The 144,179-nt window shown below is 40.4% G+C and overlaps 6 protein-coding genes and 1 long non-coding RNA gene across 13 annotated transcripts; 1 reads left to right on the top strand and 6 right to left on the bottom strand.

The window, feature by feature from the left end:
• Window positions 1–30,055: 30,055 nt before the first annotated feature.
• kctd12b (potassium channel tetramerisation domain containing 12b) lies at window positions 30,056–45,189 on the bottom strand. Its single transcript, XM_079353085.1, has 2 exons — window positions 42,976–45,189; window positions 30,056–31,401 (listed from the first exon to the last, which is right to left on the bottom strand). The coding sequence occupies exons 1-2, from the start codon at window positions 43,817–43,819 to the stop codon at window positions 30,818–30,820; spliced, it is 1,428 nt and encodes a 475-aa protein (XP_079209211.1). The 5' UTR covers window positions 43,820–45,189; the 3' UTR covers window positions 30,056–30,817.
• Window positions 45,190–47,876: 2,687 nt separating this feature from the next.
• znf711 (zinc finger protein 711) lies at window positions 47,877–54,762 on the bottom strand. Of its 2 annotated transcripts, none has more exons than XM_079353082.1 (7): window positions 54,331–54,762; window positions 53,048–53,345; window positions 51,771–52,634; window positions 51,522–51,668; window positions 51,252–51,431; window positions 50,798–50,986; window positions 47,877–50,706 (listed from the first exon to the last, which is right to left on the bottom strand). In XM_079353082.1, exons 2-7 carry the CDS (start codon window positions 53,124–53,126, stop codon window positions 49,526–49,528), a joined length of 2,640 nt encoding a protein of 879 aa, XP_079209208.1. In that variant the 5' UTR covers window positions 53,127–53,345; window positions 54,331–54,762; the 3' UTR covers window positions 47,877–49,525. The 2 variants fall into 2 exon arrangements, with proteins under 2 accessions (XP_079209208.1, XP_079209209.1); XM_079353083.1 differs by having other exon boundaries at window positions 50,852–50,986; window positions 54,331–54,757.
• A 182-nt stretch (window positions 54,763–54,944) lies between these two features.
• LOC306829881 (SLAIN motif-containing protein-like) lies at window positions 54,945–65,965 on the bottom strand. Its single transcript, XM_079353084.1, has 9 exons — window positions 65,620–65,965; window positions 64,521–65,188; window positions 61,372–61,508; window positions 59,672–59,791; window positions 58,060–58,200; window positions 57,490–57,819; window positions 57,205–57,348; window positions 56,112–56,382; window positions 54,945–55,967 (listed from the first exon to the last, which is right to left on the bottom strand). Exons 2-9 carry the CDS (start codon window positions 65,177–65,179, stop codon window positions 55,913–55,915), a joined length of 1,857 nt encoding a protein of 618 aa, XP_079209210.1. The 5' UTR covers window positions 65,180–65,188; window positions 65,620–65,965; the 3' UTR covers window positions 54,945–55,912.
• A 2,166-nt stretch (window positions 65,966–68,131) lies between these two features.
• On the bottom strand, window positions 68,132–73,561 carry LOC306829476 (solute carrier family 25 member 53-like). Of its 2 annotated transcripts, XM_079352523.1 has the most exons (4): window positions 73,379–73,561; window positions 72,420–73,153; window positions 69,304–69,421; window positions 68,132–68,562 (listed from the first exon to the last, which is right to left on the bottom strand). In XM_079352523.1, the coding sequence occupies exons 2-3, from the start codon at window positions 73,144–73,146 to the stop codon at window positions 69,378–69,380; spliced, it is 771 nt and encodes a 256-aa protein (XP_079208649.1). In that variant the 5' UTR covers window positions 73,147–73,153; window positions 73,379–73,561; the 3' UTR covers window positions 68,132–68,562; window positions 69,304–69,377. The 2 variants fall into 2 exon arrangements, with proteins under 2 accessions (XP_079208649.1, XP_079208648.1); XM_079352522.1 differs by lacking the exons at window positions 68,132–68,562; window positions 69,304–69,421 and having other exon boundaries at window positions 71,570–73,153.
• A 568-nt stretch (window positions 73,562–74,129) lies between these two features.
• prps1b (phosphoribosyl pyrophosphate synthetase 1B) lies at window positions 74,130–77,827 on the bottom strand. 2 transcript variants are annotated; one of them, XM_079352085.1, is made up of 7 exons: window positions 77,532–77,827; window positions 76,931–77,120; window positions 76,373–76,471; window positions 76,015–76,139; window positions 75,705–75,878; window positions 75,430–75,589; window positions 74,130–75,264 (listed from the first exon to the last, which is right to left on the bottom strand). In XM_079352085.1, exons 1-7 carry the CDS (start codon window positions 77,651–77,653, stop codon window positions 75,172–75,174), a joined length of 963 nt encoding a protein of 320 aa, XP_079208211.1. In that variant the 5' UTR covers window positions 77,654–77,827; the 3' UTR covers window positions 74,130–75,171. The 2 variants fall into 2 exon arrangements, with proteins under 2 accessions (XP_079208211.1, XP_079208212.1); XM_079352086.1 differs by having other exon boundaries at window positions 76,937–77,120; window positions 77,532–77,825.
• A 2,263-nt stretch (window positions 77,828–80,090) lies between these two features.
• frmpd3 (FERM and PDZ domain containing 3) lies at window positions 80,091–124,261 on the bottom strand. Of its 4 annotated transcripts, none has more exons than XM_079352080.1 (16): window positions 124,152–124,261; window positions 95,251–95,363; window positions 95,008–95,162; window positions 94,542–94,644; window positions 94,193–94,238; window positions 93,363–93,467; window positions 91,879–91,986; window positions 88,932–89,063; window positions 88,484–88,603; window positions 88,011–88,147; window positions 87,366–87,492; window positions 86,903–86,992; window positions 86,527–86,706; window positions 86,146–86,314; window positions 84,629–85,513; window positions 80,091–84,084 (listed from the first exon to the last, which is right to left on the bottom strand). In XM_079352080.1, exons 2-16 carry the CDS (start codon window positions 95,289–95,291, stop codon window positions 81,278–81,280), a joined length of 5,205 nt encoding a protein of 1,734 aa, XP_079208206.1. In that variant the 5' UTR covers window positions 95,292–95,363; window positions 124,152–124,261; the 3' UTR covers window positions 80,091–81,277. The 4 variants fall into 4 exon arrangements, with proteins under 4 accessions (XP_079208206.1, XP_079208207.1, XP_079208209.1 ...); XM_079352081.1 differs by having other exon boundaries at window positions 86,146–86,281; XM_079352083.1 differs by lacking the exons at window positions 95,251–95,363; window positions 124,152–124,261 and having other exon boundaries at window positions 94,583–94,644; window positions 95,008–95,020.
• On the top strand, window positions 97,348–102,416 carry LOC306829817. The gene is made up of 3 exons (XR_013779910.1): window positions 97,348–97,504; window positions 99,857–99,968; window positions 101,485–102,416. It is a non-coding gene; the product is annotated as an uncharacterized lncRNA (long non-coding RNA).
• Window positions 124,262–144,179: the final 19,918 nt, after the last annotated feature.

The following is a 144,179-nucleotide window of genomic DNA, read 5'->3' as shown; positions in this document are numbered from 1 at the left end:
CTGTTCATGAGTCATCAGCATGGAGCGAGTGGGAGTGTTGGCCTCCGCTGGGACCTTGATCTCAGCTCTGTCTATCGCTCCTCAAATCTCCCTCGTTCCTTTTCTGCCTCTCACTGTCCGTTTGATGATGTGCTGGGTAAAGGCAAAAGGCCGGTCAGCTCCAGGCTCTGTTCAGTCAAGGAACCAGGGAGATCCCGCCTCTTCTTCTTGTCTAAAGTGGAAAAAAGCAGAAGACTTTGATCTAATAGGCAGCCCGCAGCTCGACCACGACTGGAAACCTAAACCAGTTGTGGATATGTATTTTTGTTTTCCAATCAGCCAACAACTTACCAGTCTGTTTTCAAGATATATTTTAACAGATTAGAAACAGCTACAATACATCGCTTAATTATTTAGATATTAATTAAAAATATTTGGCACATAATCCGCTATAATCTAAACTCTTACATTCTTACAGAGAACAATGTCAATAATATAACATGATGACTGAGCTCTACAGGAGCTTATATTTGAATTGCTATTTGTTCTAGTTCTTGTTTAATGCTAAGCTAATCTAGAAGCCTGATGGTTTTAACTACAAAATGCATATATAGTGTAAATCTTATCTCTGTGGACAAAAAGGCTAGTAACTGTGTTTTGACCAAAACTGGAAATATTTCTCCACTAATCAAACTTAAACTAAAGTGTCTCCTCATACTAAGCTCAATGTAAGAGCTGCTGTCTGATGCTTTACGGTGATTGATCATCAACATTGTCCCCAAGCTTGTAGGACTTAACAGAACAAGCCCAAATGATCAGTGAACTATTTTGGGAGTGTAAAGAGAAAGGGGGAACAGAGGAGCAGAACAGATTCAAGAAAGGAACAAACACCCAGGTCGGCTCAAGTATTAATTATGTTGGTTTGCAGCTTGGAGGTGGGAAGCTGCTGCAGAGAATGTCTGAGGTAACAACGCTGGGAACAGAGAGTCCTCAAGTGCACTCATTACATTTTTGTTGCTCCAACTCCTCTTCTGAGGGTCTGAAAAAACAAACCCAGAAGAAACTGGCTGATTGGATGAGCCGTGTAATGTGGACACCCATTGTTGATGTGCAATTCCTCTAAATCCACAAGAGGCTGTTCACACACTGTCAAAGTTGATGTCTCTATCAGCACAGTAGGGAGAGGCCAGATGGCGCTTGGTGCCGGAACAAGTCAACTTTGACACTTCATAGAGGCACACTCACACTGCTCATGGTTCGGGTGACAAAGAGAGAGAGAAAAAAGGAGAGGCTTTTGTGGTTAAAAGTTAGTGAAAGTAATCAATGAGCTGACTTTGTGGTTCTGCATTTAGATTTGACAATTCATATGACAGACCACACTCAGGGAGCACTTTGCCCTCCTCAATTACAAGCCATAACTTTGGTTTTACACGGTGTCTAAGCTGTCATCACACTAAAATTACAAGACTGTATAAAACCAACATAGCCAGTTCAAGTACACTAACTCTTCTCAAGTAGAAGTACACACACAGTACTATATAGCAGAAGCACTGATTCATGTTCTTTTATGAGTTGAGAGTGAAAAAAAACTGATTGTAAAATGCATGCAGTGCAATGGTGACCTCCAGAAGGACGTTTCTGCTGGCTTTTTCTGTGCAAAGCAAACAAGACCTCTTGTCATAAGTGGAAGACTATTCTATTAATCATTCTAACTTTACATGAAATAAAAACACACACTAAATCAATGAACATGAACTACAATTTGTAAATCAATTTGATGTCTTGTCACTCCAAACCTGCTAATGCACCGTTTTGTGTGTTTCCCGTCATCCATGTAGCTAGAAGTTCATGATCATTGCATTCCCCTCTACGTCACCATGGAGCACTCTCTTGTGTGTATTGTGTCTTCAAAGTTCTTGTAAGCATATTTGGCCCTGTTACTTCAGAAGGATCCTAGTATGCTTACTGGATGTCAACATTGGAATTCAGCTTAAAACGAGTTGAAACGGGGATAGACATTATGATAATAGAAGCAACTTTCATAAAACGTTTGAATGTTATTAACGCACAGGTTCAGAGAGGGGGCGCTGATGACCTAGCGGTTATGTTGTACTGTATTGTATAGTCTTTATCGCAGCAGCCTTGTGTTTGAAACCGACCTCGGCCTTTGCTGCATGTCATCCCCCACTATTTCCTCCCAATATTTCCTGTCTCTCTTCAGCTGTCCTATAATAAAGGCATAATGGCCCAAAAATATAACTTAAAAAAATGTATAAAACGGATGAGATTTATTGTAAAGGGAGCAATTTCTAACATTCCTTACAGAAGAAGAACGAAGACTGCTCATTTACAGGCTCTCAAACTCAGCAGCTTTGACATTGAGGCATAAAGACCCCTGGCTGCTGATGTAATTCACTGATAACTGAGAGAATAGACAATCGAAAGAATTCAGTGGCTAAAGGTAGTGAACAGTGCACTAAGATGTGGGCAGTGTTTGTAAATTAGCCAAACTTATTAAGTGATCAATTAAGCCGCAATATAAGTGGTGCAACATAAAAATTGTTTTAACTATGAGTGTGAATGTGTGATAAATCTTGTGACACAAGCAGATTAACCTGGTAAATCTAGTTTGAACATATATGTAATCAATGTCTTCCAATAGTCAATAAAAACATTCACTCTTGAACCAGTTTTGAACGTCTAGTCAAAATACGAGAAATATGTGCATTGAGATACACCAAGGAGTTTTCTTGTCTTGTCTGGTCTTTGTGTTGGGGAGATGAACAATAGGTAAAAACATAAAGCTAAAGAGAAGTGTCTGTTTTGAAAATTGCAGGGAATAATAGGAACTTCCTTTTTGTGCTGCAGTGATACTTCAAACTTGACTTTCATACGAACAAAACACTTCAACATCTTCCATTCCATCTCTGGAAATCAAACATTCTTCAATTGAAACAAACCATATTTCTTCACTCCCTCCTTTCCTTACACAAAGTTTCCTTTCATCAATTCTCTGTCTTTGTTTCGTCCTCTGGTGTTCGTCAGTGTCAGCCTTCCCAGAGATCTGCCAGCAAGACAGCAGGACCTTTTCACAAACTTATCAATTCAGGCAGCGAAGGAAAGGTCACTCAGCAATTTGGGAAGCCCAGATACTCAACCCACCCAAACGCTGCCAACCCTGAATACATCTGTAAACCTCTGCTCCATGAGCATGCAACCCAAACATTCAGACGTTGTTTTTTTCTGTGGAGTCTTTGTATTTCTGTTGTAAAGAGAGAGAGAGAGAGAGAGAGAGAGAGAGAGTGTTAATGTTTCTTGGACTGGGGCCTCCATGTGTCGACGCATAAGATCCCACGCTGCCATGACTCCATGCTCTTCTGAAGCTCTGTGCCTGCTTTGATCTCAGCCGTCCATTCGTTGGGGAGCAGATTTTCCTGTACTGCTCACATCGAGGTAGATTGTGTGGCTTAACCAGGTGGAAAATGCTTTCAGGAGGAGAATAGAGCTATTTTTCTTGCTATCTGGACTGGACTGGAGGGTTTTTTTCTGTGGTCAGAGGCAATCTCTTTTCACTACGGATCTCTGCGCTTTGAAAATGCACATTTCTGTCCCGCATTGGTTCTGTTTCATTTGTCAGTGTTTTGTTGTCATAGAGGATGACACTGATGCAGCTCTTCAGGTGCTGTAAGCCATGAACGAAAGAGTCCTAACAGTTCAAGCGTTAATCCAATTGTGCTTAGTCCCAAGTGCAGAAAAGGGGATTAGGTTCTCTGTGAGCATGTGCGAGTTTGTGTCTGAGATGTTTATGGATTACAGGGAGGTCAGGCGCTGCAGTTGAGACTCTTGTGTACAGAGGAGACGTCATCGGCTTGGACACTGTTGTACTTGGCTCTCAATAAACCTCACAGTCTGCTCTCAAAAGAGTGTGGAAACCAGATTTCAACACAAAAACAAAATGAGACATGATCCGCTGACATTAAAAAGCTGATTCCTTGTGCTGTGTTGAAACACAGCAGCTGTGACTATTATCAGTGTCTGCATAAGCTGCATTTAAGCAGCCAGAGAGACTAATCCAGATAAGAGCAAAATACAACTTTACCAAGGGTAGCAGATTCTCAAAGTCAGCAATGAGAAGTTTTTTTCCTTCCACTCCTCCTCTTATCTTTTCGCTTCTGTCTCCAAAGGAGAGAGAAAAGCTTGCATTTACAGCGTGTTTTTTTGTCTCTTGTCCTGGTTTTAACTTGGAAGCCCAGAGGATCCAGACAAGGGTGGATGGATATTATTCAGGATTCATATTTTGTGATGCTGGGAGATAAAAAGCACGAATGAGTCAGAGAACAAGTATTAAAGAAGAAACCAAAAGTTATTTGGTGATAAAGATATTGTGATTTTAACGACATCTCAGGAACAGATGGTCAAGTTGGTCACATTGTTTTCTTAGCTGTTGTTTCCAGTTGAAATGACTTTTGAAATTGAACTTATAGGTCAAAAGGAGTCCCTGACGAGTTAAGACTTTAAATCAACTCTGACCTGTAAACATTTCTAAGACATAGAAGATGACACATGAAAAACTGACGATTGATGACACCTGATGCTAGCCCAGATTGATTCCCGTTGAGCCATATGAGAATTAATGACTTCAGCCTCCCATGTTGGTCTGTAGGAGGAGGTTTTCATGGCATTGTATTCTTTTTATAGTATCAAATAGCACATTAAAAAGAAACCTCTCAGATCAGAGACAACTTGAACTTAAATTAGCATGAAGCTCTAGCGTAAGTTCAGAGTCCAAGCGCCAAAGACTTTCTGTCAAGTCACATTTTCACATTATCATTGTAATAAATAATTTTCTAAAGATCACTTGTCTCTCCTGATTGACGTGTTAATATCCAGCCATCCCAACAAAACCTGTGTTTTAGAAAAAAATATCTTATGAGCATTTTGATTTTCTACTTTGACCCATATCAGTTCTCTCAACATGGAGGATGTGGACTTTACCACCTAAACCTCAGCCCATCAGTATGCAGAGCTTAAAATACAGTATATGGGCCATACTTATGAAGCCAGGTGTTTTCCTGTCCTAATTCATAAAGTCTATGGTCTGAAAATAAACATAAGAAAACATTTGATCAAAATGTAGAGGAATAATTATGCAGAAATGCATCCATACATTTTATTCACTTTTTTCCTTGATAACGAGAGATTTAGGTTTTTTTTTTCAGAATAAAAAAAAAGCAGTTTAGCAGTTTTCTATTATAATGGATTAAGCTATCCTATTATCTCGAGGTATCAAAGTCTTTTTTCCCCTGATAATGAGATAATTTTCTGTTGATCTATCTATCTATGTTATGCTATAGCAGGAAAATTAAGTAGAAGTGCTTAAGGCTTCTGTAAAATTAGGCTTCGACTAATAACCACATCAATGTTCAGTATATATTCATAACCAAAATCATGATGGAAACTCGGATGGATGGAATTAAAACATCTTTAGACACAACTCTTTCAGTGTAATTTGTGCATAAAATTGACTGAGATGTGTGTTGTTTTATTTCCTGGACTGGTGTTGCACAAGAGGCTGTGTGTTTGAACACTAATAGACTATTTGCTTTTATATCATCTGACAGACTGAGACTGACAGCTTCTTCTGTGACTGCATAGACACTGTAAATTAGCCTGTTGACTACACTGAAGCACTCAGGAGAGGGGTTTGTGCAACTAGGCCATAGTAATCTTCAGGCTGACACAAGACACTCGCATCCTGAAGAGCGTAGCTAAGGGAGGAGAGGCGAGGTGGCCGACACTTTACATGTGTACATATCCCACTATTCCCTTGAGATGTACCCTAACCCTGAACACAACCCTCAGTTCAAATCACAGTTCCACTCTGGATTTTTGCACCTCGTCATCTATGCTGTCTGTTGGAGGTCTGGTTGGCTCGCCAGGAGAGATCTCCTCCAGATGTGTTGTCATGAAGCTTAGTTGTGTATGCTGAGGCTCCCTAACTGGCCCGAGAAAGCAAGCTGTGTGCAGTAATTGAAGCTGGCTCCCTCTGGGTGCTCTGCACAGATCGCTAATAAAGTCAACCTCCTCCCCAGCACCCCCAGCAGTGAGTGTTTGACCCCTGCCTGCCCTCACTGCAGGTCCCATAATGAAAGTCACTCAATCTAACACCAACACACAACACTTGCTAAGCTAGCTGGAACATGCATAATTATACTGTTAAGACAACTAAAGGCCTCAATAAAACATGCACATCATTTAGAATGCAATTCCAGTGTAGAAACATTCATGAGTGTGCTCAGTCACTGCTGTACTATGTGCATGCATCACTGCACAAAGATGGGAATGCAAACATGCGGTCAGCCATACGTTTCCCCTTAAAGCGCTTCTGTAACTTCACTCCAGCTCCAGGGTTTTTTTTCCCCCCACAGTTTTGCTATAGAGAGAACATAGCTCTGTCTACTTGGCAAAAAGCTCATTGGTAAATGAACACGATTTGAATAAAACATAGAGAGAAACTCCCTGATTCTCACGATGCTGAGCTAAGTTTAAGTCTTAAAAGCAGGGAAGGATTAGAAAAGCCTGTTTTATCTATTCAAGACATGGACACTTTGACCTCTGCTCTTAAGTGCTTTTAAAGGTAGTACCAATGCACAAATCAATGCATCATATTTTAAACATGTAAATATTTCTTATACTAGTGTTTCCTATTGTATTTATAATGAGGGAGAGTTGACATTCTGGTAAAGTGAAAAAACAGCGATCTTGCTCTGACATTTTCAGCCTCTGAAAGGCCACAGGAAAGTCCTTATTGAACAATATAAAATAACATAAACAGCTTATTCAAAATTTATAATAGGCCAAAAACATCAATAACAATTAACCTCCACAGCCAACATAAAGTTACTACATCATGCTGTCACAGATATGTTCTGTGCTGCTGCACCAGAGACCTCACTTGTTAGCTAAAAGCAAAAGTCAGTATGCTAACATGCTCTCAATGCTTGTTCATAGATGTTCAACAGATGTATTTTTTTTAATCTTCAGGAACATACCCTTTCAGCAATTAGCAGCACAGTGATACTTCGCTCTTACTAAACAGTTGTATTTGAGACTGGATACCTGGACTCCAGTCTCAAAGGTTCGAAGGTTAAGACTTAAGATCCCTTAATTGAGGACTTGCAACGCGACTTGCTTGCCACTTGACTGACACAAGATTTTGACTTGCATAGAGACTTGCAAATGAATATAAATTAAAACATTTGATTTGGCCTTTAGGAGCACAACTCAACTGTCATAAAACATGTTTAACAAAACAGTTGCACACAAGTTTCATAAATAGAGCGAGAGTTGAGAAAACTTTTAAATCAAATAAAAAAATAAATCTATGGTATGCACAATATCAGCACTAGAAGAAAACAGAACATATTTAATTTATATTGTTTTCAGGATAACCAGTTGCCTACAATCAGAGTTCGAGAGTGTAAACCATACATTTTCCCACTATGCCTGAGGATCAATTCACACGATTCCTCCTCTTGACAGAGCACTGACATCCAGCAACAGGGTTTTCATTATTAATAACCAGGTAAACAATCCAGAAAATCTTACCAAATCTTAAACATTTTAGGCCTTATATATTAGGCTGATGAGTCCATTTTTAAATTTAGCTGCTACACTTATTTACAATTATTACTGACATTGTAGCTATAAATGAATAAATGATTTATTGTTTTTGTTGTTATTGCTCTGATGACTCCAACTCTGTCCTTCCTCCTGCATCTCCATCTGTCCCACTTTACAAGCCAAACAAAGACTCAGCAGAGGGCTGTTCAACATGAGTCTGGTTCTCCTCGAGCTGTCTGCCTCTTAAAAAGGACATTTGATTTGCCTCTGTTACTTTGCTAAATGTTGCTTAGTGCTAAAGATAGATTGGTTTGCAACACAAACAAATATTGATTGATGATACCTTTGGTTTTGAGAGATAAAGTTCCCAGGACAACAAATTCTGAAGGAGAAGCAAGAGTAGGCTATTGCTCTATTTTTTATTTGATAGGCCACTAAATTCTTTTGAAAACAGAATCATGACATTGGCTCTCAGTATTCACAAACAGTGTGTACCCACAAATCTGTTCTTAAACCATTCTTATTTGCCGCACAAATCTGAGATTCATCAATATGTTTTTACTTAAATTTGTTCTTTTCTCTACTTACAAAAATAGAACGTCCTCAGACCATGCGTACGCACAAATGATTGACCAGCTTTCCCAGAAAATTCTAACATACACTCTTAAATGAAAGCCATATAAAATAAATTCAGCAACAAAAAAAAAAAATATATATATATATAGATATATATATATATATATATATACAACAAATATACAGTATATTTATATACATCCTTATTATACTTCTTTATCTTCAATCTTAAATCTTATCGTCAACCACTCCCACCAATAGAGCCATGAAATATTGCATTTGTTACCAAAACTGTCTGATTAACTGAAGCCTTTTTGAGTGCATGCAGGAGACAGACATGATATTGGTTTATGTCCAAGAAAGTGCACAGATCTAGCCTTGCAAAAAACTGGCTGGTACGCACATATCATTAATCCGACTGTGATTTTGCCTATGCACTTATTATGCACAGAGTAAGAACATTTCTATGCATATATTCGTGAATGAGGCCCAGAGTCTTACTCTATTTGATTTTGATCTTCCAAACCAAGAAACTTGTGTAAATACAAGTTATTGCTTTCTGTTTCTTTCGTTTGTTTCAATCAGACCTGTAGGGACCACCATGTCCTGGCCTCCATCAGTCTTCCCGTCATTGCAAGAGATGACAGTAATTATATGCTCAGCATTGCTTCTTTCAAAAATAGATTAATGATTCATGAGCCAACACAATGTCCATGAATGCACAAAAACGCACACGCTCACTGTGCAGCCACAAAAACAAACATGCACACACCTCTGTAGCAATCAACCTTGATGGAACACAATTAATATCCAATTTCCGTAGCTTTTGTTTTTTGTCAGTTGATTTAAAAATAAATCAAGGCCTCCCGGGGGAATTGACACATGAAAAACAATAATTGTTTTTGGGGGTCAGGATTAAAAGACGATTCACATTATATCAATACAGAATAATTGCATGGTAAAAAAAAACAGTGCTGGGAAAGCTATTTGCAAAGCCCCTAACCCCTACCCTAACCCAATACGCTAGCTACCAGTTACTCCATAACTAGCGCTAGCTAGTAATCCACATTGTAAATAACGAGTGTGACTTAGCACACGGAAATACCCACAGATGGTTTTTAGACTGTCTATAGATGATTAAGATGTAAGAGGTATTTAGTATGCTGGAGGCCTCAGGAGATGGCAGACTCAGAGGATTACATTATTAAGCATCCTGTCTGGTTCTTAATGACACACCAATGGGTAGCCATCTAATTCATTCCCCCAGTCTCCAATCAATAGGTGAAGCATCAGGGGGCGGAGATATATCTGGGCTTCAGTGTTTCACCTTTAAATCAGACTTACTATGCAGGGAGGGAAGACAACCTCTTCATCCTTTATCATGCTGGTAAGACGAGCCCAAGGAATGCCTCAAGGCAAATTGTGTGCTCTGTAGACTCTTGTCTGGCTGCTGTTCCAACAATAAACTGTCTGTGAACAGTAGCCTGCAGTGAAGTAATATTTTGTTTGTTGTTGGAGCACTGTAGTAAGACATATTCATAGGCTGGTTTGAGGGTGAATAACGACATGATAGGAAAGTTTAAACATCCCCCTGTGGCTTTAGTAGTCTGGCTGATAAACCAGATTGTTTGTCCTCGAAGGATCTTCTGACTTGTAACAGTTGTTGAGGTGGTTGAGGTTATAACTTCATTTTCCTCACAAAAGGGAAGGAAACCTTCAATTCCCATTCCAGTTTAGCCTTTTAACAGTATGTCTCTGTGTATATTTGTCTATCTCTATTATCCAGACTGAAATCTCTGAAAAGCTATGGATGTACTCGCATGCAATTATGACCATGGTGTCATGTTACAAAAGATACAGTCTTTAGTGTGGTCGTGACCTTTCTTTTAGCACTACAGTGAGCCTGAGGTTAGTTTAATTTCCAACAACGGTTGGATCCTCGCATTTCATGCAAATGTTTTATTCACAGTATGAATTCACCTTGGCGACTGTGAAATTCCAAAAAGCATCGTCATCATTAAAATAATCATTAAATCCAGGTTTAGTGCCAAATATAGTACTGCTACTGTTCGGGGGGACTACATTAAGACAAAATGAAAGAGTAAAGAATAAAAAACACTCAACAATGTGATGACCCGTGCAACAGGATTAATGGAAGAACTGTACAGATGTTAGCAATGTAATGCTTTGGAGTGTACATACTTTGTATGTTAACAACAGCCTGCCCAGGGACTGCAGGTGAAAATTAGCACAAGTGCCACAACCTGGTACAATGCATCTCTCCTTTTTGAGGTTAACGTATATTGTACCCTGCCCCTGTTCAAATAAATAAATAAATGAAAAAAAAATGTATGGTAAAGTGCAGGATGATGGTTAGGGCAAATATCTTCTTGTACAAAAATTATGCCAGATATCTCAAATTGCAAATCAACATGTGCAAAATTAGAAAAACAATCGCCCCCCATCAGCCTTAGCTGTATTGTGTGATGAGTGAAATGAAAGGAAAATTCCAACTTTTGACCATCATGTCTAATTATGTATATACGCAGACATTTTAATAATACATCTTTTATAGCAAAGACGTCACATTGCAGAAAATATGAACAGAAATATTACACCACAGACTTGGCTTGCAGGACACTCTTTGGCTTGCAGGTGTTAAACTCTGGGTGTAATTTTGCAGTGGATATTTTGCAGGAATACTTCGTTCCACTGTCCATTCAACAAGACAATATCTGAACGAGACTTTTTGCCTGACTTAAAAGCCAATTCCTTATCTCTTCTTCTATATAAGGGTCTACCTTTCACAACCCCTTTCCTTATTGTCGTCCTCCTCAATCAGATTCATTTTGACAGAGAGATGGATGGCCTCAGATCAGGATGGAGGCGGCTGCTTCAGACAGCCTGAGTGAGCCATCACTCTTTTAATGAGTTGTTGAGACAGAAACTAGGTATGTGGGGAGTGAGGAGGAGGGTGGTGGGATCAGCCTATCAGAGGTAAGACTGGAGGTCAGTGATAGAGATGTGACAGAACAGGGTGAATTAAAAACACTGTAGTATTAATGGGAGACTACGAATAGATGGAGGGCTTGGAAAGACATCCTGGTCATGTTATGTGAGTGTCTTTCTGTGTGTGCTCAAAACAAAGTGGGAGACAAGGACCCCTTACAGGTGGGCAGTTAAGGGGGTAAGCTGTCGGTGTCATTTTGCGAATATGTCAGAGTCTTCAGGACCTGCTGTGAGAGGAAGGGTAATGAGAGCAGTTCAAGTGTGGAGATGTTTGTTTTGGGTGCAACAGGAAGTATCTAATTAATGCCATCGCAGAGGCCCTGGTGAGGCCTGACCTTCTGTTCAAAGCCCTGGAGCTGCCTCCAACGCCTCAACCTGCCAGGGCTGCCATCAGTGAGACTTGAATTATTGATAAGACTGAAAGGAGAGGTAGAAGAGAACTGGGTGGACGACTGATCAGGGTTTCTCCACTGAAAGTGTGTGTGTGCGTGTGTGTGTGTGCGTTTGTGTGTGTGTGTGTGTGTGTGTGTGTGTGTGTGTGTGGGGGGGGGGGGGGGGGGGGTTATATGTGTGTGAGCGAACAAATGAGCCCACAGGAAGTTGAACGATCTATAAAGGGGTGGATGGATGAGACTTAACCCAAGGGCAGACTGGAAGAGAAAGATCATGCATTCTTGAAAGAGTGGGGCTAAAGGGTTGATGATGGAGAAGGAGGATTGAGGTGGAACCTGAGAGGATAAATCATGCATCTTAAATGGAAGCAGGAAATGACATGAATAGATAAACAGAGAGAAAGAGAAGGTATATGCATGTATGAAAGCGAACAGAGGAAGTTTTCACCCGACTTTATCCAGCACTCTCGATAAATTTCGAAGGTTAAGGCTGAGCAGACGTGAGAACATGGGTGAAAATATTAAGGAAAATCCACCAAACTGAGTGGGCAGTGATGGCATCTATATCCCACGGCAACTGCATCAACAGTTTTATCTTTGTTAAGTCATGAAGGTGATTTATTCTCTTTCAGCAAGTAGGTTTTTTTCTTAATTCAATAACACATAACATTGATATAAAGGCGAAAACGAATCGATGTCAGACAAGTGTAATGTTTACAACGATGTAAACTTTACACTGCTACTTTCACAGCATGCCAAGATTTCAGGTGCAGACTGTCTTGAAGTGTTGAATATATTTTCAGGAGTGAGCATGAGAGAAGGGCTAAAGAAAAAAAACCTGATTAATTTGTTTGCATACTAACAACGCCCCTGCGTAAAATGCAGCACAGCAAGCTTCATCATACCAGCAAGTGCAAAGTGGAACCATTGAGGGTGTGCAATGACTCCTAAATCAGCCTGATGCTTTCCCCATTTTCTCCGCTCTTATTTCACCACAGCTGGGGCTTGCTCACAGGAAACAGATGGAGGAAATAAAGCGGGGAGCAGGGTGGACTCTGAGATCCCACTGGGCTGTCTGAAAGCAGGCTCACTCTATTCCAGTCATGACACACATAAAGACTGCTGAGGATTGAGTAGGGTGTGAGTGGCCGGCAGGCAAGATGACCACGGGGATTCAATGTGGGGGAAACATGCCGTGTTTAAGGCTTTAGGTTTAAGAATGATACATGAATGGGCTCCAGAAGTAACAGAAATCCTGGGTCTTAAATAGCTGTGATATCACACAGAACACGGGCTGGAGTTGTGGCTCAGAGAGGGTTTTAATTTGCAAACTTGATAATAAAATCAATACATAGCGCATGATAAATCCCAATGTGTTTTAACTCTACTCCTGTGGAGTTAAATATTGTTCAGGTATTGGTCAATACATAAGATCAACAGCAAGTTACTTTAGCTTAGCATGAGCCCTAATGAATCTTTGTAACCTTAAAGGGAGAACATGGGAGAGCGGGGTAATGTGGGACAGTGGACAATGTGAGACACCCCCTGTATCTAGGCAACAGAAGACAGTTGTGGTCACGTGATTATATTTTCAAGTCCCTCCCAATCCACACTTGCCAGTTAGAAGTTGTTGTTTTTTTTTGTTTTTTTTTTACAAAAATGTGTAAAAGTACAAATTCTTGCTGAGAACATTATTAATTATTGCGCCATAGCAAATAGCTTCAGGTAGAAAAACTTATATCATACAAGTTGATGAACTTCCAACATGTACAGCCATGTGCTTGATGCCAGTCAAAGATTAGCCTGAATTGCTAGGGAGCTTGTTCTTTCTAAAAAGGTGGCTACGGGGTAAAGTGAGACATTGTCTGTCTGCAGAGTATGAGGCTCATGTTATCCAGGTGGGTCTAGCCTGTGTCTGTTGAGTCCAAGGCTAACCTAACAGGTTCTGATGGTCCTATGTTCTGGGCCGAATACTGTACAAGCTGGTTCTGACTATGCGTCCATGTTCTGACCCAGAGGCTGTGTAGGCTATTAGCTGGTGTTGATCGCCCTTCATGCTGATCCCTCCAGACACCAGTTGTTCTGATACCCACACTGTGAAGGTTTATTAATACATTTTGAGTCATTATGTTGTAGGCCCTATTTCATTTATTTTTAGAGTAGCTTACTTTTGAACGCTTTCATTGTTTAAAAATGCTTATTTGACACCAAGACTGCACAGGCTGGTTCTGATTGCCCTGTGCTGACCCCCAGACACAAACTGTTATGACCCCCACACTGGGATTGTTAATTAAAACATTTAAAATTGGTTATGTTGCATTTGATTTTAGCCTACTTTTGATCATTTTCAAACATTTAAAAAAATGCTTATTTGACCAATTACCATGATGCTGTTGCTAGTCCAACATTAGTTTGGGAATGTGTGGTTGTCAATCTATTTTTTATTGCTACAACATGTGTCCTTATGGTAATTTTAAAGTGGTTCACTTTACACCATTCATTTCTCTTGTCTGTCTCAGTTTACCCCGATGGTGGGGTAAAGTGAGATGCATGACCACTTTTTTAAGAACAGTCATATTTCCATGACCCTTTGTCCTTAAGACATTCTGATCATTTCCATAGGTAGGAAACATTGCGAATTAACGGAAAATGTGTTCATTTTACTGATATATCATTTTAGCTCAGCTCGAGGGGAGCAAATGTAAAAAGTGTATCACATTACCCCGCTCTCCCCCTACTTTTTGATCCAGTAGATATCGCTGTTGAGCTCCAGCATGAAACCAAAACAACTCGAGCTTCATTGTTATGCTAGCAGGCTAACAGTAGCACCCTTTAGTTAGCTTGTAGTTTCACATTAATTGTCTCCATTTCTTCCCATTAATTGTCTTCTTTTGTATACCTGCACTGTCGTTCATTTCCTGCTCTGTGTGCCATTGCCCCCCGGGGACAAATAAAGTTTTTTTAATTGAATTGAATTGACAGCCAGAAATCAAATGATTTTATTTCCAAAATTCCATTAATTAATTAAACCTTAGCCTAGAGCCCTTTTCCAAGTATAAAATTCATCATCCGGTCTCACGAAGTGGGTGCATCAGTGATCTGACATTAATAAACATCACTGTCTTTGCCTGAGTTACCTTGAAATCGCACAGATTGCATGAAATCTCTCCAGACTGGAAACCTGAAACAGTCTTGCATAAATTTGAAATACTAATTAGCCTTTGGTGATTAGCTCCTGCGCTTGCTTTTATTCCCTTCTCTTTTAATCCCAACCTACCTCTACACCCACGCTCTTTCTCAGCTCAGTCATTAACAGAGAACCTCCCGTGGGAACTGAAGCTACCTGTGCCGAACAAAAACAAATACTTGCTTGTTTCATGCATCAGCCGCCGAAGCCCCTGGGATCCACAGAGAATGAAGTCAGGAGATGGTTGCTGGTGCTAATGCATTTTTAATCACTTGTGTACACTTTTGATTCTGCTGGCCAGACAGGACACAAATGCAGTCAGTCCATGTGTCATCCATCTATTATGAAGCCTTATTGAAAGTACTTTTTGAAGTGTTTATGCAGAACAAGAAGGGAAGAAACACATATTGCTTCCAAAGAGCTATATATAATATTACAAATGCATTCTTTAATTTCCTAGAGTAAGACACCAGAAAAAAAGAGAAAAGACAGATGTCAGCTGTCCATCTACATTAAGTTGGCGCAAAAGAAAAACTCTGCCACATCGATGAGATCAGGAGCAATCACATCACTTTAGTGTTACACACCACTAACTCTCTGCTGCCACTGTGCCACCAAGATGCTGTCTTTCTTTAAATTCAATAAACAAAGTCGCGTGTTTACATGTAAGCTTTTACTCACATCCTGAGCAATGTGTTTGAAGAGGTAAACGCAATTTCTTTATATATTCACATCCCTGAACATGTCAACACTCACAAACAGGAGTCCCTGACATCCTGTTTTCAGCTCACTTTCTCTCTCTCCCTGCGGGGCTATACGAGCACTAATGTTATCTTATTTATGACTCAAGGTTCAACCTGCTGCTTGCATTACAAGAAAGTAAGAGACAGAGCGAAGAGGAGCTTGGCAGAGAATCGCAAAAAGGAAATAATGTGATGGCTGGGATAACAAAGATGTCAGAGAAGGTTTGAGCTTTCACAGAAGCAGCAGCTTGCCAGCAAGCCAGATGTGACAGTCTGCATTTTGTTGTCCCCGACAGTGCAAGATTGATGGCTGCGTTGATCCAGCACAGGATCTGACAGGTTCCCAGTTCCTGTGTGAGCGCTCAGCTCGTCATCCCCACTGGCGTGCAAAAGCCTCCAAATACGCTGTTATTATCGTGCAAGATAAAACTGCACAGTACTTGAAACAAAAGTCCTGCAAAGCCACCTGTCATGGGATGAATTTGATGTGACTTGATTCCAAATTGTTCCATGAACTCTCATCTCTTTGAGGGCAGAAGCAGCAAGATTTTCTGAGATAAATTCTTTTCCCTCCATCTCTGGGAAATTTATTGCAGCGTGTTCACATCACACAGTGTTTTGCTAGATCCCCACCTGCAGCAAAGTAAATGTTATCATTGCATAAAATGGGCTGGCATGCATGCTCGCATATGGGAGATCTTCCAAGTGGAAATCCTCAGTCAAACAGTGGAAAGGCTGTGTGAAGCTCTGTAAATAGTGTGTACGAGCTGCAGTCTCTGGTTGAATTTGTGAGCTGCTTTGCCTTCTTTTGTCTCCTGATCGACATTCAGTAAAAATTCCACCAGCTGGTGAGGAAAAACATACTAAGACCACTGTGTGATTTCATGACAAACTGAAGTTGAGTGCTGGACTTTGTGTTATTGCCATCTATGAAGATAATCTGACAACTTCTTCCATCTCTGAATTGTAATATCATTAAATGTGTGTGTGGGTTGATATTGCTGTACCATTAATCAGCTTAATCTGATCTTGATTTTTTGTTCTTCCAGGAAATGGAGGCACATTCACCTTGTGTACTTGCACTTACTCATAGCAACATATTTTCCACTGAGCGAGAAGCAGAGGGACTCGTTTTGTGTCTTAACAGGAAAGTTTGAGATGTTTTGACTCTCACTGAAAGAAGCTCAATATAATAAAGCAGCTCTAACATGAACATTTCTGTTTCTCGTAAATCCAGCGGGCTTCCTGAGTGTCTCTTATCAGCAGCCTCATAAAGAAGCAAATTGGGCTGCAGATGAATGCACAGCTGATCCCTCACCCAGGGGGCATGAACCAAAGAAAATGTTGAGCCGTGGATTTGGTCTTGATAGTGTTTATCCAACAATCTGTTTGGATTACCAAAAAGCACGAAGGATATAGTTCAGATTGGTTTCCCTGCTGAGTCAAACAGTGCACAGAATAAAATAAGCATGTCTATATTGTCAGCCCATGTCTACTGTAGAGAGGAGGTCGGGGAATACTGATGAAATCCACCCACACCAGAAGCAGTGAGCAGACACTTTCATCATGTCTGAGGACATGCAGGTCATCGAATGGGAAGAAAATGTATTGAAGATGAAGAAGTGGGATGATGAGAGATTACCTGAATTTGATGGATAAGATCTAAATAACTTTTAATTTAACAACACAGCAATGATGAAGATTTGATATAATGTGATATGACATCTTGCAGAAAATTATGTATGAAAGCAGAGGCCAGTATACTTTTCTTAAGAGGGAGATTTGCTAACAGAAGAATATATAGTGTATTTGATGATTACTTGAAATAAAAAATAAATACTATTTTGGGTCTGGGCAGGCCATCCTCACCAACAGTCCCAAGGAACCTAAGAGAGCTCAAGGAACCTAAGAGAGCTCAAAATATATGATATATGCACAAACAGCATCCTATGGACATTAATGAAGAGATGTCAAAGTGAGGGGACTGCACATGAGCAGTTTGCGGTTTAAAGCCTTGCTCAAGGATGCCAAGCAGTACTTAGGAAGTGAACTACAGTCTCCAGCTACCAGACCAATTTTCAAACCTTTTCCCACACCGTGACTTGAAATGGTTCCCAACCCAAGTCCCTACAACCTGATCTACTGCCCCTTATAACTATAATTCAGTACGTTTAAAAATTAAACTTTTAAAATGTTAAAGTTATCTATAATTCATCATAAAGATCAGAGGCTCATTAGAAGGCCGACCAATATGTATTCCTCTCCATTTTCTAAGATAACTGTTTTGAAACACCGTGACCAAAACTGGTTAATGTTACAGTGCAATAAAGTTTTGTTGTTTTTGAATATAAAGTGTCAAAATACAAAACAAGTAAATCCAGCTGATCAATATAAATTTCAGATTTTTTGTTTCAACTTTACAATGAACCCTGACTTAATAACTTACAATCCTTGATTTACAGTTTTAGGTTACTTACAGTTTCCTCCCATACTGTCAACCTGATGAACAATGTCGCTGCCCTCCCCCTTCTCCCATATAACACAGATGCTCATCAGCCCCACAGTCAGAAAACGTCACAATAATGTGAACGCTGAACCGTGATCATTTTTCATACTCTCCAATAACGTTCACTGGACTTTCAATTTATATTCTTACATGCACTCCATTGCACCTATTGTACATGTTGTGTTGTTTATTATTCTTTATATGTGACATGTTTTAAATTCTATTTCATATATTGGTAATTGCTTATATGTATAAATGTACTCAGCAATAAAAAATGATTCTGATGAACGACCCAGTTTCGATAATATTGTGACATCGTAAGAAGAGACATCCCATAGTTCTCTGTGTCCATCTCCGTTTTCCCCTGAATCTTTCAGCCAGTCAGATACAGAAACAGCTCTTTTCCTGTTATGAGTTTTCCTGTCTCCACTCGTTCCTGTTCAGCACTGTTCAGCTGCTGTTCCCTTGTCTAAAACCCCTCGAATGTGAGACGCTGTGTGTCGCCCAAAGACAGAAACAGGTGGGATTGCTATTGATTTTTTCTCCATGAGCTGGTGCACGTGCATAAAAGATTTAGGCCAAATTTGAAAAGGGAAGAACGACCAGATGTGTTCATTTCAGCTCATTGGAGCAGAAGCTCTCGTCCTGGAGTTAATCAGTTTCTCTGAGGCTGCTTTTCTAACCCCTCCAACCCTATCTAATCACTCAGAGGCCACTTTTGTCTCCATGAATGGCTGTTTCCTTTTGCAGTGGCCACATGCCTCCATGACTTCCCCTGCTTTTCTTGAAGTGTCTTTTGAACCCTGCATGTTGATGATTATAGAGCAGTGACAGTATTTAAGTTACCTCAATGTAGAGCAATATGGTAACATTAATTTTCACTTGTATTCTCCATGCTTTGTCATCATTGTTTCGCTTAGGAAGGGAAGTTATTCTTTCATTTTTACTGCCATGCTCCAGGTTGTCTGTTATATAAATTGAGAATATCTGACAGTTATTAAAATTTTAATGCATCCTAATTAATAAGCAACTGCAGATATATATTCATGAAATTGGAGGCTTATCATATTTCAAGATAATATTTTACTTTTTAAAATATTTTCAAGATTGAACTTTTTTATCAAATGGTGTGGTAGCATCCAAACAAGCTACATTTCTCACCTCTAAGTTGAAGAGCAGTTATTTTCTTGTAATATATGTAGATAAAGCTACTCATTGTTGTAAGGATACTTTTACTGTGTTGTGAAGCTTAGCTTGTTACATTTCTTGGCCTAGCTTTGATTTGAAGCTTAATTTAATGTAACCAGAACCACCTTTTGTAAGTAGCTTGCCCAACAGTGGCTACAGGATGTTGCTTCATATTACTTCTCCTGACAGGAGGCCGATGTGTAGATCTGTCAGTTTTCTGCTATGGGACTGAAAAAACATGTGAAACCTGTATTCTAGCTGTTAATTAATTCATTTCTGGACAACAGTTGAATGTTTATTTTCAGAGACTAACATCAGGGTCTCTTAACAACATCTCCACCATACTACTCCTATAACCAGGAAGTATAGCCTCCTGATTAGTAGGAGCAACAAGAGGATGTATGTGTGTGTATGTGTGTCCATGTGTGTTTACAGTTAACGTTAATTGATATAGCATTGCTGGCCATGCAGCGTGGTTCTGTGATGAATCACTGTAATTTGCACATCCTGCAAAGGAGGCAATGCTACAGACTATTAAAGACAGCAGCCCTGCATTGATTACAATAGCAGGTAATTGCTCGGTGAAGATAAAATCAGTGCTAATCCTGTGGTGTTGTCAGGTTTTGAAACTACAACAAAAAACTTTTGATCTTCCCGGCGGGGATGTGCAAGCCTGGCCATGCCAAAAGAGATAAGCTGAAGTGGACCAAATCAATTCCTGCAGTGGGTTAATTGCTTTTCTGTGCATGTGTAGCACTTTTTAAGAGTGTGGGGGGATTGTTTTTTTATATTGATTCACTGCACAAGGAAGATTTTAATTTCCCCAAACCTCTTTGGTGGTGTCAAAAGTCTGAGGTTAGAAAATCCAATTATGTAGTCCCGTCCCAAAACTGAACGAGAACCACAGGAGGACTGCAATATTAAAATCACTGACATGATTCAATGGTCCTTTCAGCATTGTGAATGACTTGAGATAAGGATCAATAGATCAAGGTTGCTGCTCAGAGATAATAAACAGGTTAAGGAAGGCTGTTGTACTGTGTCCTTTGTAGGAGACTTTGTCCTGGGAAATCTGTGATGTGAAAAGCACGAGACACAACGTGACTCACTGCGCACACATTCACTGTTGCAGCACTGTTGCATGTACTTAAACAGAATGTAATTTTTAGGACCAGTATTTTTGGATTCAAAATGTGTTGACACTGTGAGGACAAAAAGTCAGTGATTAACAATGAAACTACTGTATGGATTACAAAATGTCTCTGTTTCACAGGTTATGCTGTTCTCCCACAATACAATTCAAAACAGATACTTAAAGGCAAGGTAGGTAATTTTGTCCAGATACACTTTACTCCAGATACAAGATTCTGGTTGAAATTATCTCATGTGCTCAGAAAAAGACACAAATCTGTAATCTGTAGCTGTTATAAACACGTAAAAACTTGATCAATGTCGACACTCGAACACGTTTTATAAACCAATCAAGCCTCTCTACCCCATGCATGCACAAGCCCACACTCAAAGCATAAGCTAAAATCCACTTCTGGACCAATGGTACGAGTTCATGTAAGTGAGGGGCGGAGCCCAGAGGGGAGGCAGTGGGTGAATACGGAGAACGGAAAGGAAGCTACTTTCAAAATCATGCTTGCAAACACAGCATTCAATGTGGGCCCCTCTTTGTTTGTTCATCGCCTCTTGAAGACTGTACTGCTTGTACCTAAACTGCAAGTTAACTGAGAGTATCACATTTGTTTGAATTGAAAGCAGATTTAGCAAGCTAACCGCTGGTGTTTGGCACTTGCCTGTTCAACAAAAAGCAGACCAACTCTGCTTCCCCGATGAAAGCTCACCTGAGCGAAACATCCAGAGTCAACGAAAACAAAACATCAAAATACAGACAGAGGACAGAGTCTCTGCAGACACAGGCACCACCACACATGCAACGAGGCCCTTAAGTGATAGTTGAGCAGCGTTATAGTAAAGTCTATATTTTAGATTTTCAGGAAAAAGCTACTAACTATTTTTAAGCATTTTTTGACAGGGGAGTGATGGCTCAGCCAACAGCTCAGTATCTTCTTTGATGCATCTGCTCAAGAAATACTAAATGTGCAATATTTCTCCTGCAGCACCGGCTGAAAAAAACAGTCAAAGTTGTTTTTGGTTTAAATTCCCCAGTGTCACAGTTTGATCAAGTCTGTTGGGGCAGCTTTTGCGAAGTAACATAACAGATGTACTTAAAGTAAGAATATACTGTCAAATGGAGCAAAGGATAATATACATATAAAAAGAAATCATAAAACAGTGGAAAAACAATGGGTGTTAAATGCTCAACTTGTGTCATTTAACACACGTTCCTTTATGTTAAATTAACATCATAGTGTACAGCAACTTGGAATCATGGCTGTATTGTAAAGTCCCAGTGCAAAACCAAAAGAGTAAAGGCTTGCTTTGCAGAGGGTCTTAGAAAAAATAAGGTTTTGCAACAACAACAAAGATTGCTTTCGCCATAATGTGGTATGGAGCCTTAAATGTGGCTTGCTGTGTTAATTATCTCAAGTAAACTCAGGATTTATGCGCTTAAATGCTTAAATGCATGTTAAAAAGCTAATACCTAAATCCCAAATGCGTTTCTATTTAGAGGCTTAAACCAAACAAAAGCTCTAAATGCAGGTCTGAGACTATGTCTGTCAGTTAACAGGCACAAATTAACATTTTTCTCTTTCAGCCCTTCATTAATCCATTAATTTTGCTTTTCATTAATTGGTTGCTTTCAGCCAGAGCTGTTCAGTGTGACAGACTGTGATTAAATATCAGTAACTCCAACTTGTTCAGTTAGTGGTTTTAAATTGAATTACGTCCATACATTGTAATAGCTGCGGCTGCAGGGGAGAGCGCTCTCTCTCTGCTCACCTTGATGTGTCAGAGACAGAGACACAGCCACGGGCCATAATAGAGACTTCACAAAACTCTGGGCTAAGAATAAGGCACCGTGTGATGATCACTTCAAAGCCGTCAGAGGACCCATAAATAATGGATGACACAAGAGCAGTCCGCTCTGAAGCGCATTGTTCAGCTCTCCCAATTAATTTAGAGGTAATAATTCCTTAGGCAGCATAATAAGATGAGAGGCCACCACAAGAGAGGCTGCTGCTGTTACTGCTGGAATTAGAAAATATGTTCACAAGTTAAATTGTAATCACACGCCACTCACTATAACATGCTCTGCAACACTGTCAATCTCTCCAGTGAACACATGCAGCTTTGTTTACCAGAGGAAAAGCGAAACACCTTACTGAAAGGGTTATTCATAAACAGCAATGTGAGATGAGGAACCTTAAAAACACAAAGAAAGAATCTTCAGCACCAAAGTAAAGGTCCGTCAGAGGAAAAAGACAGATCCTCTGTTTCTCAAAATAAAACTCAATATCATCTCTTTAGTGCCTTAAACTTCCAGACAAAAGTTTGAAAAACAGGCTTTCTGCAGGCTGATCTGATGTTTCCAGAACATCGCATGACTATTTTTTAGCACCCTGGAAATCCCCAAAGGAGTCTCAGAGTTACTTCTTCTACTATTACTACGATTTACTATACTTCTAACCTATTTTCTTTGCTTTTACTATACCCTCATGACATCTGCATGTGCACAATATTCATGGCATGTCCCTTTGAATCTGTAAGTTTCCCGCTTGTTTTTAAACTATCAGCATTAACATGCTGGCGGAACAATATCACCACACTTAAATTTCCCCATTACAAGTTTGAAGTCATAATGATTGACAAGAAATGTCTCTTAATCGTGTAGTAAACTAGGCTATCTGATGCTTTAGCCCAGCGCTTTAGACCTGCACTGTTGCTCGCACTAATAGCCTCATTTGTGAACTTCTCAGTTATCTAATGATTCCATAAATGTTTTGTTTTTCACTTTGTTACTCTCAGCCAACAGCAATACTTTTTTGAGATGTTTTCTGTTGACCAAATATAAAACTGTATAGCAACCCTTGTGGCCTATATTTCATAGCTAACAGCAGTCTATACTACTGTTGTAACACATTGAGAAGGCAAAGGACACTAATAGAATTTAATTCAGTTCAGTAAATTTTGTTTTCTGGACGCCTAGTAAGTAATATAACAATAGTTACTGTTCTTGTACCTCTGGTTTTGTTGCTAAACTCTCCACTAAGTTCACAAGGAAGTCACAAACTTTGTCTGATGTTTTGGTTCAGATTTGGGTTTGTTACTGTGGGTGACCCCGTTCAAGAAGTCCTTTCACTCTTTACGGATGTATGCAAAAATCCTCAAAGTTTTTTAGTAAAGTTTTTTATTGACTTGCAGTTCAAGATTTTCTTCAGAATATTTTGACTGGTGAACTATCTAGTATTGTTATGTACAGCATGTGAGTTTGTAAGAGTCACTGTTTGTATAGGGCCCATTTAGATGCAAAAGGGAAAAAAAAGAAGAAAAACAGTGTTACTGATTTATTAGAGACCAGCAGGGACTTCAAACGGGTCTCTATTGTTGCTGCATTGTTTGTTTGTTACTCAGGAGCTTGCTGGGCCTCTTGAGGCACTCGAAGACAGAAACACACACACACACACACACACACACACACACACACACACACACACACACACAGAGTACACACAAGGACTGATGATGATGTACGGCCTCAGTGAGTTGAGGAGCCTCCTCAGCACTACATGATGCTAGGAGAGCTCTGTGACTCAGGCTGACACAGCAGGAGTGAAGGAGCTAGGAAACAACTCTCTGTGCACTTTATCTCGTCTTCTCTGCAGCTTTCGGAGCCTTTTTTTTCCTTTAAAGAATCTCTGCCCCTTCAATTCATCATGGTGTTGTTGGTTGATATTGTGATGTACTGCCTGAGTCCCTGTTTACTAAACATTTAACATTCTGAATTGTTAATGTATTTAATCTTTGTGCAATGCCAATAACCTCTTTCATTTTCCACAGTGTGACACACAAAGCACATTTGGTCCTGCATACCTAATGGTAAAATAATCATTTAATTCATAATAATAAAAAAGGGATTCAAAGTGTGCAAGTAGTACAATAACAAAATAATTTTAAAGATTACAGAGTTGCAATTGGCACATTTTCTTTGGACAATATAATCAGTATTCACTGTGATGGCTACCATCGCTTTGGGCCTGGTTTTTAATCCTTCACTGCTACAAATTGCTCTGAAATATTTTGGAGGAAATGTCTGAGGCCACATAAAGAATTCATGAATCTGCCGTTTGGTTTGTCATGCTGCTTGCTTTAAAGAAACATATCTGAATACATCAATGTACCTTATTATCATTGGTCTTTCCTCTGTCCTTTATGATCATGAAACACTTTCTGGAAGAAGAATTTGTAGTTCATGAAAATAAAATGGGAATGTGGATTATGTGGGATGTGTTACACTTTGAAAGTTGGATCCTATTTATAAAGATCATTTGGGAGAAAAAAAATAAATCTGCAGTAAGTGTGATGCAAATAAAAAATGCTGATGGGAATTAACTTTGCAATGAACTCATTAAAATTAATTTTTTTAAATCTTGCTTTTCCTCAGCTGGAAAACAATATTTTTAAATTTCCAATACAAGTAAAAGCGCTGAAGCAAAATCTACCCATAATGCACTCATGAAACCGACTTGTTTGTTTGTGTTGCTGCTGAACAACAGAGAAGATCACAGCTAACCAGGGACTTGCAGGTGAGGTTTAACACCCTTATAAATGTCTTTAGAGGGGAAGTCATAACCAATGGGATTAGGGACTAATTGGTTTTTAAAAGGCAGCTTTCTCTGGTTGCGAGAGTCTATTCCCCAGCTGGTTTGTTGTGTTTTAGAGGTGTTTAAGCACAAATGATAATAACTCTAAAGCTGTAGTGTCAATTTACACACTCTAAAGACTGTCTAGTTCCTTTTAAAGGAAAATACACTTGCAGGAAGGGACCATTTGATTTTTTGGTTTATTTTCTACAACTGCCTTAAATACTCAGCATGGAAATCCCTGCTGTGTAAAAATACATTTCTGTTTCCACCTGTCTGGTATATTTCACATTTAGTTGTGCTACATATTCACCTTAAAAAGGAGGCATGGCAGTTGCCTCATTTCCATGTACAAAGCACAGTGTTTCTGCTGCTCATAATGTCCCCTTTGTGTCAACTGAATCTTCATCCCGTAGTTATTAAAAATAAGGACCAGTCAAAGGAGGACAACACACACCAGACTGCTCTGACTCTGTCCATTAAACTTGTGTCAAGTCGCATTTTCTGAGTTTCTCGTCGCATCGATGTCAGCAGATGGCCCGCAGGGTAGCGTGTCAGCAGGGCACTCATTACTATGCATAAAGACAAAACTGTCTGCATAAGCCATACAATAATATGGAATGAGTGTAATGGTTGGCAAACAGGAAAAGTGAGTATCCCAGGAAGTCTGGGGAAATCGCATGCTGGATTTGAAATTCATTTCAATGACGTGGCCTTATTAGAAGTTCTCATAAATATACAGTATGTCTCTCCTGCAGGAGCCTGAGCATTTTTGGCATTTGTTTCTAAATTTGGTACATTGTAATTTTCATGCAGAGCAGGAGAGGTTGTCCCGATCATGCAGCAGTATATGCAAAACAATGGCAAGGCAGTGTGCCTCGCATTCAGACCGACGGTATCATATTTTCCACCGAGAAAAATAGCAGGCCAAGCGCTTGGCTCGCAGATCGGACTGTCAGGCCATCTGCTTCCCCATCGCACAAATTCTCTCTTTTACGTGATGCATGGTAATCAAGTCATCTAGTGTTTTCATTTGCTTCATGAGTCTGCTCTCATCTCCACATGCCATTACACAGCAGCACTTCCCATGATGCAGCCATATCCTCTTACATACCATTAATCACAATCAGGGGCGGGTGAGATTCACTGAGACGACTCAAATGAGCGCCAAAACCGCTTCATGCACACTTATCACATGAGGGAATATTCAGGTGAAGGATTTAAAAGGGAGTAAAGTGACACTACTAAAATGCTGGATGTGTGTCTGATTTTGTGTGTGTGTGTGTGTGTGTGTGTGTGTGTGTGTGTGTGTGTGTGTGTGTGTGTGTGTAAAAGCTTCCTCTCCGCAGCTACAGCCTGGTTTAAAATCAGAGGCAGACAGAGAGAGAGAGAGAATGGAAACGGAGTGTGCTGTATGCAGAGAGAAAGAGGTTCAGAATTAGGAGATTAAAGTAGTTGCAGGATTAGGCCCCAGGTTTTAATGATGGAAATGGAAAAAGCTGTGAACAGAGTCTGACACATTCTCTCCGTCCCTCCTCTCCTGTGCCTCGTTCCACAGCATGTGTCTCCTGCTGATTGTGTGGAAGGCCTGCAGGAAGAGCCAGCTCTTCTCTCCATTAAACAGCACACATTTGTTTAAAGAACATTTATGTGCAAGCACATGTTCCCAAAAGCAAGACAGACGTTCCACTTAACAGATAATGTGTGGACTGGATTGTAAACGTCGCTTATGTAGATATATTTTCAGCTTGTGTCCATGACACATCTCAGACATTTTACATTTGCATTCTGAGGCATAACTCAAACGCTGTAAATAACAGGATTAAAGTAATGTTTTGGTTTGAGCGCTTGCATGATTTAGATCAATAAGACGACCTGAGTTTCCATAAGCAGGTTAATGCAGGATGTATGGTCACAACAGGAAACAGCCAATTAATGATACAATACAGCAATAGAAAATGTTTGCACAATCTTAGCCTTGTCATCATTTTGAATAAAGAAATGATTATGCATTATATTTATGGACAATCCAATCAGACTCTGAACACTGATATGAATTCAGCTCTGTAAATCAACAAAGTATTTGAAAGTAAGCAAAATAGTATGTGGTAACATTTGGAATAACTGGATTAATACATTTAAAGCAAAGATAAATGTGCACCTATTGTACTGTTTTACTCTTTTGGTATTTTTACTATATATAAGATATTCTCAGATAAGTATAAACCTTCCAATTGGATGGACAACACAAGTGTAAGTTCCCGAATCAGGTTCCCGAAATAGGTCCTCAGTTCTCTTAGCTCCCTTAAAGCTACATTTAGTTAGCATGAATACATAATGCATGCACACAAAGATTATCTTTAAGTGTGAAACTCAGTCTGACTGCTGAAACACAGACATACAGTATCCTAAGACACTCACTACAACTCTTTCTTTTTTTTTTTTTACAAGGATCACTTTCAGCTGAGCTTTAATTGTCAGGAGGGCTGACTGTGCTGGAGATAACTCATGCCCCGAAGAAATGAGATGCTAATGTATTACTGGCCATTCGAAATAAATCTGCGATGTGCTCTTTCATGCAAATTCACAGCGCTGAATGCGTCAGCAAAAACGGAAACAGGATAGATTTAAGAAAAGCAGATAGGAGATGGTGTCCGGGATGTTTTTGGCAGGTCTTTTCTAACACCCTGTGCTGAAGCATAGTTTTGGCCAAAAAGGCATGACCTGATAACAAAAGAAGTCCTCCTCCATAAGTATATATTTTATCAATTCATTTAAACAAGTAGTTTTTCATTGTTAACAAACAGATTAAACTTAATATTAAGTCCTCTTTATGACTTACAATAGCAAATAGGATCATTATACTTGGATTTTTATTTTTTAATGTTCATTGTAAAGATGTGAGAATAGATAGAATCAAAAATCTGAGAGAAAGAATAGGAGACATGTAGGCAGGATTCAAACCTAGGGTGTCAGCTTGGAGGACCATAGAATCCGAACATGAGGCGCACGCTCTAACCACTACAGTACCAACACCCCAACCGGGATGATATTTTCTTTAGTCAGGAAACACTACTTACACATGTACAGAACAAGAGAAGAGATAAGATGTACTGCCTTGTCCACAAGGGTCGCCAAAATCCCTGAAACCAAAAGTTTTTACAGCAAAAATTATTCAGTGAAAAATCTTGGCCTATGGTTCAGGACTTTAATCACAAAATCACAGGGAAAAGGATACCTCTTTTCTCTTTTTTTATCTTTGATGCCTAGGGTTCAAATACAGAGACAACTTAAAGACAAGATTTTAAAGAAGGACCCCATGGTTAGCTCTACCTCAGTCTACTGATAATCACTGCAGCTACAATTTGTAGGATCCGTACTTAAGTATTCTGTCAAGGAATATTTTTCCGTCCTTCCTGGTCCCACCAGACTGCTTTACCTCCTCTTTTCAAAGGGTAAGTATTCCCTTTGTCAGGGGGCCCAGCCTATCATCTTCCAAGATCAAATCCTCCGACTGCATCCATAATAAGTCAAAAAGCCAGCTTCAAATAGATATACACAAAAAAGACAAAGGGTAAAAGAGAAGTGAGGATTGACCACATTCCTTTGGAGAGGCCCAAATGCAAATTAGGACTGTGATTTTGAACAGGGATGTCTGTTTTGTCTAACAGGGCTCCAACACAGCAGACTGTGCAGTTTCTGCCACAGTAAACAAGAATTTTAAATAGCGAGAACTTGTTGTTTCAGTCCTCGGCAGGCGTTCTGACTCAGACGCTCCTCGATGACACTCCTCCCAGCCCGGGAGCCTGGCCAGTGCTCTGTCACTGTCGAAGCCAATGCTGAAAGATGAGAAATACGAGAAAAAGGAGCTGACGAGGCAATACCCTCTAATGAGCTGCGAAGAAAAATCTTTTCTATGGATTTCTCAGCAATCAGCAGCCAGTTGGAGACAGCCTGAGTGTTGACGTCGGCGTGAAATGTTTCAGGAAGGATTGACTGTGTGGCATAAATCGGCGTCATCATGAAGCCTGTTAGAGAAATGGCCTGCTGTTAAGGGAGTCTTCAGGACTGTGACAAACCCTAATCTGTTGTTAATCCTCTCATCTGAGCAGGAGGATATCTATTGCTCCTTGGTTGCCAGTTTGCCTGAAAAACTATTCCATTTATCTGATGCAGAATCAGATAGAACTTCCCTCACAGCCAACACTTAAGGATTAATGTCTTAACCTCAGTACTGGCCCGGGGCAATGCAGAGCTGAACTGTATAAGGCTGAAGAAACTAAAAAAAATGCTGCTGACAGAAAGCTCTGTGATAGTAAACACCATTAAGTCTTTTAACCAGAAACTCTTGGATGACCACAGGCACATTATGATCAAAGGCAGAGCATCAGGCTGGACTTTGGTGTTGTTAAGGTTGAATTAGACGGATAGAAAAAATATAATGATTACAACCGGCGCACATAGGCAACAAAATACATACAGAAAAATTCTAAATGAATGTGGCCGTTTGAGTCATATTTTTGGTTCTTGTCCCTTGTCAAAACTACAAGGTTGATGTTCTGACATAAGAAAATCACAAGTAAAGACTCTTGGTATCAAGTAACTTTTGGAGTTGATGAAAATTTAAAACTGACACAGAAAAAAGTGTCAAGTGTCACAGGTTGAAATGTTGACTTAATAGAAATTAACAAACTATTGGTTTCATCCATTTAATAGCATTAGCCTAAAAAGAAGGAGCAGTGGCAAGACACAAGCTAGCCTGGCTCTTTAGCAAGTGAAACCATAGACTGTAAAAATAAGTTAAACAAACTACATATATTATAATGAAAGCTTGAAGGACCAATATGTAAGATATCTCCTGAAGTTAATCTTAAAATGATCTCACTATGTCTTCAGACGTTAAGGAAACTGTGTTGAAGTGCTGGCAGTCTTAAGGTGCCACCACAAAGGTGTTAAGGACAGTGCATGTCGTCCTGTTTCTTCCTGTGATCTTTGCATCTCAGTCTCTGGATGGAAAAGTAATAATCAAACCAATTGCTCTTTAGCAGACCTTTGATGTTAAGTATTACTTCATGACCCACATGTGTACACATACATATTCCTGGCAATTTCTTATAAAAGCTGGGTGAAGATACCGTGCAGAGCAGATGAACAAATGGAGTTGTTCCTTGGTTCATGTACTCATTATGGCTATTATTATTCCACATTCTAGCCGTCTGTAATTACCCACTTTACTTCCTGGTACAACACGTTCTTGACTTGAAGATAATGTAATCACAAAAAGAAGCAAACTGCTGAACAGCTTTTGAATTCAACGCAGCAAGGAGAGGAAAGGCTTTGAAGTTTTTTGGTTAATATTGATGAGGAGAGATATTTTTTTTTAGAAGATTAGCACCAGAGATTTCACTTCTTTCTTTTATTTTGCATCAGCAAGGTCAAATGCCTACAATGTGATAATTAGCTTACATTTTGCAGATGGCTGATCAGTGGAGAGAATACAAAGAGCAGAGCAGATTTCTTATTTAAAACATTACATATATTTTCCTTTGATAATTAAAAATAAAGCGGCTGAAAATATTTTTCATATCTCCAAATAGCTGTGTGGAACAAAGATGTGTCACTAATAATCTCTACAGGGGTGTTTTCCTATGATGGGAAAATGATAGATCTCTGTTTTGGTTGGGTAACTGTGAAATTCCTAGAGGAGCTCTGCCTAAACACCATACTTAATCAAGGAAAAAAAAATCAGTTTACATGCAAAAGCTATGATATCACAAGTTGAAGTAAACTTGCTAAAAATCTTCATAAAGTTTGTATCAGCGCATGAATTTATGTTAAGCAATCTATGCATTGTACTTCTTGAGCAAGTCACTTTGCCAATGCCTCTTGCGATCCGGAAACACAGAGGGCAAGCGGATCTTTTTGAAGTCGTCGATGCATTTCTTCAAATCCTCCTCCAGCAGCTTCCTCTCCTCCTCCTCCTCCTCCACTCCCAGCGGTGGCCCCCCATTCTCCCTGATGCCTGGACGCGGCAGTGTCTTCAGGTTGAGAGTGCCTGGACGTTGCGGGCTCTCTGCATGAGGCAGCGTTAAGTGAAGAGGAGGACTGAAGGCTGAGGAAGGCGTGGATGATGGCAGTGGTGGAGGCAGGACTAGAGGTGACAGAGGAGGGAGGTCAGGGCAGTCTACATCAGGAGGAGGTGGAGGAGGAAGAGGAGGTGTTAGAGGAGGAGGAGAGTCCATGTACAGCGGGTTTCGTGGGTCCATTGTAATGCTGTTGTTGGTTTCTGGGAGGCTGCGGGTTCGGCCGCTGCTGCCAGGCTCCACTGACTCTGTTCCAGCATGAGTGGCAGGAGGTTCAGTAACTGTCACTCCAGTCAAGGCTGGGAGGCCAGAGGTCGCTGCCTTGGATACCCCTGCTAAACCACCTACAGCAGAAGAAGATAAGGTGTTACATTTTCACAGTTTGAAACACGTTATATTTATGAACAATTAAAACGGTTGAGAAACAGATCAAACTGAAAGGGAACATGTGTTTTCTTTTATTTTTGCACAGGTAAACTGTAATCCATATGTCACTCTTTTTAGCTGATAGGGTCAACGGTTTCTGTTGCTGCGCTCACAATGCTCTCAGTTGAAAAAAAGCCAAACTTTTGGAACAAAACCACACTCGTCGCTTCTCACGCACTGACCAATCAAATCAAAAGAGGGCGGGACGTGTGGTGTGAACTTTGTCAATGACAATGATGGAGGATACATTAATTTCATTCACCTTCTTGGTGGTACAATTTCCAAGTCGAGAGCTGTTTCTTATGTCTGAACAGGATTACTTTACTTCCTTACTACTATTGTCATCAGCAACAATAAGGGCCAGTGATATGGGCTCTGAAACTGACACCATACGTGCTAAAAAACTTTTAGTGGACACAGGCCCAAGAATGATTAGGTCCTTATTTATTTGGTCACTATGCCACTTTGTCCCTCTGGTGTAGTTTTACTTCCTTTTTGTGTTTCTTTTCTCGACTTTGTGATTGTGCTTTTTATATTTTCACCTGTGTCTGATTAGTCACACCTGACCCCGATTAACCCCGCTGCTTATAATGGCTGTATCAGCAACGGCATAGCTTCATCCTTTCATATATATATAAATATGATGTCACATTAATTATACCTTCTAAAATCCTAGTTTGACATTTTATCCATCATAGACAGCCCTAAAATGCACAGCAGCTCTCAGACAACCCAATGGCAGAGTCAGATACTGTAATATTTTTAATAATATAATATAATGAACAAATAGATGTAGATTCAAAGGTATCCTGTGCACATTGTTCCTTTTATAAATTGGAGACTAGAATTAGTGAAAATAAAGTGAACACCAGAAAAAAACTGAAGTAAACAGAACTGTTCTTGGGAATATATATGATTATTTCTTGCCTTCTTGTTAAACGTTTGAGGGAAAGTCTCGACCACATGTTCAGGTTTAAATAATAAGATGGAAAAATGTGCTTGTCTGTTTAGTTTAGCAGAGAGAAAAAATGAGAGAATACTCTGCCCAAAGGTATCAAAATGATCTGGACTGCAGTTCTGAAGCTCACTCATTGATAATCCTGTATGTTGTTGTTAAAATGTGCACAATAACAATTTCAAACCTCTGTGCTATGCTGAACTAATCATTTCAACACAAGCGTGACTCCATCTAAAGGTAACAGAATGTCACTTCTTTAGCTCAATAAATAACTATGTTACATCCTAAGGACATGGTGAAAGTAGCTGTTTATATTTCCAGTATTTCCGCTAAGATAACAAGCTGCTAGTGATACTTTTTACCCCATAGATATGAGAGGGATGCTCTCATTTAAGTCACAGCATAAAAGCACAACATTTCCGATGCCAATTAAATGGAGCTCAGCGTAAGTTCAGGCAGGAATACTGGTTATATTCTCCAACACATTCATTTAGTTTTCTGCATTTAACTTAGCCACTCCCTCTCTACCACTTCCATTATCTCCCTGCTCTGATGATCAGTTGATTATGGGGTTTTACCTCGTTATGTAATAATCCAACCCAACGCTGCCACAACATCTCTCAGCCAATCGTCCTGCAACTGTCAAATTGTAAAATCTGCTCTTTCTCTCCAGCAGTCAGCTTGTCTTTTCAGTGCTATCGCTATGACCAGTCACCTCCATGCCAGCTCAGCAGAGTTCAGATACAGACTCAGAAACTCTCCTCATCACAGCCTTCATTCTTCTACCACCCCCACCAGTGTCCAGTGTATTTTAAACTGTTAAATAAACAATTGTGAACTAGTACAAAAGTATTTTCTGATTGAACTGAATTGAGGGATTGATAAGTCAGGATAACAAATTCATACATAAAAAATAAGGCTTTGGCTAACGATGGAACACAGAAAATTGATTCAATTTTTTTCTTTTTTTTGTTTGCCTTATCAAAGTGTGTCACAAGTGTGTGTCTGGCACAGAAAGACACACATCAGCTTTGAGCTTTACAATACTGCTTCAATAGCACAAAAGTACACACAGTCTGGAACAAAAGCGTGTCGGTGCATTTTGAAAACAGAAATTAGCAAAGAAAAGGAGCTCAGCAGCAGAGAAAGGGAAATGGGAGATAAGGAGAGTGAAGGACAGTCATTTAATTTCAGAACACTCTCGCACCGCTACTTGCATGTAGGTTACATTATCCTTGAAGGAATACTGTGACTGAACGGATGGTGTAAAGCCTCCTGACTGAAGCTTGACAAGCCATTTTTCATGGCATGTTGATTTTCATCTCATCTCTGTGCGAGTACAGAGGGGGTTGCTACGGTGCGACTTCTCAGAATCATAGCTGGAGTGGCACATGTGCACATTCTGTACCCATCAACCATTTTGAATTGCTCCTTCTCTCTTTCACAAACAGCTTTTTTTTTTTACTCAGTGAACAAGTAATCAGCCTCTCTCTTGCCTTTCATTTGACACAGTCTACTTAATGATACACAGACTCAGAAAGTCTTTGCAAAAACACAAAAATGGCCACTTATGTGTTGGGTGTATAGGAAGTGCATTTGCCATGTGCTTGTTATGAATTGTCTAGCGCTTTTTCTCATGTGATCCATTTTGGGAGAATTTCAACATGCTCTATTCGTCATGCCCGATCTGTAAACAATATTTGGCATTTCAAAAGGCCTCTTGAGGAAATCTTTAGAAGCTGTATGCCTGCAAATGCCCAACAGAAGAGATCAAAGCTTAATGTCTTGTTGCAGCCTTTCAATATGGAAGCTAAACTTTGAGAAAAAACATCTGCAGAAAATATTCTGCAGAAAGACAAATTGCAAAACATTTACATTTTATCAAATCACTGGAAACGGCCTTAGCCTAATTAGTCCTGCCAGATTTAATCACACCTTCCTTTTTTGTTGTTGCAGCATCTACATAATGGTGCGCACTGTTAAAGCAGGAGAATTATCTTGTCATTTTCTCTTATATGCTGAGACATGCAGGTACATCACACTACACCCACAGAGCACTCTACACAACCCAAACACAGACAAACGTGGACAGACATATGAAGACACTCGTGGCCCTACTCTCTTTGCTTCAACAGGACTCATCGTCACCGTAACACTCCTTATGTAACAGGCAAAGCTGCTTGTGTCAAACGGAGGCGGCATACAATATTTCTCCTGCCGCCTTGGCTTTCTGAATATGTGAAGAGGAGTGTGTGTGTGTGTGTGTGTGTGTGTGTGTGTGTGTGTGTGTGAGTGTGTTCATATTATGGGCATGCATTTTATGCATATAAAAGAAGGACAGATAAAGACAGAGAGAAAGCAAGAAGCTGCAGAGGAAGGAGGGGCTTGCAAAAAGACGCTGTCCTCTATTTGGATTTGTGTGTTTGGTGCGTTAAATGTACCTCATAATGAATACGTGTATTTGAGGGCCGCCTGGACGTGGGAGTATGTGGGCTTAGCAGTGGAAGAATAATCCACTGGGGGATGGGCTCCATGCTTTCCTCCACTGCTAAGCCTTATGGAGGAGAACAGCGAAAGAGAGCACTCAACCCTTTTCCCCAGGCCACTTCTTCAGGGATATACAGTACATGCAAAAGCCATAGCACTTTCTCACACATCCTCTCTTTACTGCCACTCTTTCAGTCTTTCCCATCTGTTCAGTGTGACACATGTCTATGTTGCCATCATTACTGCTATTAGCTCTAACTCTAATGTGTCACAGTATCCTAAGTTTAGTTGTGCTTCTGTCACAAAATGTAACCTCCACGTGTAATGTTAATCACCTTACCATAATCCTTACATTTTAGCATAGAACATCATGTATTCCCGCACACCATTAAATGAAACAACAACACTAATTTATTTTTCAAAGTATCATCACATTGTCATGTGTTTCAGACTTTTTAGTTCTGTTGTTTTATTTTTCTTTAGTGTTTCCTGTTTTACTTGTGCGTTAGTATTTCCTAGTTTGGTGTTTCCTTTATTTTGTCATCTCTTATCATGGTGTTTCCCCTTGTGTGTTTCTTCATTCAGTCTTCAGTGTTTCCTTCCTGATTCATGTTATAGTTCTGTTCTTCCTGCCTCTCTGTGATTCCCTGGATATTTCTTGTTCCCTGTTTCTCGTTTTTGGATTTTGTTTTTGAAATATTTCTTTTTTTAATCTTTTTATTTGAAATAAATCTTTTTTGTTCAGTATGTGCACTTAGGGCTAGTTACCTCTTTTCGACTCGTAACACACTAAGATCAAGTCCACCTTTACGTTATTTTAATTTTACAATACCTGTTTGGAGGGCACTAAAGGTGTTATCTTTTAACTTTAGATGTGATTGAATATGGGTTGAATAGAGTGATATTTTGAGAGTCATATTAATTGTTTACAACTGAGAAAGCTAACGCTATCCATTTATCATGTAAATGGTGTAGGATTACCTTGACTATGATAGAGTCAATCATCCTTTCTCTACTTCTTAAAATTCAAAGTGGTCACTGTCAAGTGTTGTGACCTGAGAATGGTCAGGTTGGCAAACAAGGGGGCCCTATCATTTCCATGGCAACGCCAGAATGATCTGCGGGAGCATGCATAGTAATATCTCTTAGGCTGAGAGGATGCTCTTAGACGAGTGTGAAGTTGTGCATATGGCTCTATCCAGCTGCTCTAAAGGGAGCTCACGCTACATAGCTTTGGCAATTACAGCATGTTTTATATCTAATCACCTCATATTCAGCACAGATATCGAACATCTGCTTTGTGAAACGATCAGTATGGTGCCTAATGACAGAGTGAGCCTCACCACCTACGGTCGTCGGGTTCATTGTCTTTTCTCTGATTGCTGTCGGATCAAATACATTTTGGGGCATGATCAGACATGGTAATGTTATATTCTCGTGACATGCTGGGGCATAAGCACACTCACCCATATCAAATTCACTCGAGTGTACTCAAAAGTCTCAGAGCAATTACAAATCTGCCAATCTAAATAATGCAGAGGAAATGCGTGACGTAAACAGCTGGAGACCAGGGAAGTGATGGAAAAGCATAACACAGGGGTTTTGATGGAAATGAGAGGGATGTTTGAAAGAAAACTGTGAGAAAGAATTCAATGACTTTTTAATTTATCTGCTGAAAAAATAAAAGTGTAGTTTTATTTTTGGAGAAATGTACTTCCAGTCCCAAGTGTTCCTCTGATTCACCTGCCCCACCTGCCTTCTCTTTATCTATCTGTGCCTTAAACACCCTGAGCTGCTGCCTGGCTACCAAATCACGTAACCAGTCTGCTAAGCACCCTAAAGCCCATCCTGGCACCCCTCAGCCCCTGCAGAGCCTGTAACCCCCCTCCCCAGCCACCTGCTCCTCCTCTCTTCCTGGTCTCAGCCAGTTTTCAGGACTGCCCAGGTGTCCGTCACTAAGGACATACCTGACTGTCCAGATTACCGATCATTAGACTGGCAGATTAGAGACCAAATCTCCAGATGGCCACAGTGAATCCTTTCCTAACAACACCAGTGACAGACAAATTTACAACTCCCTGCTTAAAGTAAAACACATTAAATCAGTACAGGCATTGTTACTGCTCAGTGCACTGTCCCTTCAAGTTGTATTGACAAAGTAACATACTGTGTTTATGCAGCAAACTAATTTAGAATTACTAACCAATAAAAGTGGTGGAATTTTTTTTATAATCCCAATTAGATGCCAAACTTTTCACGAGAGAACGTCTTTGTCTTTATTTTAATCCCATATCAGTTATTATTGGCATGGAGGTAAAACTTCTCAGATTGAATTAATTTGCCAATCGATTAGTATCTGCTATACCTGCTTTATAAAACAATAGGCCCTGGGCTCAGATATACTTTATGAAGCACCATGCTTCAACATTCAATTTATTCATCCAAAAAATGTAATGTTCCCATCCCTGTCAACAAATGCACAATAACAAAACAAAAAGCAAAATATACAGAACAAATACCCCCCCCCCCCCCCAACTTTGATAAATCAAATACAAACTTCCTTAATAATAGATGTAAAAGTGACATACAGAAAGCATTCTTCAAAAACAAAAAAACAAACAGAGACTAAAATCTAATTCTCCTTACTGATACCAAACAATAATTTGGTATCGCTTTGTGACAGATAGATAGATAGATAGATAGATAGATAGATAGATAGATAGATAGATAGATAGATAGATAGATAGATAGATAGATAGATAGATAGATAGATAGATAGATAGATAGATAGATAGATAGATAGATAGATAGATAGATAGATAGATAGATAGATAGATAGATAGACAGATAGATAGATAGATAGATAGACAGATAGATACTTTATTGATCCCGAGGGAAATTCAAGAAGACATTTTAGCTGAACTAGGATAGAAAGTTTTATTATCTATGTATGGCATCACTTATATTGTTTTAGTTGTAACATTAGGTTGCTGTATTTGTGACAAATCAAGAGTTCAACTGATTTCTGGTTGTGTTGATAACTTCCCCTCTGACTTTGCCCAATACGCTGTTTCCCTTTTTTTCAAACTGCTCCTTCTCATCTTCTTCAACTCTTCTTCACTTGTTTACCCACTCACTGGTGCTCATGTGTCAGGGACTACTTCTTGAGAGATGCTTTTTGTTACATTCTTTTTTTAATCCTTCACATGCCTCATGACTCAATCTATGCTGTAATTTCATGCTCCCTCATTTCCATCCCTCATGTGCCCCTCTCTTAGTTATTCTCTCTGTGTCATGGAACCTAAAGGAGAAAAAAAGAGACTGTAAAGAGAATTAAAAAAACAGCCAATCATGAGGAGAGAGAAGAGAAGATACTGTACAGGACTTCACTAGTGGCCTAATCGACTCTATTTCAGTTCATAGACCGTGTCCTGTGTTGACTTCCTGCTGTCTTCCCCCTTGGGTACCATCACCCTCTGAGCTTGCATGACCAAGTTCCCCCTGGTGTCCAATATGCTTTGTTAAAGCAGCTTTCATGTGTGGGCAGAGGATAAAGACATGGCCAGTGCAGTATGTGTAGCCATGCTGAAACAGAGAGAGAGAGAGAGAGAGAGAGAGAGAGAGAGAGAGAGAGAGAGAGGTGCAGCAGTGGTACACCTCTAACTCAATGCCTGGCTCACTATAAATAACACAACACACAATGAGATAAAGATGCCCCGAGCCAGCGCTACTGTACTCTGTGCATACTGGCTTAGATGGCAGTGTGGGCGAATGGTATAATAGTCGAGGACAAACACAGCAGCTAGCATATGTATACATGTGCAAATAAACAAAAGCACATATGCCACATGCTGACAAAAAGCAGTATTAGTCCTCAGGCTGTTTTTTTCATGTTCTTCACTATATGCTCCTATTGCTAATTAGCAGCAATCTATAAAAGCATGGTGTTTTACTTGTTGCCATTAAGAAAGAGAATGAGGGGGGCAAATGGCTTGCTTTCCAGCTAATGCATTTCTCACTGGGCAAAAAGAAAAGGGAAAAGCAGGCGACCAATTAAACGTCAAACCTGATAGCATGAATCATTAGCCTTGCACAGGAGAGTTGTTGCACATCTTCTCCTAGCAACCACTCCCACCTTCGTGCATGTGTCTGTGTTTGTGTCTGTGCAAATTCAGAGATACCAACTGCTTCATCAGCATATCTGTGAGACAGGGAGCGAACCTAATCCATTGGCCCCCACACGGCCCCCCAATGCAAAGCCTGAAACACTGAATTCAACCTGTCCTCTCAACAGAGCAAAGCACAGATATACTGGGAACACATATCCAAAAGGAGACAAGGCACGAAGCGGGGGGAAACGCAAACAAGCGCTGAGCCACAGATGGTTGCGGCTGAGAGCTCAGAGTGAACAGAAACAGCAGCATGCGGATGACATCTGATAGTCTTACACTCAGAGTAAGGCTTTGAGAAAAATGACTCATTTTTGGGCTTTTTGTTGTCTACCCATAAAACAGGATGCAGTCGAGGAACCCAGACTTTTTTAGTCAATTTAGAGGCAGATCTCAGGATTAACAAAAAAGATTAGACAGAAAATACACATTTCTCTGTTGAAGGTTGTCTATTTAACCTTTATTTTGCTGAAATCATTCATAAATCAATGAAATCCTTTATATTTGTCCGATGTAACTACATCTTACAGACATCACATTATAGCACAGCTCAGTGAAGACTGTTTGTAAGGACAATCATACACCATAACAGGACACTTCATCAGGAGTTACTCTGCAGATCTAAGATGGGAACAGCAAATCCTTCCCACTTAAATACTCTCACGCTCTTATTTCGCTTCTACCAGGTTATCTGTCTCTCTGCCTCCTTGCCCCATTTTTCCAATCCCTCTCTCCCGTTGGCATGCAACCCTTCCTGTCTTCCTCCTATGTTCTCTTCCTTTCCTTTTCAACAATCAGGAGAAGTGATGACCCAGCTGGCATGGAGACAATGGGATCATTCTCAGAGAGGAGAGCGGACCTAGCCAAGGCATGTTACCATGTTGAGCTGCTTGCAGTAACAATAGCTCCACAGGAACAGCACACGGGTCAAATCACTGCCTCAAGGAGGAGGGGACAGGCTTGTACTCTCAGCGTGTTTTTCTCTTTTGCTTTCTGCTGTCATGGCTGGAGTTTAATAATGAATTGCAGAAGCCAACTGGAAAATGCACAACATTTGCTGGTAGGAATATGAGAATATAGATGAAATGTTGTATTTATTTTCATGGAATTCATTGTGTCATTAGCCCCCCCCCCCCCCCCATCTAGACATTACTGAAACCTTCTGGACTTCTTTCTTGGTGTGCTCGAGCTCTCCAGCCAAAAAATTTCACAACAGAGCGTTTACAATAAAAAGCTGAAAAGAAACAACACCAGCAGTGTTTCATCACAGGCCGGCTTGTGGACCTCGCTGCTGTTCAATGTCAGAGTGTCAACACTTCTCACACATCGTCTGTTGAATGTCGAGTCTCGAGGCGACTCATGGAGGTAAAGAGTGAGAGCAGTTTTGGACACTGATGCCTGAAATTTCACACATGCATGGCGTGTCTCTCCATGCCTGTGCTAATGACTGACCTTGGCGCTCCCGTGGCACTGTAGCGTGCCCGAGGAAAGCGACAGAAGGAAGTTTTCTGTGTGTGTCTTGTATCTTTTGGACACTGCAGGCTCAATGTTGTCCCTGCCTCTGAGCGATTCATGCATTCCCTTCAATTGTTTGTTTTCCAGGAAGTAAACCACATACATTTTTTCAACAGTTTTAGTTACGCTCATCAGCTTTTATCTAGGCTAGGCTGCGATCAGATTTGGAAGACTTATACTAAGGTAATTAGCATGTGATTAACTCTGCTAACTTATACGAGTTAAGGTTTATAGAACATGTGACCACCTCAAGTCTATGCAGGGTTTCCCAGTCCTGGATTTAAGTCCCAACTTGTTTCATAATTTCCTCTGATGTATGTTGCATTTTATTATTATTGCCAACAAATAAGGATTTCGCAAGCTGCTTTATGTGTGCATGTCCTCATTTCTGTCTCTAGTCTCCTGTCAACTGCTTGATATTAAATCTATGTGATGTAAAATTGAAAAAGCAGCTGTGTATTTGTTGTTGTATTGTCTGTGGAAATTAAAAATTACAACTCTCTAAAAGCCATTCAATACTGAGAAAAAAATATTTCATGAATGGAAAATACAACCCAGATAGAAAGGAAACATCTTTTATTTGACAAATCAATTTGCTTTTCGCTGAACACTTTTAATTTTAGTGTGGTCTACGCCCGCAGCGACACACTGCAGCAGGCCGAACATATCGACTCAGATGTCAACAGCACTTCATCACACTGAAACACAACATTGCGGTTTCTAGACATTTCAGAATACAGTTATTATTACTGTCAGACACTCTGCCAAAACTACAACCTGACACCTCCTAGCTCTGGAGAAATCCTGCACTATGCTGCCTAACTCAGAAAAAAAACACTTTATATTCAACCTCCTATTCACAATCTGGAAATCTGAAGCTTCTACAGTTTGGATATCATCAGCTGGATATTTTGCAGAATCTGAGTTCCCTCTGTTGATGTTGTAGTCTGAGGTATTTGACCTGTCCTGAGGCGATATCTGGAAACCACCTTCTTTCTAAGCTCATACTTTATAACTAAAGTTATCTTTCTCACTATAATTATCCGCCCATACAATGCCCTTGCTACAGCAGTGAGAAAATATTGGGCAATTCCTTCCCTTTTTTTATGAGTACACAGTGAGAGCTATCATAAAATATGCAACAGCTTCAACAAATACTGAACTGAGTATTAAGCATTACATTATTGTTTACAGAACGCTCCAAACGTGATCCGCTTAAATCACCTTTTTTTAAAATTATGTTTTTGTTTTATTTTTGAAGACAGCATGTTACCATGATGTATGCTTACCCCGAGTTCTGCTGTAATTGTAATTGAGACAAAAAAAACAAAAACAAAAAAAACACGTCAAAGAAGCACAATGACTGATGTTACCACCCTCTATCTCCTCTACCCTTCTCACGTGGGTGATTAGATACTGACATTTTCATTGCACAAGAAATACACACACGCTTTATCTGGCAATCTTTTTTTTCACTATCTATGATTTTGCTTCACACTTTAGCTTCCATAGTTTTAATTTTCATTTTTTTTTTATCAAAGCAGGTTGTTTTTCTCTCTAAAGGAAACTCCACATACCTTCAATCTAAGTTTTCCTTTACTTCCCGCTCATGTGGTCGTATTATATAAACGCTCATCAACACATTATAACAGCGGAATAGTCAAAACTATATGGCACTTTCCCAACCACATGGCACAAACTGGACACTTTAAATAAAAACTGCAGAAATATGATTTTTGTTTCCTTTTAAGCTAGGGGATACTCAACGCCCTTCAAGGCTGATAAATTGTCCAATTATTTGGTTATTTAGTTCACAAGCGCAGCAGAAAGTCCCATTTGAAGGAAAAGTTTACTGTGCACTGTACGTCATTGTCACTCTTTGGAGCCCTTTCCCTTTCGCCCTGCAATAGTCACACCAACACTCCAGGGAACTTTGATTTGAGCAAAACTTGCTTTGCTTTTGTGCTTCACCAAGGCAGATGCAAAACATGGAGTACAAAGGGGAAACAGTACATAGAAGGTGCAAGTCTCTGCAGTAGTGACTGTGGGATTGCAGTGGTTGAGGACTGGGGCTCTGACTAAGCAGGGGCAACATCCGGACCTGATGATAAGCAAAGGAATCAGGGGTCAAAGGTGGGGGGCTGCAGATCTGACCTGCAGAAGGTATGAAGAGTTGGCTGGGGGGGAAAAAAACTGGAGTCTGCAGAGAAAGATGGAGGGGCAAAACATCTATGTGACATCTACTGTTGAAGGAGCCTTCAGAGAGAGAGAGGGGGGGGCAGGATGGCTGGAGGCTGAAGAGGGGGGGCACTTGGAGACAGGAGAGGGAACCGGGGAGGAACAAAGCCGATAGTCTCACTCACGGTAGAACACATATTCAGTGTAGCTGGTCCAGATCTTGTCGTCTGTCTGCTCATGGGCAAAGGCGCAGGTCCCTGTAGAGTTACAAGCCACCATGTTGAAGCCTGCATCAGCCAGCTTGTCAAACGCCTGCTCCAGAAAGGTGAACTTTAGATAATAGCGGGATGTGTAGCGCTCAGGCGGGCGGTCAGGGTCCCGGCTCTCATTCAGGGTCTCCCCGAAAACCTCTTTGGCCAAAGAGGTCTTCCCACACACCATGATCCGTGCCACCCGGCGGAATTTGGCGTCAGTGTGACTGTCTCGTCCCAGGGTGTATGAACCCCTGTATCCGATAGTGATGAACCCGGAGCGTTTGCCGTCCATGGAGCCGGGTACCAGGCTGGCACAGGCAGCAGCAGCGGCACCCAGGGAGCTGAGGTTCCGGGCCGAGTCGATTCCAGGTGAGGAGTCCTCCGGGTCACTCTGACATCCATCTTCCCCAAGGGAGTTCTGCTTGCTGATTTTGGGTGCCAGCAGCTTGACGAGCTCTGGTAGGTTGAAGAACTCGGCCTCCCTCTGCAGACGGCCTCGCTCAGGGAAGTGGTCCGGAAGAACCAGCTGCTGGTCCCTCATATAGTCCAGGATGTAACGGAACAGGAAGCCATCGCGGTCCACAAAGAATCGACCCTTTGTGTCCCTGGCCAGTCCTTTAGTTGACTTTCGACTGAACATCTCCCACAGCAGGGAGTCTGGCACACTTGTGAGGGTGGAGTAGCGAGTTATGTACACCTGGCCGCCAACATTGAGCTCTATAATCTCTGGGAAAGGGACCTCCTCCGCAGATATGCCACTATCTGGTAAAGCCATGGCTCACAGGAGAACTTGAACGCAGCTCTCTTGGTTATAATAAAATCAAAGAGAGCAGGACTTTAAAAAAACCCGTCTGCCTGTACCTGTCACAGTGTGATCGTGAGGCCTGTTGCCTGTCACAGATTCCAGGTCTGTTGATGCGGTGGATCTCCTGTGGAAACAGAGCGACTCAACTGCAGCGCAGAATAGGTAGAGCGGGTGTTAAAAAGCTGTCCGCTACTCTTCCATCAAATCTAGCAGAAGCAAACCAGTCACACAAACATCTCCTGTACTTCTAACTACAGCTTTCCTCCATTATTACTAAAGCATGGCGCAGAGCATTTCAGGCAGCAAAGGAACCGTTTCTTCCGCGTCCTTTACGCGCAAAAAGATGTGAAATCATGAGGTTGCAACACTGCTTTTGACTCCAGTTCTCTGAGCAGGAAATGAACGATTTGCACAACAACTGTCCATAACGACTTCTCTAACTCTAATGTCGGTCGGTTGTCCTGGCGCAAACAGGATCAGGTGGACCAACTTCAATTAAGCGATCCATAGTTGGTGACATCTGTGGGTGTCCCGTAGGCGAAGAGCCATGCGATGAACAAGACGTTAAAGATGTAGTCAGACGCGAGGAAGGTGAATAAAAAAACCTCCGTCCTTTCCATCACTTGCGGGTAGAAACGATCGCGAGGTGGTCAGCGGTTGTGTCCCTCCGCTCCTCTCTCGCGTCAGCCTGTAACTCTGCTGCAACGAAACGGATGATGGAGCGTTGTTTAGCTGGTTAGCCACGCCCATTCGCGGTGACGCGCATCCGTGATCCAGGTCAGACTCTCGTGCACTGTAAATGGACAGGTCCAATACTGTACCTGCTTAAAACAGAGAGCATGGAAAGTTATGTGCGTACTTATACTCAAGGTTGATGTCACAAGCTGATCTAAATGAATACAATGGATTAAATAAAACGAGATATCTGTAATCTATGTATTTATAGGAATTTTACCAATCACAAAACACGTATACGATCAATTAAGGACATCCGACTCTTAACACACTTTCATGTTTTGTTGTTGTTTTTTTTTGTCAGCGTGCTCCTCTGATTGATTAGTTCTCTGACAGAGAACTGAGAACCAAACAACAGCACCGCCCTATTCTTGTTTTTGCTGGAGTCCAACATAGAATCCGAGCCACTGAGTTATAAATGATTGCATTTAATTTTCATGCATTTATTTTTGGGAACACTCTGAGAGATCAGTGCAGCGAGTGTCTCTAAGAAGGATGGGAGAACAGTGACATCTAGTGAATACTCAGGAAGGACTATTCTGTTTCTGAACATTTAAAGCTACTCATTCTGACCATATGCAGAATTAGTTATTTTATTAGTTTAGTTTTTCAGGGGCCATGTACAGAAATAACATTAATCTCACAGAGAAAGGATGCTTCCAAACAGATTATAGCTGTATTATAGTTTCCATCTGCATTCTCCAGACAGGTCAAGTACAAGTTTGTATAGATTTAAAGCTCTCTCCTTTTGCAATCTATGTTTATTATAGTTACTTCACTTTAATGTTTTACTATCACTGTTTATAGTTTGATGCTAAATACTGTTTCATATCAACACGGCTTGGTCAAAAATGAGGATAAATTGTGATGTTAATGTTTAACATTCATGCTGAGAAAGTCTTCAATGATTTTGGAGACATGTTATGTCGCGTTTATACACAGTACAACTTCTAAGATCTTTAAACAAAAAAAAAATTCTTGACTGAAATACTTCACATGAATCCTTAGGTTGTCAAACTTGTCAACATGGTACTGAAGCATGTTTGAGTCAGACTGACCTGTATTGGAAGGCTACCCTCTCTCTCTGTTTGTCTCTGTTATGAGGTGCAGTCCATCTCTGTCATTTCTCTGGATTATCAGCAGGTCAATTTTTCCCCATCTCCAAATGTCCTGCTTCTGATTTCCCAGAGGGCCATGGCTGGTTTGCCGCACCGCCTTGTCATCTACAATCTAGATTGGACCACTATTGTTATGCGTCCACCACCACAGGAGCTGTGGGTAACATGGGAATGTTGAATGCCACTGAGAAGAATTGTTGACTGTCCCTGCTTCGTTTATCCATCCATAATGTGCAAACTGCTAAAAGACACCGGGAATTCTCATCTAGCCCAGAGCAATATAACCAATAGTATATGCCATGATGCAAAACTCCAATGGAATATTTGGGATTAATGCCAACTATAAACCTCTACCAGTAACCAAAAAGCACTCTCCCGTTTGTTTATTATTCATCACCTTTTTACTGACTGAAATGTAAAATCCCCGCACATCAGCATGAAACCCTGATTTTTTTAACTGCCAACTTCATCATTCTAATCACATCCAGACCACAGACCATTGATCCCCAGAATAATGGACAAAATGACTACATCACATAAATTAGATTGACCTTCTGCAACGGCCGGATTATCTGCGTATATCTGTCAGTTCTCATCAACGTGATGGCCTTCAGGGCTGTTAGGTGTATCCGTGTGGGTGTTTGACGCTCTAATGATTCAAAGCAGGCAAAAAGGAGGCTCAGGAGAGAGACAGTGGTTAAATATACTCAGAGATAAACATAAAATGCATTGCTGCTGCTCAATGTATTCAGAGCAAACTGAGATATTCCCCTGGATTCTCGTATCACACTTTGGAAGAATGGGTAACTTATGGAGGTTTGACAGTTTGTTTTCCTGCTTTCTCAGCATTTTTTTGCAGACAGCTGCACTGTTTATTGATTTATGGCATGCTCTGTGGGATGATCAAAAAATGAAGACTGTAGCATCCTTTTTTTTTGTTGTTGTTGAGGCGCCTATGTGAACCCATATGCATAGCCTCATTTCCCTCAGTTTGGAGCTTCATACATCTTTCAAGACAGGTGACATGAAGGGGAAACAAGACGACTGCAACACATCTTGTCGAGTGAATCAAATCCCCTCGAGTGTTTCTACGTGGAGGAAAAAAACATTCAGTTGCTTATTTAATAATGTTAGAGTCGGAGACAGTCTGACAGATGTACAGCGCATTAATGAAATTAAAGAGGACTTTCCAACATGAGGGCTGGCTGCCCCTCCCACACTCTTTTTACTAATGCAAACCTTTATATTGAATTACTTGTTTCCACTTCCATTCAGAGTCGGTCAATAACTTACCTCTATTGTTTAATCCACAGCATTTAATGACCCAGTTTAATTATCAGAACCTAGCACCTTCATATCTTCTCCATGATATAAGACAAATAAAGTCCAAAATGTATCGCTATTTCTGATATGAAGCGTTAGTTTGTAGTCAGTTTCTTTCTGTTGAGGTTCAAACTTATTTACTCAATCTAGGAAAATGATAACTCTTTCTGGTATCTTAAGTGTCTGAAAAGAGAAACCCGTTATTTGACCCCTGATAAAGATCTGAACCGGATCAAAATCTTTAAGAGGATTGAAATAATGTGATTGATTTGGAGTCAGTTGAAATGTATTCTTTATATATATTCTGCTGTTTTGCATACGTTTACGTGCAAACCATTTTGCAAACATGCATATCAAAGATGGCTGAGTTCCATTTAGCTGAAGTTTCAGACTGGAATACAACAGACTGGGCTTCCTGTAACAAATCCCTCTTTGGTGTGCATGCATGTTAGAGGTTGAAGTACGGAGTCGGTTCAAATTTGAATTCAATTTCACAAACAGAACATTTCTCGTCTTCAACTTTCAACACCCTCAGAATAAAGGACAAGTATCTTTTAAGTTTCCCACCATATATGGTTTACAACTTCACTGTGGACGCAGTAGTAAAGACTTTCATTGTCCCATCTTTTAGTTAACCTCCTACATGTCCTCCCTGTACACCCTCTGCAAGTCCTCTCCTCTTTTAAATGAAAGGGGAATCAACTGAGAATGGATTTCAACTAAATTAACACTACAACCTAAAACATTTATCTGCAAATTAGCTGAGTTAATTAGTTATATTATGAATGACTAGGTCTTTCCAAAGCTATATAAAAGTAGACTTCTTTTTCTAGGACAGAGGACAAAAAGCGTAAAAAGATAATTGTTTATTTTGGTTCTTCCCCGCCAGTAGTTTATCCACAATCAGACTGAAAGAAAATATAGACTAAGGTACACGAAATGCAGGGATTTTTTAATATATACCACAATTAATTTCATGGAGACAGCTTTATGTGCATACTTTAAAGACTACTGCCAATATGATGACCACTGACTTGATGGGAATAATGGGTCGGGTTATTTGGGACTGCAAGGACGAGGGTCTGGGAAACTTGTTAGTGAGCACAAACATAACACAAAACCCAATCACTTATCCATAGAACAAAACAACTAATGGTTTCACCCACCACTTTCAATCACAATTCAGTTCTGATGCAGTGATGGATCACGCTCAATTGCTAGCGATAACACTCAAAACAATGCTCACCTTTACCAACTCACAAAGCTCTGTAATTGTTTATCATCTAGGTTTTTAATATTTATATATATATGTATATATAGTTGTGTGGGTGTGTCACACATGTAATTAAAATATTAAAACAAAGGTTAATAAAGTGCTTTCTACTGACTCAAACACACAATCTCTGGGAGAATGGCATTGATACAGCATGTTTGAGAGTTAAAAATCACTTATTTTTTGATTAGCGGTGCTCATCAGTGCTTAAGGGACAAAGACCAACAGATGTAAGGCATGATTGCAATCAAATGGTAATCTGTGTCACAGACATCACTCACACACACACACACACACACACACACACACACACACACACACAACTTACACTGGCAGTCAGGTATCACAACTTCAAGGGTTATCAAATGTGAAGTCAACCATCTGTATAGTTTATAGTATGATACACCTGTTCATTATCAAACCAGATGTCTTTGTCGCACATGTTGTGCACACTAAAGGGACATTTTTCTAACATACCGACTGCACCTTCTTGTTAGACAATGCTGAATAAACTTTGAAAACATGTTTGAGAGGATGAAGCCTATGTTATACATGATTAACGTAATGGTATTCCAAGTGTTTATGCTTGGGAGGAAAATCCAAAATGATGGAAGTCCAAATGTTTGATTTATTGATACATTTCCTTAAGGTGCTGAATATCTGTCATCATCACTCAAAACCATTAATCAACACGTAACTGTTGCTGCCCCTTTAAGATCAGATGGCATTGAAAACAAATATCAGGGTAAAAGCTAGTTAATAATGAAAAGGGGTACTTGTTGGTACTTTTGGAGACAAACTCCTCGTTCCTTATAATCTGAAGAAGTGGCATGAAGCGAATGGAGCAACACTTTCTATTTTACAGGACACAGTCATCTTGCAGCATTTCAGCTGAGTGGGTATAAAAATATAGACATTTGAGACCCTGAATATATGTTCATATGTGATTTTCTGAAACAAATCCAAACACAATTTACAGATGTCCTGCTCAATGTACGCAGTCCTTTTTTAAGATATCAACCCCATCTTAAATGTGTTGTTTCATTTCACCCATGGAGGAAGGAGGTTTACGCCCATTACAACACAGAACACAGAATGGCATTTATAAAGGTGTCATTTCCATCAACAGCCAAAATACACCATTTCTTTGTCAATACAATAAAATCACCTGTGGGTGTGTGAGAGAGATTAAGCTGGGAGAAAGGAGTGTTTTTGTGTGCGATGACATTACATCAACATGTCTTTGTGGTGCCTGGCTATGTGCTGGCTCTTCTCAGAAGGCCTCCTAAAGCCCTTGGTGCAGTAGTCACAGCGGTGGGGGTAGTCCTTGGTGTGAATGGAGATGACGTGGCGTTTGAAGCCAGAAGCGTCTGTACTGTTATACTCACAATACTGGCACTGATAGACCTTTCTACCACTGTGTGTCTTCATGTGCTTCTTCAGCTCAGCAGGCTGTCGGAAGCCTCGCCGGCAACGCTTGCATTTAAAAGGGAGGTCCTTTGTGTGCAAGGAAAGGATGTGGCGACTCAAGGTAAAGGTGTCTGGGGCGTTGAAGTTACAATGCCGGCACTGGTGCACCTTGTTCCCCTTGTGCGTTTCTGCGTGTTTCTTTAACTCTGAGGGCCTGTGAAAGCCTTTCTCGCACACGTCACACTGATGAGGGAAGTCCTTGGTATGTACAGAGATGATGTGCCGTTTCAGGTCACTGGAGTTGGTGCTCTTGTGCTCACAGTGTGGGCACTGGTGGGTCTTATGGCCTTGCACCATCTCTATGTGACGCTGGAGTTCCCGTGCATCCGCATACGCTTGAGGACAGTGGCTGCACTTGAAAGGCAGATCTGCACCGTGCTTGCTCTTAATGTGAGTCTTTAGGTTGGACTGATCTGCACAGCGGAACTCGCAGTGCGGGCAGTGGTACGGCTTCTCGCCTGTGTGGGTCCGCATGTGTTTCTTCAGCTCCGATGGGTGGCGAAAACCTTTGGCACACTCAACACACACATGAGCAAAGTTCTTACTGTGCACAGCCAGCAGGTGACGGTTGAGCAGACCCTGTTCTGCCGTCTCGTAATCGCAGTACTTGCAGTGATGCAGTTTGGGCTCTCTGTCTTTGACGATGAGCTTGTCAGAGCCCAGCGGGCTGGACTCATGGTAACGCCGTGTGTACTCTGTGTATTCTGGAGAGCGCTCACTGTTGTGACTGAGCAGCTTGTGACTCTCCAAGTGGTTGTGGAAACTGACCTTCTTGTTGGTGGTGAAGTCACAGTCTGTACACTGGTACTTCTTCTTGAGCAGGTGGTCCGGGTGGTTCTTCATGTGGCATTTGAGGAAGCCCCGGGAGCGAAACTTCTTCCCACATATGTGACAGGGGTAGACGGTCAGAGGCATTCCATCTGGTCCAATGATCACAGCTGAAAGAAATGGTTGACGTAAAATAACTTCGAATAAAAAAAAGTTGACAAAATCAATGTAATGCACTTATTATGAAATTAAACAAATCACCTGATTCAACACAAACAAAAGGCCAGACATCACAAGATTGAATGCTGTTCATACCAGTCTGACACTGCCGTGCATCTCCTTTCTTCTTTTTCTTAGGTCTTGGTTTGATTGTACGGTTAGCACTGAGCCCTTCTCGTATTTGCAAAAACGGTGTTGAAGCTCCATTCTTCACCTGATCAATCGTGTTACCTGTACAGACGGATTTATGTATCAACGGGACAGAAACCGTAAAACTTTTCTTTGTGACACGTGATATGAAGGATTTGTTTTACACAGTTTTCTGTATTGAACAATCACATTTGGTTTTTTTAACTGCCAAGACATGCAAAATACATTTAAAACTATAATGGGTGCACTTCAGCCTCCTCTGACTTATCTCTCCAGTTTGACACTGTCTTACAGTCAAAAACCATATCTGACAAAAACAACATCATTTCTTCACAGGTGAACATACTAATTTCATCATCGTCATCCTCATCACTGTCATCCTCATCATCCTCTTCTTCTTTCAGATGGTTCTTGACGGCCATGTAAACCATCTTGTCACGGCCAACTCCGAGTCTGCCTGATGATGCAGCTTCAAGGTCAGGATGGCCATTCTGGTAATCATCCTCTGTTATCACCTCGGTTCCACCTGGAAAAGAAAACCAATGTTTGGTTTTTAGAAATGTAATTTACAAGAAAATAAAGTTGAAGTTCTTGTAGATGTGAATTAGTAACTTGCCTAGATCATCATCTGCTTCAGCTTTGAAGATGTATACTTTGATAACCTCGGAGCCGTCGTCTTCTTTAGATTCTTTGTCTTCCATCACCTCAGTGCTGATCTCAAGGGGAGTGTCTCCAATGTCCAGCTTCTCTCCCACCTCATCCACTACAGCAACAAACAGTTCTGGTTATCAAAACATTTGGAGTAATAAAACATGCACTTACACAAATGTAGTTTGCTAGGAATTCACATGTCAAACTGTCTTACAGGAGATCATGAGGTAATCCTCCGAACTGCTTCTTGCATCATCGTCCTCATCTGTCTGCAAGGGAACCTCCTCTGTTGGCAGCTGTGCGTGGATTATTGTCTCAGCGTTAGCTTCCGTCACCATCAAACCTTCTGACACAAGCTGATGGTCCAGTGTATTGTCTTGGTGCTCAGACAGAAGCTCTGCCACAAACACCTGGTCTGGCATGTCATCATGGTGGTGGTTTGAGTCCTGGATGAGGTCTGAGGTGAGGACATGATGGTGATGATGGGGATCCAGCGCTTCCTCTATCGCGACCTCATTGCCCAGGATGTTTTCAGGCATGATCACGCTGTGTTGTGAGGACACCATGTCTTCAGTGGTCATTTCATGGGCCTCCACTCCTTGAGATTGAAGACTTTCTACGTCCACTTCTAGACCCTCCACAACCTCAGCCTCTAAACTCTCCACTTCCACCTCCTCCTCGAGCCCCTCAACAACGTGAGCTTCGAGGTCCTCCACGTCTACCTCGGTTTCAAGGCCTTCAACCACCTCTGCTTCGAGACCCTCCACTTCCACCTCGGTCTCTAGGTCCTCAACAACCTCAGCCTCCAGCTCTACAACATGCGTCTGTAGCCCCTCGACCACTTCTGCCTCCAAACCCTCGACGTCTGCATGTAAGCTTTCCACCACTTCAGTCTCCAGTCCTTCCACCACTTCAGTCTCCAGTCCATGAACCACCTGAGTTTCTAGGCCTTCCACCTCGAGTTCATGTTCCAGGAGGATGCCTTCATCCGTCATCACATCAGACAGAAGCATACCCTCAGGCACAGACACCACAATGTGCTCCCCATCAATATGGGCAAGACCCCCCATGCCAGCAACTGTGAACACAAGACAGAGACGGGTACATGACTAAAGTTTCAAGCCGTTGAATGATAATTATTTAAATAATTTAAGTAATTCTAGCTTTTGGGGCTACACAAAAGAGGTCGTGGCATCTTTGAGAGTGTATCACCTTCTTGTTTTATGAATGCCAATTGAATGTCATTTGTACTGTCAAATTGAAAGCCAAGCCCAAATAAACTTAACTATATTAACTGGACAGTGAATGAAGTCGTCTAGTTATCATTGTGAATATTAATTGCACAAGTGAAAATTTTCAAATGACATTTTAGATTGCTGAGCTTGATATTTTTTCACTTGAGGGGAATTTTGCCTCTGAGTCTATGTTGCATACTGTCATTAAACTACTTTTGAAAGTATGATTGTTACCAGATATTACTTGACCACCTACCAAAGTCTTGCATGATCATAGCATGGGGCATCTTCAGCTCCTGAGTGTGAAGCTCCAACACCCCTCCTCCTTGATCCATGTCTTCACTCAGAAAAAATGACTGAAAATTGCATGCTTTGTTAGCTGTTTACTTTCACTTTGTGTCAGTTTGCAACCATCAGAATGAAAGTGAATGCAAAAATGGACATTGCCCCAGTGGCATGTGTTGATACATACCTTCACATTTGATGACAAACACTTAGAATAAAACCCATTAGATATGTGATGTGCTTCCACTCATCAAGATCATTAATCCTTCCTGAAAAAAAACCCCAAAACAAACAAAGAAACGATGAAAACTTACAGAACAGAAGACATTACTTTAAAGATTTTAAAAACACAGGCATAGGCGTGCAGTCTTTAAGGGAGCGCTGCAGTTGTTGTTTTTCTGACTACTGGCGCCATCCATTGTCCAAGAAGAGTACTACAGCCTGCCTCAACCTTCCGAGATGGATCTTTACACCTGAAACTGGTGGAGCCTGATGGCTGAAGCCCAGCTAAAACAAAGGCTTTACCCGCCCAGTTTGCATTAGGACGGCCAGCACATCGAGAGCAATATTAATAGCTCTTTAAACAATTCGCCCTTTACTTGTTTATGTAGAAGTAAATATACTGTCATCACATGACGTCTCAGACCGAGCCATATATACATATCTGCAGTGGTCTGTTATGCGTCCCTTGTTTCCACAGCTAAACCATTTTAAGACCATTTGGGCACTGTGTCGCCAATCTTATAAATTTAAATTAGGTCTCGTATTACGGGCTGTTTATATTAAACTACACATGCTCAGAATTTTATGGCGCCCAATGAAAGTACCGCAGACATTATGCAATGCATTTTCAGGCGGCTGCCGCCCTCCACCCACCGGAGCTAACTAGCAGGAGAGCTAGGGCTCTGATTGCGAGCGCCATTTTGTTTAGCATAGAAGCTAACTGAAAAGGAAGCGAAACTGACTTAATGTCCTCGTCTAAAAAAACTATTTCACACGACGAAACAACAAAAATAAAGATGCAATCACACACAATAAGCCCACGTTTATATAGACATATGTTAGCGTGTTTCTTGAGAATGTGCGACAACGGCCGTCCACTCGGCTAGCTGTCCTGCTAAGCTAACAGATGCAGCTCGTGCCGCATTATCTTCCATGTTGTTTTTCGAAAAGGATGAAAGAGGCCCGCTACGGCCGACTGGGCCTTTGTGTCTAATTCCACCTACACTACTGACTAATTCAAAATAATTTTACCTGAATACGTCGTCTTCTGACTCTATCGGTGTATCTCCCTCTTCTCAGTTTTGTCTGTTATTGTTTTGGTTTATTTTTGACGGTAAGCTAAGTGCGGCCTGCAGTTTTGGATCCCCGGGCACCCTTTGCTAGGCCTCGGCCAATCAGCTTGCTTCCTGACAAGCAGAGGGAGGGCGGGGGGGCAGACAATGCGTGGCCTCGTTTACCGCTGATCCCTTACTATTTGCGTCATGCATATGAGAGCAGAGTTACATTACACTGACTTTCTCTTTATAGGACCATATTTGCCGGCGACTCTGAGACACACCATTGATCTTTTATCAGATTAAGATTTATTCTTTTTTTTCTTCTTGTTGCAGACTGCGCTTGCAGACTTTGTATGCGCAGATGAGGCCTGTAGGCCATTTTGTCACATTGGGGTGGGTAGCGTCAAGCACACATTTGAGAAGCGTTTTGCTCATGCACGCAGGAAATATCCGGATGTTGATGACGGCATTGCTGCTGTCACCGCCTTTACTGCAGATGCACCAGTGTGACTAATTAGCCTCTGATGAACAAAAAACACACCACGAATATAAATGCATTGGCTAAAAATAAACTGCAATACTGCAATACAGTTTCAGAGTAGACTTTAATATTAATTTTCTCAACAGCATTTCATTTTCAGAGGCACTCTGCATCAGGGTGCATAGCTGTCTAAGGCAGTGGCCTTCGTGCATAAACATTTTCTTTTTTACAGTGGTATGCAAAAGCAAACACTTGAAACCACCACTAGATATGCAGTAGAAATGCCTGGAAAATACAGTACCATTACAACAGCGTTCATGAATCAAGATTACTTCTGGAATTAGAAAGAGTGCTGCAGCTGAAAACGCACCTTGGCACAAACCATTGTTTTGTTTTTTTTGTATTATTTATAAGGGCAGTGTGGTTTACAGGAGTTGCATTGGTGTGTATTCAAATAGCAAAGCACAAATACATCACAGACCTTAAGAAAATGTCACTATGGATCAATCCAACATTCATAAATTCACACATCATTTGGGACACGGGGATTTGTCGTATTGTAGTTATTGTAAAGATGGATAGGCTGAAATGTTAACGTAACAAAACTAAGCATGCAGCACTTAGCACCTTCATCTAGTTGTAATTCACAATGGGAAAAAAGGAACAAACCAAGAATATCTTCATTTAAATTGTCTTCATATCATTTACATCAAACAGAACAGTACTACAACCCTTGATATTCCAGGGTTTTCTCACAATCACCATAGAAAAATAAGCAAAATTGACAAACAAATCTTCTGGAAGCTCTCAATTGGTCCAACACGAGTGGAGTGTGCACATGTGCTGTCTTGTCCGCCTACACATCCTGTCGTCTCTGTGTGGGTTGACAATATTTCATGCGAAGGGAAGAGATGAGTTTCAAGTACGAATCCAGTGCAGCCCAGTGTTCCAGTTTGAAATAGGGGACCAAAAGGTTGTACGACACATTTGTGAGTCTTTCTGTACTAAAAGAGGTAAGGTGGGGAGAGGTCAGGTGTGGGTTGAAGCAGTGAACTTCCTTCATCACAGGCCAGACTCAGTAACAGCCGTCTTTCCAGGATTCATCTGAGAGTTTGGTCATTCCCAAAGACCTATTGATGAAACAGGAAGATATAGTTTCCTCTCACAGGGGATTCCAAAAAATCCAAATGTGCTGAATTGAATGATTTCAGACAAGTAGAAAATATTAAAATGAACATTTCCCTACTATTTAACATGACCATTTAGGGGCTCACCTCCTTGTAGGCTGTGAAAGTTTACTCCTGGTGGATGCTGATGATGCAGCCTGTCCTCGGCCCACCGCAGGTCTCCCAGTGGAGGCCCTTCCAGGTATATAGGCTGACCCAGGGGACTGGACCCTGCGACCCCTTTCTGCAGGCGGTGCTTGAACAACTGGCAAACCTCTGGAGGCCTGACGACCGGCTGCCATGGGAGTGACAGCTTTAACTGGAGCCCGCAGGGAGAGAGGGGACTGACCATTGCTTCGCAGCCGACTACCAGCCATCCCTGAAGTGGAAGAAATGCCAAGCGGTAAAACAGAAGACAACTGTGAACATCAGATAACTCCAGTTGTGGCTTGTAGGAGTTAAGGGGGGAACCTGTGAGGTGGCAGTAGTGGATTACTGCAAAGGAATGGAGTCGTCATGTAGCAGGTTAGTAAAAGGAGAGTTACCGATGCAACATCTGGGATAAATCAGGGAAGATATATGGTTAGGAAAGAAGCAGGGCAACATGTGGGGTTGGTCAGAATTAGACCGTCAGAGTTAGATCAATACCCCTGTTACAATGGTGATATTTTTTCGAATTTTATGGAAGACAGTAGCAGTATAAAAACTTACCTACTCCCTGTAAAAAGAAAATATGGATTTTTGAATCTTTGCACAATGACATTTACATAATACCTGTTATGGTTGTTTGCTTGTTTATTGTGGGTGAAATTTGCTTATGAATAAAGAGCACACAATATAGAGTGGTCTGTATTTTTCTAAAGGCGTACAGTGAAGTTTTGCAGTATACATTGTTTTACTTGTTAAGCATGCATCCTTAATAACTCACTAACATGCAGAATACATTTCCCTGACACCCGAAACTACGTTTTCTGGTTCGTTGCTGTCCTCTGCAAACCTGTGGAATTCTGAGTGAGTGTCATGTCACTCGATGTAAGCTTAATCTGTGCTTAAACATCTTCCCAATTACCTGCTGTAGACATGGAGAGGTTAGGAGGTGGGAGGATAACTGTGAGAATTCAATGGGCTGATTGCAGGGGGAAAAAAAGCATGTGTCATATCAGAGGAATGGTGCAGACCAGGTGAAGTGGGTAGGGGTTACCTGTGGAGGGGGAGTGTGGAAGGCGGGACATGCGGTTGCCAGAGCTCTGGAGGTTAGCCTCCATGCTGCGGCTGTTTCTGACTGCTTCCAGGGAACGTAGGCTGGTGCGGGGGGCCAAATTAGGCATGCTGTGCCTCAACTCCTCTGGAACCACACATACAGACGGATTTAGCCACATGATGATGTGTGTTTTTAACAGCCTAGACTCAAACAAGAGTCTCTGCCGTGGTCACTCTGATCTTGATTGAAGGTATGAAAGCTGAGTCATGGATTGTCATAGCCTACCCTCACTCTTAGCAAATTTCAGCAGCTCTGCACTCGGGCCCTGGAGAGATCTTCTGGGTGTTCTTGTGCGTGGTGCAGCGAGTCTGCTGTTGTATTCCTGACCGTGATTGGAGGTGGAGGGAGACAGGCACCTGGGTGAGCCTAAGGGCGAAGGGGTAAAGCGATGTCGTCGCTGGGGCATGGAGCAGAACTCGTCCTCTTCGTCCTCCAGGCTGTAACTGTCAAACTCCTGATCGCTGTACGTGCCACCTCGCCGCAAGGACTGCAGGGAGGCTGTCGAGCTGCGGCGTGACACAGACGCTGAGCTGGAAGCATAATCCTGCCTCAGACCTGATGACAAAAACATTAAGTTAAAAAAAACCATGCAAATGCAGGCACATCCAAATATACACTAGGTACAAAAAAATTTAAAGTTGCATCGTGTTAAAATACTTGTTTTTACACTAATAGTTGTTGTTAGTTCAGGCGTTTTACTTATCAGCTTTCATTACTAGTCATATATTTTTTAGAATTTAGGCACATACTCGTTTAAAATGTCCAGATAATCAGTTGTACTACATCTTTACTCACTTTCTTCCTGCAGACGAGCCATAATCTGGACATCAGTGAGGTCCTGCAGCTTGTAGCCCATCGAGATGGAGTCATCTGACGTGCTGAGCTCGCTGTCTATAGAGGACTGCGAGCTCAGCGCTGACTGCATGCTAGTGACACCTGTAAACACAGAGTGAAATCCCCGTTATAACATGCACATGTCCCTACATTACACACAGTTCCTGCGAGTCCATTTGTGATGCAGAGAATTATCTTCAAATCTAAAAAACAAACGAACAAAAAAACCCCAGAGCTAAAAGAATGGTCAAGTTGACCAAAACAAGCCAGAGTGGATTGTGAGGCCAAAGTAAAGCACTGTCTTGACCAATAGGCTCTTTTCACACCATATAATTAGCTTGACAAACATTAGGACATCACCTCTGTGTTGATGACCTGTCTCACGGGAAAAACTCCCAACAAAGCATGTTTGCTATCCCATATCAGGATACATTCAGGTTAACGTTGAACATTTACTTGCTGAGTCTGTGTTTTATATCCGTTATAAGAATGAGTACATCAATAGTTGAGAAGTTCTAATGTGGGAAATGTTTGTGTTAAAATCATATTTGCTATATTTAGAAATCACTGCCCAGCAGCACATGTCTAGAAAAAGAGCTGTCTGTTGACAGTGCAGCAGAGCTGTATGCAAAGTCACCCTTCAAGGCATGTCTGTCTGATACAAGCCCAAACTCTTCGACTGATACAAACGAGAAATGACTCAATCAACCAGGGGCATTTGGTTATGTAAAAAGTCCAGCATTAGATAGAGTCATCACCCACAAGCAATGCATTTACAAGTACATGCAAAGAACTGTTACATATAGGGTTTTCACTACAACATTAGCATTGCCGGTCTGTACACAGGGAAGTGGACCAATGTGAGGTACACCAAAAAAAAAAAAAAGGAAAGTAACCAAAAACCAACACAAGGTTAGATCACCAGCATTGTACGTTTTTTTTTAAATTTTAGTTTCTTCAACATAGCTAAGCATTGTGAAACGTCTTGAAAACACATGGTTTCTGATGCCCTACATTCAGAATGTCACATGCTGTACTTTATTGATGACCAAAAGTCCAAATATGGTAAGTGTGAAAGGGTGTTTTATATCTGCAAGGCACATATTGTTTCCACTCATGTGAAAACTAAAAAAGCAGATCAAGTCAAGAGAAGCTAACAAGCTGGAGATTACATCTGTGACTTGTCTTGATGAATCTATAAATGGATGGAAGAAAAACTTGAGGGACGCAGTTTGTGGTGTCAAAAAATCAGCCACCTATGTCGTGCATGCCGCCTCCAAATACACACTGTCTCCCTTTTCGAATAAAGTATTCTTTTTGGATAAAGAGTTTGTTGCTTTTAAGGGGTGAACATTAAAGCACAGCATATGCATCAGATGTTTCTCATGGTTAAACATGCAGGACTGCCATTTGGGACTTCACAAAATGACCATTCAGATCCCCAAGAGGTCACATTGTTGATGCACTGGTGCACACACATTAGTTGACCCACATCGTTATTATAACTGACGTCAGCCCCACTGTCGTGTTGAGCAGAAAAAGAGGAGCGCAGTGTGTTAATGTCATGCCATACCTGAGCTGCCACAGGTTAGTAGGGTTTTGTTAGTTGATTTGTGGTACCCAGGAGAGATCAGGCCTGATGCTGAGCCTCCCTCTGCTGACGGGCTACTGTACATGTTCCTCCATCGAGACGCTGCAGGGAACAGGAGAGGAGAGAAAGGATGTTCTCAGAGAAGAATGTACACACCTCAAAAGAGATGACAAATGGCAAAGAGACATGAAGAGGAGAGGATCAAACTAAATTACATCAATGGCCCCTTTTTGGGCACACAAAGGCAACAACAGATGCAGAGCGGCGAGTTGTGGTCAAACTGCCTTTTCGGGCGGCTCCTTTGTTTTATGAAGGTGTGGCAGCACAAAGTGCAAAAGGGCAGGGTGAATGGAGATACCCGGACGTGGCGATTCATAAATAACTGGTCTCACTGCTGTACAACAATGAGCCGAATAAAAGGAGAATTAACATGTCCGGGTTGTTGTTGGAATATTAAAACAGGACGTCACTTAAATGTGAACTATTCCACAATGTATAGCTAGAAACAGATGGTGAAGGCCTAAACAGTTGCACTTTATATGACCATAACATCCAACTTTATTTTGACTGCATTTCACATAAAGAAATGTCAACATATCTGAAAGCCATGGAACTTGATCATATTTAGAAAAACAAAGCCCAAGGCTGTGTTCCTCCGGCTTTATGAGCGCTGGTAGTTTTGTGTGTTTGGCATACAGAGGAGAGTTAGAACAAACCAAAGTGATGTGTGGAGATGTGTGTGTGTGTGATTATATTGCAGCAGCAGGAAGTCATTTGCACGTGATTTACATCAAGGTAAACACAGTGGACAGAAACTTTTGTCAGTGCAGAGCTGCTTTCTACAACCCATTCTTTAAGAGTAAGTCAAATGACACCCGTCTACTTGTTGATGTTATTTTCAAGCAAGAGTTATACAGTCAACAATTCAATGGTCTGCATATTGCTTGCAGTCTCAGTGTGAAAAACGTTGGTGTTAAGATTCTGCAGTTTGCAGGAAGTCAGAGTTTTGGGGGCGGGATGAATAATATTTGATCTGTCGGATCAGACACAAACGTCTGTCCACACATGGGAGGCATATACGCACCTTGTACACATCACTCTGCCTTTGTCACACAGAACTGTGCACATACAAAGAGGAGGGGAGCAGTAAATAAGAGCACAGCGGCACGATTCACAGCAGGCATTAAGACTCTGTCCCTGTGGCACCGACACGTGGTTCAAAGATCTTCAGATACAAGAAAATGTTCTATTTCTAAAAGGGGGGCTGTTGATTTTTAGCATTTGAGTTTGTGTGAAAGATTGTTAATCTTTCAAATGGAAAGAATAGAAATGTTTATCAAATATTTGGCCTGGGATATTTTAAAGCGTCTCATGTAAAAATGAATGTATTTGCAAATTTAGTGCAGTGGTTCTTAACTGATGGGAGGGAACCAAAAGGTGAGTCGTGGGGCCATTTTCAGTGGGTTGCAAATGTGTGTTTGGAAGAAGTCAAAAGTGTCTAAAGTCTATGAAATGCTTTTTAAACACAATTTTTCTTGAAATAAATCTGATTGGTTGATACATATCAAAAATTTAGCTGACAATTTTTCATAAATAAGTTGGTGTGGGCGTCCCGAGGCCATACTAGTTGAGAACCACTGACTTAGCGCTATATAAATAAAGTAGACTTGACCAGTGCATACATTGGTCCAAGCGGCTGATAAGGGTCCGACAAGCCATTTCCGTCTCTGGACTGCGCTGGTCGAGAGCCTGCCGGCACCACTTCAATGGAGACTCTGGGCCTTGATCTGCCACTTGCTTTTTTGGTGACACATACAACCTGTAGGTGGGGAAAGAAAAACAAACGTTAATCTGGGAAACGAGGGGAACTAGTCAAACGGATTGGAAGAGCGATAAAGGTTTCGGGGAAACTGAGGTTGGGTGACTGCAGCTCAGGGCTCAAGCCTAATCTACTTTTTGTTAAACGCTCAAGTCAAAGGCGTCGCTGGCTGCAGAGCAAAAGATTGAAATAAATACAAGCTAAAGATTAGTGTGGACTACTGGCCTCAAAAGGTATGTGTCCAATAGTTTTGAGTGAATTCTGAATTCTTTTGAGTTCTGAATGTTTCTCCATGTTGTAAATAATAGGCATGACTGAGCATGGGTGGCACTAGCGCCCAGCAACTAAATGGTTAGCAGCTTAGCGCCACACAAACAAGCAGGCTGTTTAAACACTTTAAAGAATGATATCAGATCAAACAGTGTGATCAATGCACCGTTTAACATCCACGTCACAGGATGAGCCTGCTGCACTATGACTGCCGGGTTAAATACTCTTCTACAGCTGCTTCATGATCTACTTTATATATGCAATAATCATTTTGTATGGAAATGATTGCTATCCTAGTCAGTATCAGAATTTAAAAATTGCCGCATATTAACTTGCCCAGCTGTAAACCCTGCCATCAAATCTACCTGGTGGGTTTTTGTTCAGCCACACAATTGACTTTGTGTTTCCAAATCCAACTCGGAGATGTGTTGAATATTGAGTTGCTGCTGAGCTTTGAACGGGTGACCACATGGGCCGATCCTTTTCAGTTGCAATCACAAAAGACCCTGACTGACCGGTTCTGTACCAAATCAAACGCAAATCATCCTCCCATTGGGCAAACACAAAAGGACCCACTTCCCACTGAAAAGGGCAACAATACAGGGAGCAAAATTCAGGTCGCACATCCGTCCATGGAGCAAAGCTTTCCCGTGTGTGTGTGTGTGTGTGTGTGAATGAGAGAGAGAGAGAGAGAGAGAGAGAGAGAGAGACTAATTCTTTCATACACAAACCCTGCGTTTGATGTGGAATAATGACGTGCGTTCTGCTTGAGGCTGATCCGTTCACACGTGAGTTTCGGTCACAAGTTTTTCACCGGGCTGTTGCCACTCACGCAAGACACAGGCCTGCATCGGCAGCTCCAGTAAAACCAAACCTAACCAGTAACCATACCAAACCAATCAGAAATCTACAGTCTGTGGCAAAGGAATCTGCTGGTTTCAAAAGCAGTCTCCCTGCAATATTTACACTCAAGTCATGAGGGGGAAAAAAAACGGTGTAACCTCCTGGTTTGGTTTGTAAATATTTGTTCATTGATTTAAAAGATCTGCTCATTTGATATTTCTCACCTGATATCATTGACTTTATTCCCACAATAAAAACTGTTCTAAATTGGTTATTAACTCTCATGTGTGGGACAGATTCAACATCAATATTCATATGGACTTGTACAGTAAATCATTTAAATCCTCCCCATGTTGTGGTAACTAAGGGAATATGTTTCTTCCTTTCAGTTTGAAACCGAGCACCGTCTTACTTCTCAGTCACGAGGAGCTCGACCCAAAAATGACAGATGTCATTCTTTAGTTCTTCCAGTGACTGTGCAGCGTGAGGAGCGTAAATTAGGGTTGAGTCAGTGATTAGAGTGTAATTGGCTTTTTGCTAAGCCACATATCAATAGGTAAACAAAGGGCCAATTTCAGAACGAGGTGGACATTTGTTCTACAGATCTGACTCAATGTTAAAGCTTTAGATATTACCTGCGTCGTCTAGTGACGTCATATTATGATCTTTCTGCTCCTTTTAGTTCTGGGCTTTCTGTCTGTGTGCCATGCAGCTCACACAACAGCGGGGGGGCCCTCCGATCACATGCTGTGAAATCCCACCCAAAGCAGTTTAGCCATGCGGCAGCATCCAGTCCAGAGCAGATCAGATTATGTTGCCGCTGGGATTACTACATGTTTTGGCTATGATAACCTCACAAAGCACATATGGTATGGCTAATGACGGGGAACTGAAACTAAGTCATGAATGGTCTGTCTGTTAAGCTCAGTTACAAAAGTAGGCGTCAGGAACACAACGTGGCTGCTCTGAAAAGTTAAGACATAAACAAAGTAGCTGGACTGACCTCAAAAACAAAACATAGGGTTCGAGTCACAGAACCTCTTTCACATTTGCACTGAATTTATTCTGCCAATTTAATGAGGACAAAAAGTTCAAATTGTTTCTGAACAACCTAACCTAATGCAAAAGTAGCTTTGTTGGTCCTCAGCTCTTTTTGTAGCAAGGCTGAGACAATGCAAACGTATGCCGGCTCAGGCAACATTAATAACAATCATTATTAATATACTAATTCTCTGAAATATCACAGAGCCTGTGCCTGGAGCATTTTTATTCCTCCACTTGTTAAAATAAGAGCTAATTATAGAAACTAGTAATGTTTTTTCCCCCCCTCACAACCTGACAAACAGGTGGTGATCATTCATGCCTGATGCTTCTGCAGGCTGCCTTTTCTTTTTCCGCCTTCGTGACGCGCCTCTGTCTTCTGCTCTACATCTAACGACACGAGTCCTCGTTACGATAAAAGAGTTAGTGATTCGAATTGTTGTTGCAGCTGAACAAGCGCTTAAACAACAGGGATTTTGTAGGCAAGAAAGTAATGCAGTTTCTATCTTGGTCAAAATAAGTCGAACTTTAAATCCAAATAATCGAAAGCTACAGTAAAGCACACAGTCACTGCCCGGAGGAGGAAGTAGCACACTTTAAATCAGAGGTTAAAACATAATCTAATGTGACTCATCCTCTATCCATACACAAGGGAATGGAAAAATGCAAACTTGTGTTGCATCCCTGTAGTTTTTGTTGAGATACATTTTCCCCTGAAGCTAACTCATATGATGCAGAGAGCTCGCTATCTCTCTCGTATCTGAAAATGTGTTACTGCAACAAACTAGTTAGTCTAGTAATGACAGAAAGCACATGTTGGACTGACTAGACAGAAGCAGTACAGATGATGAACCATACCAACTGTCCTCGTCGTCAGCTTCTGCACACTCATCCTCCAAATCTAGGACATCCACCTCATCCAGTGCCGTTTGGTCGACCCCTGAGTCGCTCTCTGCAAGTGTTTCTGACTCATAACTTCCCTGAGAGGGGCTCTCTGGCGTCTGGCTTTGCCCCTGGGACACCCCCCCTCCGTTGCTGCATGTCAAGGTGAGAAATCCCCCACAGGGACCCTGCTTGTCTTCTTCTGCTTCCTCCCCTTCCTCCAGCCTGTTGGCCATGGGCAGGGGGGACATGTCTTCTCCACTGCTGCTGTCCTGTGGCGTCATCAGCTCAAAGTCTGTGCTGCCACTGTGCTCCAATCTGAGGTTGGTGTTGGTGGTCACCACGTCACACGTCTGCGCCTCATTGATATTGACAGCAGCTGGGAGGTTGCCGTTCCCGCTGGAACCTCTGTGGATGACGGTTTTGCTCCCCCTGGTGCGTAGGGTCTCATTCTGGACCTCCAACCTCCGAACTAGCTCCTGCAACTTTCGGACCTCCTCCAACTCCACCCCTGCCAGGTCCTGACCAACCTCCACTTCCTCCTCGCACCCAGGATTGGAGCTCTCCAGGAGGCCTATGGGAGGACTGCCACGGTCGGGTTGTGGGACAACACTGGCACTGTCCGGGACCACCATGCTACTACTCTATCAGAAAGGAGGAAAGCAAACAATAACATGAACACGAGCTCAAGCTTAAAAAAGGCACTGCAAGCAAACTCTGGTTATTTTAACACTTTATGGGCTCTATCTTCAGCACTACCTACATTAAATGCATGACTACAGTAAAGTGAGTCGACTTCCATAAAAAAGCTTTTGTTTGTGGTCTGGTGAGGCAGTTTACACCATTGATGTGCTGTTCTGCAAACAAACAGGCACTTGTGTTTACATGGCGCCGATCAATCTGCTTTCTCCTCGAAACGTCACAAGAACGAAGCTACCAAGGATGCTGCACACACGCACATTTGCCTCAAAGACTGTGAGCCCGAAGCAGCTTTTATTTCCGTATTTCCAACTCATACGTGTACATTAGGACATAGTTAGCCTAGTTAGCATGCCATCGGTGAAACCAACCGTACCGGCGAGAGAGCCGTGTTGTCCCAGTTGTCCCAGCCGAGATGATGACTGGGGTCGCCCGCCTCCAAAGAGCTTAAACTCCACCGGGGATCGCTAACCACATGAATGAAGCAGCTAATTACAAACTCCCTTGAACTGCCTGGTCCGAAGCTTGATCGTGATTGTCGAAGCAGTCCGGTTAAGTCTCATTTAGCTAGTCCATATTCCCCTTGTTGCCGGAGCAGCATCGTCGTCAGCGTTCATTACTGCTAACTAGCTTGTTGATGGACTTTAGTTAGGCCAATGAGCAGAGCTGCAGCAACACTTGCCCCTCCCCCCTGCGAGTTATCTCCCGTGGACTGTTTTTTTCTCTGTCTTTTAGCGCCTCCCTTAGGCGAGACAAGGTAATGCAACAACATCTCTTTGTATTCTATGCTGTGGCCATTGGGTGCCGCTGTTTGCATAATTTGAGGCAATTAAAGTGTAAACCCCAACACGATACATCTTTTGTCCTGAACGACGAATAACCAGTGATCCTTTTAAGATAACCCAAGTAGCCTACTAGAAATTCATCATTTACTCCACTGTACTGCTGGACAAATTGAAATCTCCTCTATATATTTGAATAACTTTCTGTGTGAGCTATTCAATTCTCCAAAAGACAGAGAAATAAAAAACAGATTTCTACTTGTAATAGGCCTATAATGATAATAATTTAAAAAAGATTGATAAAACTATTATTTTTAAAGATTTGGTTTGGGGTTGAAATTATTCTATCTGTAAAGGGACTTAGAAATAGCTGTTCAACAGCTTCTTGTCACACATGTATTTGACTTCAATTTGTCAGTTCATCCAAAACTAAGTAAGACCTATAGTGAAACTACTAACACATGAAACTACTAACAAATAATTTGAAAAAAACTTAACAATGTAATTTATCAATGCAATAAAATATACATGGTTTTAACACTCCCAATTTGCATAAATCCAAGAGCACTGTGACTTAAATTGGCTTTTTTTATAGTGTTGTTTACTACCATGTATCTGTCTTATTCTGTGCAGAAGGTGCAGTGTGATGTTTTTATATCCCTGTTTTTGTTGGATGAGGTAAAAAAAAACCTGTATAACTAGTTTGCGAGAAACAAGTTGACACAGAGCACAACATGCAATAAAAACACAGGTAGAAAGTAACAAGGCATATCCTGGTCAAATAAAATGCTGTACCATAAATCACTCAAAAGTGTTTTGTTTTGTTTTCTGTATACTGTAATTTTAAGGTTGCTTGCTGTACACAAATCACAAGTCTATGACTTCCTCCTGCCATTACTCATGTCCTAAAATATTTTTAATTTTCTTGCAACTAAGTCGGTTGTCAGAGCAGAGAACAGCATACACCTGATAGATCATTTTCAAGGAACAAATTGCATACCATTTATTTCTGCAGATTCACATAAAGTGTGGACCTTCATAATCTTAGTATCTACTCCACCCAAAGACCACATGAAGTATCTACTCTCAAGCTCCTACATGTGGCTGTAAGCAGGTTTCAACAGGCTGTTATGGGATAAATTACAGATTTCTTTTCTCAGAGTTTATTGAGCAATCCACATGCTTAGTGGGAGGGAAGAAAAGGTTCTCAGCCAATAGTCCATGCTGCATCTTTAAAGGGTCTCCTAAGCAGCCTCATACTCAAAAGGCACACAGATGTAGCAAACAGTAGCTTGGAATGTAACATATATGCATCAGAAAAATTAATATGTTTAATGAAATCTCATATATGGAAAGTGAAAACTACACCACCTGTAGCACATCCACTCCCTTTTGTTCAGCAGGCTTAGACCTGTTGTAAGGTGGGAGGTTTCACAATGTGGGTCATTCACTAAACTTCTTTAACTGCCATTAATATGTATGTTATGAGCAGCCAAGGCACACAAACCATGTGTTCTCAAAGAGAAATCGCAGCCCTGTTGCTTAAAACAAGAAAATATGTGGACATTCAAACAATCTTCTACATAATAAATTCTAGAAATTCAATTATACAACTGTACATTATAATTATTTTGGAAGGTGAAACACGTCGTTTGTTTGAATATGTAAATAAATGAAAAGGAGAAGTATTTCAATGCTCATGTGTGCTGAATCTTTTCATTTGCTTATTCACACTTATTCACTAAATGGGCTTAATTTCCTTAATTTTTGTGTTAACCAAGTAACTATGAGATAAAACACATTAGTGTTCATCTTTTTGCTGGTATCAGGTAAATAGGTTCATATTTTAAGTATTCAATGGAAAACAGTTAATGAATTTGACATAACTTAAATTCATGTACTTAGTTTTCAAACCAAATAACCAACAATGTTACAGCTTATCTGAGTTTTAATAATTGAGCCTTGCAGCTGAGCTCATAATTGTTTCACTATCAGGTTAAAATATCCTGGATTATGTCCAGTTTAAATAAAAAATCTTCTTCCTTATAAAATCTTTCATGGTATAGTGTATATAATATATCAATGATGACTTTGCAACTCAAAAAAAACTTTTTTCATACATTTTATTAAAAGTTAATATCCTTTTATGGGTTTATTTTCAGAACATGTTGCGTATGGCACAAATTACATAGTTATGGTTTTGCTAATAATGCAGTTGTTTACCTTCAATTTATAAAATGATTTTCTTTTATTTTGATCCATGACCCTTCCAAATCAATGTTTTAAACTGCTCAGCCCACTGCATAGCAAAAGAAAAAAAAATATCACCAATTGGAAGAGTTTTTAATTATAGACATTTTTTTCCCCCAAACACTGTACACTGTTTTTAAATAAAAAAGGGCGGCACTGAAAACAGAGGAAGAAGTGTAGATGATGGTCAGCATTCTTGTAACAGCCCAGGAACTAAGAGCAGTTTTGGCCATTGGCATTGGCATTGGCATTGGCATTGGCATTGGCATTCTTCTCCAGTTCAATCTCTGTAGAATCAAAAGACAGGAAGACAGAAAGAGATAGATAGAAATGATGTAATACATTTTTATTGAGGCAGGAGACCAAAAAGCAGTTCTGAATTCTGGACAAAAAGCAAACAGCCCCGTATTAAATCACTTTTATCCCAAGTTAATTTATTATAAATGGCTACTCTAATGCCATACCACAGAAAAAATCTAAACTCTGCAACAGGCTCAGAGTTTTGTTAGTGTTTAAAGTCACTGTACTGAAAATAATACAGCAATATCGATCTGCTGTAAATGTATCCTAACATAAGCTTCTGGCCAAAACCAGGCCAAGTAAAGCTGTGGACATAACTAGTGCTGGAGAGACATACTTCTGTAGAATGCCAAGGGTGTTAAATCACCAACATAAAGACTTGTTAGTCTGGATAAAGAGCAAGAATGAGTCAAGAGAGATCTGATCTGAAGATTTCTTGATCTGTAAGGCCATTGTTCCTGTTGCTTCATGTTAGAGCACATCAAGAGAAAAGTTATCTCAATAAAGTTTAGCTCAAAGTAGAACAAGGACAAGCACTGCGGTATCTGGGCGTGTACCTATGAGTAATCACTAACACAATGTTTGCTTTTTCCTTTAATTATGACAGTAATGTAGGTTTTTTTAATGATGTAGAACAAACATCTGAGAAAAGACAATCCTTGACTGATACAAAAATATATATATATTTTGTGTTATAAGCACATTCCTTTTCCCTCTGAAACACTTACCCTGCTGAGTAGGGAGTGTATTTTTTTCAGTTGTGCTACATTTTCTCAATTTTTTCTTTTCATAATTCTCCACCTCAGTTTTGAGTTCGATGTTTTTGTCTGCCATTTTCGAAGATTTCTAATGGAGAAAGAAAGAGAGTACGTTTAAGCATAACCTTTCTTAACACAATCAAAATACAGGATTCAAAAATCACACACAAGGGATTTAAAAGATTGCATGTGAAAGAAATAACATGTGACCAAACAGGACTGGGCTGCACCAATAAACTTCAGCTCATGATTAATTCACACATACAGTATCACCCTCTGCAAAGCAATGAAATATTTCTAAATAGGACAATTAGACAGTAGTTTACGGAGTGAACTGTTAACTTGCATGAACTGAAATGGCATATAACCGAAGTATTGCACAATACATGGGAATAATAACACTATACTTAATATATTTGCTTTAGGTAGGCTTACGTTTCTATCTGAACGATTAAGACAGTCCAAAGTATTTACCTGGTGAACGGATGCGCTGTGGCGATGTTTTACAGGTATACTGCTGTAGAGTGCGTCTGTGTAATCTGTGTTAAATCCAGAGGTTTAAATAGAGACAACACGCCCTTTAACACGCCAACATGGACTCGGATGCTCTGTCTCTCATTGGCTCCTTAAACTCCGAGAAAGCATTTCAATTGGACACGCGTATAACTGACTTCCCTGAATTTCACAAGCAGCTCAGTAATTATAGCCGCACGACCAGAGTCGTCTCTCCTAATTCATAATTACAGTAGTTCCTCCCATGACATCCGTGGACAGTGCAACCACTGACAATGTGTGTTCTCAACCGGGAATCACAGCCCTGTTGTTTGAAGCAAGAAAAACGTGGGAACATCCCAACCGTCTTTCATATAACACACATTCAACAAATAAAACTATACTGTAAATTAGTATCATTTGAAAATCACCATTGACTATAACCTGAGTTTTTGTGAATGCGAAGCACGTTGTTTGTTTGAATGCGCAAATAAATGAAAAGGAGAAGTAATTCCGCGCTCGTGTGCGAAATCTTCTCATTTGCTGCCAGGATGAAGTTTCTAGTCGTCAACTGCAACAACATTTAGGGCTGTGATGCGCTCAGGGAATCTACTTTATCGTCCTCACTAGTTCAAAGTTTAAAGAACAGTGCCCCCTAGTGGCTTTATTATGGCATGACATGTTTATAAGTTGTTTCTTTTTATTAGTTATGAGCAAATTACTTGTCAAGAAAACACAGAAATGAAGGAAAGTGCACGTTTAGTCACAGTAATCAGCTTTATTATTGTATGCAGTATTCCATTGGCATCCCAGGTTTGATGAGAAGTAGACACGCGAATAGATAAATTATTGTATCACAATGATAAATAAAAAAAATATATATTTTAATATCATGCATGTATATGCACATCTATGCTGACATACAAGTACCTCACATTAATTTACGAGCAGATCTTTGCCCAGGACCTTTTTGCTGTATGGCAAGCGTGCTGACCAGAGTCCCACATTATTTGTTCAACTAATTTATCTCTATTTATCACATACAGACATATAAATAACATCTTGTTAGTATACTTTGAACATGCACTGAACAGCTCATTTAGCCACTTGGAGGACTTCCAGGGATTTAATATTGCACTTGAAAGTGGGGAAATTCACATTATGTCCATTCAACTGGTAGCAGAGGCTGATAAAGGGCTCCAGCCCATTTTAATTACAGATCTCCCTTTAGCCATAAAACGGATTTGTTTAATCAAACATGACTGGGAGAGTAAATAACCGTCAAAACTAGATCAAAACCACTCATTCAAATTACAATAAGTACATCCAAACATCACAGAGCGGCATTAGACATAATGAGCAATATAAAAAAAAAGCTAAATGCTGCTGCATAGGGGAGAATCGTGTTCATTATTTATTTCAATTATGACCAGTTTGAACTAAAATGGCTAATACTTCAACCAGTGCAAAAAGAAGGGAGATGTGCTCAAGTCTACAGCAGCTAGTCTGAGATAATGTGGACACAGTTGTTAAAAACCTCAAAACTCTGTTTTCTATCTTTTGACTGACCTTGCTTTAAGAAGGGAGGAGAAATACCTCCAAAAAAAACTTTACCAGAAGATTAAAAAAAAAAAAATAGAAGTGAACAATCGTGAGTTGTGTTTAGAGACAGAAGTGTTGTCATACTCTCTGCCACGTTAATGAAGGTTACCGTCCCAAAAAAAATGTTCTCTCTTTTTATCTTAATACTTGTGTTCGCAGTAGATAATATAGATAAGCCACAGTAGATAATATTCAACCTTTTTACTGGGTGAGCAGTGATTGCATGTATAGTATGTGCTGATGAAGTGTGTGGAATAACATCAGAGGACTTATCCTTTTAGAATACAAAAAAAAAGGCACCTGTGATTTACCAGTATCTTATGAGCATCATTCCAAGTCCTGATAGAAGTGCTTTTAACATATTCCTGCAATCTGACTTCTAAAACTGGCAGTGTTAGTTGGTTTGAACCAGGCAGAGGTGCTTTTTCACCAGAGACGTCTGTCATGATATAGCACAAAAATATAACTATTGTGCAGACTGGCTCACTGACAGGATGCTTTAACGGAACAGAGCCTTTGGTGAAGTTTGAGGAGAAACTGAGATTTTTCCTACCAGGATATGTCAGATGGGAAAAAGGCACATTGGGTATGGCACCTGCAAAAAGGATCACCTTGTGCATTGATAAATGTGGTATAGGGAGCAATGTTTACCAGCACATTGAGAGTAAGAAATTGTAAGTTAAGCAAGAGAAACAAGTGAATGATTCTTTAAAAATGAAAATCCACTTGTGAATCAATTTTTAAACATTTAAAATAGCCACATCATCTCTTGAAGTTAATTATCAAAAACAAAATAAAAAAATAACAAAACCACATATTTTTAACAGTATCTGGTCAGCCTGAAAGTCTCTGTTGTCGTTCATAAATAGCATTAGCTATTCCCCATGTGACGCATGATCTCAGAATAACAAGAGAACCTCCTCGATACAGCAGTGCTACACTCTGCTGCCGAGATGTCCACAACATCCTCCAACATGCTAAGACCCCTTTACCTTCCCCTGGGACCACCTGTGCCTGCATGTTTGCCACCAGGACAAACAGTGGGTAGAGGGCGAGGCTGATCGCCATGGAGGGCATGGCCCCTGAGATGAAGGAGGAGATCATTGGAGGGACACCCTGTCCCTTCAAGACAGCGTCTATAGGACCCTTCAGGCCGAAGTAGAGGGAACTGCCCAGAGCGTTGCGGGCAGTGATAGGCAGGAAGGCTCTGTAGAGCCCCATAGTGAGTTTCTCTGACTTCAGCCTCATAAGGACACTCTTCATGGTGGGCACATGACGGTCATTTAGGCCATTTTGCAACACATTCTGGACACGCTCAAAAGGGGTAAAAACCATTGCTTCCACAATACCTGCTCCAAAACCAGCCAGAGCAGACAGGGCAGAGGCAGAGATGGCATTTTGGGATGACAGGGAGAGCTGATGGAGGAGGTTTTCCTGGAGGCCAAAGAGCAGTGTACCATTAAGTGTTTTCATCAGCAAAGGAGGGACCACTCCCCTGTAGAGCTTTACTGGACCCTCTTTGTAGAGCTGTGCCACTGCAAGGTGAACTGGGGTGTTGTGGAGTTGTTGACGGAAAATTGTTTTATAGACAGGGAAGACAACAAGGGCGGGGAGGGTTGATACCAAGTTGGAGATCCCTCCATGCAGAAAGGCTTGCAAAGGAGCCCTGGAGCCTCCAGGACCCTTCTCATCAAGGGTTTTGTCATGACTTCCTGCCATCCTTGAGCTGAGAAAAATTGGAACAAAGTAAATAATTTCTTTCTTGCCCTGATACAGAGCAGTTGCATGAGTGGGAAATGATACTTGTAGAAACAGAAACGAAACAGTCGCACGTTTCAATTCGACTGTAACTGAAAGTACAACAATAATTATGGAAGGATGCAAAGAAAATGAAATAAAAGGTAAATAACGTGGACAATAATCTGTGATCACAGGTTTAAATTGCACTCACCAAGGCAGTAAAACTGTAGAAAACGTTATTCTTGATGTGCAATATCCGCTAAAAAATTTTTTATCGTTTCGACATAACGGCGTTGAAACGTCTGTTTTTCTGTCGAAACGCAGTTTCTGCAGTCTGTGGATATTCTTCAAGCTACAATGTGAACACGTTTTTCAGACGTTTCACACAAAAACGGACAATCATAACGTTTATTGACCGACCGGAGATGCGTTATGGTGGCAGGATAAGAGAAAGCGCTGAATGAATCGGAGCTTGTCCCGCCTCTTCTGGAATAGCGATTGGTTGAAACTAAAGCTCTGGTTGAGATGTTCTGTCTCTCAAGTCAGTGATTGGTTCCTGTGTCTATCAGTCAAAGTCTTTCTTTTACCGGAACATGAACTGCTTCACGAGAAAGGCCCATAGGTATATATAAAGGCCTACCACCTGTTCATAGCCTGCAGTTACAGCAAAGCACTTCAAGTCATTATACATTAAGGAAAGTTATTTTTGAGAAAGCTTTTTTTTTAACTTCATATTTCTTTAACATATAAAAAGACAGTTGTAAACTCTAATTAGTAGAAGTATTTCTTTATTCTTCTCTACACACATTTTGCAAAGTGAAATAAACTAATGTATTACACACTTCCTGTTACATGTGCTAATTAAAGCAATATCTTGGGTGTATGGATATTGAGGGCATATATATTTTATTAAAATAGGCAAAAGGCTTATGTTTGAAAAAAAAAAAAAACAAGTACTAGAATTAAGATTGCACTCATTTAATTTGATTAGTAACGCATCATCAAATGATTGGTGCATTGACCCTACTGAAAAAGTAAACATGGAGGCTTGAAATGTACACATTGATGACAAAACCTTCCTCCAACACATTTAAAAACACAGGAGAAAAAAAAAAGCACAAAAAAAGCAGGTGAACATTTCTGAAGGAAGCTCCAGCCTGCAGAGACCCCAAACTAAAAACCCCACAGCTTCTATAAAGACAGACCTTCAAAGGAGAACCATACAGGGTGAACCCTGGACACCGGGCAAACTCCACTCAAAGGAGGGCACCTCAAGAGTTGACAGGAACACTCCCAAAACATTTTCTACATTCTGATGGACACATCTAAATTCTTCATTAATAAACAATAATAATAAACAGGAGTGAGGAGAAACTGAGAGTGGAGGAAGAATGTGTATCATTTCAGACTGTTGAGGCACTCTCGGTTGAGTGGAGCTTCAGTGGCACTGTAAAGTAGTTCAATACACATTCACTTCATTATTTGTAATCTCTGAAACAGCAAGAAATACAAGAGCAACACTGAAAAACTACACCTGTAACAAATGTTTGACTAACTGTAACAAAAAGCACTGTGACAGCTTTATATGGCAGGTGCTTCTCCTGACCACTGGAACCTGCCGGGAAAATGTTTAGAAGCTCCTAGACAACAGGTTGAACTGACTCCTGGAGAGACGAGATGGTCAGGAGAAACTCTGATATACATTTTATGAAATGTGAGACAAAGTTCACAGTGGATAAACACTTATTTATCCAAATACAATAAATATGCTGGCCTAAATAGGTAGATTGCGGTTGCTTTGGTGCCCTTGACATGGACACTGCGGAGAGGGAGAGGGGCTCACATGAATGGGGTCAGCGGTAGTAACAGACATGACGGTTCTTTCTTTTTTTCTCATGGCTAGTAAAAAGAACCTTGTTTGTTAATGGTTGCGTATTTGGTGGGGAATTCCCTATTCTCTTATTTGGCGTAACAGCAGGAAGTAGATGCATGACACTTTTTTTGTTACAAGGGGACGTGACTGAACAGATACGACACAGACTCGCCGTTGTGAGTTCTACGGATGGCCTCTGCAAGGATCATGGAGATGTCTATAACCTGGAGAGAGAAACAGGGATGTTGTGAATATATAGAAGAAAAAACAGTGACTATGTCCAAGTACTTTACCATAAAGAAAATCCATCCTCATAAGTTATTTTGGCACAATGTTTTTTTAATCAACAGTAAATAAATAAAAGGGATGAATAAAGTATTGAACCTCACCTGTATTTTGGGACAATGCTTCATCTTCTCCTCCTGAGGGATTGTATTGGTGACCACCACGGCCTCAAAGCATGCATTGTTTATCCGTGATATAGCAGGGCCAGAGAAGATGCCATGGGTTAGGATTGCATACACCTTGGTTGCACCTGCAGAAATAAGTCTAAGGGAGAGAAATAGTACGTTGACATCTCCACATGATTGTGATATACGTATGTGGTTGAAGTACTTCGTTTCGCTCGCAAGTTCCCCGTTTATATAAAACTAAAGAGGCTCACTTGTCAGCAGCATGGCAGATTGTGCCACATGTATCCGCCATGTCATCTACAAGTATGGCAACCCGATCCGTGACATCTCCAACAAGAACCATGCGGTCCACCTCATTTGCTTTTTTCCTCTCTTTGTGGATAAGAGCAAAGTCCACATTCAGCCTGTCTGCTATTGAAGTGACCCTGCAATAGACAATACATTTTCATTGATTTTACGCTAGCACTTTCACTCCAAAGTTTATTACACACTAATCCAAACAGTATGTGGGAGTTTGTTTGGAGTTATGGGTAGAGTACTATATCAAGACAGTGGCATAACCTTTTTGCTCCTCCAGCATCAGGTGAGACAATGGTGCAATTTTTCCACTCTGGTATGTTCTCTTTGATCCATTTAAGTACAGCTGGCTCTGCATACAAGTTGTCAACAGGGATATCAAAGAATCCCTGTAAAAAGATAAGAAGAAGATGTAAGGACAAAGCAGTTCAACATAAACTACTGGCTTTCAGGACCAAAAAAAAGGCTCATCTCCCTTTGTCCTGTCTGTGTAAATTGAAGGCTATAACATAAGATTGCGATTTAGCTTTAAAAAAAAGGCATATAGTATTTGAAACTACAATTAAAAGATAAACCACAGGCATTGTAATTGGCAGAATAGATGTACTTTTGTGCTGCTCACCTGTATCTGTGAGGCATGCAAATCCATGGTAATGATATGGTCTGCGCCTGACACAGACAACATGTTGGCCACCAGCTTGGCAGAGATAGGTGCACGGCTCTGAAATGAAAGCAGATCTCTTCAGTCACATGGACTGATTGAAGAGGCAAGCATGGCTTGTTTCTAATAATAACATTTAGCCATTGGCTTAGCTCATAGACAACTTTTCATTTCCATAAGTTAAAACAGTCCAAAGAACTCAATTTCAAAGTAACTTAGTCCAACTGTTACAGCACTTTAAACATTTATTGTTCTTGTATGAAGTGCAAAATTCTATCCATGCAAAAAGACTGAAATTCTGTGGTGAGAGTAAACAACATGCAAATAGCCAAACAAGTAAGAATGACAGGGAAACAGCCAACACGTAAAGCATATAGGATGAAAGACGGAAAAGCAAACAAGAAGGAAAACGCAAATATGCCTCGTCAAGTGTTTACTGATGGAGATGGCCACAGGCTTCTTGTCATGATGCTTGATGGCAAATGGCATGACAGAAGTAATAAGACAGATATCTCTCACCCCCACCTTGTCCTTCTTGTCTTGACGGGCATATGGGAAGCAGGGGATGACAGCTGTGACCCTGGAGGCCGAAGCAATCTTACAGGCATTGATCATGATCAGCAGCTCCATCAAATTGTCATTGATCTCCCCACAGCCACTCTGCACGATGTAAACATCTTCCCCACGTACACTCTCTCCTATCTCCACGCTGCAAGAAGAGAGGAGCGAAAAGACAAACAGCACTTAGTGTCATGAAGGTAACACAGCATAGCAGCCAGGAGATAGATGAGGGAGAGTAAACATGTTAATGAGAGTTAAACCACAGCGTGCTGAGTCACATAATGTGTCACTTCGTAATGTTTCGACGTAATAAGTTCAGTTGATTTATAAACGGAAGAAGGCTTTGTTGTTAAGGATGTTCAGGCTGTAAGTAAGCGTGAATATCTCAGGCATGCGTAAACTACAATTCCCTAACAACATTGCGCGACACATTTACAGTGACACAACATTTCCAGCCACATACATGTTGCTAAGCTACAACATTTGCGTGCTAGTTACTGTCACACCACTACTGGTTGTTGCTAGCTGCTTCTCGTAGTCAGACAAAAACACAACTCACCATGTTTCTTGGTTGCTGAATTTCTTAGTGACAACCTTTCCCAGCTCGAGACCAAGTCGGTCTGCTATTTTCTGCGACAGGTCCGGATGTGAACTACCACTGAATATTTTGATATTCGGCATTTTGTTGCGGTCCAGGGCGTCGATCAATTCGAGCGGGCTACGCCAGCGGGCAGTAATAAACACGCAGGTATCAAAGAAACAACTGGAAATCGTTCAACAGTTGATGAGCAGCTCGCGCTGGGCTACAGTGTATTCCCTACCTATCCACCATTATGTCCCACACATGTCGCGAGCGGGTTTTCCTCCTGAGGTTGCGCGCACGCTTTTACATACGTCCTCCTGACGTACTGACGTAAACTGCGTACAGGAGCTAAAGCCATGTGCGCGTGAGCGAGCAAGGGATCCATATTTAAATGCTCTTGAATGAGTAAGCCAACATATTTAAATTGAAAGAGCGCAAAGTAAGTAAACACATAATTGTACAGATACACCAATTAAAAGCTGACTCGTGAGCTGATGTTGTTCATTTTATTGCCAGAAAAAAAATCTAAATTGAAAACACCGATATTGATGTTAAACTGGCAAACTTTTCTGATATGTTTAGGGCACTGCTGTGTATGTGTAGGCTATGAAACAGTTGATGTTAATTTGATCTAAAGTTTTTGGTTAATGTCCTAATCAGCCCTTCTCTAATCGCAATTCAGGTAATGAACTGCACTTTCCCCTTTGTATTAAAGCAATATTTGTTATTTAGGTAAAATCTCCTGGAATATGTCTGGCATCGTGAGAGATGACATGCCGGATTAATGCACCATTATGCCTCACCAAAATGCAGAAAAAAATTAAGTAAATGTTGTTTTAACATATGCATGTTCACTTTTGTGTTACAATGTAAGGGCATTTTCGTATCCTAGCCATGCCAGAGCCAGCAAAGTGGATTAAAATGACCCTAGATCATCATAAATCTAATATTGGGATACTTAAATATGTGACTTTAGCTTTCTTAACAGTGATGCATTGCTGTGTGTTTATGTTTGACAAGTGTGCAAAACTGTTGTTCATTTCTGTTGCTGTAGTCTTGCAAATTAAGAAAGCGTTATTTTATTGTTTAGGTAGTTCCCTGTATGGTTGTTGGCTAGCTTCAATTTTCTTATTCAAATGCTTAAGAATAAAAATGAAAAACACATAAAACACAACTTTACCTTTCCTAAATGTCAACAACACAAACAAAAATGTGTTAATGGTTATTGTGTCAAGTCAGTGAGGTTTACACTGTTGAGTCAACATTAGTTTTCGCCTGAGGCAACAACAGTATTTAGGATGTGCTGGCAGCTTCAAAAGAAACACTTCATTTATCTTTGACATGAATTATTATTATTTTTAAGTAATTCAAATAGGCACCCTGTCTCTACAACAAGTTAACCACATGTCATCTCCAAATTCTCTGAAAGAGTTTATACAATAAACTTTATTGCTCTTAAAACATGACTTAAGGTTGTACACACACAGAAGACCACAGTGAAAACAAGATCATTGACAGTCAATAAAGACAGAAATGAAAAAGTGCACATAAAGAAACAATGGATTAAGCCATTGCTGGCTCATCATGTGAATGAAACACAGACTAAACCACAGAGTTTAGCAAAGCAACTGAACATGACAGCCACAACAAATGTTCATCATAATGTCAGATGTTCAAGTGCTGATGAGATAATACTGTTTGGATATTTTTGTTTATAAAAATAAACATGTCCCATGCTTTATGCATATAATATACTCATTAAAATATATGTTTTACTATTAATTGCTATGTTACATTACTACTATAAATAATTACCTTACAGACATGTTTAATTGTTTCCTTTTCTTTTTTTTTTTTTTTTTTTTTTTTACAAAATAGTGAAGAGTTTGGATAAATTGAAACAAGGTTTTAAAAGTGTTCTGTTTTTTTTCCCGTATTTTATCTTGCTATTTACATTTGCACAGTAGAATAATACATTTTTGTACAGAAAATTATTTGCAAAACACTCGTATTGCCATCACAGCCTTTCAATTTAGCTCATTTTCCGCTTTAGAATTCTAAAATATTCTTTATAAACAGTCTCATACCCTACAGTTGTTTACGAATCTGACCCTTGAAGTCTAATACCTTAGGGATCAACATGCAGTACAGTAACAGAGGAAAAAAAACACTGCATATGGTAATGGAGTATGCCACATCAACAGCAGAGGACAAACTGTTAAAAGAGATTGTTGTAAATATCTAAAAAAAAAATTGAAACCAACAAAATGTGCTGGAACGCCTGCCTTTTGATGTACTTTCCTTCACACTACACTTGTCTTTTATACTGCAGGAACCTGGATATTACTAACAATGTTGTTTAATAGCAATATCTTATAACAGTATGTCCAGTACACGTTAGGCCAGCACAACTGTAAAGCCTGGGTGATTTGCTTCCAAGAATAACAAGAGGATGAGACAAAAAAAATTCAGACAGGAAACAGATGTTAGTTTTATTAAAATACATAGAAAACTACTTTGTGTGTTTTTTATATATTTGCTAGATTGCACAATGTATAACAGCACATAGAAAGCAATTTGTTTATACTGTATCTGAAAACCTGAATAAAACAAAGGATCCTTTGAAATGGGTAAGCTTTAGCTTTGAGGAGATTAATTTTGTGTAACTGGTGTTGTGGACTAAAGTCAGTTATTCTGCAGCACTGTGAATAAAAAACACTTAATTGAACAATAAAAGATACATTTGAACTTGCAGAGCTAATTTCAGAGGTTGTGCAATATTTTTGTGATAAGCTTACTCACTTGCAAGTGGACAGCTGTTTCTAACTATGTCAGTGTAATGCAAGTATGACATGGGTCAGTGATGTGTAAAATACACTGTGCGTTATTAAATACAGTATCCCTTCTCCGAGCGAGGTAACAACACTCATTACTGTATAGTACTTAGACTATGACTTGGGTCTCTGCTACATTGTCTGCCCTGAGCAGGCGTGTTCATACCTGCACTGTTATAGTGAGAGATTGGGCTGTAGGTCAGTGTACAATGTCATATTTTTTCTTTCAGCCATTTCCATTTTCCAATACTGGCTCTGAGATTTTTACTCTCACATCAGTACGCAAAACACTTTCTACAAAGCCAACAGAGATCTCCATTTTGCAGTACAACAGTTAGAAAATTTTACAAACGATTACATCACCATCTAGCCAAACCAAGGCTTTGGACTATGCAATTAACAAAAGTCGCTACTTTATGAGTTCTCTGAAATGTTTTTTTCCATAGCATACATTTATTTCTGATGATTTATTGTGATCTTTATAGTTCTCTTAAAACAATACATTTCAAATATATTCTTCACTTTTGTCTTCACAAAACTTTATATTATTTGCTAATAGACACAACTCAAATGTACATTACATATAAAATATTATACTATCATGATATCATATATTGTATTGATGAGATGATAAGCCCTGTCTTACCCAGTCTGTTATAGGGTTCTTATTCCATTGTGCATTAGTTTAGTGTAGATTTAGATTTCAAAACAAGATCCACAAGGCTACCTCAGGGACTGTAAACATGGGATGGAACATGTTCATTTCCATTTTCACTAAATATGATTAATTGCATGACTTATAAAAATGTAAACAAACAAATAATAATTTTGGATAGAGTAGCCAGTCACAATCTGGACCATTGGGGTACATCCTTGTCAGCTTTGTTCTTACAGGGCAGGCAGGGTTTTGATGGGTCGAGTGAGAGAGCTCATATTATTGGTGTTTGACGGAACTTGAGGGCTCACAGTCTTTGTTGGCAAGCTACTTGAGTGTCCCATTGATTCCTCTGCTGCACGTAGAAGCAAAGTGTAGTTGATAGCTACCTCCTCAACTTTTCTCAAGAGCTGCAGCCTTTGAGTTTCAGAACGCACTCCCCTGACTAATTTAATGAAGGTCTGAGTCAATTCACACAATACTTGAAAGCTGGCTGATACAACTGCAAGCATACGTGTTGGGCTTTTTTCAACACTTGCCACTCGTCGACAAGATGATCGGAATTCTTTGAAGCGCACCGCCAACTCCTGTTTGTATTCTGTAATCTGTGTGGGAGGAAGACGAGCTTCACCCTCGGCTTGTGGGCTGCTGGCACACTGACGCAGGATGGCAAGCAACTCATTAGCATCTAACTGCGCATTAAGGAAACCATCAGGCAAGCTGAAACTTTTCCCCTGCAGAGCTTGTACCCGTGCCAGGCTCCCTTCCAGTGTACTACAGGCTCTAAGGTCAATCTCCTGTGTCTGTGACTCCTCCTCTTCCTCCTCCTCCTCTTCCTCTTCCCCACTACAGTCCTCTGCATTTAGAACCTGTAGGGTTTTGCTTACAACAGGGAAGGTACGCGAGTCCAGCTCCATGCCTGGAAGGACTTGAAGGGGAATTGAGTACGAGAGCTCATCCTTCTCACTGCTTTCATCTGCTGCTTCACACTTCCTGTAGCAGAAACAGAATGAGCAGCATTTATCTTTGTCATCACTGTCTTCACTGGGCAAGGTCAGCAGCACCTCTCCAGGCCCATCTTTACTTTCACGCGCTAGATCTTCTCCCTGAATGAAATATACACCCTTTTTCCCCTTATCTTGATGAGACTGAGTGTGGATCGGCTCGATTGGTGTGGGGAGTCTCAGTCCTGTGGCCCTTACTCTTTCCATCTCCTTCTCTAGACTCTTAGCCTTTGGCTTTACTTCAGCATACACAGGTGTGTTAGTGCTGTTTTCTAGCTCTCCAATGCTATATCGCCTCTGGAGCTTCTTATATTGTGGACCTCCCATGCAGTCTGTCTTAGAAGTACAAGTAGGCAAGCAGGAACCCTGCTCTCCCCTTGGCTCTCTTGACTCAAGGCTAGTAGAGCGTATTCGTGTAGTTTTGATCTCTAAGGTCTGAGGTCGTCTTGTAGCACCTTGGGTGTGAGCGGCTTTGGAGACTGTTGGAGGGGTTTTTGAGATAATTCTCTCTCTGCCTCTGTGTTGAGTTTCTGTTGTTGAGCCAACAGGTGTGTCAGGTAGTCGCATTCCTCTACACATCCGCTTACAGTCACAGCTGCGTCGTTGCTCCCTTGAGATACCTGGGGCCTTGAGGACAGGGCTTGTGCGGAGCTGGCAGGCGCAAGGAGTGCCTGAGGGCACTGGTGAGGATCCCTGGGGCAAAAATTCACCCTTGGAAGACTTGGGTTTTAACAGCTCCTCCAAGAACTCTAACTCATACTGACGGACTTTTTGCAATTGAGCCCTTCGCTCATCCGTTTCTCTTCGCATTCTTGCTGGGAACGTAGCTGAAATAAGGTTTCTAAAGCTCAAGAAAGGGGCACTGCGTGGGGACTTTCCCTTACCACTGCCCTGCTTCTTTGAATCTCTGGCTGGAAGTGTGGAGACTTTTTCCACCAAGGGGCTAGGTGCCATTGGATCATCTAAAATCGGTAAAGATTTTATGAGACATTTCTGAGCCTCAGGATTAGATATCCCCTGGGTGCCATCTGCCTTGCTTTCAGCTGCTTCCTTTTTCTCTGCTTTTACAGGCAAACGAGGGGAGTATTTAGTTTCTATTTGAGGGCTGTGTTTTGCCGAACTAGTATCTGCTCCAACTCTCACTGAATTGTCTTTGCTGTTAGCCATCTGGAGACCTTTAGCCCTAAGACGCTCATCATCTGTGGGGGAGGAGGACTGAAACACCACTACCTTCTGAACCTGAGGGTCTTTAAGTCTCAGTTTACTCCCAGGCTCCTGTTGCACAGGGCATGTGCAGAAAAGATCATCAACTGGCAGAAGTTCTGTAGAGCTTGAAGGCTTTATGGTCTCACAAGAGGCAGTCTTGGCATCTGGGCACATTTTAGCAGGAGAAATCTTGACAGAGGCAGTTCTGTCCACAGGCAGGAGGATAGGTAAGGCTTTGTTGCTAGGTTCTGTTTTAAGAGGTGCTGTTGTCTTCCCTGTTTTACTCTCTGACAGATTTTGGGGCTGTGTCTCCACGAAAGAATTTGATAGCTTTTGATCTTTACTGACTTGAGCTGGAGCATTCAACATTTTAATTTCTTCAGGTGACATAGAGGGGGGATCAGGGGTGTCTGCTTTGGTGGACTCAGAGTTTGCTTTCATTTCTGCTTTCTGTTTAAGCTGAGTAGTGTCTTTATCCCCCCCCTGTTCTGTCAAAACACTAAGCACTGATGATTCTTGACTAGGACTTACTTTAAAGGGAACAGTCTTGCTGAGGATTACTTGCTTGGGTGGACAGCCAGCACGAATCTGGCCAACAGAAAAAGCCCCAGTTCCTATTGTCTTTGCAGTGCAGCCAGGGATAGCAAGGGGAAAGTCGCGGCGACAGAGGATACGTTCCTTGTTGATATGGTGAGCTAGCAGGTAGGCCTGGTTCTGGTTCTGCTTCATGGCAGACACCATTTCCGAAACATCTGTCAGCTCAGATGAGTTTGTTTCGTGGCCTGAGTCCAATGATGACTCTGGTGTAATGGCAGCTAAGACAATCAGCCCTGAGAAAGAAGGTAAGAAAGCACACTGTTAGGACAATCATTGCACCTCATAGACCAGTTAAAAAGAACAAAATAGAACAATCAAAATAATTTGGTAAATCCCAAAGTTAGTCCTTCAGAATCAGGGTTGAAGCTCTTTTGAGGCTTATACTCATATTCTCACTGTTATTTCAATCTGTAGATTACTTAGTTGGCAAATTAAAGTTTACTTTTTGAAACAGGCTATTAGAATGTATCTAAGGATCACAACATTAGTTAAAAACCAGCTATTGCGTCTTCACAAGCATCGTTTTAATTTATTTCTTTTGTTTTTGTGTAATTGTATAAATTGTATTATTGTTCAATGTGAGGTTGTGTTGTACCCTCTGTCTTATGCAATTTAAAATGATCATAAATACATTGCTACTGTTAAATAATGCAATTCAGGATTTTCTTGCCATTTGACATGGAGATTTGACTTAAAAAATGAACATTTATCGCAACAGTATTTTTTTCATTTGTGTGCATGAGGATTGTGGATTGTGGCATGACTGAGGCTGTTGACCTGCAGCCTGTGTTGGCTGTTGAGGATGATGGGGGTAGTCCTCAGAGGCTGCCAAAGCCTCTAGTGCCTGTAAGGTGGACACCAGAGCATCATCAAGCTCCTGGGCATGATCACGGACTGTCCTGGTAGCCACATTATCGATCAATGTCACAGGCACATCTTCCTTGGCTTGGGCTGGCTTCCCAGACGTGACCCCTGGACTGGCACTGATTCGAGCCCTCCTCCTTCTCTTTGTGTCATCCTCATCTGAACTGTTGTCTCTGAAGCCTGGTGGTGGAGCAGCAATAGCAGGTTGTGGTGGTTGTAGCTTTTCTCCTTCAACCTCAACCTCCTCCTCTTCGTTTCCTGGGGGAGGTAGGGCCATAAGGTCAACAGCACCTCCATCTCGGGAAGCACAAGAACTGGAGCAGTGTTTTCCTGAACTCCCACTACTGTTCATAGCTGTTGACTGACCCTCTGCCCTATGTCTTGCTTTGCAGGAGTCACAGAAGTATCTTGTGTTTTTCTGGGACTGATTTGTTGTTGTTTGGGCTCTAATTCTAAATCCTGCATTATCCATTGGTGGGCTCTCTATAGCCCCTGCTATTTCCTCTGAACTCTGCTGGGTGGGGTCTGACTTGGTTCGGGTCCGGCCAGGCAGCTCTTGGGAAATAAAGTTCTCATTGATATCGAGTTCAGCTTCAGCTTGTGTTTGGAGTGTTTGGAATTGTTGTTGTTCTCGTAGATGGACATGGCACAGGCCTAGATGTTGAGGCTCTGCCGGAACTACGGCCCTTGCAGAACCTGACTCCCTGTGTGAACTTTCCCGCTCGTCCGCTCGCCGCCCTCCACTTGACAAGCTGGTTGCCCCAGACCGTGGGTGGGCATGGTGGGAGCCTCTGTAATCTGAGGATAGAATTATCAGAGTAGTGGAGAGTTTAAGGTGTTAGGAACCATGGGGATGGAGAATATCCAGATGGGAAAGAAGAGGCGACGGCTGGAGGTCACATGGAGATTGTTTTTTATAGGGATGAATACGAGTTGAAGTTTGTTTGAGGTTGGAGGGTTAGATTCTGATGGAATGTGATGGTATAATGAATCCTCTTTAATGTAGACTACAGCAGATGGCAGAGGCTCTGTTGATTTTTGAACAGTTGATGTTGATGGTTACAGTAAAGTTTATTTGGACAAATTACAAATCATTCAGAAAGTTGTATGATGCTTTATGTCAGAAAAACAAATATGGAGTATCCCATTCCAATGAGTCAAGACTGAAATGAGAGAAGAGACAGCAGAGGGCGCCATGGGATGGCAGGTCCAGAACAACTTGGTTGCTACGGGTAATGATTTCAGCCAATGGAAAAGCAGATCAATATCCATGTAGACGAAACATACATAAAAGGTTGCCTGACATGCAGTGCTTAATATGTTGTTTAGAGATTTGTCTATTCATTTTGCAACAATAGACAAGCTTTAAGTGTTTTATTTTAAGTAGATTTAACTTTTGATGCATTTTGCCGGACCAGAGAAATACATACCTGCCTTGGTCAGCTGAGACTGACCAGGGGTCCGAAAGTAGATGGTCCGTTTTGGGTCTACAAACAGCTTATAGTAGCCAGAGATCAGGCATGCGAAATTACTGGCATCAGGCCATTCCATGAGTAGGACCAGGGGCTGCAATGGGTTGTAGGGAGGGGAATTAGGAGACTTTTTAGGGGACAGGCAATGAGCATTGCCTGCTCTTTTTGTAATGATCTGATAAAATTAAATTTATAAAAAAGTTAAAAAGTGTTTTTTCACTCAGTAATATCATTTATGAAGTTTAATGGGAATATTACAGATGGCATGCAAGATATTTTTTTTACAGCTGGAGTATTGTGCAATCAGAGTGTGCAATTCCAAATATTTTATTGAAATACCTTGGCCTCATGGATTGTAACCTCCACACGAGCCACTCCTTGGCTTTCTCTGTAGAGCTGGATCTTGGCAACCCTACTGAACTCAGTCAGAACAGTTGTGAGGTTGTTTTTCAGGTCAATAACATGACTTATGCCATGACGAGGACCCACCAATAATGTTGTAGATGATTGTTTGTCATCCTGTGGAAGATCACAACCATTTGACTGTATTTCTCTTATAGTACACTTTAGAATTACTTTTTCAGAAAAATCTCACAAAGTGTTTAATTTGTGCATCTACAAAAGCATAGACCTTGCAAGAACTATACCTAAATTTATAAGCACATCGCAAGGAAGTAACAAATGTATTCCTGTAACAGATTAAAATATATATTACCAGTCCGACAGTTTGGAACAGTATTCCACCAAAAGGTGGAAGGTCGTTTAGTACACGCATGTATTGAAGCTTTCCTTGGAGTGGAGGGACCTGTCAAAAGAATAAAAAACAAGATATGTTCATTTCTGTACATGTTGCCTCGATGCCCTCATGGGGGCACTATTTAGCAACAGGATTTGGATTGTTATGTCTTATGCAACAGTTAAATCTGTAGAGAGGAAGGGCTTGTCCAAAGATAAAGGACTACTTTTCAACCAGACAATCATAGAATGCAATGAATTAAAACAAAATCACAAGATTTTTTTAGGTGTAGTTTTAAAAGTAAGCAACGGTTTAACAAGATGGCAAGATGTCCCAGGTCTTTATAAAATGCTTGTTTTTTCTACAATAGCAATTTAAAAACAGACAGTATAACCATATACCAGAAATATACATGTTGCAGTAATGGAAATGTCATAGAAACCTTGTTGCCAGAAGGTGGTGGGTGCTGGTAGGTCTTCAGCAGCTGAGACAAGGTCTTACACACATTCTTCTCTTTAACAGTTGGAAGTAGAGTTAGGGGAAGGAAAGGCTCTAATCCCCACTCTTTTCTATGATTGAAAGTAATAAGAAAGATGACTGAAGAATGCAAGCAAGAGAAGCACATCAATGAAGTTGTTAATCAGAGTCCAGGGACAATTTCTTAACTCAAAAGAGTTTGGAAGAGGAAGACACAGTCGGCTAAGCTTATACTATCTTCAACTATTTTTACATGCTCACAGGATCTATTCTGCTTCTGTAAGTTTTGTGATCCCAGAAGCTAATTACTTTCTAGGTTAAGGTACTGAGGATAAATGAGGATATTGAGGGAGAGCTGTAATTTTACTGAGCACTGGATTTTCTTTAACATAGCAAACTTGGGGAAATGATCAATGAGTAATTCGAGTTTTTAAATCCTTTCAGATGAGATATAAATCATTCAGATATCATTGAATGAACAAACTTTGGGACTTGAGATTTAATACCGATCATTTTTAATAAGGTCAACAAATGTCATTCATCAATTTGATTTGCAATTACTCACAAAGTTCATTTAAAAGCAAATAAAATGTAAAGTTTGTGGACTTACTCTACATGTTTGAGAGAGATCTTCTGATTAGGCCGTGCAGAGGACACAGTGATGTATATATGGAGCGCAGCCAGTCGTAACGTGATGTCAGATTTCCAATCCATGCTAAAACGCTCCTTGATGACGTCATTGCGACACTGTTAGGACAGGATCATAGGTCCTTTGAACAATGCCAACTGCAAACAACTCTGGTAAAGACTAAAATCCTTGTGTTAAAAACAGATTCCAAATGCTAGGCTGTTGGATTACTGCATTTAATTTAGAAACTTTTTGGAGAGCACTCAATAGGGGCATTTAAGCCTGTGACACAAAACACTCTTCTCTGAAATTGTTGAGAGAAGCCAAAGGTAAAGTTGAGAAACTTCTTGTAGCTTCCTCTTGACAAAGGCTGCTCTTAAGGGAGACAGTTCTCCAACAGTGTCGTGAGATTGAATGACATTCCTTTTAAATTCCACTTTAGTGCAGTGCTTTACCTGTATATAGAGGTACTCAAATGCAGCAGGGTCCCTTCTCAGCAGGTCAGCTGGGTCCTTGGGGAAGAAGCAGACGCGGAATAGACACTTCATCCCTTGGAAATAGGTTCTATGCACGACCTGAAGGGATTGGATGGTATGAGGGAGATAACAAATTGAATGTTTAACATTAGTCCCACATGTAATAGTACCATTTTGTACAGGATGTTCTGCAATCTATAGACTTTGTTTTATCTGATTAAGAAGAAGATTGGAACTCATAACCAACGGGACAAAATACTTCTAGGAATTAAAACAGTGGAAGCAAATGTATACAACAGAGGAAGTTTGTATCCAGAAGTGCATTTTCAGAAGCATGCTGCTAACACCAATACCATTTTAAATGAATTGAAGATTTTTTTTTTTTTAAATATTCCTTAATTTTCATGTTTTGATTTGAGCATCTTACATGTGTCAAAGGCTGATTCTCCTGCAACAGATGCAACTTCTGGTTTTGGTCCAGACTGCCTGCCTCTAGCACCAAGGCAAAGTGCTCAATATAACGCAGTGAGAGGCGGTCCTGCAGGGAGGACATCACATCCTGCAGAAAGAGAGATGGAAACAGATTTAGGTTTCACACATTTTCACAGTTAGGATGTATTCATATTTATTTCTTATTCTGCAGTGAGAGCATCCGAGAAAAAAAATTCCTGCAAAGGGCAAACTGGCTCTTGTGCAGATCAGTAAAGATTTAGAGCTTACTTTAAATGCCGCTTCACAATTTAGAGAGAGCCCTATCTGTGGAAGTTTTGCCTAAATTGCCTTAGGTAAACACACACACACACACACACACACACACACACACACACACACACACACACAACTGCTGTGATCTTGGTGAAAATGCCTTCTTGATGCCAGAGGAGAATGGCCAGACAAATAACCACTCATTACAACTGAAGTATGCAGACAAGCATCTGTGAATGCACAACACCTCGAACATTGAATCAGATGGACGACAACATCAGAACATTGCATTAGGTGCCACTCCTGTCAGCTAAGAACATGAAATTGAGGCTACACTTTGCACAGGCAGACTAAAAATGGGACAATAGAAGATTGGAAACATGTTGCCTGGTCTGATGAGTCTCAGTTTTCCTGTTATTATTTTTTAGACATGCTTCTCACACACACAGGCCTGAATCTCACACATGCACAAGCAGGACCTGAGGACATTCCTTAATGGAGAGTTGTCAGAGTGCTCCAACTGCCCCCACTGGAAGCGCCCTCTGCTCAAAGGCACCTCGGCAGTGCTCAGAGATTTGGCACCTCTACCAATGGTATAGCTACCAGATCAACTTCAATATTTTGGTCTGCATTGGGACTTTAACCGGCAATTCTCTGGTTGGGGGATATTTTCTTTGGGCCCCTGGGTACTAATTGAACACTGTATAAACGCCACAGCCTACCTGAGTATTGTTGTTAACCATGTCCATCCCTTTACGACCACAGTGTACCCATCTTCTGATGGGTACTTCCAGCTGGATAAAGCCAAAGCTCATATAATCTTAAACTGGTATCTTGAAGATGACAATGATTTCCCTGTACTCAAATGGCCTCCAGAGTCACCAAATCTCAATCCAAAAGAGCACCTTTGTGATGTAGAGGAATAGGAGCATGCATGTGCAGCCAACTACTGTGTGATGCTTTCATGTCAATGTGGACCAAATCTTTGAGGAATATTTCCAGCAAGAGCCATTCATGCCACAAAGAATTAAGGCAGTTTGGAAATAAATTGGGGGTCCAAACCATTTCTAGCAAGGTGTACCTAATAAATCGGCCAATTAGCGTATATATGTATGATGTATATAAAGTAAGTATAAGTATAAAACATTAGGGATATTATTGTGATGATATGTTGCTGTAGTTTGTCTCAAAGCCTCTGCTATGAGGCTTATTTGAAGCTGATAAGTATATTAATGGTTTGCTCTCAATAAACAATTTAATTTTACAACCATTGATGTAACCTCTGCATCAGCTGTCTCTGAAAAACATGGTTAAGCAGTTTTTAACATTATCGACCAGTGCAGTCTTCTCTAAATGATGTCCAGGGAGGCCACACTATTAACTGAAGGACCCACAGAATGGCTGAGATTGTCATCTAAAACACTGTAGGGAAGCTTTTTTAAATTACAGACAGCCTACTGGGTACACAACAAGGTATTCTTTTGTTCCATCGATTTTATCTGTGGCATTGTTTTATTGATCTACGCCCTCTTATTATGCTGAAATACCATTTAGTTAGGCTGACAGGAGAGCTTCCTCCATCGGTCTTTTAAAGTGCTGCTGTGTTCCCCTTCTAAACTCTTGATCTCCCTCCAAAGAGCGAGAGAGTTTTGTGAAATCTAATAGTGTCTGTTTAATGAGTCTGCTCGGAGATGTCATACTTATCCTGGAGACAGAAATGACCTCAGTCTGAATTCAATTGTTGCTTTATGTTGTTATTCACATACTCTAACTGTAATCTTGAATTTAAAAAAAGGTTGCTTATTTGTTATATATCATTAGACAATAATTCAGGCTTCAGTGTTGATGTTAAACATGTATATCTGTGTGACGCACCTTCACAATCATTTCATTATACATAATGAAAAATCTTTTGTTTAACTGATTATTGTTTATCTATTTTGGGCAGCAAATCAAGCTGTAGACACAACCTCCAGAAATGATCATTTTCGACTGTATAGCTGTGTGTTGGCAAAAACAGCTTTGATTACGCTTTAAATAGACACTGAGCGATTAATTAATTGGGAGTTTGGTTACTGGAACATTGATGAATAAATCCATATTTCACACTCATTCTAGCCATGCTATGGTTTTTACCAGTTCTCGAGAAATAGATGATGTTCTACTATCCAAGTGATCAACACTCAAAGTCACTGACCAAATACGAGTAAAGTTCACACTAAAATACACCATAGGAACCTTTTAGAATCACAGTGTTTGTTGAAAATCATAGGCTTTTGACTTATATTAATATCCAATGGATCCATTATTAAAGCTACTAGGAGGGGTTTATTAATACATATTAGTCTATGTGATCTAAAAATGCAAAGATCATCAAGACTTCAACTGTTTTCACTGCCTTCCTCTGCTGCCACTGGATTGGTGTCCCACAAAGCAATTTTCAGCAAACAGACCGGATGTACCTTTTGTTGACATTTTCCACTGTAAAGTTGAATCGTGAATGTCACCTTTGACTTCTAAGAGTCAGCAGAATGAGTTTCTTGTAAAAAATAAAATTAAAATAAAATTGTTTCTGGGACAACATCAGCAAAACGATGAGACAGTCAGCTGTCTCCTCACAGTTCCTCACACTAGCTTTAAAAATAACAATAGCTGGCATAGATACATACCCTAACAGTGGTACGGCTGTCAAACGTAAAGGACTTAATCTGCCCATTCTCCAAGAACACCTTCAACACATTTGGTATGAGTAGCAAGGAGTCGTCCTTGAGCATTGTCTGAAAGATAGTAAGAGAGAAAAACAGCGTTGTTTAAGTGAAAGAAAGTGAACCAAATAGGTAATCTGCAATTAATTGTTCATCTCAAACACAATCAGCTGCAAAGTAGGTGTTTGCAAAAAAGTAGAGAAAAAGAGGAGGTAACAAAGAAGACTGAAGAGCAGCACTTATTTTAGTATGAAAAGGCGCACTCGTTACATTGATCCCTTGATCAAAGCAGGACAATCAAATTCACCAGTCTATTCATGCACTGTGTGTGCCATTCAAGGGACAGTGGCTGGTGGGATTGAATATTTTCAGTGCCTGCAAAGGGAAGAGGCCTAATTCAAGGTGGCTGCCTTTAGTCAAATCACCTGTCAGAAGAAAAGTTATGATACAGTATGTAGTTCAGCTCACTTTGGTGAGAATCTGATTTGACAGGCTTCTTCCCGCCCCTTCAATGCCCCGCCCCTCGTATCCCTTTTCTCTTTTTTTTAAAAATCTTTCCGAGGCCATTTTGAGAAGATGACTCAGTGTTCATTATGTAGTTTCAAAGAACACAGTTTTGATTTGAGGGATAAAAGAAACTGTAATATAATAAGACAGAGCCAGTGGGCCTGATGTGACATCTGTCAAAGATGTAGAGATGGATACCACCTTGCAGTCCGAATGAAATATCCATAATTTAGGGCCAAGACCAGATCAATCTTTATCTCTTTCCTGTTTGCTCTGTTTCTAGTTAGATGATGAGATTTGTTAGAATGCTGGGCAGACAATAATTGTGACAGTAAAAGGAAGTATACTGTACATTTGTTGCAACAATTTGTCTCATAGAATGCATTTAGTAGAAATGGAGAGCTTGTTCCACAGCAGATGCCCGGCAGTCTGCTTTTGGAGAACTTAAGTATTCAGAAAGCTAAACATGCTGTTCCTCTGTGCAGATTGGAAGCCACTAAAGCCTGAGTTATGACTTAGCAGATCTATCACCATACTGCAGGATTATAGCAAGAGGAAAACAAGGTCTATAGCTTTATAACCAAAGCCACTCATAAATGTAAAATCTCTGCTCGTGCAACCATGCAGGTAAGATTAGACACCATATACATTAGATTTTAAAAAACAAACACAAATAAATTACCATTTCTAAGTGAAACTGTGGCTGATTTTAAAATGCCTTTGAAAACATTGAGGTTGCTATACTGCAAGGGTTGTCTATTCAAGGCCAAACCATTGAATCAGACATACATAAGAGGAGCTCAGACTAGAATGAAGGGATGGGGAGAGGATACTTGAAGCTTTTTGGCGATTGCCGATAAAACAAAGGAGAGTGACAAATAAGGAGGGTGCAATGTTTTTGCATGCATGCGTCAAAGAGAGACAAGATGAGGTGATCTTACTGAGTCTGGGTCGCTGATGGACACTTGCTCGGAAAAGCGCACTTTAGGCGGGTTGGTTCGCAGGCGGGCCTTTTTGGCTGCACTTATGAAGGCAGACTTAGGTGACTGAGGATAAGAAGAGAAAGGGCGAGAGAGAGAGAGAAGAATCCTTGAGTCAGCTTGAAAGAAAATACATAAATGACAGAAAAGCCCATGTGAGTGCCCGTGCTAAAGAGATGTGCATAATGTTGCTGCAATGCGACACAGCTAACGTGATTTACCTGCTAAAATCACATAATTTCAAATTGCCTTTCGGTTGAAGAACTAAAAGGATATTAGCCTTTAAGGTTAAACTCATGGGCAGAATCTTGCAGATCTGCTAGAAAACCCATATGAATGTCAGACTGTTTGTTCTAAACCAACCTAAAAATTGAAACCAAAAAGTCTGATGATACGATTATTTTTCCACTTTTAAATCTGTTTTTCACCTTCATATATCAATATATACAGTTCTTTTGTCAACTGAATAAGTACTTCTCCTTCCTCTATATGGGTGGATACGCGCACACTCTCTGTTTTAAAAGGCCAAATGTAGGTGTTGATGCACTTATATGGAGCTGCTCTGAAAGGGGTTACCAGAAAAAGAAATTACTCTAAAGCGTAGGCCTGATCATGGCCATGAATACTAATGTACTGTATGTCTGCACTGCACTATTGCTCACTGTTGGAACAGAGTTCTGTTTGGTTGTGCTGTATGATTCAGAGCGACAGGAAAGTGTTAAGACAGATGAAGAGAGAGAGAAATCCTGAGGGAGAGAACATGAAAGAGAGTGAGTGTCCCATTATACTACCTGATGGGGCTGCAGCACAGTGAGAACTATAGTCTCTTTGCAGCGTCTATGGAGAGACAACAGAAAGTATAAGTGTGTTAGATAACGCCGCGGACAGCACAGTATTTGGAGAGCTTCTGCTGGTCTATATCTGCCATTTCCTCGCTGTCCTTGAGCTGCAAAAGGACTGACTCATCTACAGGTTTGTGTCGATGTAACGCATCATCAAGCAATAAGAACAGTTTGTTCCTTTTGATCCGCTCTTTTTTTACCCGTGTCCTCTTTTATCTCCACTTGCCCATGCTTCTGGTCCCCCTGGCCCCCTGGCCCTCTCCCCCTCCCACCCTCCTGGGACAGTAAAGGATGTTACCTTACAAGGTCTATGACTCTCTCTCTGGGCGCGTCGCTCACCGTCTCTTCGTTAATGGCCAATATCTGGTCTCCTGGGAGAAGCTTGCCAAAGGAGGGGCCGTCTGCAAATTAGATGGGACACACAGCCAGCAAACAGTTTCATATAAAAACAGTAAAAGGAAAATTTAATTTGAGTCGTTATAGGATCGACTTAGAGACATCCACCTACAATGCTACAATCCCATAATAAGACGCTTTTATCCAAAGTAATGTACATCTAAGTGGAAGTACAACACATGGAAGGCTCTACAAAGGAGGAAACAACGTTGGTAAGTGCCATCAATCAGCTTGAAGTCCAATCAGACACGGGTGCTGACAGGCTGTGTTAAGAATCAATGCACAGGATGTAGAGAATGATGATTTGTTCACCTCCTCATATGTTCTCTCTTTTTGCTTCTATTTCTACTAAATGCGCACACACTTACCGGCAGAGACGGAGCGTACAATTACAGGCCTCTGACTGCCTGCAATGAAGCCGAAGCCTTGAGTAGGGTGGCGCTGGATGGTGACCTGTCGAGCTGAGGCAGGACTTAGGGTACCACTGTCCATACCATCCTGGCTCTCTTCTAACATTGCAGGGCTGCAGCATATAAATAAAAATGCTTAAATAGCCGGGTACATTTGTTAAAAACCATAATTTCAAAGTTTCAAGGAATGGCTCGATGTACCTGTCACATGCGTTACTGTGTCCATCCTGGACCTTGGCCATCCCCTGAGAGGAGGGAGCAGCATGGGACAGCGTTGCACTGCGAAGACTTCTCCCTGTTTCGTAATCATTCACCTGCACAAGAAAAGAAAGGAGGAAGAGAGGGAAAACAAAGAATCACTTCCTGTTCTCTTTACAGTAAAAAAAAAAAAAAAAACTCTTCTGCAGCAGTAGTGTGGTGCCTGGTCGAAGAACATAGTAGTCCCGATTGCATGCCCTCTGGGAGCAAAGGGTTGATTGTTTGCCCCCCAGAAGTGCTGGGGACATGTCGAACACTGTGGTGGGCTGTTAACACCCTTCTTGAGAACCACTCATCCAATCCACTTCACACTTGACACTGCATTCCCTTGAGTCTGAGGCAATAGAACGGCCAAGTGTGATGTTGAGCTGGTGAAAAATTTTACATGGAAAAGACAGTCACACACACGTACATTCTTTTCTTTATTTAAATATGCAACCACCACCATTTATTGCCCCGATTCATTTTTGATGGTCAATCATTTTTCACATCCACACTTCAACCAACTGAATTTGCAGTAACTCAAAGAAGAGCTGCATATTATATTACATAAAGAGAATTACAAAAAAATAGACGTAGTAAAAAATGGTAAAAGAATAAATAAAGGTATACTGTGTCGAATTAATATTTCTAGCAGTTATCAAAGCCACAGAAATCCTTAATTTTACAATTGTAATGCACTTGGCAGCTCCCATGGCATACAGCCCTTTTTTAGATTGTGTGTCCAAACAGTGTCGAAACAAAGCTGTGCTGTCTTTACGCCTTTTGTATTTTTACATCTGCAACAGCATCATACTGGTGTTCCACTGTGGGACATTACAAGTTGTGAAAGCCAGAGAGGAGTGATGGGTTAAAACAGACATTTACATTGACAGCGAGGCTTAGCAGGGAGGAAACAGTTCCCCCCCTTAACCAGGCAATGTCAAAGGGGCTACAATAGAAACCACAGCATGTCTTTAAACTGTTTGAATGCAACTACTCGGAAAATTAAAGTTAAGCTGCATTTGGTTGTTAAAAAAAGGTCCTGCATTGGAAAGAAAAATGCATGGGAATGACATAAAAGCGATGACATTTTATTAAAATAAAATGTTATAGTAAGTGACATTTCAGGACTACTTTTAGAAAGAAAATAGAATTATCAAGTATCTTTAACATAATGCACATTCTTAAGAGTAAGTATACATCAGTGTTTCTGAATCTGCCAACCTGTTTTAAGTGTGAACCAAGCAAGCTACTGCTGTGAACCACACATGCTCTTTTACAGATGCCTGTGTGGGAGGCAGTGAAAGCAAGATTACTGAAATGGTGTGTGTGTTCTTGTGTGTATATGTGTGACATGTGGGTTTTTGTTTGTGGCAGAAACATGACTGAAAGAAAAAAAAAAAAAAAAGGGTGGAAATGATTGTGTGAGAAAAGAGGGGGAGATATGTAAGCACAGATTTGTGATCTAGAACTCTTATGGTTGCTGGCTAAAGATGAGAAACTGATTGTGATTTTGATGGCGCAGAAAGGGAGAGAGATAAAGCAGCACTGTTCAGGATTATTATGCAGGGCTTCGCTGTCACGGTTAATTCCATTCTGAGGGCCTCAAGCAGAAACACACTGATGGAAACAGAAGGTTGAGTCACATTAGTCAATAGTTCAGATTCATATTCCTGTCACTTGTTGTTTCTGATAAGAGTGGCTTATGGAGGAGCACGGCTCATTTGCAATTGCACTCATGCATTACTGATCTCTACCTTGTGTCATGCTATTAAATAAGGGTTGATGTGTCCCAGATAGGCCCCATATTGAATTCAGTCCAAGACTAAAAATCCATTACACTACTTCTGCTTTGAATCGTAATTACACTAATCATTTAAAAAGATTAGTTTTGAATCAGTATTTCGGCTTTCAATATTTAGCTGACTTACAAAGGATCATCTGTTTGTATCAAAGGTGTACAGCGGTGACAAATGATGTTGTAGCAGCTGGTTCTGCCTCTAAAAGGGATTACATGCATTTGATTGAGAATGATTATTTTCTCCTTTGATTCTCCCAATAGATTCTGACAGTGCACTTCACTCCCCATTTATTCTTCTTCTATCTGTCCCTCTAATGTCTTCTCCGTCCACCATTTATCTCCCTCTGCAGAAGCCTGAAAGAAACTCCATCTGTTGGATCTTTAAGAAGCTGCCGACGCCTAGCAGTTCATCAGGTGTGTACGTCATTTGAAATGTCAGTTAGTGACTCCTCTCCAATGCAGTGGAGCCAGGATTTGGGACCTCGGAGAGGGGACAATATAACAATCCTGATGTGACAAGCCTGCACTTACACATTGTCCTTTATTCACTGACGCCTTGTTATCGTACTCTTGAAAGTCTCTGAATGTTTTTGTAGATATCAGGGTGAAATAAGAAGCTTGAGTTGTGCAGCACCATCATCACTGTTGTTACTGTTGAGCAAACAAAACAGATGTTGAATCAGAAAAAAAAGAAAAAAGGAATGCATTCTCCTCTGTCAGTTTTTTGTCCTGTGGCTCTGTGGATGGATACCACACAGATTTTACAGCTTCAAATTCCTAACTTAATTCAGAGGAGAGTTTTGGCAGTCAAAATAAGTGGTGGGGAGGAAGTGAACAGAAGGGAGAGCTATTAAGCTAGCCAGGGGGGGACACCCAAGCTCAGACGCCTGCAAAGATAAACAACCATTCAGCAGAGGGGCGACCTTTTACTGAGAGAGGACACCGAGGAATTCTGTCAAGAAACTATCCCCAAGGGCATTGGCTGGCCTGCTCGTTGCTATGACTACCGCTCACGGTAGCTTGTTGAAGCCAGCGTGGATGGAGGGATGGTGGGTGGATGAGAATAGTGATGTGGCTGCGCCAACTAGCCAGATGCTCTTTGATCACTTTGTAAACCCTGGTACCAGATGCCATCAGCTCCTTAGGTAACAGAGGTCAGGGCATCGCATACCTGCTCTGCTCCAGAGTCTCAGTCTGCCGAGCACGAGCCGGCTTCAGGGTCCAGGAAGGATGACCTTTTATTTATCATCCTCGCAGGCCTTCCTTATGACAGGTTTATCATTTGTTTGGAGGGACACAGCATTTTATAAAACTGCCATGTTGTCACTTTGGAGGCTGTATGTTTGTGATTTTGTTGACCTGAATTTCACTTAGTGTGACTAATATTTTAAAAACAATTGGAAGTGAGTATATGATAAGCTTCAAAACTTTTTTCTTTTTTTCTCTTTCTGGCTTATTGTGAGCAGCTAAACAAACCAATTTGAAAAAAAAAACTCTGTCTGTCCTTTTTTTTCTTTTCAATTTCCTTTTGTCTTTCTTTCTTTTTCACTCCTTAAATGGAATCCTTTTCCGGCTGGTTTCTGTAAAGGTTTTCATCCAGTCAGGGAGCAGCCACCAGAACTGTTTAATAAACCAGTGAGGAAACTTTAATATAAATCCCCCTTAGAAACAGCAACGAATGCAGCTAAAATAACGTCTTCTATTTCTAATCACTGAACAAACTTCTGCAACTCAGTTTATTGGCATGGTGGTTGATATTGCCTCTTTTTGGCTTAATCACAGATTGTGGTTAATGTCACATGCAACTGGGAAATCAGTTGTTGATGAAACCAAGATTTTTTTCTTGATAAAAAAGAAAATGGCTGGATGTTATCTGTTACTGTACTTCTTTAAGGGAAGCCCTTTGAAAGCAGTCTGTAGGTGTGTCTGTGGGATTGAAGTGCATTTCTGAAAAAAGACAGAAGAAACCATCCGCTGCTGTGGAAACTGGACGGACTCAAGGACAGCATTTTATGCTGACAGTGCCAGTTTCATTATTGGACTTGACTACAATTTATTTCTTTGTCTCCTTCTCTTTCTTTCTTTGCCATTGTTTTTACAATAATTTCATCAAATAAAGAATCACTAATTCAGACCATTTCAACCACAGGAAAATATTGTTAGCTCACTGTGCTTTGAGAAAAGACAGCTGCACTTTTTTTTCTTAACCTTTGAATACAATTAACACAACCATTGTTAGTTGATGATTGTGTATTACTTTTAACAAGACACAAACATCTGCTGAATGTTAATGTCATCCTGGGTGAATAACGTTTTGACAAATTGATTAAATGCAATTAAAGGCAACGCTGTATAGAAAAATATAGTCATATATTATTTAAAGACTTTGTCAGCAGGCATTCCCGTATACATGGAGCTTGACAACACTGATTTATGCATTGAGGGTAAATGAATGCAACATTTTTTCAGCTCGTGCAACATTATTCAGATTTAATTAGTTTAGCATATTCGCATATATGGGCTGCGGTTTAGCCTTTTGGATGCAGCCTCTCGAATATAGATTCTTAATTATGGTTTAATAGGAATTAAAGAGTCCATCCCAGTGACAATTAACATGGTACTTCCTCATGGCACTCTGAATTATCAGCCTGCTTACCCTGTTGATGCTTGAGAAGTTTCACTTATTTTACTGTTGCACTTACTGTTGATCTCTCTGATTAATTACGTCTGGTAAATGGTCTAATTATAAATTATAATTTGAATCAGGGATGGAAACAAATGCAGAAACATGGGAATTGTGCAGCACTAATTGGAATTTGAGGAGAGGCCTGAGTGGCTGCTTGTTATTGGATCACTGCCTTCAGAAGCTAAACAAAAGGTGAGCACAATCCCAGTGATCCAGAATCCAGATTAACAGGCTAAACTCATTTCTCGAGCTGGGTAAGTTATTCATGACCGTGAGCATCTGCAATTAGTGTAATAGATCTAAAATCATCTTTGGTTAAATGTTTAGTATAGCTGCACTGTCGTTTATTTACTGCTCTGTGTCTTTAAATTGAATTAATAGAATTTTGTTGCAAGCAACACTACCTTAGTTTGAAGTCAAAGATAGGTTAGCTTTCTGATTTTTTGTTAAGATCGCCATTATGTAAACTGTATTTGACAAATTGTTCGATCACAATTACTCAGTGTCTCTCACACACATAGTCCAACATAGTCACAAATAATCAATACACAAAATAGATCCATGCATAATTTGGGGTCAATAAGGTTGCGCTAACAAAAAAAGAACTGTTATGCAAACTTAATGGTAACAGGACGTTAAAGTCTAATTGATTACTGCAGTCAATCAGAGAAATGGTGTTTTCCTTTAAGCTTGAGTAGGGTCAAGGGCTTCTGGATGAATTACTTAGACTGGAATAAAGCCAGAAAGTAAAAGGAACAGGAGGAGATCAGTGGAGGGCAAAGATATGACATGCACTGTCATTGCAATAAAAGTCATCATAAGGTGAGTTCCATAAGAAAGAGGTCGACTGTGGTTCAGATGACAAACAAAAGTAACATATCAAGACATATCACAGTATACCATTGCACTGTTAATCAAATGTACAGATGATAGATTTGTCCATATATAAAACTAGAACAACTGACTCGCATGAATAAGCGCTGTACTGGATATATTTGATGCAGACAAATCAAACAGATTAACGAGATAATCAATCAAGCTAACATGAGTGTTAAGTAGCTAAAAAATATTTGTTTTTGAGCGTGTTAAACTTTACTATTGTTTTAAAGGAAAACTCTGAACAGACAAGGCAGATAACAGCAATGTAAACAACTTCATGCTTTTTCTTCTTTGAGAAAAGACGTCTTTACCATAGCAGGAAAAATGTTAGAAATCTAACAAATAATGCGATGGTAGATTTTTTTGCTTTTAATTAGAGCTATATCTAATTTTACATCCATATGCTTGTTAAGTCATGTTACATTTGCACCCTCTTCAATCAATGAGAAATTCTCTGCCTAGAGTGCTGTCTGCCAACATTTCCGATCAAATGTAGAAAAGCCTTGAATCTGCAGAAATCCTGTTAGGATTATGAAAGAGATGACACAATAATCTCCCCAGTGTGCTGTGAAATGAGCCGCCCTGGACAAAGAGACCGTGCCTGTCACATGCCTGGCCTTTAGGAAGCTGCAAATATTAAAGTGATTCTGGCAGTAGGGTCACCACTGTCTTCAATCTGTTTTTATTCCCTGGCGGTGAAAAAAAATCCCTGCTAAATATTTATGCTGTTTATTGAAAGGATTTGGTGTCTGATAGACAGGCCTCTGCACTGAGAGAGCCAATCAAATGAAGCCATCGGCACTGGGCCTAATCCTTTCTGTCACTGCAGGCTGCTGCCCTGGCGAGTCCCACAGAACATCCTGTAGGACAACACAACTGATTCACACAGTGGGAAATATGCCTGCTCATGTATGGAAGAAAGTCCTTGACCTTTGTACTGGTAAACTTTTTGTTGTGCATTTTGTCTACAGGATTGGATATTTTAAAATATTAACCCTAAACCCCATAAAACATAGCACACGTTGCTATTCTGTCTTTTTTTGCAAATCTTTCCTACTGTGACCTCAACCATTTTGCTGCTAAAATTGGTCTCACTGTCATACATTTGTTCACGTGACCATGTGAGAACTATGCATACATACAGACACCTTTTAAACATTGCTTTCACCTTATCTAACATCAAATCGGCTTTCCCCAATTCATCTTACTTCTGCAGCATCTGTCTCCAGCCAACCCCTTTTATCCCTGCCACAAGGTAAGCAATAAAAAATAAATCTTCGTAAGCCTCACTTGACATGCTGGCTGCTTTCAAAGTCAAAACCAATTGTCATTTTGGACAAATGAAATCAAGTTACAGACAGAAAGATTTGCGCAGCTGGGCGTCATACCTCTCTTTCACTTGCTGTGTTCACCTGCTGGCTACATGATGCCTACTCTTTTACATAAATGACCTCCCAAGTTGGGCCAGATGGTATTCATCTAGTGGTGCCGCTAACTGCTTTCTCACTGTCACTTTCTGAACTTGTTGCCCACCTTTACTGATCCTTTGTTGCTGAGAACTCTTTGCTGATGCAGTTTTTTTTTTTGGCTGTGTTTCTGTTTGTTTCCAGTCATTTTACTTACTCACAGAAAATACAGACTTTCTTTACTGAAAATGAATTGTGGCTGATGGTGGAACTAATAGCTTGAGTCATGATGATGCAGAAAGGGCAAATAGCATTAGCTCTTTTGGCTGGGATTTAAATCGAAAAGGTCTACTGAATGACGTTACAAACAGTGGAACTCTTTACCTTTCTTGTATATGATTAAGCTACTTCATATAGCACATACCAAGTCCAGTGTTGGGCCAGCAGGCTGGTGAATGAAGTTACAGCTCAGTGTAGGAAGGTTATCATGTCATATGTGCACCTGCTGTGATGTTATTACAAAAATGAGTGTGTTTTCTCTCGTGGTACGTGTATGGTTGCAGTTGTGAATATTTGGTCATCTTTATGCAGATTAATGTGTGTTCTACGTTAACACTGACTTCACTACCAATTGTATGGAGAAATATCGTGGCAAATCAGTCAGTTGTAACACCATTTTTAGACTACTGTTTAAGACAATCATATCAGCACTGTTTGCTTGATAGGACTCCTCAGAAGTTCCACTCATCCAAATATAAGTATAGTAGTGTTTACTAAAAATGACCACAGCACACTACACATCCAACTCTGCCCAATCAATCACTCTTTGAGATCAAGAAAGCCAAACGTGCCAATTACTTTTGGAAAGTTTTGATTGATTTAAACTCACAGAGGACAAAATGTTATCACAAAATGATCTTATTTTCTTCTGCCCAGATTTTATTTATTTTCTCCACAAGCTGTTATTGTCTAGGAGACAGCAATAGTGGTGAAATAGAATCTGAAAAAGTGAATGGGGTTTGGAGTGTGCGTGACTTTTTTAGAATGAAGTTCACAACCTTTAGGAGTATATACAGCACACAATTTCCCAGTCCTCTCCGAAGAGCAACATCAAAAGCGAACGTGGAAAATAAATTCTCGTCCAGAGTTGGATTTATGTGGAAGCTGTGGCTTTGTGAAAGGACCAGTCTGAATAATGCAATGGTTTGTCCATTCTGGGCTTCTGCAGAAACGTATCTGAATTACATTAAAAAAAAAAAAAACCAAAAAACCATGAGGATCGTGCCAATCTTCATCTGTTGATGTAATTGGCACATTCAAGTATATGGTTCTTATTTTTAGATAATGATTTACTAATTAAACAAATACCATTGTACCATGATGTTGAATACACTGGTCCATAACCACACTGACATGCTGTATTTCAATAAGGAATCTCTATCCCACTCTCTCTCTCTCCTCGCTGAGTCACTCTGCCCTTCTTGAGCAGCGTGACCAAGACAAATGAAGATGGATGGTCGTGGACAGGCTTTATGATGCTACGCCCTTCGATGTTATCGGAACAGAATAACAGATTTATTTAAGAATGTAACACATTAGTGATTAATGCATGTACGTGGACTCAACGTTTTATCTATTGGGTACATGTTTGAAAGCTGAGATAAATAGTGCCCCGGAAAGCACTGACCATTCAGACATTTCATAAAACTTAATAGACACCCAGTTTATGTACGGGTGAAATGTCATCCAGCACATTCAGATCTGAAAATGATGAAAAAGCAACATCTGCTTCTACTGCCTGTCTCGGCAGTGCGCAGCCTGGCAGCCTAGCCTGTGAGCCTGAGCTCAGGGGCAACAAACCCTCACAGCTGTGTCTGCGGTCATATGTAAGATGACGGCCAATGGAGGCCCGCCTCAGTTGTAAGTGATGATTTTTGTGTATCTTCAGGCGTAACAGCAAAAAGTGAACTTTTCTGACATTATTTTATCGGTAAACATTTTGCAATTGGTATCTTTGCAGAGCAGTAGAAACATTTATGCATCTACGTACGTGTTTTCAAATAGTTTTTTCCACAATGTTAGCTCCATATGTGAAGTCTTACTTTGTTCCATCTGAGTGGATTTGGCTGACCTGCTGTCCTTGGGCTCAGTTGCTCCTCTGATGCCCTTACTACATTATAAGTGTGATCATTGCACAACATGACATCCATCACAACATGGAAATGATACCCTTCCTGCAGACCAGCACAACCTCACCACAACCTCTCTGCTTCAGGGGAGCCATAGTGTCAGCCAAGAGATTTACTGTGACTTGACCAAAGGTTAGAGTGTATCAACTTGTCCTCCTTCAGTTTGTGGAGGGAATCAGTTGATATTGTTGCATTCATTGTCTTTTTTGTTTTGTTTGCCAAACATTTCATGCCTCTGAAGGGATGTATATGAGTTTGAAAGTGAATAAGAAACTTTATATGAGAATGCTTTGACAAGATGTACTTACTAAATATTGTATCCATTTTTAAAAATTATCAGCAGATTAGTTTAAAGTGAAAATAAATGCTGGCTGGCTGCATCAAATCAAACTGTTGACTCCCAAAAACACATGGTGACTGTGAGTAATAAAATACCTTCAGCCTAATTTGGTCACCACAGGCTACCGTGAGCCAGCTGTTGTTGATCATTGGCACTGTCCCTGAGCTATAAGGAGCGTGTGTGTGCGTGTGCGTGTGTGTGTGTGTGTGTGTGTGTCTCTCGAATACAAAAATCCAGCCCTACATTAAGCCGTACAAGCATTTCTCTTCTGCTGTTTTGATTCGATTTAAATTCTGTTCACTTCTGCCGAGCTACACCATTAACATTGACCGTCAGGCCACCACTCAGCACAGAGCACGTCTCGCTGTGACAAAGTTTGTCTGACAGCAGGTTTCTCCTTCAGCCAGAGTCAGTTAAAACATAGATTTGCTTTAAAGACCTTGAGTCCGCTTCATTTAGTTTCAATCAATACCCCAGCATTCTTGCTGGCACTCAGCCGGACAGACAGATATATATATGGAGAGGGGTGACAGCGAGCAGTGATGGATAAGCAGAGGAGAGATGGGTGGAGGATGTTAGGCAAACAGATGTTCAGCTGTGACACTCTCTGCGGGTCACTGAGCAGGATTCTGGTTGATAAAGAAGGTGGGATGAGGTTAAGAAATGCAGCTCATCCATGTAATAGCTTGTTACGATTTTACCTCACTCCAGTGCAATAAAGAGCACTTTTATAGAGGGCAGGGGGGGCACGCTTTAATGCTGTGTAGAGATTGCGACACCTCTGTAGAGGTCATAAATATTAAAGCAAACATGACGGTGCTGTCCAATGAAAGCCAAAACAGTGTCATCTTGCTTTTTTTCCTTTGCACTGCAACCATACGTTCTCTTTCAGAGTCATCTTCCCAGCTGCAAAGACTACATGTAGGCCTCACATACCGTACCATGATTAGTATTTTAATCACCTGTTTTCACTCACGATGACCAATTTGACATCAAATCAAGCACGTTTTGCCACGCTCATGCAACGTTATGCAGTCCTGTGTTTCTTGTCCATCGCAATGGCGTCAACGTTCCTGCAATGAGGAAGAGGTTTTATTGATAGGAGGGTGGAGTAGGCTGGGTGTCGAGCTCCAGCTTCATAGCACTTTGGTTAGGCAAATATCACAGAGGCAATCTTCTTAACCGTCCACGTGGGCCCACTTAGACCCATAAATGAAATGACACACTGGTCATCAGCCGATGGTAAATAAAGCCACTCTGTAGGATGAGTTCATTGGATTTGTTGCTCGTTTTCACAATGAACAAGCATTAAAAAGAAATGAAAAAGGATATAATCTGACAAAATGCTGAAATATTGAAACAAGGAGTTATTAAATCATTTGCTTACACGTTAACTCCCAATCTATTTGATATATACACAAACAGTTTTTTTTTTGTCTGTCTGTGTACAGCCTCTCACTACAGCTCTAACCAGCAAATCTTTTCATTACGGTTCAGTGTTGTTTAAAAAGGAATCCAGAATGGGCTTATATTCCGAACAGAGCCACAGTGCTGTAGATGAGGAATATGGGAAAATGAAATATAAAAGCAGCCATGAGGAATATTTTTAAGTGAAAGAGCGGTGCGGTGGGAAAGTCGGCTGCACAGATCAGTAAGCTTCCCCCAGATAGCAGGGAGATGGAGTTTCCCCGGCTGGTTATTTTGAATCTATGTTCTCAGCCTGGGGACGTCACACTTGACTACATTTGATTCATCAGTCAGGAGCTGAGAGTCAGGTTTGCATGGCATTATTCTCTCCCCAAAATACACCAACCGGCCTTGCAAGACTCTGAAATCTGCATTGTTAGGATTGATGCTGATCTGACTTGCATACCTAATAGACTTCTTGTTAGTCACAAGAACAAACTTTCCGGGATGCATAACTACTGCAAATAAGTTTAAGTGAAGTGAGTGAGTGTGGCAAAAGTATCACCAAAGGCTACTTTGATACACCTGACCTTTACAATAGAAATCCACCTCCTTCACGCCGTGTTCTCTAAAAGAGACCATGAGCTCGCTTTGGCTTTGGTTTTTCCATACAAAGTGAAAATGGTATGTTTAGCCACTTGGATCCACCAGCCAGCCAGCTAGCAGTCAGATACACACCAGCTGGATACCCACAGCTGAAAACAGCGAGGCAGAGTGGCCGTGACAGCAGCAGCGCGGCACTGTCTCTCTCCTGTCACCCTTCAGTGAAGCATGCAGCTCTCAGCAGCTCGCCTGACAGCCGAGCGGCACAGAGTGGCACTCATTCTCTCCCAAATACAGTACGGCTGCCCCCCTCCTCCTATAGCTGCCACCCATACGATATCAACCCCCCTCCCACTATCCACCCACCTGGGCCTCCCAACTCCGCCCATTTGTGTGTGCACATGGAGTGGTCTCCTAGAGCAGTGTACAGTCACCCCCCCCCCCCCCCCCCCACACACACACACACACACAACTTGTATATGCTACAGTAGTTCTTCTGACTAATGTGCTAGAAGACAAACTTCCTGACTCAGACACATAAAAAAAACAAAAAACTCTTTCTTTCTTTCTGCCTCTTTAATGACATCATGCACGGAAGTGACAGACTCTATTCTCCTGCAGAAAAAAAAGCTGGAGAACGAATGTTCATCCCCTTTGCTGTGTCAACATTGAAAACGGCAGTTCTGCTCGTATCTGTTCTTAAACATATCAGATTAATCAGAATTTTGACATCTTCACAGCATGACATTATTGGCAACTGTCGTTGATCTCGATCATTCTGAACGTCATACCTCCCAGATTCAAACGTAAGATCTGGTCCTGTACTGCAGCATGTTGGTCCACATGCCAAGGTTCAGACGACAGTGAGAGGCGGATTTGTAACCCAGCTGCCCTCGTTTCTCAGTCTGGCATTTCTTTCCCGTCCTATCTCTCTTTCTCTTCTTCCACCGACTTATCTAGTGCTGGTATGTTTTAGTGGCTGTGCACAGAATACCAAGTGGCTGTGTAATTATCTGGCCTGCTGAGCTGCCGTGCCTCTACTGTCTGCCTGCTCGAGTTCAGCCAGGACCCACTCGTCCCCCCGCCGCAGATTGGACCAATGTCCATCGCTCTGCAGCACTTGTGTTGCTTTTGTTCTCTTTGATGTTTTCTCGGTTTTTTTTGCCTTACTTTTTTTCAGTGATGGACAGTAATGGAGTAAATGAACCTGATTGCTGATGAGTGTGAGAGGAAACGTATAACTTTTACTCCTCCACATTTTTCTATGAAAGATCCTGATATTCATTGCTTTTGCTCTGAACTCATCTGAATGTTCTTGTCTTTTCTCAAATCTGATCCAACAGACCAACTGTTTTAAAGCTGTTTGTGTTTTTTCTCAGTGGTGTTGCCGTACCTGTGATTATCGAACGAAGAGCGAGCGTCACTCAGATCAGGCATAACTCATTTAGTGGTATTAATGATGTGAAATTGTGAATAATTCTCACTGAGTAAAACCTGGCTGACATTTTCCCTGGTCATCAGGTATTTTCGTTTGTTCCTTTTAATTTGCTTTTAGAGAAACATCTGCAAATCTGTAGCATGTGAGTTTAAACAGGAGATTCTTTTTTTCTAACTAACTTGATGTGGCAAAATGCACACCCATCTATTCTTGACTGCACTCAAGCACTGTGAAAATCCAACAACGTTTTGAGACATTTTGTTGAAAGCAGTTTGAATGCTACTCGAGTTAATACTCGAGTACTTTTACTCAAGGAATAATCGGATGGAACAACTGTCCCCTGAATGGGAGTAACTCTTGACCAGGATTATCTAAAATCTAACTCCTAAGTCATAAAGTCATGTTATCAGCTGATTTCCTGACATTGAGTCTTTTTTTTAGCTTAACATGCACTGTGGCTGCAGGGTTGTTCTTTTTTAAATCATCTTCAACATCTGTCCAACTTTTTGTCAGTTACAAATGCAGTTAAGTTCCATGATTTGTTATTCGATTGTTTCAGAAGTCCAATATGTATTTCAACATAAATCTTCAGATTTGACGATGTGCATCAAGAGCTATATTTCCAATGAAGTGATCTGCTTGGTTGTCTGCTGGAGTGATTGCTTGCTTCCAGATTATAGTCCAACATGTTTGGCTCCAAAAACACTTTGCCCCACAACACCCATCCAACTTCGTCTTTGCTTTGACATGAAGCCGAAGTTTTGACAGCAACAAATTTTCTTTTAAGGAGAATGATGGATAAGCCAATTTTGTGCTTCTCTGAATTCCCCGAGTTTTATAATTGTACTCTGTGATCCTGCCATTGTGTGAGGACATGGGTCAAATGTCATAACATGGCTTTTTTTAATTTTTATCTTTAGGTATGTTTACTGCGTGTGTAGCTGCTTTTTTTTTGTTTTGCCCTTGGACAGTACGACGCTCGAACACTTCACACAGGATACATGATGGGACCTGTTCTTTAGTGTTACATCATTGCCAATATTTCCAGTGCATTTACATTTCCTCCATTATCTATAGATGTTTGTCCATGCTATTAGGATGTACAGCATACACAGTGTTTCTCAAAGAATGACTCTGCAATCAAGGTGGCAGCTTTATTAGTTTCAGTCACACACACACACACACACACACACACACGCAGCAGCAGCTTGTCCAGCGCTGCCTCATATCTGAAGGTGAGTGTCTTGTGGCTTTTGCTGTGGTTTATAGAAGCTCACGTTGTTACTTGTGCTTTGGTCCATATTCACAGCTGCTTATGTGTGTGTGTGGAGGCTTATTGTTGTTTATGACTTAGTGTACGGCACCGGCCATCAATTTAGTCTCTGTGTGCAAAACACTAGTTAACTTAACTCTTCTGAGTTTGGGGTGTTGAAGAGTTGGTTGGTTTGATTACGAGCTGGGCTGTAAAAATTGAATGAGCATCTCTAAAGTCACCCTTTTTCAGTAAGACAGAAATAAAAGTGACTTAAAACTAATGTGAGAAGTTTCGAACGTGTTACGAAACAGACAGAAATCATGATGCCTCTCTATGACCCAGCAATCCAATCCAACTCAATCCAGCTTCATTTATAGAGCACCAGTTTAAAAACCTCATTATTCACCAAAGTGCTTTACAGTCCACAAAACGAGTGGTTGCAAATAATCATAAAAAAACATCATAAAAGGAAATAAAAATGTAAGAAGTAGATAAAATCGTGGAAGCAGGTCTTTTTCCAAAAGAGGCACAATTTTGTTCGCCGACGGCATCACGTTCAACACAAACACAAAGTTCCTCACAGTAGCTTTAAGATTCAACGCCTGCATAAGTTTAAAAACATTTGCCCACACAAACAAGAGACAATCTGATGAAACCTGGAAGCTTCCCTTTAATTACAGACTTACTGGTCGCGGATCCAATTTTGTGATAAGGCAAAGGTACGCAAGAAAAGCTGTTTGTGTTGTTTTTTAAATTTATAGTTTGATCATTTATTATCTTAAATTAAAACGCCAAGGGATGTCTAGAGGAATTTTATCATTTTGTTTTCATCCCAGTTTCTTGGCCATCATGCTTTGATACATTGTTCTATTTTATCTCCCATATGAGCGTCAAACAAACACCGCTGCATCACAGCTGCTTAATGAAGGAGATTGTATCTGCTCTAAAGATTTTAATCTTCTGGCTTTGATTTGACGAGATGGTCCAGGGACTTTGTGACACTCCATAATATGCTGTGTGCAGCTCAGACCCTCAGTGTGCAGGAAATGAATATATATGCTTGGCTGCTCTTGGTGCTTTAATCCGTTAAATGCACCCTGGGCCAACGAGAGTAGAGAGGAATATGTGGCCTGTGATGGTGCACATATCTAAAAGAGCCTGAGTATTGCTTTGAAGCAGAACCACTGACTGCACACAATTCCTGTAGCAGTTGTCATGAGCAATTTGCATGGAAGCATTAGTGTAGGTGTTCAATATTTGTTGATATCTTTATAAAGAGCAAATTAGTACACCAAATGAATTTCTTTTGAGCTTTAGTTGTAATCATTCTGCAGAACAAGGGATGCAAATTGGCACATTGTCAAGACTGATAAAATGTGTATTTTTATTATTAATTTCATTATCATAAAAGAGCTTGACCAGCTAAGTTTATGGAGAGAAGGTTGGAGTTCCCCCTAAAGGTGGATTAATTTAAAACATAAGTGGAGAAAACCTGAGTCAGCTTTCACATTCCAGTCAAATCTTAGATCGTCTTCTTTTGCACTGTGAAGGTCAGTAAAGAGCATTGGCATGTCAGGCTACAAACGTTACAGTCCAAGTCTCAAAATTATCCTTTAATGTTCTAGAGGGTTTTACTAAGAGCCAAATCATCCTCAGAGGTCAGATGCACTGATTTAAGCAGCTACAGACATTGTACCCGTTTCTTTAATTTATGTAGAATAGCGTTGTGGCTAACTTCTTAGAATCATTTCTGTATTTGCTGTTTCTCCTTGTCACCCATCTTACCAATGGTTCCTGTTGTTAAAAGTCCCATATTACACCCTTTTTGGGCTTCAATTATCTTATTGATTAGTCTCCTAAAATACGTTCACAATCACTAATGTTCGAAAAATTGTCTGTTTTCATGTACTGCCGCTCCATACAGGCTCTCTCGTCTGCCTGTGTTTCTAACGCTCAGACTCCCCCACAAAGAGGTTCGTTCGGCTTTGTTCTCGGATATGTCCCGCCCCTTTTACCATATTGAGAATGCTACAGTCCGAGGGGAACTTGTGCTTGCTACCGAGCGTTACATGTGGCTATCGCTACTGCTAACCGGAGGAGGTAAGAGAAAGAGACTTTGAATGTTTGCACATAGATGTGCCTAAACATGCACAAGACACCTGGAAAACATACACACAAGAGCATTTAAAATCAGAAAAGGCATAAGATTGGACCTTTAGGTGAACCTGTGGATGGATGTTTAATCCTGTTGTGGGGTATTGGTGGCCCCCCTGAGCAATGGCTCAATAAGTTGAGATAAATCAGGCAGATACTGTGCACTCTTATCCCTGTTAATGCGCTCCAATCAATAATGTAGCCCACGATCAGCAGCCACAGAGCGATATGGGAGGGGATCATGGTAATCGATCAGAATATGAGGATAATCAAGAAGATTGCAAGTAAAGCTCAGACTAGTCTGTCATATCAAACCTTCTGCAGGACTATTTGAAGGATCGATCAGGAACACAATCTCTGTCGAGAAGAAAGGCATGCACTGCACTGGAGAACAGCTGTGTCATAAGTGAAACAGCTGGAAGAAATGTAAGTCTGTAGCGTCATTTTTCTTTTCCTTTTTTTCCAACATTCACAACTGACAATAAAATTAATCTCGCTATGATAATAAGTTACAAAAGGCTTCATAAAAAATAATTAGCTAATAACTCAACTGGCATTCAATGTGAAATGTTAAATCTTTGTTATGGTGAAAGTCAGAGGAGTCGTGAATGTGCCGAAATTTGTTCACTCGCTGCTGGGGCCTCTCTCATTGAAGGCCCCCCTGGCTCTGTCTCAGCTTATCACCAGAGTCTGTCTTCTCTCCTCCTCAGCATCTTGTGATAGGGTGTGTGCTCAGCCATGCGTGAGAAGTTTGGGAAAGCAACACTGATTGCAAAGTGGTGATGTTGTGACAGGGGCGCTGGGAGGTTAGTGCAATGCCGCGTCTGTTTACGTGTATTTGGTTGCGGAAGAGAAGACAGAGAGAAACGGAGGGGAAGTCGGGATTCGGAAAGGGGGTGAATGAGATGACCTTGGTTTTATTGGGAAGAAATGTAAGAAATCTTGCGTGGAATATAGTTTGGACAGGAATTAAATTAGAGCCTGCGGAGCCAGGGTTTGTCTGCAGGCATGTGAGCTCATGCCGAAAGTTTTTACTCTGAGCTCAGGACAAGCAAACGACTGGTTGCGTCCAGATAATTAACAGCTGTGAGTTGTGATATATGTGACTTTATACACAAACATTCAAAGCCTTGGTTAAGCTGCTTTACTGAGCCCAACCAAATAGGGCACAAACAGTGGAGTATCAGAGTATGTGCTTTTATGAAACAGTCAAGGTAGGTTAAGTACAACAGAAAAGACAGATTGACAAAATAAAAGGAGCGGTATGTGATGTGAATGAAGGTAATTATCACCGGAGTAAGAAGGTGAAAGGCCTTAAAACTATGGAGTGAAGAAAAAAGAGTGACGCAATCTCAGTGATATCACTCACTGGTTTCGAAAGAAGCACAACAATGACAGTTGTCATCTTGGAAACGCTGAAGTCAGATCAGCCATGCTCCTTATTATGCAAGTCCATGCATCATTCTTAGCCGTTGAGTAAGTGCATTAAAAATTTAGAATTCGAGACCAAAAAACCGGTTCTGACTGTAAAAAGGTTTTAATATGGGCTCTGATGGGGATTGTTTTTGCCTTCGAGGTCAGCTTCAAGGGGACACTCCAGGAACTGCAGTTTTTTTTTGCTCTTCCATATTGGCTTCATTTTTTCAACAATGGAGGTTGCTGCGTGGTATAAATCAGAAAAGAAGGCGAACCTGTCAGCACCCTTTGTGCAGTTTTCCTGTTACAAACTTAACAAATGTACCGAGGCTTGTATGCTTCAGACAAAATTGTTTGTTTTTCAGGCTTTTCATCTTCAAAGCCACAACTTTCCTACTCTCATCTTTCCTCAGCGGGGACAAACACGTTGGAAGTCAGACATTTTCTTTTTTTTTTTTCATGTGCTTAATTTTTGTCGCACGTAGGGAGAAAATTCATCCATTGGCAAAGCACTTAAGTGTGCACATTCCACTTTATTTCCACATCATAGTTTTAGGATTTGTGCTGCGACACGGGAGGGATGTTTCATGCGATGGACTTGTGTAGTCAGACGGTGAGGAGGCAGGTGCTGGGCGCTGATATGTTTCTTATCTTCGAGCTGCCTTCTCGGCTCATCACAGTCTGGAGCACGTCATGCACACACACGCACACACTCACGCACACACACACACACACGCACACACACGCTGAGTGTGATTTAGTGGCTGATCAGGTAGAAGAAGGGGGAAAGGAGGGCACACAAGAATAAACAGCAACTGTCTGTGTTTCAACAGTTGATTCCCAGCTAGAGTTTTTGTATTTCCAACAATGACACAAATTCTGGAGTTTATATTTGGGATAACAAAATCATAAATTACACCCTCGCTATATCTACAGAGCCCTTCTCTCACACTATCTTATTAAAAGAGGATGGCCAAGTGCTCCATTACTCACACAGCATTTAACTTAAAAGCCATAACCAAGAGAAGGGACTGGAAGCAGAGCCAGAAGCGCTGAGGTGACATTTGTGATTTTAAAGATGAGCGTAGCGTGTACTTAATTAAGAAGTGTCTTGGGACCTCAGCCACTCTCCTTTTCACTGTTCCCTCGGAAAGCTTATTTCATGCTCCAGAAGGCCTTAACATGACACACGTGCACAGACGTATGCATGTGTGTGTGTCTGTGTGCCTTTCTGAGGCATGCTCAAATCAATGAATCCCAGATGGAAAGTATTCAAGCGTGTATATTTTTACTGACTTTTTAAATGGCTTTATTACGTATAGCCTCAGCGGTTGTTGTTGGAGACAAACAGAAGCACAAACTCGTGACATTTTCTTGTTTTTGGGTCATTTATTTAAATCAAAACCATAATGCTATCTTAATCTTTTGGTAGCAATACTAGCAACTATACTTTTTATATTTGTTCACAATTAATCTACACATAGTTTTTCTGTGCCAAATATTTGTTAATTTAAGATGACCTGAAGCAAACCCAACTGTCCAAAACCCAAATATAGTCCATTTACTATCTTTACCCCCTTTAACACATGCACTCCTGGACTTGTCAGTACATGACTCAGAGTGGTTGCTTGTTAGGGCACAATTATCTAACCGGATCACTTGAATAAACTTTTGTACAGACCCACTGTTTGAAACCTGTCTCATGATCGATTGAGCTGAACAGGACACTTTATGTATCACCCAAAGTAGACGACTGAGGTTGGACACAATGGGTTGAACTGTAGGCCTCCATGTGGTTATGATGCTTAATACTCTTTCTTCTTGCCTGTACTATATATTGCCATTCACTCTTGCAGTGAGACACATACCTCTAAGAACATACATAACCTATAGTGTAAAGCAGTGAGTCCTAATCTTCCAATCTTGCCAACCTTGGCAAGATTGGAAACAAATCACTTCAATCTTGCACATCATTTTTCTGTTAGCTAATCTAGTTTATCTGTTCTGGTGGCACAGGTTGGATGCACATTGGTTACACACTCATATTTGTAGGCTGTAAATCAACATTAAGCTTTCTGTCATTATTTAGAGAAAAAAAGCCTCTTACTGTACATCTTCCTTCAAATACCTGTACACTCAGTAGGTTTTAATCTTCATATATCTCAGCTCTATGATCACCATAGCAACTTGTGGAACAGAGGATTGTCGGTATAAGGCAGCTGTAAGCCTGAGGGCCGAGGAACGAGGAATAGTTGTGAGTAAGCTGGTGCATGGTGTGAACCCCCGAGACTACATGTAGCGCTGCTTCCACACCATTTTCTCAGTTGTAGCTGCTGCTCTCTCTCCGCCCGCTCTCTCTCTCCGCCCGCTCTCTCTCTCTCTCTCTCTCTCTCTCTCTTTCTCTCTCTCTCTCTTTCTCTCTCTCTTCTACATACCTTGAGGCTTACATCAGTCAATTCTTTGTATGTCATTAAATTCAGAGTTGAACATTAAAATGCTAATGGAATTTATTTCATTGATTTAGGATTTGTACAAAGCTTCTTTATCTAATCAGTTGTTGTATTCACACATGTGTACAAACACACACACACACACTGATGTGTACATGTACTATATCAAGATTAAGACAGTGTGTAAGACGTCCCCTGTTCTACTTGTGTGTGTCTGTGTGTCTAGGGTGCACTCACACTAGCCGTCCGCACTGTGCTGTGATTGGCCCATCCTTCCCTATTCACACTCCTCCATGACAAACCGGGCTGAAGCACGGTTACCTCTTGTATGTAGCGTCGTAATGCAGCACATGCATGGCTTTATGTTATTATGCCTAGTTTACAACAAAGGCAGACTCTAGAAAAAAAATTATGTAGTAGTATGACAGCTACTTTACTGACTTTGAGGGTTATTTGTTGCCAGTTTAATCAGATACATCCATAAATAAAAGAAAAAACATTTAAATAAAAAAAATAAAAAAAAGTCTGCTTCCGCACATTGGAGAGCAACACAGAGAACATGACAGCTACTTTGTGACTTATTTTGAGTCATGTTTAGTCAGATACAGCCAAAACATAAAGTGTACCGTGCTTCGGAGCACTCTGGTCAAATGAACTGGACTTTCAGAGTGAAGCCTGCTGAGGCACTGTCCGGATTGCCCCTGTGATCGCGCCCCCTCTCTCTCTTTTTCTCTCTACTCTATAGCAGTTCAAGAAAATGTGACCACATAGGGTTTGGCTGGTCCAGGGACCATCTGAGCTGTGGATCCCAGAGGCATTTAAAAGAACAGTTCTTTGATGCTCCAATGTAGAATAACTAATTGAACAATTTTGTATTCCTTCTCAAGTTCAAAATGATTCTGTTGGCCCATATGGCTAAACACTTTTGACTGTCAACAGTCTTTTGGTTTCTTAATGCCGGTTTCCAAAGATGCTGTATGCCAAATTCAGATATTATGGCATCAACAGTCCTTATGAAAAACAGAACTGCATTTCATTCTTTAGTCTTTATGCATGCAGCCTGCACTCTGCATTGGAGCCTTTTCTGTTTATTTAAGTCATTGAAACTAAGATATAATTGGCCCAATTGAAGAAGTGCCTGCTTTGGGAAAACAGTTTGTTCTTTCTTTATCACAGAAATACCAGACACAACACAAGCAAAGAAAAAACCCAAAAGGACCATTTAAAGAGATTAAATATAATTGTATTGTAATCTCTTATCTTCAGTTGGGAAAAACTGCATTTTTCTCCTGTTGGCTTGAATAATTACCATAACTTTAACAGAACTCATTACGGCACATGCAAAATATGACTAGAAATGATGTGAAAATAATCATTATCATCAGCCATGTCAAGTCAAATCTTGAATCAGTCAGGGATTTAACATAAATGGGAAATTATGCATCGAGTCTTGTAGGACAAACAATCATGACAAACAACTACAGACTGGAGCCACAAAGAGACTTTGAATCTACTGAGAGTGTCTTTTATAAAGCATTGTGTCTGTAACTAAGCTTAGTGCCTTTGAACTTAAATAATGACAGACAAAAGCTAAGTGAGAGAGAGAGCAAAGTGGAACATAGTTTGACCCAGAGTTGATAAAAAAAATGTTCTTTTCTTTTGCACGTAGTCCTTTAACTATCTGCTTCAGAGCACTTCCCCTGAGGCTTATCATCCCAAATGTTCAAATGTTGGTGCTTCATTGCAAAACTCAAGGGCACTTAATAATGTGTTCGTCTTCACATATTGGTCCCCTAAAAGTCAATATATTAAGTAATTACACTATGCAGTATATCTGTTGGAAATAATTAATGAAATAATCCAAGGAAACATCTTCAACTGCTGCTCTCCCAGTTGGACACAATTCTTTGGAATGTTCAGCATAATTAAACATTACTATGTGATGTCATACAGCCCAGAGTATGTCAACGCAAAAACTTTTAGAATTCAGTCTGGAAGTGTTTGTGTGGAGGAAGATATCCTTTTTTTTTTAAGCACCAATTAATAGTTAAAGAAACGCTGGTGTAAGAGAAAAGACTGAATCCTTTGGTTCAGTGATGAGTTACTGACTCGTGGAGACAGATCTGACTTTGTAGATTCGTAGATTGCTCAAGGGGAAAGTGAAACTCAAACACTTTAGGTCCATTTACAAAACAATCTAAATGGACAATTCAGAGGTGAGACCAAACTTAACAAGGAGAAGGAAGACAATGACGTCAACACTCCAGCCATTAGGGCTATATTTCACTTGTCAAACTCTCATTTCAGCCAATCCATTACCACAATGCCTTTAAGGCCTTTACGTGTATTCCTGTACCAGTACTTTCTTTAGTTGCAAAAGCGGATTGACAAGATGAAACTCTCCGAATACACAATGGCTTCATTAGTGGTCCTCCTCTGTGATTAATTGTAGTGCTGTGTCACCCAGTTTGACAGAGTTGCTCATTGCCAGACAATGTTGTGACAGGAGACGAGCAACATGTTGATGAGTCTGGAGTCTGATCTCACACACTGATGTCAACGTGTTAGACACACACACACACACACACACACACACACACACACACACACACACACACAGCAGCAGCTTGTTTGGCCTGACAAGTACAAATATGGCACAGTAGGTACCCCTCAGCAAGAATAATGTATTCATGTGGCACTGAAGTCAAATAACAAAGAATATGAAAAGTTTCCTCAGGGTGCTGTTAAATGTGGTTAATACGTAAAGATACAATTCAGTATGATATGATACTTTACATCATCAATTTGTAAATGGTATTTTCTTTAAAAAAAGTGAAAACCTTTACATTTCCAAACCTATGTTTGAGATGCACTGATACGTCTTTGGCTGTTTCTAATTTTGTCTAGGTCCTGACCTGCCAATGCCAATGGTTGATTCTAATTTGTTTTCTCTTCAAAGAACTATAAATGAAAGCAAAATCCAGATGGAAATCAAATTTTATCTTCATAATTAAACTTTTTTTTTTTTAATCAAAAAACATCTTCAGGTTACATGACCAGCTCTTATTTTCTCTCAAAGTAACCCTACCTAGAAATGTGGCAAACCCTTTATGCCCTCTACTCTTGTGTATTTTTCTATAACTTATATAAATGAATTAATAAATGAATGAGGCGCCACTGAGCCATTTATCCACGCCCACTTATACCCACATGACAAATGTTACTTTCCTACTGGGATCATCACTAATTCAGAAGCATTAACTTCCTGATGTCAACAGATGGCGCTGTGAATAAGACAGAATTTTTTGGCATGAATGTGTTCAGGGCAGACTCTGTATCGTTCATTACAAATATGGTGATTTTTGAATTCTGCATGGCAGACATAAGAGCATTTTACTGTTCAAAAAACAACAACAACAAAAAAAAACACTTCCTGTCGACATTACAGCCAAGCGATCAGGGTGTTGTTTTTTTAGGTCTTGGCATGATTAATATGTAAAAAAAAACAATTGTGTGTCGAGCCATTTGTCAAACTTTTATTTTACGAAAATACAAAACTATGGAATTTTTCATGAGACCCAATGACCTTGGAAATTTTGTGTTTTCGTTTACATTCAGGTGCTCAAAAATGGTGGCGAAGTCGTGGAAGAATAAAAACACTCCTAAGGGAAACAATATGTTCCTTCGCACTGTCAGTGCTTCAGGCCCTAATGAATAACAACATTATTTTTACAGTCTATGATAACAACACAGAGCCTCCAACACAATACACTAAAAACCAAAATGAATAAATGAACGTCATCATAGTTCCTCACCAAAAATTTGATCCACATAAACTTAAAAGAATTTAAGAATTAGAATTTAAATCATGATCACCAGTCTGTTAGATGATAATAATCATCTAACAGACTGGATGACAGAGAGAACATACGAGCTGCACCAATGCGCCACTGGCAGAGACATACTTTCTGGCAAGAGAAGCGATGGCTGACAAACATTTTTTTTTTTCTTTTTCTGATTCTTTTTCACATTTCCTGGTGGAAACCTCATTTTCACACTGCAGACATGTTGGCTTGTGTGTACGTGTGTGGCTGTTAGTGTTGCTGTGTGCATGGCATGCCTTTGTCTGTATGTGTTATGTAGGTTTTATTCATGCAAAGCTATGCAAAACTTACATTTATGTCTTTAGTGACAAGGTCAATATCGACTATTTAACTGAAACCAAAAATTAGGATTATTGGGCACAGGCCTTGTACCTGAACATTGCCAACGTTGCATGTTGTTTGTTCAAAGTGAAACCTTTTTTATGCAACTGTCTTGGACTCCCTGTGAAAAAAACAAAGTTATCTTATTGGAACTGTTACTGCTACTGCTTTTAAATATTTTAACACAAATAAAAACCAATGTAATTATGTTAGGTAAGTAGCTTATTTAAACCCAAATGGTCTTATTTTCTAATCAAGTACATTTGGTAGATGACTCTCTTCCTTTTTGTTGACTATGTGTGGAAGATGATTGCACTTTTGGCAGTTTCAATATGAACCATTTTATGGCAAATGCCTTATCCAACCAGAACGACTCCACTGAGATTAACAAGAAGTTTTTCGACATGGCCTAAATTCAGTCAGCTTTTTTTTTAAACACGGTCCACCTCTGATCAGCTGATTTCAATCTTAAAGTTCTGCCAGCTGTGATTAGCAACCACAGTGTCTGCTTCAGTATTTAGCACAGTTCTTTATATCAACATGTCGGCACTGGCTCAGCTGTGTCAGCAAACGAGCTGGCGTCTTGCTATCTGAACAGGTGAAGAAATACTTCTGAGGGCCCTCAGAGCTTCTCAGCTCAAGGGGCCAAAGATAAGAAAATCCCCGGTGTTTGATGGCTGATAAGTTCACCATCACGGAGCATTCATCCAAAAAAACGCAGAAGAGAAAAAAAAAACAAACCTGTTCCTACTGTACACAAACCGAGGGAGAGAGAAGTAAAGGAGGAGTGTTAGAAGAAAAGATGAGTAAGTGTTAAGAAGTGGTGAAGAACAGAAAGGGCAGAGACATCGGTCAGGGTGTCAAGATAAGAGGAATGTACCAGAGGCTGAGGATCAGTGTGTTGGTTTTGAACTGGTAAACGCTCCCCGCCAGGATATCCAGTCTGGCCTTTGATGGGTTTGCTTGACTCATGCTGGCTCTAACCACTTTGAACAGGGTGTCTGTCTTGCTGCAAAGCTTAGCTCGACAGATTGAGAAAGAAAAGTCAAACTGCAGACCGTTATTTCATCAATTTGATCGATTTCCAGATTTTCAACGATTGAATAAGTGCAGCTAACAACATTAAAATATCTGAAGAGTGAAAAAAAGATCTTCAAATTGAAGGGGATTGCTGTATTTGACTGTGAATTACATGTGTTTTTAATGAAAACCATTAAAAGGTTTAAACCGCCTTAGAGCTGGTCTCTAACCTGCCTTTGGATGGTTAAGCACCGAACCTGGGGAGACAGAGCCTTCTCCATCGCTGCCCCCTCCCTCTGGAACTCACTCCCCAAACCCATCCGTTCCTGCACACACCTCCCAACTTTCAAGACCATGCTCAAAACCCACCTCTATAAACTAGCTTTTAATACTTAACTTCTTCTTTCCCCTCTTCTCTTTCTGTTTCTCTGTCCTTTAATGTTCTTCTACTGTTTTTAACTGTTTACTGTGATTTCTTTTTTACATGTAAAGTGCCTTTGAGCCCTCGTAAAAGCGCTTACAAATTAAAATGTATTATTATTATTAAGTGGTTTAATTTGGTTACCAATTAATGCCAGCGAACTTCGAATGTTGTGTTTCTTTTTGAGTCGTTGTCTGTCAGTCTTTTTCAACCTTCAGTGTTTTCATGCATTCAGTTCTCATTACGAGCTAGCCAACTGATCACAAAGGAACTTTCCAGCAAAAAAGCCTGACTATTCAAACCACACACACACAGAGACATTACTCTCTCTTCCTTCTTGAGATAGCAAAACCTTCCATATGCTTTAGTAGCTGTTTATATTCCCCCCCCTTAGCGGTTCAGAGAATTTCTTTGTTGTTGTCTCTCTATCTATGTTGTCTATCCCCGACACACCAGGTCCTCTGTGGCCTTCTCCACTCAGCCGGTTTGCTCAAATCTCTGTGAAGTGGTGAAGGACGCTGCCCTCTCTCTTCTCCCGCGGTAATACTGAGATTTTTGGAGGAGTGGCACTGTCACAGTGAGAAGCAAAGGCAGCTGTGAAGATAGATAGGAGAAAAAAGCCAGTTGTGTCTTCCACCTTGTCCTTTGAATTACACGTTTTAGCTTTAAGCTGGAAGTCAGCTTGTTGACGTGTCTATCAGTTGATCACTAAAATATCTTAATGTCATTCAGTGGTAAGTAAATCTGGTATATATCTGCACATATTCTTAGTAAAATTAGCCGATTGTGCTAGTCACTGGATATGCTAATAGTGGCCGATTTTATCAGCTGGCCAATTAATCAGTCGGACTCCACTTTCAATAACCACATTTATAATTCTAACATGCTGCATATTAGAGGCGCGTCAACATATCAGTACAGCAATATATCGTCGACCACTTTTTGTAAGATTTCACTTTATAAGTCTACAAATAGTTGGATTGCCTGTGACTATTTGTGCAAAACATCTGAGAAGTACAGCTTCATTTCAAAGAGCAGAGAGATTTGCAAACAAAAGTCCGTCTTTATAGATGTTCTCTCCCTCTGAGTGTGTCTTTGTGTTTGCGTGAATGCACATACGTTGGCTTCTGCATTTCTAAGTGTTTGAGACACTGAGAAGAATAACAAAGGCCGCTGGCTAATCAGAATCAATTCATCACAATGGGCCCTTAAGCTATCAGCGCGCCATCAGCCCTATTCAGACTGACGTTTCACAGCGTAATATTTACGCCCCTGTGACATTTCGCTTTCAATCTTAATGGCGCAGAGGCGTAATGTAGGGACGAAGGGATTGCCCCCTCTGTACCCTCTTTGGAGGCAGTAAGTGGCTTTACAGTGGCGAGACGGGATCCAGGGAGGCAGCAGGGGCTCTGAGCATGTCTGACCGTGAGTGTGTGTGGAGCTCCCACTGCGCCTTGCTCTTTCGCTTTTCTGCAACGCTGTTTAATATGAAAGTACAAGACGTGATGAAGGCCGAGCTTACAGCACTAATGTGAAACGCATGCTGAAAAGGGATGTCCTAAAATACATAGGAGTGAAGTGAAGCCGTGCTAGAAACGCCTGATTTCACAGCTCTACCTCTTTATTTCTTCCTCAAAATAAATGAAAAACATTTTTATTTTTTTTACAAATAGTAGTTGTATTTGTACTTTTTTGTGTGCATAATAGTAAGCAGCAAACGATGATCTGCCAATTAAGGCATGATCAATAAGTGAAATAAAAATGTGTAACTTTTTTTTGTATATCCAGTCTCCCCTGCACATTTTGTGTTTTTACTTCTAACAGAGAAAAATGTCTGTAAAAATTTTCACGAACAAACTCAATTCAGAAGCAGGTCATTTATTAGTTAAAAAGCTAAATTAAAGTCAATGCGGCATGTTTAAATGATTCTGCAGCACTCAACATCTGACCATGTTACTTCAGGAACAACGAAAAGATCTTTTTTTTTTCTTTTTGTTTGACAGGTCTTACCATAAGTTAACAATCTAATTATCTCACAAATATGTTGTAAATATCATCTCAACACGCGACCAGCTCTCAGCGGAGGAAGAAGACACACAGCAGTTTCCCCCTGATTCTGACCTATATGCATGCTGTGACAAAATCCGTGGCAATGATTCAGCAAGCATAAAGAGCCACCTCGCCGACACACTACGGGGTTTACGAGTTGATAATAATGTTAAAGCGCTGCAGGGATAAACAACATGTTTTTAAGGGTTGTGTGAACCGGTCTTTCGTTCTGTACGTTGCGTTTGGAAGAATTTTGCGTGACTTGACAAGTAGGCTACGACATTTCATCGGAACAAAATAGTGTTTGTGCTGAAAGAATTCTTCAAGTTATCTAATTACACAATAAGCTTAAATTAATCATCCGAAAAATGAGGTAAAGCTCGTACAATAAAATTCTCCACAATTGGTTATGACTGCAGCAGTTTTTTTATTTTATTTTATTCCTGTGTTGACTGCAGTCAATTTCTCCGCAGCATTATTAAACTCCCTCACACACATCCTCTTATGGCCATTGGCGGATGAACCTGACTATAACAGAGAAGCCACCGCTCTGCATCAGCTTTGTACTCACTGGCACGGAATCAATGCAGAATTGCAGATGTTAGCAAAAGCTGCAGAGGACACAAACACACACGCACACACACGCACACACACACACACACTACTGCTGCATGTTCACACTGTTTCTGCAACATCATGACAACACAGGGTGCTCAACATGACAGAGTTCATGACCTTTACCGGGGAATATCCCGTGTTTCTTGAGGAAAAGTGAGAAGGTGAGAGGGTAAAGCAGTGGGATTAATTAGGCGTGACTCATTTGGTTCAGCCTGTTGAAGCAGAATGATTAGTCAGTCAGAAAAAGGTTATGCGTTGAAGCAAAATTTTACTCTCTTTTGCCTATGGCTCACATTAATAAAAGATTGAGTATTTAATCCTTGCGAGATTAGGTTTTATCTCTTTGTGAGCTCAAACTGAAATGGAAAGAGTTAGAAATCATTTCCGTCACACGTTTCATTATCTGTCCCTTTAGCTTTCAACTAGTCGCTTACAGTGTGATAACACCACAGGGATTCTTTAGCAGTCTTACACACATTTCTGTTCATAAAACACAGAAAAAAAAGAAGTAGAAAGTGTACTTACGATATTAAAAGGCTGACTGGTTGACAGGAGGTGTTTTTTTATTTTTTTTGAATCAGGGATCTCCCACAAACACTCACGCACACACAGAAGCGTCTGGTCGGCGGTGTGTGTCCCTGTTGAGAGACACAGGGGCAGAAAAGACTTAAACATGTTCCTCTGTGACAGAGAAAGAAGAACCCATATGATCAAATTTAGAATAATGTATGAACATGTTTGATGAATAGATTCAAACATACATGAACATGATTAAGAGGTCTGTGGGTGTGTGTAATGGTCTCACAGGTGTTCTTACGACTTGGATATTGTCACACTTTTTCTTGCTTGAGCTTGAGTTCGAATCCATCAGCAACAAGAGGATCATTGTTCATTTGGTCAGTTCATGACGAGCTCAAACTATGAGTTCCGACGTGAAGCAGCAAAATAGACGCGCTTTATTGATGCTTTATAAATATTTATGACACATAAAGAGACAGCTGTTCTCTAAATGTCCTCTGTGCTGCCATTTTTTTAATGTGCAATTTAGATAATGTTGTGTCAGCATGTAGATCCCATCTTTTTCACTTTATTCCAAACGTCCTAGTTTAGAGCTCATTAAAACCTTACTATAAAAAGTGTTTTTGACATGAAGTCTGTTCAGCATGAATTAACAAATGACCCATGAGTTAACAGTGTTTGCACGCTCTAAGCAGTAAAGCTGATTTAAAAGAGGATATGTAGAATTGATTATCTAGCGCTGTAGTCTGTGGCGATGCCTCCCCCTTTTTACAAAAACTTGAATCACCTTGAAGGGATTGCAGCCGCCAATGTCTCCAATGCTCCGTCTCAAAGTCTAACACAAAGCATGTAGTGTTAATGACGTCCGGCTGCAATCACGCCCTAAAAGTTGTCCTGCTTTTGCATTTTGCTCTCGTTTTACATCTGAATAATGAAAAAAAAAAAAAAGAAAAAGAAAAAAAAAAGAGCCATCTGACCTTCTACTCATATGCGAACATGAGCGCTCATGCTGACGGAGCTCTTTTGTCTACATAAATATGATGAGCAAGGAGGGGAAACTGCTTTATTCTGAAGCAAGGCTTACAAAAATGTAAAATAAATAAGCAAGGGCAACTTAAAAAAAAAACTAAAAAACTTGCATCCTCAAGTGTAACGGCTTCAAACCTCTCCAGAAATGTGAATGGAGTGTTGAGTTGCTTACAGCCCGGACTGATTTGACCCTTAGTTTTCTTAATCATAGTATTTGACTACTAATATTAGTATGTTTTGCAGCTCGTTTACAGTATTTTAAAGTCAAACAGGCAGAATTGTTTTCCTCATCACTGAAAAACGTGTGTAACATCTCCGAGAAATACTGCGCCACAGTTGCTTTCTTTCGATCCCCTTTAAACACTAAGTACCAACGTTATGGCTTTGGACTCTAAATGATCGTTGCATAGTTTAATTGTGGGTCGTCGCCAAATGTAACCAACCTTCAATATTGCATAAACTGAACTGAACACTATAGCTTGAGGTCTGTTAGTAGCTGATAGTTAGAATAGTTAGTGCCTGTAGTTAAAAAGGAGTAGAGCTATAAAAGCATTCAAACATGGTGAGGTGTGTTTTTATGAGTAGGGTGCTGACTTGATGTATGACCAACTAACCAACTAACGGTGATCTACTCGTGAAGAAGTTGCTTCATAGAATTGTTGAAGAAGTATACTGTCCCTTTAAGCTCAGCTTTTTGCGACTGACTCATCGTCTTTATATAGTGAAGATCTCCTTTGTTATTATTATTTAAGAGCTTTGGTTTCCTGCCAATGCAATTTTTAGTATTTGCTTCCTGTTTTCTGATCTCTTCGACCCTGTTCATTCATGCTACTGCATGTCTCTTTGTGTGAGGAGGACTACACTGAAGGCGAAGCACTCTCTCTCTCTCTCTCTGTCTCTCTCTCTCTCTCTCTCTCTCTGTCTCTGTCTCTCTCTCTCCCTCTTTCTCTCTCTCTCTTTCTCTCTTTCTCTCTCTCTCTTTCTCTCTCTCTCTTTCTCCCCCTTTCTCTTTCTCTCTCTCTCTCTCCCTCTTTCTCTCTGTCTCTTTCTCTCTCTCTCTCTCTCTCTCTCTCTCTCTCTCTCTCTCTCTCTCTCTCTCTCTCTCTCTCTCTATAGCATCCCTATTACATTTTCAAGCCCAGCACAGTTTAGCAGACGGCCGTTCCATCATGAGCCCGGGTCTGTTGAATATTTCTGCCTGTTAAAGGAAAGTTTTTTTTCTGACCAAACTATGACGGATTAAGCGAGGTCCTTGTATATAGCAATAATAGAGGTACTTTTACCTGCTTTTTGTAAACAGAACGATGAACATGGTCTTTTTACCTGCTCTTTTGTAATGTTAACAGAAAAAGAGTAAGATCCTTTACCTGGAAAGTGTCTTGAGATAACACTTGTTATGAATTGACGCCATACAAATACAAATAAAGATTGAGATTGATAAAGAGTGAGTACATTTATTTTTAGAGTGTCAGTTCCAGGAAACTCGTGTTGAAGCGCCTTGTTCTTTCATGCAGAGGAGGAGCGCTGGTGTCCAGTCTGACTAAAACATTATGTCCCTGTACTGCTGCTGATCCCTGCTATGACATGACGAACACAATGATCTGACATCCAGACACTTTAAGTGCTTTGTTTTGTCACTAGACACAATCTTGATCGTACTCTCTCGTCTGTGAATTAATTTTTGTTTACTCACTCTCAGCAATTTCAATTTGTTTTTCTCTTAGGTTTTCTAAGTTGTTTTGGGGCTTCCAATCAAAGTCTAACTGAACAGAATTAAAATGTAGGTCTCATTATGTGATTTTTGAACCAACTAATGACACTCCAATCACTGAGACATGCTGCTCTAATTTAATATTTCATCACACTTTTCTAAAGGCAGGCTGACTGAAATTCTATGCTCTTGTCGAGCGCAGTGTTCCAGTTTTAATGGGCTTGAGAAAATCCACATCCATTTCATAATTGCGCAAATGATATGTTTCAAAGACGGCTGCCTGCAGCTTTCATGGCAGGAGGCAGAGAGAGATGGAGACTCTTTGGGAAACTGGAGATCTCATACATAACAGCCTCCCAATGCTTCTTACTACCGACCCAGGAGGATATTTACACTTTCAATATCAAATCCGAGACAAGAATCAGATCTGACACAAAAGTAGGAGGATATTAATTAACACCAACGAGGCCCAGTGGTGCTTCCTGTAATAGCACATGTTTCATAAGCTTGCATAGCGCAGGAACCTGCTTCACTTGCCGTAGTATCACGAATACACTCTCCTACAGCTGCGGACACCAAAGCTGATCAGTTTGTCCAGAGGCAATGAGGCCTTTTTATAGCTCAAAGTGTCAAAAGAGTGCTTACACAACACAGAGATGGACCAAACTGTGGGAATTATATTTGGAAATGCTTCACTCAAAGGGGCTTACAATTCATAGATTGGTGGGAATTAGAATCGTTAACCTCTTGCTATTCCCCCATTAACAGTGAGAGGAGGACTATTCAGTAATCCACAGATAATGGTTCAAAAAGAGAGCGGCAGAGAGAAACAGGAAGAGAGAGAGAAAGAGTCAGGGAAAATAAATCATGAGTAAAGGCTGTGTAGGCCGAACAAGAACAGCAAATTTAAAAACATTGAAATCGTAAACTTTTCACTTTTCTTATTAGTATTACATAATATAATTGCACTGGGAGATACAGTTATTATGTATCGGTCAACACAGCAACATTAAGCTCATCTGTGACTCTTGATTACAGAACATGAATTTCTTTCAGCTATTTTATTTTAGCTATTTAGGGCAATTCAACCTCCTTTTTCTAAGTTTGAAAAGCATCATACTCGTCATCTCTCACATTTTAGCATCGTTTCAATAGATTGTAAATAATAGTGGTTGAAGCCTGATGGACAACACTCATTTGTTACTGAAGGGGGCTTGGGAGTGGGCGAAGAGCTGGAACAGAGGCGGGTCTTACACCTCCTGACAAACAGTTACAACGAAGCTGCCTATCAGTCATGTCAGCCACGTGTCTAATAATAAATAACTCTTTTTCTTTGTCAATCACGATGGATGAGTTATAAAAAAAGATTCTCCCCCTTGTACAGTGTGAGCGGATACAGACACAAGCTAATTAGACAAATCTTTTATTTCGGAATGAGGCTGTATACATGTTTCATTCGGATGTAAAAACTGTATTTTTGAATGTTTGTACGTCACCTCTGGGGCTTTTGCAGTCTGCTCCAGGTGTTTTTTTGCAGTTCCACATTGACTTTATTTTTCAACACCAGAGGCTGCTGGTTGGTTTTTGAAGTTGCCTCAATTAACGTCTGTCTGTACACATTTACTCATCATCAAATTATAAATGTTTTGAATCACTTTCAACTTCTCACTCTAATTGCATTTATACATTATCCCAGCATTTCAATCATACAACCACAAACTCTCTTTTATCGATGAAAGAAGTATCCAGATTGAAGAAGAGCGCAGTGAGTCAAACTTTAAATCTTCCATTAAACAAGGCAAAATGTTCACCATATTTCTATTTTTCTTCCTTATTCAATGTATTCTTCTTCTTCTGCCATCATCTGACTTGTATGTTCAGTAAACAGAGCCCGACCTTGTGTCTGTTTCTCCCAGACTATTTTACACATCACTCTTTTTACCACCTCAGTTTCTCCTTCTCCCTCGACACACTCTGTACAGCTTTTTATTTGTCCTGTGCAAACACTGTCTGTCTGAATCTTTTCAGACCGCTTCACACTAGTTTTTTCTGTGTCCAGGTCAAACAGAGGCTACCATAGAAGTATGTTCATACCATACACAGGTGTTGCTTACTGTGTCTACAAAATACCAGTATTTTTCATCAAACTGTATTTTATACACTCAACAAGGTCAACTCAGGTGTGGGTGAGTGTAAAAAATACACACACACACACACACACACACACACACACACACACACACACACACACACACACAAAACAAGCCAGAATAATACTGTTATCTGTGATGTGCAGCTTTGTTATACTGAATTAATGAGAATCAAATAGTACAGAACATCAATACATCAACACTACCTAAGACAGCACCTGCTGTGTTTCCATGGTAACATCATGAGATGTCACATAGCAGGATAAATAAAATTAGCCATAAGCTGCAATTAAAGCTTGTTAGCCTATGGGATGGAAGCTATTTATTTTTACCCAGAAAGAGGGAGGGGGGGGTGAATTATTAATTCTGCTCAAGAAGTGCAGAGACGGATTTTAAAACGAGGTTGCACATGATCAGAATAATGTCAAAAGGTAAGCATTGTGCTCAAAAACCACTGCTCTGTATTCAGCACTTTGGTTTGAAGAGGTTTCAGCACCATGGACAGCGCCTCTCATGTGGGGATGTTTGTTTGGGATGTTTCTGGACGCTTAGGATATTATTAATTGAGTTGTGTTAATTAGAAACTTGGACATGTTGTTTATGAAACATGTATTTATGATGTTATTTTCATTGCAAAACCAGAACATTACAGTACATCATCAACAAAATAATTGAACTGATACTTTTCGACAGATTTTTTTTGCATTAAGAAGAAGAGAATCATCATTTTGAAGACCTAAAGCCTTATTCAATTCTGATCATCTCCCAGAAAAGAACTTTTCCTTACCACTTCCATATTATACGTATCAAAATAATCCAATGATCTCAATGGGGGCAGATTATAAACACAAAGTGTCTCTTCTTTGTATTGATGACATCTAGGAAGAGATGTATCTCTGTATGTAAACACGTGTCAGATTTAATGTAAACTGTTGTCAAACATGCCTGTACATGTGTCATATTTACAGTCTATGGTCAACCCCAGCTGGAGCAGCGCAGTATAGAGTGGAAGCACTGATACAACATTTTGAACACAGGGAGGACTACCTGGCAGAAGATGAATATACACATTAATGACTCTTAAAGAATCAACACCCATTGTTACATTTAAAAAAAACAGCAACTTCTAAACCATATCTTCACCTCTCTGTGAGTGCTTCAGACTGACAGAACAATTCATTTCAGAACAGAAAGAGGACTACTTTTTTTTCATTTTTAGTGTCATCCTTTCCCAAAACTGAAATTTGTCTGTTTGTTTATTTTACACAGCTTAACACACTTACCTTCTAGGTATACAAGTTCCCTGGTTGAGTTTTTTTGGCCAAATTAATGCAATGCATTAGCTATTCATGCGATGTATTTTGTTTGCACAAGTCTTTCCTTACACAAAGAGATTTAAAAAACAATCAATAAGCAATCAAAACGGTGCCTCAAAATTTTTTTCTTTACTCAATTAGGCTGGTTTAATTGTCACATACTCAAAAGACCTCCAACAATCATGCTTTCTGCTTTTCTTCAATCAGTGCATTCATACTCCTCTGCATTCCCACATGCCCTTTCTTTAATTGTCATTTACTGCATCCAGTCACTAATGGAAGCTTTAAAAGCACTTTCAAGAAAAAAAAAGAAGTATAAATATTCAGATATTTTTTAATAAAATTCTTCGCTGTTTCATTTCTTGCATTAGCAGTTTTATTTCACTGTGGAAGGCTGAGGCAAGGTGTCAGCTAAAAGCCCCATAATGAAGCCGACTGTTTGTCAGGCAGGAAGATAAGGCCTGTAATTGCCCGAGGTCCTATATTGTCAATATGCATCCAAATACCTTCAAAGACTCGGTGGTTATAGGCTCAGGTGCTTTAGCTTCCTCTTCTTCTGCTCGATAACACATGGCCGTGGCCGATGGAACTGTCAGCAGCATGGGAACTGAGGAAAAAGTGGAGCTATTTAAATTTGGATATCCATAATAAACCTGCTGAAGTGTCCGGACGGTGTGATATCTCAGCGGTCCAGCTGTTTTTCAAGCTTAAACGGTTTCAATTTGATACGGGCCTTCAAGTTTCCTTGTGTAAGTCGTGCACACACACTGTAGAGAAGGTGTGTGCTTGCACATGTACAGTTCACACTGACTTGTGTGTCCTGTCTTTGATCGCCCTGCTGTTAGATGTTCTTGCTCGCCCCTCACCCGGTTAAGCTTTTAATGGAAAGCTGCGGGTCGGCCTTTTCTCGCTGTATCTTCTGCTGTGGCATGCCTCGCTTTGGGAAAAAAACGAATACTCGCTAATTAAGATAGTTAGTCTCCAGGGGTTTGTTTCCTGCAGCCAGCCTTTGCTCATTGTGGTACTGAGAGGTTGACAGCTCTGCAGACCCCACAAGTGTGTGTAGAAAATAAGGCGAGAGAGAGAGAGAGGGGATATGAATATTCCGGCAGTCGAGAAACACTCTGCGGAGGAGCGTGCTTAGGGAATTTGGGACATACTGTAGTGTAATGGAGAAATAATTACGAGAACATAAAGCGCCCCATATCAGTGAAATAATAATAATAAAATGGAGAAAAATACAGCGTTTAATAACGTCTGCATATGTCACAACCTCATGATTTTATGTCACGTCTTAACTGAAACATTCATAGATGGCTGCTTGAACAGGTTTCTCGGCATCGTCATTCTGATTTTCATCGTAACATTCACTCTCTGAATTCAAATGACGCTGACTGGTTGATTGTGGCCTTGAGTTGTATGTGAAAATGGAGGTAATGCAGGGCTGGATAGATTAAAAAAAACGTTTCAAACTTGAAGCTAAATCTTTGAATCTTTTCAAATTAACAATAGAAAAAAATATTTCATGTAATTTGATGGATATAGCTCAGTGAGGAAGTGTTATTGTACTTTTTTACCATCTTGCAACTAATTGTTTTGGTTTTATGTCATGCCACTCGACTGAACTTTTCGTTCTGTTTGACCACCTACAAGTACATCCTTCCACTACTACCTATTTTGCGCTTGCAGTCATTCTTCTATTTGAAATACTATCGCATCCACAAGGTTGGCCCCTGTGATCATCTCAGCAATTTTTCTTTGTTGATCACACCGCATAACCACAAGTCCAGGTTACCCCTGAGGCAGAATTCCTTTGTCATATGCAGTAGAGGTGATGGGTGACAACTGTTTAATATGTTAAACAAGCTTAAGGCTACGAAATAGCGGCTTACTCTTCAATGTGAAATGTATTATGTTGTGATTTGAACCTTTCAGGATGGTCAGGAGTGATGTTTTAATTTGCACAATTCTTATTCTTTTAGGTGATTAAAATGTAATTAAGAGGATTGAAATAAAATATCAAAGATACCCAGAGCTGAAGTTGCCTTGAAATTACTGTCGTGAAACGTGTTGAAATTTTGAGAAATGTATGGCAAAATGTCTTCGCGATTTCACAACACATTTTTCAACACATTTCTTATATAGACATGAAGGGTTTTCTGTAAAGCATGTGTATAAAAACCCAAGCTTGTTATAATTACGTTGAGCTTTCCTGCATAATGTCTCTCTGATTAACACTCTTCAGCTTTGTTTCTTCTACTTGGAAGAAGAATAAATAACTTCCAATGACCACTGATGGACTCAAGATCCTTTCTTTTGCATTGATCACAGAAATGTCCAGCATGGACTAATATAGTTGGTAACCTCGCTGATGAACATGGTAATGTTATTCTGTCGCTGCTGGATTATTAAACAGGCAAATGTTTGCTAACAGCTGCACTAAATCAACTTTAAGAGCTAATAATGTGTCAGTGTTGTGTTTACAGCTTGTTCAAGCACAAGTGGTCAAATACAAACGATAAAGGAGGACTGCTTTGATGAGACTGACTCATGAATTAAGTGTTAGTTAGAATCAGAATCAGGTTTTTGTTTTGTGTTTATTACTGGCAAGTACATTTACATATACGTATACTTAACTCTGTATTGGTGCAAATAAAAAAAATAACGTTTGTGCAGGTCATCCCAATGAAAGCAAAACAAGCTATACCTACACGTTTGAACTTGTTGTTTGAGCAACATGCCTTTAAATTACACCTGTTACTGAAATACAATCTGCATCATGACTTCTTATCCACATTCTCAGAAAGAATCAGAGAACACATTTAAAGACTGGTCACCAGTCTTTAAATGTGTTCTCTGATTCTTACTGAGTCAGAATCTCCGCGCTCCAGAGCAAAACCTACACGTTAACATTTTAAGGCAGCCAGGTTAGTAGCAGTCCTTTTACTTGCATTTGTTTTAAATGTATTATTAAAGGAACTGTCCATTGGACACACTGTCACTACATCCAGTTATTAAGCATCCCTTCCCTGATGTAGTACGTGGAAAAAAAATCCCCCATTTCTACAGACAGCAGTTTAGCTTTAAGTGTGAATTAAGTTAGTTAGCTTGTGAAGTGGGGAGTCTTTGGTTGTGTTAAGGAGTCAAGGGAGAATTACTACTTTGGCACAGATGCCAGCATGTTTTACAAGTTGTATTCACAGCTAAAAAACATCGGATCACAATGCAAGCTGGACTACCCCCAGACATCTAAAGGCAGACCTGATCAGATTCTGTTTACAGCAATTTTACACATTGATAGATTGGAAAATGTTGACAAAACATAAAGTGGTTTATAGATAGATAGATAGATAGATAGATAGATAGATAGATAGATAGATAGATAGATAGATAGATAGATAGATAGATAGATAGATAGATAGATAGATAGATAGATAGATAGATAGATAGATAGATAGATAGATAGATAGATAGATTCAAGAAAGCACAATAGTTAACATTTTATTAAGGCACTTCTTTCTTGCTATATTGGCCTAGTATAGATTTTTAGATACTTTTCTTACTAAAAGACAAAATAACGACAACACCATAAAACCATACTGTCCTTGCTGTGTTTTTCCCTCCCTCTGCCACATGCTGAGTTGACGTTACTCTTTGGGGATCACCACGGTGCTTTACACAAGCTTCAAACAATGTCCAAACAGCACAAATTCAATTAGGGACACCCCTGTCTTTGGATACAAATCCAATTTAAGGGTGAAAAAGGACATTTCAAAATTCTCTGAGCCCATAGTGGGTTTAGAATATTCATGTCCCCTTTGCTTGTATTTTCTTCCCCTTGCATATACCACATGATGCCTACTACAATCTGCGTTTTGAGCCTATCTGACAATTAAACCACCCAGGTATTATCTCCTCTTACCGTGAGCTTCATTAGCCTTTCAAATAATGTGTACTCTGTACCTACAGAAGCTATACGAAGCCTTTCCCCCAGAGGGCCAATTAAATGACCTTATAAGGCTCATTATGATGATTTACTTTGTAGCTTGATGTTTACGCCCAATGACTGTTATACATGATTAGCGAATGAATACAGAGTGAACAAAAGACCTAAGGAAGAATAAGGAAAAGGAAGGTGGGCAACTAATTAGTGTATTTTTCCTCAGCATCATGAACCAGTCTGTGTTTGTGCTTACGGGTTTGTTGTTGGATGATTACCAATCTCTGATTCCCTGCACATCTCAGAGATCTGGTCAGATTGGCTGCTGTCTTGAGACACCTCTTTTTTTTTGCTTCTCTTTAGAATCACTCAAATTATCAAAATAATGCTCTGAATAGTTTCTCTGACATTCTTGATGAGGTATGGTTTTTTTTTTTATTTGTGAACAAAAAATGTTTTGCTCCGTCTGGGCTTGTTTTGCAGGCACACAGAGAACAAGATAAATGAATGACTATAAATCTGCTTGATGTTCTTCAGTTTATGTTTTTTGTTTTTACACACATAAAATCAGTCAGTAGCAGCTTCATGGATTTTAAAGCTAAGTCAACATCAAGAAGCAATAAAAACAAGGTCTCTTCTAGGAGTTTGATAAAAGAGGAAACTGATTTGTTTGAATAAATCTACACAGGCCTTTGGGATTTAAAGTTGTCATGAGATTTCCATGTCTTTGTAACAGACATGGAAATAATGCAAAGCAGCTTTAGTTTGAGCTTCAGGTATTGAAATTGTAGATATGTAGGATGATATCGGATCCATCCCACGTAGAAATCTAAGAAATTGTAAACGCAGAGATTCACAGGGTGCCATTGACGAGTGCTGCTGTTTCAAGTGAAACACATGTTCAACGAGGGACTCTTGTAGTGTCAGAGTCGGCCATGATGATGATCAAACATCTATGTTTAATGCATGCTGCTTTTTTTTTCTCCAGGGGAATGATCTATGATCAGCTGCACTGAGCCCTTCCAGTTGAAAATGTCAAACTTTTCAGAAAGGCACTGGTGTCCCGATGTGCACTGGCTTTCCTGAGTTTATGATTTTCCCCTCTTTCTAATCTACCGCCATTTTCACCACAAAACCTGCAGTCACTTTCCTCAGCGAACTCTCGTCTTCAAAGCTGCTCGCTGACATCCTATAAACTTGAACTCCTTTTCAGCTGCAGTTTATGTTCTGCTCTGATCTTTGCTGTCACCCGAAAAGGCATTTATTTTTAATTTAGGAGTAGAAGAGAGTACTCTCTGTTTTCTGTCCCTCGTTGCTCCTCAGTGTTTCCATGTTACTCTTTCTGTCTTTAACTTCCTCTACCTTTTACCATCCCAGCAGGTATATTCTTTGAATCCAGCCAAGCCAAACATCACCATGACTGGCTGCAGGTAAAACGACTGAAAGGATTTCATTAGCATGATAATTTGATGTAAGTAAAGTAAATGTTTGTCCTTTAAATTGTGAATTTGGACATACATAAGTCTTTGAAGAATTAAGCTTTGAAGATGTGTTATCTTGTGTTACCAAAAACGTGATGCAATTCGTGCAGATGAGAAGGGGCAAATAAATGCTCTTCATTCAGATGTGTACGCTTCAACTTTTGGGGCAGCTGTGGCTTAGTGGGTACAGTCGTCTCTCAATCGGAAGGTTGAGGGTTTGATTCCTAGCTCCTGCGAGCAACATGTCTGGTGTGTCCTTGGGCAAGACACTTAACCCCCCCAATCCAAAATATAAACCCATAAACTAAATCGTCTTCTTCTTAAAGCCTCACCTTGTAGAAGGCAGTTTCCCAGTTGGGCCACCTAAGTCCAAAACATCTAGACACGCCTTTGCACGCACAGACATTATTGGTCAGGAATCAGGAAGCTGTATTTAGAGCTTGACCCAAGTTATGATATCTCAGCCAGCTTCTTGTATTGTGACTTGTCTTGTTCTAATCTCTGTCCTTTGGGTCCCTGAACCTTTATGGAAGTGACACCCTTTGCTCCAGGGCTCCTTTACAGTCAGTCTCCAGAACAAAGGACTCTGGACAGCAAGGTCAATGCAATTTTTTAATCAAACAGCCAAGTGTCACAATTCATTAGGGGTGAAGAAACTTGAAAAAAATGTGATTGTAAAGCTAACAATGACTTTAAAAAGAGGACACCTGGGGTTATGAAATGGTGGAAATGTAATTGTAAGAGAATATTACTATTTTAATAACTAATGTGACGAATTAACATCACAAATTCTGCAACAATCATAGAGGCCTCTTACTCCTACTTGATAGAACGAAGAACTATGAACATTTTAAATCCCTTCGATTGCAGTAACATTATTATACTTGTGCGTTTTACTGTGTGCTGTGTCGTTTCTCATTACTTGTTCACACTGAGAAAATATTCAGTTGTGTTCATGTGCACTTGTTTTCTCAGAAGAGTGTATTATCAATCATGGCCTAATATTAAAAAAAAAACTTTGGAAGGTTATTGCTTTTATTGATTTTTAAAAAAAGAGACTGCAATTGCTTTGCTCTATAAAGTAGCTTCTGTCCAGTTGGCTGAGATCTGTAACAGTTTGATAGTTAAACACATATGAGAGAGTGAAAGTCGCTTTCTGCCTTTATGAATTCCAATGAAAAGTCTTGAGGCAATCTCCATGAAACAATGCATCAACTATTACTTAAGTGCACACATCATACTAACTTTCACAGCCCACTCATATTCAATTCCTTTTTTTTTTTTTTTGCATGAACGTACCCTGTGACCAGTTATCAGGAGTTTGCGTCAGCAGCCAGAGCACCTGTGACTAATCATGTCTTTCTCTCCCCTTTTCTCTTTTTATGTCAAACAGAGCCCAAAATACTCCCCCACACTTCCACCACTTAGATACCCTATGCCGAGAAAATGACTATTATTCATGAAGTACTTTGCCGTAGTGTTCCAAAAAGTACAGTAGTATGCAGAGCAGCAACATCTGGCTGCTGCTGATTTTTGCAATTTAAATTTGGAGTTATTAACGAAACATTTTGATGACAAGTTTACAGCTTTACTGTGCCTCAGTGTAATCCCTGGATTACATTACATGTAATTTAGCCAACATTAAAGTTATTGACTTTGACTGGTATACAGCAGGCTGTTTAAGAAGGCCACTCTTTTCATCGTCCTTTGTTTATATGCTCACTTCCATTATGATGGGGTTTAGATTTGAAAAATTAATCTTTAGGCAACTGAGAGGAGCAACACAGTCAGTGTTGATTTTGACGACCCCTTTGGACAAAATGATCTTTGATGATCTTGTCCGGTAGAATTGTGACAAAAAAAAAAAAATCATCCTGCTCCTTTTTAACAATCATTCACATCACTGATTGTGTATCTTTGCTTTGGAAAATGCCAGAAAAAGAGGCTGATTTGCCTGTAGGTCTCCTCACATCAGCTTTAACAAAGTACTGTTGTTGTTTTAACCAAAATGGTACGTACATTTCATTTAAATTATACAACTGTACACAACGCTGTACTTTGTGTGCGTAGGTGCATTATTGTGTCCGTGTCATGGGGAAGCGCAAAGCTCAGTGTATAAATCACGGCTGATGAAACACGGCTGCCTTGCGGCTGAGTCGATATTATTCCTTAAGATGAGGCCGACTGAAACGGTTTGAATGAAACGGGATGGAGGCCGCTCGATACCTGAGGGGAGAGATGGGTACAATCTGATTGTGTAGTTTCTGGATTTAGGCTGAAATGATGCAGGCCTTGAGTAGTGACATCTGAATGAGAGCATGTCTGCAAAGCATCACAGAAAACAGCCTTTTGACAAACCAATATCAGAAACGTACAACTCCATTTTTTACGTTTGTGTACAAAAAAAAAGCAGACATGAAGGTGTAACGGTGTATCATTTACAGTATATTTACCAGATTGATTTTTTTTACACTGAAAAACTGATAGCTCTGCAAATCTAAATCATAGTAATTAGCCGAACTACGTACAAACATTCAGTTCATCCGAAAGTAATCAAGACGAGGCTGAGTACGATGAGGAAAAACAACAACATTGTATTCATGTGTGAAGAGTTTACAGACACAATGTGGCTAATTATTTGCACCTGATTGTGATTCTTCCTATGAATAAATAATTGATGGTTATTCAACCCATGGAAGTCTGGCCTTCGGCCTTACCTGAATGCGCCCTAAATACAAATAATGTTTTTGAAATCCAGAAACCTGTGTTTGGCCCGCGGCGCACTGGGAACACAAGTTCACTGATAGACTGTACAGTCCTCAGTGTAATCTTGAGAAGCCAATTATAAGGGTGTAACATAAACCCGAACTTAAAGACTTTACACTTAGAAGGTCACCACACAAACTCTTAAAAAGTCGAGTCTCAGGGGGAAAGAGGTGAAAGCATCGTAACAGGTTTAGCGAACTGGAGGAGGCCATGGAGGCCATCTCGTCTGCTTGACTCCCAGAGAAAGCTTTTACACAGCGAGAGGGTCACTAAATGATGATCTGAGGACGCTTTTAAATATAATGCACACAGAAAGACCACGGAAAGAAAGGACTCAGGTTGAATGGATTTGTCATTTTAAAACAAGCGAGCGATGTTTTTAAACAAGAACCTGACTACAAATCCTCTGTAAGAAGAGGGTTTCGTCTTCAATATTTATAAAGGGGTTTCACTTTATGTCCAAAAAAAAAAAAAGTTAGACAGCTTCACCACCAAGTTCTGTGCAGCTCTATTTGCTCCCATAATCAAGTCTTTGCATGTCTTATTTAAATAAGATATGTTTTGCTTGAAAATATACAAATATCTCTGATCTGGGTTTAACCTTTGGTGCTCAACCTAAAGGCCAAAATCGAACCACAATATTTTATTCTTTTATTACAATTTTGACAAAGATATTCACATTATTAAGTTGATTTGTGAACAAAGTCAGTCAGAGTTCTCTAAAGGCATCATGGCAGATTCACTTTCGCTATGTAATAAAATACCGGTATGATTGCATTTATAAAGTATCCACTCCATCAGGTGACAAGATACCTTCGGTTTGTAAATGTCGAGAGATTGATTAGTAAGGTGTAAAAACAGGAATGAGGAGCAGAAGCTTTCACTTTCCATTTCAGGAAATTGTTCTTAATTCAACAAGATGATGAATCCTCCCTGATCGCTGTGAAGAGATCTTAATGTACTGACGCAGAGCTGAGGGGACTTAACGACTGGAAGAGAACGACTCTCCAAGTCAGACATGAAATGATTTACACTGAGAAAGCCCGACCATAAGAAGCTCCTGTTTGACGCTAAAGGACCACTTGTAATTCTCACTGTGCTGCAGCTATATTTGTGTGTGGTTTGTCAGGATCTGTCAAATGATTCCATGATAAAATTAGATCTGTTTGACTGGAAACACGGGTCTCTTCTCAATAGAAGCAAAAACACGGTGTCTCCGTGTCCTGACAAAAAGGAAGAAGATGCAAAGTATTTTTAAGTGAAAACAGCAGATCAGTTCAAAGCCAAGGACGAGTATTTCTCATACTGATACACAATGTTTGAAATGTTGTCCTCAGTTTGAAAATTTTTATTTGAAATCCCAACACTGTTTTATCTTCCTGACTCATACTCAGTGAAAGTAGGTTTAAAATTGAGGACTGTCCTGTCATTCTTGTAAATCCTATTATTAAAAAATACCTAACTTGGATTTGCTCCATCTACTCTTTTTCTAACTTCTATAGTTCATTTGGTTACAAACCATTGAACAAATCGGTGATCTATAGCCCTCTTCTGGGTCATGACAGGTAATATGCAAAACAGCTCAGCCTGCATTCAGCAGGAACCATAAATTCATAGTGAAGAAAGGGGAGGGGCTGATGAGTAAGGAGGAGGAGGTCTGGCTCTGCATCGTGTCCTTTTGCCTGCTCAGCATTCTCTTCACACATTTTTAACGTCACCCTTTACGTCGCACCATAAAACCCATTACAAGCGCCTGCAATGGAGAACTAAAGCTCAGCTCTCTTCTAAGAGAGTCAGAACATTTTCCACCAAGCTGAAATGCAGTCAGATCGTTCTGGTGCTCAGGGGATCCGTCTCTGCAGTAACTGTTGACTGTTGAGGTGAGGTTGAAGGTTGAAGTGAACATTGATTAGTGATAGCAGAACAGGTTGTGCCCTCGCTCTGCATCAATATGTCAGAGTTGCCCTTTTTTTCTCCACCGTCACCAGTCCTCAGTGCAAAAAGGAAACCCTTAAACTGATACCACAAAATATTAACACTGTGATGTATGTTTAAAAGAAAAAAAAGTCATTTGCGTCACAGCTAAGCCTTGCAGCCTCCTCCTGAAGCCTAAAGTTAGTTGCATTAAGGCTATCTCCGACGTGCATCACTGTGAGCATGGCAGCCACTCGTCAGCTGAACCTGAAAAGATGTAAAACTCCCACCTTTTCCCCCTCAAGCTCTCTCCCACACAGAAGCCCTGAAGCTGTCAATCAAAAAATGATGAATGTTGAGCGCTCTGTGTGCTTTCGTTTCTGTGTCGTTTTTTCTTTTATTGTTATTTGTTCAAACGTACTTCAGTTAAATTTAAGACAACTACGGCCGTGACTCCTTTGTGTGACGAAGTTACGTCCTTGCCCTTGCTTTTTCTAACCACCTGCTCGGGTCCTCCTCTCCCACCTGCCGGGGATGATTAAGCTTAAAAGATTGAGACTAAATGTTGCTCTGAAGTTTATTCTTTTCAAAAACAGCTCGTACTCTGCCAGCTGCCATACCCCTGCTTTCTTATTCCAGAGTGCTTTGAAATACGTAGCAAAACAAGGCAAATAAGACTTAAGTATGCCCCCCCCCACAAATATCCATTGTGGTAGATATAAAAATAGAAACTGTCATAAATGCATTAATCATTTAACTCCGTGCCACTTCAATCAGCTGGGTCTCGACTGTGCTGTGCACAAAGTATTCCCCAGGTTCATGCTGCAGAGGGAGCATAATCGCAGGAGACAGCTTTGTTCTCGCAGCCATGTTCTGTGCTGAGATCGCTATCTGAAGAGGAACATCTGTCTGTCTGAAGCTGGGAGCTTTTGTCGTACCAGGCATTCGCATCCGGCTCCGAAAAGCAATCCACTTAGTACGTGAGCACACACATACACACACAGACACTCAGATTCTGGCAAAGGTACAAACTGATAGCAAATACACATCAGAACCTGCCGAAACACGAGGAATGTGTGTTTCAGTTTCTCACTGATGCTCTGACAAAGGAGCACAGAGGCGCTGCAGTCATTGCAATCACTCAGCCCCTTTTAGAAGAGCTAAAAGCGTTCCCTCTGGATGGAAGGCGTGTGGCGTGTTCCTGCACCATCAACAATCAAAATTTTCTTTTGGGTCTTTTTTGCAAGCTGCAGTGAGTAATAAAAAAATGGATAATAGACCTTACTGTATTCATCCTGATACTTGTGCTCATAGTGCAAACCTAGCAGAAGAGCAAGCCTACAGCATGAAGACCTGTCTGTGACTTGTATCTCAGCCCGGGGCCTCCTGCAAGCCTGATTTACATTCTGTGAGTCTGATGAGCCTGAGAAGCAGGCATTTATTGGCCTCGGCCACACTAACCACCTATGAGAGAGATTACAGCCTTTAACCAGAGCAGCTCTCTTTGACCAGTGAGACCGTTTGGCAAAAAAAAGAGACGAGACGGACCACATGTTCAGTTGGCACGTCTAATTGCCAAAAAGATTTATGAAGTCATCAACTGCATTGAGAACGTCTGGATAGGGAGGTGTGTTTTGACAGAGAGCATAATGTGAATACATGGAGTGAATGATTTCTACATGATGAAAGATGGCATATGATAGATTGCATACAAAAACTGCCAGCACTATGCAATTAACAAGATATGCCAGTTCCACATATTGGACTGAAGATTATTACAGTCTTTCACACTCCATGAGCAGCTTGATTCATATGTTCTCTTGTATCCGCGCTGAGACACTAAAATGTGCCTATATCAATTTTCAATGACCATCGCTAATATCACAACACCAGATGGGCAGTCTGAGCTATATTTGGTCAATGGCCATTAAGAGGACTGATCTCCTGCTTTTTTACCATATTTGTAGAGAATTGTTTTTTAAGGACTGGAAATGAGCTTTCCAGTTCAAAATGCCCTTTTACACCACTGTCCAACCGACCTCGATTGTTATCAGACCATTAAACTGTCCGCTATCATCTGTCATCGCCACCATTAACATCTGTAGATGGAGCCAACTGCTTCTACCATTACGCCGGAAGGTGCATAATCATCTGTTGTGATTAACATGTCTCCACCAGCAATAGTACTGGACCTTTGTTGTCATGGTAACGACAACAAAAGTGGTAGTAGTTGTTTTCAGACAGACACAGAAAGGTTTAAAAACACAAGTACACTCCGTGTGTAGGAGGGATTTAGCAGAGGTCGTTTGACTGGGTGAAAACACAAATGGTAGAAAAATCAGTCACAAGCAGTGCGATGATGGGGCTTTTAATTGCACTGTATCACGTGACATTTTCAGGAGTGGTGATTTTTCCATTAATATTACAACCAAACTGATGCGAATGCAGAGCTACTGTGTGGCCCTCGTGAAGAAAATGTGTACATTTTCATACGTGTGTGTGTGTGTGTGTGTGTGTACGCCTGGAAATTAGCGTCTGGCATTGCTTTTTTTTAAAACAACATTTCCCTTTTATTTTATAGAATTGATTTGGCTAAATCCACATAAACCTAAAATTCCTCACAGGAGCTTTGACATTGAATCCCAAGAACATCTTAATCTTGCTTCAAGTGAGCTATAGAATGGCAAATCAAAATTAATGCAAGCAATTAGGTTTTTCTAAAGCTGTAGGTTTTAAATTCTGGTTTTTATGTCTATGGATAAGGAAAGATTATGTGTTGGCAGGATTTCAAAGTCAAGAGAACTACTGTGTAAGATAACCCTCATTTTTTCCACCATAAATATTTTCTTCAGTCACAAGCATGCTACACAATTATTCACAAGGAATGAATCATCATTTTTTGGTAAGATATTTCTTCCCATGACAGGTACAGTTTTAAACAGTTTCCTCCAGGAGAGACGGTGCAACTCAAACTGGGGTAACATTAACATATTTTTCTTCCCCGTCAGCTGGGAGAGGCATAAACATATGAAAACAGTCTAATCAGATGTTGACTGAACTGCAGACTCTGAAAACAAACATTTTATGTCAGGAAGCCTTAGTTCATTAATCAGACTGCAGTGTTTTGTGTGCAGAATGTAGTTTTTACCCTTGGAGTCTGGGTCAAAGGCTTCAGAAAATGTTTCAATTTTACATTGTAAAAAGAGCTCTATAACAACAGAATTCTTTCTTCATTAATCCCATTTTGTTTCCTGTAAAAAAAAAAAAAAAAGACAGCAGCTGTGATTGTGCACCACTGCTGGATGCAACAACGTTAGCCAAAATAAAATGGCAAAGCGTTCATCTGTGTGTTTCTTCAACAAACTCTAACGTTTAAGTTTACTCATTCAAATGGAGGCTTGAAATGCACATATCCCAACAGGCCTTTTGCACGAATATTGTCTTATCTCGACTTTTCCCTTTCATTAGTGCATGCATTATTCATGCTCTATTTTTGTTGTGCTGAGTTGTCAGCATATTTGTCGGAAAGACATGCACTCGGAAATATAATTTACCCAGCCAGTGTTTATTGTGTTCCCAAGAGGAATGACAGGCCATTAGCAGAGGATTTGTCTGAATTCAGACTTTTCACCTCAGAGACTGTCACTGACTGAAAACATGCTGGGTAAAGCACACTTTATTGTCCTACACATAGAAAGATAGCTCATCATCAACACTAAGATTATAA

This window comes from Symphodus melops (genome assembly GCF_947650265.1).
Source record: "Symphodus melops genome assembly, chromosome: 9".
NCBI lineage: Eukaryota > Metazoa > Chordata > Actinopteri > Labriformes > Labridae > Symphodus > Symphodus melops.
This window is presented reverse-complemented; position numbering and strand designations above follow the sequence as displayed.

Excerpts from the sequence above, each read along its gene's own strand:
- znf711 (XM_079353082.1), bottom strand. The coding sequence starts at position 53,126 with ATGGATCAAGGAGGAGGGGTGTTGGAGCTTCACACTCAGGAGCTGAAG. Across the intron at positions 51,669-51,770 it reads GGATTACCTCATGATCTCCT|TGGATGAGGTGGGAGAGAAG; the intron begins GTAAGACAGTTT and ends TTGTTGCTGTAG. Across the intron at positions 50,707-50,797 it reads TTTTGTTTGTGTTGAATCAG|CTGTGATCATTGGACCAGAT; the intron begins GTGATTTGTTTA and ends CATTTCTTTCAG.
- LOC306829881 (XM_079353084.1), bottom strand. The coding sequence starts at position 65,179 with ATGGTGGTCCCGGACAGTGCCAGTGTTGTCCCACAACCCGACCGTGGC. Across the intron at positions 57,349-57,489 it reads GAAATTTGCTAAGAGTGAGG|AGGAGTTGAGGCACAGCATG; the intron begins GTAGGCTATGAC and ends GTGTGGTTCCAG. Across the intron at positions 55,968-56,111 it reads CTTTCACAGCCTACAAGGAG|GTCTTTGGGAATGACCAAAC; the intron begins GTGAGCCCCTAA and ends TTTCATCAATAG.
- frmpd3 (XM_079352080.1), bottom strand. The coding sequence starts at position 95,291 with ATGGCCAAGGTCCAGGATGGACACAGTAACGCATGTGACAG. Across the intron at positions 86,315-86,526 it reads TTACAATCCATGAGGCCAAG|TCTCCTAATTCCCCTCCCTA; the intron begins GTATTTCAATAA and ends TCCCCTAAAAAG. Across the intron at positions 85,514-86,145 it reads GTCTCAGCTGACCAAGGCAG|ATTACAGAGGCTCCCACCAT; the intron begins GTATGTATTTCT and ends TTCTATCCTCAG.
- kctd12b (XM_079353085.1), bottom strand. The coding sequence starts at position 43,819 with ATGGCTTTACCAGATAGTGGCATATCTGCGGAGGAGGTCCCTTTCCCA. Across the intron at positions 31,402-42,975 it reads CACTGAATATGTGTTCTACC|GTGGTTTAGCAGGGGTATCC; the intron begins GTGAGTGAGACT and ends CTTCTGCTGTAG.
- prps1b (XM_079352085.1), bottom strand. The coding sequence starts at position 77,653 with ATGCCGAATATCAAAATATTCAGTGGTAGTTCACATCCGGACCTGTCG. Across the intron at positions 77,121-77,531 it reads TTCAGCAACCAAGAAACATG|CGTGGAGATAGGAGAGAGTG; the intron begins GTGAGTTGTGTT and ends CTCTTCTTGCAG. Across the intron at positions 75,590-75,704 it reads ATCTGCCATGCTGCTGACAA|ACTTATTTCTGCAGGTGCAA; the intron begins GTGAGCCTCTTT and ends TCTCTCCCTTAG.
- LOC306829476 (XM_079352522.1), bottom strand. The coding sequence starts at position 73,146 with ATGGCAGGAAGTCATGACAAAACCCTTGATGAGAAGGGTCCTGGAGGC.